Genomic DNA, 144,179 nt, shown 5'->3' with positions numbered 1-144,179 from the left:
CTATCTTGGATCTAATGATGACTCGGTTACTAACATAGCATGTTGTGCTAACGGCCTTTGCCCAAAAGTATTTTGGCAAGTTATGTTCGTTGAGCATTGTCCTAGCCATTTCTTAAAGTGTTCGATTTTTTCTTTCAACTACTCCGTTTTGTTGTGGAGTTTTTGGTGCAGAGAAGTTGTGTGAATATCCATTTTTGTTGCAAAACTCTTCAAGTTCTTTATTTCTAAACTCTCTTCCTCTATCACTCCTAATGTGTATAATTGACATTCCCTTTTCATTTTGGATTTTTCCACAAAAATGAATAAATCCATTATAGGTGTCACTTTTGTTAGCAAGAAAAATTACCCATGAAAATCTAGAGAAGTCATCAACTATAACAAATGCATACAGCTTTCCACTAATGCTAGCTATATCATTAGGTCCAAATAGATTAAGATGGATTAACTCTAAGGGTCTTGAGGTAAAAATTACTTTCTTAGTTTTGAAAGAGGTCTTAACTTGTTTTCATATTGACATGCATCACATATTTTGTCTTTCACATAATTGTCATTTGGTAGGCCGTTTACTAGTTCTTTGGATGAAAGTTTATAAAGAAGATCCATGCTTGCATAACCTAGTCTCTTATGTCATAACCAACAATTTTCATTTGTAACAGTTAAACATTTAATGTTACAATTTTTGATATCATCAAACTCAATTGTATATATGTTGGATTCATGTTTTCCTATAAGGATGGTATTTCCATTTAAATCATTTATTAGGGATTTTGTGGATTGGAAAGTAATGTTTAATCCTTATCACATAGTTGACTAACGCTTCACAAATTATGTTTGAGAGTATCTACTAGAGCAACATTTTCAATAGCCAAGGATGAATTACCTATTTTACCCTTACCGATGATTCTTCCCTTGGCGTTATCTCCAAATGTGACTATCCCTTCCTTCTTGTAGGTGAAGGAGAGGAATTTGCTTGCGTCTCCCGTCATGTGCCTTGAGCATCCACTATCGAGAAACCATTTGTTCTTTATGGAGCGCTCTTCAAACATACCTGCACACAACATTAAGTGATTTGTTTTGGTACCCACATTTTCTTAGGTCCTATTGGGTTAGTGTTCTTAATCACCCATTTGTCGTTCATATTTTTTCCTCTATTTCCCCTAAAGGGGCAAGTAAATTGTACATGACCTTTTCTCTCACAATATAGGCAGACTTTATTAGTGTGTAAGGGGTTTAGTTTAGGTGCATGGCTTTTCTTTTATGCAGAGCTCCTTTTGGCATAGAGGTTTGCAAATCCTATCGATTCTAAAGACGATAGGCCACATCCTAATTCTTCTTTGAAAATTCCAAACCTTTGAGCTCCAAGTAACCAATCGAAATTTTCCTTACCATTTGTAAATTTATATATAGTATTGCTTTGATCTTCCGCTTTCTTTTTCAATGAAGAGTTTTCTTGAAGAAATTCGATTAATTGACTTTTCAAGCTTTCAATTTCTTTTTTAAAGGACTCTTTGTAATTTTTGTATTCCTTAGAAAGCTTTTCTTCTTCAAGACGAAGAGATGCTTTTTTAGCTTTCAAGGTGTCACACGAGCAAATCTATTTTTGTTTGCATTTTGAATAATTTTCTTCTAAAAGTTTGAGTTTCTTTTTAGATGCTCTTAGTTCAACATAGAATTTTCTACAGTTTTCCACTAATTCTTCATATGAAGGGAGATATTCGTCATCAGAACTTACCTCAATTTGTTCGTCCGCCATAGGGCAGAAATGAGCGGCTTCTTCCTCGACTTCTTCATCGGTTGAGGTTCCATCCAGTTCATCCCATTCAGTTGCGTTCATTGCTTTGAACCTCTTCTTGTCTCCCTGTTGATTGTTGCCTTTGTTTTTGAAGAGAGGGCAATCGGCCTTACGGTGCCCAATCTTTTTGCAGTTGTAGCATCTGATGCTCGATTCTCCTTTCTCCTTTTGTTTGCCATTTCGTTTATTCATTAGAAAGTTTCTGAATCTTCTCGTAAGTAGGGCAACTTCATCATCATCATCATTCTCCTCCTCTTCTATGATCTCTTTTTGCTTCTCAGCTTTCAAAGCAATTCCATTAGCCTTCTTGGGTACTTCGGCTTCAGCAGCAGCATTTTTCTTCTTGATCTCATAGGTCATGAGAGACCCAATTAGTTTGTCAAGTGTAACCTTTGAGAGGTCCTTTGCTTCCTCAATTGTTGTGGACTTTGCGTGCCAAGATGTCGGTTGTGAACGAAGGACTTTCTGCACATTATCTTCCATAGAGTACTCTCTACTGAGAGCTTTTAGTCCATTAGTGATGTGTGTGAACCGAGTGAACATAGCTGTAATTGTTTCACCTTCTTCCATTTTGAACATTTCATATTCTTTTACTAGCATATAAATTTTTGATCTTTTTACCTCGGTAGTGCCTTCGTATGTTACCTGAAGTTTTCCCACATTTCCTTGGCCGTGTTGCAACCGCATATTCGGTTGTACTCTTCATCACTTACGGCGCAATATAGGAAGTTCTTGGTCTTAAAGTTGAGCTTTTCCAGCCTTGCATCTGCCTCAGGAAGTTTTCCAATGGGTATGTCATTGCCGTCTTCGTTTTTGAAGGTATAGTCTCCTTCAGTGATGACATTCCATATACGGTAGTAATAGGCCTGGATGAAGATAGACATTTGATCCTTCCATGCTGGGTAACTAGTTCCACAAAACTTTTGGGGGGGGGGGGGGGTTCACGGATTGACCTTGGGCAAACATATCTGCCATGTTGATCTTTTTGCCTGGATGTTACTCCAAATTTCAACAACTGGTGCTCTGATATCACTTGTTGGCCCAGTTGAGCATCTAGAGGGGGGGTGAATAGACGTTTTTCGCGGATGTGCTGACTTTCTACAAACACAAAAATCTTACCAAGAACAAGTGCATAAAATCACAGTGTAAAGATGCAGGAAATCACAACAATAGTATAAAAGAGATATGAGATAGGAGAAACTTAACACAAAGATATTTACGTGGTTCGGCACCCCGCCTATGTCCACGCCTTGAGACCAACTCAAAGATTCCCAAAATCCACTATGATCCTCCCTCGGGCGAAGAAACCAATACACATGGTTGCTCACAAAGAGCTTCAACAAGGTGCTCACTTAGAGACACCCTACAATGGCTCACAAAGAGTCTTTCTTTACAATAAGTAGATGAGAAATAAATATGAACTTGAATGCTCCCTTTGAGATGAGTATTACAGCAAAATCCTTACTCAATGTCCTCTTGTCAATAGAGTAGAAGCAAAACTAAAAGCAGCAAGAAGAGGGCAAGTAGTGTATAAGCAAACCCTAGAAATGAAAGCACCAATAAATGATCTTTTGTACAATATTAACTTTCTTAGTGAGGAACAAATGTAATAACTCCTATTTAAACACCAAATGGGCGAGGGAAATGTTGAAGAGCCGTTGGGCATTTATTAATGTAAGACAAGGGTCAAACTAGGTTTTGCAACATTTAATGAACGCTGTTGCTCAACGTTTGTCGAAGAAATCTGAAATTCGTCGACGAGCTCTTTAGTTAATTCGTAAACGAAGCCAAGTGTTTGTCGATGAGTTTCTGGTTCTGAATTCAAGTACCTCTCAGTTTCTTTTCGTTGACAAGAACCCTGTGTTTGTCGACAAGTTCTTCATAACATTCGTCGATGACACCCTGTGTTCGTCGACGAGTCATGGTTCTGAATTCAGATGGCTCTCGGTTTCTTTTCGTCGACGAGAACCCTGTGTTCGTTGACGAAGGTATGTTTTACACTCATCGACGAAGCCCTGTGTTCGTCGACGAGTCCCTTCTTCTTTAGAATTTTTCTTTTAAGTTCTAAGAAGGTCCTTTTCTATTTGGGGGTTTCTTTACACACTTTTAAATAACTTCACTTGTTTTTTGTTGTGTGTGTGCGATAGCCCATTTCTTGCTCTTAGTTTTGAGTTTACTCTATATATAAGGGATTTACAAAATGCTCTCTCTCTCTCTCTCTCTCTCTCTCTCTCTCTCTCTCTCTCTCTCTCTCTTTTTCTTATTTTCACTTCATCCTTTAGATCACTTTGTATATTGTGTAGCATCCAAGAATGCTTTGAGAGGCTATGCTACTGGTCATGGCATGAGTTGCTTCGACTGATTTGAGACTTGTGGGTTCTGCTGCCGTTCTGTATAGTTGAACATGACTTAGAGAGAAAGGTTAGTAGCCTTGAAGAACTGCTAATGGGTTGTTGTCATCAAAACATAATAGGAATGAAAGACCCTTAACAACTTGGTCTACAGATAGCATTTTCTGAATTCTGTCATAACATAAATAATCACGGCCTTGCTCCGAATAACATACATAACTACAGTCTTGTGCCGGCTATCAATCACGGCCTTGCGCCAAACATATCATAGACACTGAACTGAGCATATGTACTGTTTATCATATATTCTGAAATCATAATTTTCTGTATTATCATGTTATTCTTGAAAGTAATGAAAACTAAGGTGTAGTCCCAAGAGGAGGGTGAATTGGGTTATTAAAATTTATTTTAAATGTTTTAATGAATTTTTAAGCCTTTTAACCCTTTCAAAGATTTCTTGACTTCTTGTTGATTTGCACAAAAACTTCAATGAAGAATCAATCCACAAATCAATCTCAACTCAAGTAATAAAAACTTCAACCAACCAATCAAACCAATCAATTTTCCAATATCTAATCAAGATGGTTATTTTGTTTGCAACCCTACGTATACGAATTTTTAAGCCTTGTAAAGAATGTAATTTGTTTCTCAATTTAATAGTCAACAAAACATTCACACTCTTTCCAAAATTTAGAATTAAAATAAACTCGTAGTAAATTTATCTTTGGGTCTTAACCAAATAACGTACTCCCTTATGGTTTCCGCAAAGTATGGTTTAACCAACATACTACCTTTCAATTTCCGCAATCCGAAATCAAAATTAAACTTTAAGTTTACTTGATTTCCAAACATACATAGTTTGTATAATTAAGAAAATTAAATCATCCACGCAGTTTATATGTGCTAAATGTAAAGAGAGTAAGGGAAAGAGAGAGTGAGAACGGGATTTTTACGAGGTTCGGCTTATACCCAGCCTACATCCTCACCTTTGACAAACCACCAAAGGATTACAAAAATCAATTCCTTTACCGAGCAAAACAATATTGTTTATACACTCCTTCAGTAGGCTAGAGTCTGCCTCTCCAAGTGATATCCTTTCACTCGAGTACTCCTTCAATTAGACTAGAGCCTACCTCTCTAAGCAATATCCCCTCACTTAGCCAACGATCCAACAATCCTGGAATCGTCACAATCTACAAGAGATATAACAAATGGATGTGTACAAAGAATGCTCACACAAAGATCTGATTAGTACAAGTTAAATATACTTCAATCAAATTCACAATATGGAAATATAAAGTTCAAGAAGATATCATCGTAAGCCTTCTTTCGTATAAGCAATCTCTTGGTCACTTGATTCATATTCTGAACTACTTGTACTCATGTTGTCCCAAGTAGTGGCTTTCATGGCCTTTTTTGTTTTTCTTCTTAGACTCTTTCTTTAGTAGTGGACATTTCGGTTTTATATGTCTAGCTTTGTTGCAATTATAACAAGTGGGGGTTTTATTTTTAGATTTCTTTTTGCTGATTTCTTCTTCTTCTAATTCGGAGTCTTGGCTTCTTCTTTTGAATTTGTTTTTCCTTCTAAGGATTTTTGCAAGTTTCTCATATATGAAGGCTAGCTCATCTTCATCTATTTCTTCTTCACTTCTAGAGTTTTCTTTTGAGACTTTGAAGGCTATTGATTCTTGGCATTTGGTTTTTCCACTCCTTTCATTCATTGTCATTTCATATGTGAGTAAAGAACCTATTAGCTCATCTAAGGAGGTGTTTTTCAAATTTTTTCCTTCCGTTATGACAGTGGCTTTTGGTTCCCATATAGGTGGCAGCCCTCTAAGAATTTTCCTTATCATCTCATAAGTAGTGTAGGTTTTTCCTAAGGCATTTAAAGAATTTATTATGTGAGTGAACCTAGTGAACATATTGTTTGTCCCATATTTCCTTAGTCGATTTGTAAGTCATGACTCTATTGAATTCATTAGCATCTAAAGCACAATACAAGGCATTTATGGCACTTGAATTTATTTGAAGCATTTTGTAGTCATTTTTCTTGTAAAAATTCAAACAACTATCTCTCTCCTATGGAAGCTGCGAACCTCTCTCTCTCTCTCTCTCTCTCTCTCTCTCTCTCTCTCTCTCTCTCTCTCTCCTCATTTTCTCACTCTAGACTATCCCAATCGACGATCAAACTCCGTATTTAAGGCCTAGCGGCGATCCTCGTTATATTTACTGGAGCAGAATTATGTTTTAAGGATCCCATGCACCATCCCAAACTGAGGTGAGGAAGTTATTTATGAGGTTGATTGGTGTTTTAATTAGTTTTATGGGTGTATAGGTCTAGGAATGTAAATATGAACATAATTCTAGGGTGAACTGATAAATTGAGATTTATGGAATACAAGGTTTTGGTAAGAACGTCGTAGGCATGTGTTTAGGGTACCTACGGACATTTCCCTAGGGAATAAGGTAAGAGTAATAAATAGTTAATTATTTGATGCTTCATTGATTAAATAGAGTATATGGGTCCGGAAAAAATGTGAATGTGATATTATTCTGGGGAATGTATGATTTCAGGGTTTTTGAGTTCCAAACGCTACGAGCATGAGTATAGTACTTTTAGCAGGATTCTCGATAATCAGGTAAGGGGAATAAGTTACGCCAGTTAATTTTTGGGAATTTTATCAATTAAAGTATAACATGTGTTTATGGGATTTGAATTTTACATCTATTATATGTTTGTGAAAATTCAGAAATTTCGATTATATGAAAGTTTTACAATATATATAATTTTTATATACCAAGAAAATATAGTTTTTCCTATACATATTATAATATAAGAGTTTCACTTAAATTGTGTGGCATGAGAAATAGCATATATAGTACAGAGATTTAATACAAGAATTTTTACAGTTTTTATATATCCATGATTATATACAGCTTTTACAAAACCATGATATACAGTCATTACAGAACTATGATATACAATTTATAAAGAATCATGGTATTTTAGTTTATTATAGAATCATGGTAAAACAGTAATATACAAACATAGTATTATATAGTATCAAATCTGTGATGGACCAGCACAGATTACAGAGTACTGTACCGTAGCTAACACAGTATAGATAGTGCAACCGCACATCTCAGATAGAGTGTTAAATGGTCGATTATGCCCATAGGAGAGACGTGGAGCTCCCTAGCAGGACCAGGTTGAGGGGGCCAATTGTACTCAAAGGTTTATAGTTTGACTTAGCCTGGTCGGCTAGCCAAAGTTAAGTCCCGCCCACAGGCTGCACAACCCAAGCATGCGGGGTTAATTCATGCATACAATTATCCATCTAGGGAAGCTTTCATAGTTAAATAGATAAATGTATATAGTATTTACAGAAAACAGGATCTATCTATTACAGTTAAAAGTATGTTCAATAGAAATCTTATTTTAAAAGCCATAGGTGTGAGTTATGATTTGTTTTACACAAAAACATTCTTATAGTTACAGTAAACTCATTTGCCACACACTGGATGTAATCTATTTTGTCTTACTGAGAGGTGTTTCAGCCTAGAATTCCAAACATTTTAGGTGATCCAGATAGGCCTACGGAGCATGCTCCGAGATAGAGGAGACTTTTGTTTTGCCCTCACTACGAGGTAAGTTTTTGAGTTGGGAGTTGTATTTTTGGGTATGCCCCTAGGGCATTGTGTTTGGTTTTGGGAGATGTATATTTATAGTTTTTGAATTACAAAAACTCTGGTATTATAAATAGGTTAATGTATTTTTATACTTTCCACTGCATAGGTGGCATGTTGTGTGAACAAGTATCCTCGGTACCACTTGAGGTCTGAGACGTGATAGTGGATATTATTATGGGTATCAGAGTAATGTTATTTTGTTACAAGATATATAGATATATATAATAAAAAATGGTAGTAATTTTGAGGTCGTTACATAATAACCCCACATGACCGGGTTGTGCGGCCCGAAGGCTGGACTTAACCCTGGTTGGTCTACCAGGCTAAGTCAAAATACCTCATCTGCAGTAAGATTGGCCCACCGCATCCTGGTCCGGACCCAGGAACAGTCAACATCTCTCTAAATGCTCAATCGACTTCCATTACCAACATGCTCCCCGAGCTATGTGGTTGCACTAACTCAATCACTAGCGACGGTACCGTGCTCTTATGTCCTTAAACAATCAGGTTCTCATTTCCATCACTCGTTATACATATAAGTTTATTTTCAAAAATGTCCATTTCTCATAAATATGCTCAAGCTCATGAGTATCCATGTGTATGTATCACATCTCCTTTGTAACTCATGACTCATTTCTCATAAATATGCACAAGCTCATGAGTATCCATGTGTATGTATCACATCTCGTCTGTAACTCAGGGATGTATATCATATCTAATAGAAACCTATCTGTAAAAAATCTCATTTCATCATATCGGTGCAAAACATATCTATACATATCTCATATCAACCTAACTATTTGCATCATATCTGTTTATATCTCAACATGAACCCCATTTCATCATATAAAATATTCATAGATTTATTTCTCAGTAATTGCAATCGTTTCTCTTGCGACATAGATTTTCAATAATATTTAACCATATAATAATTATTCAGTAAAACATTGGATATTACCAAAACTACCATTTCATATATATACCTGATAAGTCAGAAAATTCACATATAATATTTTCATATCATACTTCAATTTAATCAGTTAAATTTCCCAAAAGTCCTGACATAATTTATTTCCTTACCTATATCCCGAGGAAATGCTAGTAGGGATCGAAAATCAACACCTGCGGTGTTTGCACAAAACCATGTATTCCATAAATCCTAATTTAGTCAATTCAACCCTAGCATGCTTACCATCCTAGTATTCCTAAGTCCACACAAATCAAATAACTAATTAAGCTTAAGACAACTCCCTTACCCTAATTTTGGAGTGGTGCTTGGGATCCTCAAAACACGAATCTGTCCATGTTAACTTGACCAGGATTGCCGCTAGAACCCCGTAGTGGTGCTTGATCATCAATCTAGATGAATTTTGAGTGAGAAAATGAGGAGAGAGAGAGAGAGAGAGAGAGAGAGAGAGAGAGAGAGAGAGAAGAATCCCACAGCCTATAAAGAGAAGGAGGAAAGGAAATGTTTTAATTCAAAAAAATGAGCTGCAGGATCTATATATTCAACCTACTGCCAGACAAAACCGTCAACGGTTTGGTCTATTCCAAACCAAATTTCCCTCTTTTCCTTATTTGTATTTATTCTTATTATTTTCCAAGTCACTACATTCTCCCCTCCTTATAAAAATTTTTTCCTCAAAATTTTTCTATTTATTGTTTATACTATCATTTGGGAAAAATTGGTGAAATTTTATTAATTACCCTCACTTATGGCAGAGGAATACCATGGTTACAATAGGGTCCTGGAAGATTACAATCAATTACAAAAATAAAATTCTCCCAAAACCGTTTATTTCCTAAAACCAAAATACATTTCTATAATTAATCTTAGACTGTATAAAGCAAAAGCCAAAAATCATTATTTACCTTTACCTATCTAATTCTAAGTTACACCAAACAAGTGCGGATATCTCTGGAGTATCTGAAAACTAAGATGTAGTCTCAAGAGGGGGGGTGAATTGGATTTAAAAATTTTCTCTTAATTCCTTTTAAGACTTCTTAACCTCTTTTATTTCTTTTAAGCAATTCTTGACTTGTTTGTTTAATTTTTTCAATCACACAAGAACTTAGTTCCTTTTATACAATCAATACAACTATTTAAACAATCGAGTAACCAATCAATCAACCAAACCAATTATCCAATCAAACACAATATCCAAACCAAGATATAAGGTACAAGATTTCATCTCTTGTTTGTTTGTAGCCCTGCAAATATGAAAGTTTGATTCAAGCCCTATGGTTAATTACAATCCTTTTGATAATGAATTAGCTTTCTCAAAGTGATTTTCAAAAAAAACATTCACACTCTTCCCAAAATTAGAATTCAAATAAACTCTTAGTAAATTTATCTTTGGGTGTTAACCAAGTAACGTACTCCCTTATGATTTCCGCAAAGTATGGTTTAACCAACATACTCCCTTTTGGTTTCCGCAACCCAAATCAAAATTAGACTTTAAGTTTAGTTGATTTCCAAATATACGTAGTATATATGATTAAAAATTAAATCATCTACGCAATTTATATGTGCTGAAAATAAAGAGTAAGAGAAAGAGAGAGTAAGACCGAGATTTTTATGAGGTTCAGCTTATACCCAGCCTACGTCCTCGCCTTTGGCAAATTACCAAAGGATTTACTAAAATCAGTTCCTTTTCCGGGAGGAACAATACCGTTCTTCAATAGGCTAGAGCCCGCCTCTCCAAACGATATACCCTCGTTCAGTCACTCCTTCAATTAGGCTAGAACCCGCCTCTCTAAGTGATATCCCCACGCTTAGCCAACGATCCAAATAACCTTGAACCGTCAATATCTATAAGATACAAATCAAATAGATGTACAAAGAATGCTCTCAAATAGAGCTGATTAGTAGAACAATTCAGCACTATAATATACTTCAAAGTAAATAACAATTTGGAATTTAACTTGAAGCTCAAGGGAGTATATCACCGATTAATTCTTTCAATGATTGAAAGATTTAGAATTTGTAGCACCATATTGGTGATTGAATGTCAGCAATACTCAGTTGAATTCGTGCACAAGATATGAGCAAGAGAGCCTTTCGATGATGAGAGCAATTGAGAGTGTTTGATAACTGAATTTGATTCTTGGTAATTAATTCAATGATCTTGAGACTTATTTATAGACTTGAAAAAGTATGCAGCTTGATCCCCAAGTGACATGGAGTATCCCCCAAGTTTTTATAACAGTTTGATTTAAAAAACTAATTTTTAGAATTTTCCCGCTAAAGGTGGGTGTTTATACAGAGTCAGCTAGCTGGACAGGTGGCTGAGTGCTTTTTGTCTCCAAAAAAATTAATTCTGTTAACTGGTCAGTCGGTTGACTGAACACAGTTCATTCTGGTTAGTCGGCTGACCAGACAATTTTCTAATGAGCTAATAGCTTTGATCCCCCTTCAGTATTTTGGTCATAACTTTTTCTATACAGCTCCAAATTAGTTGATCTTGGTATCAAAAGAAAACTGAAAAAAAAAAATCCTACATGTTTTAAAATAATGAGATTTTGATAGAGAAACAACCACCTCAATGAGGATATATAAAAATTAACAAAATTTGGAAAAATCTCATTTTAGTGCTTTTCATTCCAAAAACAATTTAAACCTTTTTGAAACAACTTCTGACCTTATAAAAATATTTTTTAAGTATTTTAAAAGGTATCTAGGTCCAAGTAATTAATCCTAAGAGTTTCTTGTATCCATATTGAAATTATTTGAAGTACTTACATGAAATTTCCTTAAGATTCTAAATCCTTCGTCTCGAAGTCTTCATGTATGCCCATGCTTTGAGTCCATCATTTCTTCAAGCTTTCATATCAAGTTCATCCTCTCATAGCCGTCAAGCTTTAATATATCATCCATGCCTTTAAGTATTCTTTAAGGTTCATATGATCATGTTCCTTTGGAATATAAGCTTCAATTGATCCTTGTGAGTACTTGACCTTGCCTTCACATATGTGAGATCTGAAATATCATCACTCAACCAAATATGTTAAATTCCACTTGTTTGTTAGTATATGTTAAGCCTTTTAAGTACAACAACATCTTTTCCTCAAATTCCCACGAAGCTTCTTCAACTGTGTGATTGCGCTAGAGTAGTTTTACCAATGGGATCCTCTTTGTGCACAATTCATGTTCCTTTCAGTCCAAAATCTAAACAGGCACTACCTCATAAGATAGAATATCTCTGAGTTCCAATAATTCATAACTAATCACATGTGAAGGATCTAGGACGTATTTCCTCAACATAGCTACGTGGAATGCGTCATGTATTCTAGACAATGCAGGAGGTAATGCTAGCCTGTAGGCAACTGGAACTACTCTTTTCAAGATTTCAAATGGTCCAATATACCTAGGGCTCAGCTTACCCTTCCTCCCAAATCTCAAGATCCCTTTCATCGGTGCAACTCTCAAAAACACGTGATTCCCTACTTCAAACTCCAGCTCTTGACGGTGAGTATCTATATAACTTTTCTGCCGACTCTGTGTTGTTCTAATTCTGTCTCTGATAAGCCTAACTTTATCATAAGTTTGATGTACCAACTTTGGTCCCAAAATTTGCCTTTCACCAATTTCATCCCAGTATAGTGAAGATCGGAACCTTCTACCATACAAGGCCTCATACGGTGTCATCCCAATGATGGCCTGGTAGCTGTTATTATAAGCAAATTCAACCAATAGCATGTACTATATCCAGCTCCCACCAAAATCCAATACACAAACCCGCAGCATATCCTCCAATATCTGTATCATTTTCTCTATTTGTCCATCAGTCTGAGGATGAAAGGTCGTACTAAATGTTAGTTGAGACACCATAGCCCTCTGCAAACTCCCCCAGAATTGTGACATGAACCGTGGGTCTCAGTCAGAGATGATGGACACAGACACTCCATGTAATCTCACTATTTCCTGTATATATATATATATATATATATATATATATATCTCTCTATCAATCTACTCATGGAGTAGCTAACTCTGATGGGAAGAAAGTGGGAAGCCTTCATCAACCGGCCCACGACTACCTAAATGACATCCTATCCATGAAGTGTCGGTGACAACCCTGTGATAAAGTCCATCAAATATGTTCCCACTTCCATTCGGGGATGTGAAGTGGCTGCAATGTTCCTCCCGGTCTTTGATGCTCACCTTTCACCTACTGGCATGTCAAACACTGCTCCACATATTTAGTGATTTCTTTCTTTATATTACTCCACCAAAAAGACACCCACAGATCCTTGTACATTTTTATGATTTCAGGGTGCACTGTATAAAGGGATCGATGCACTTCCTCCAGGATAGTTCTTTTAATCTTAGTATCTACAAGTATGCATAGTCTGGTACGGTATCTCAACACTCCTTCCTTTGAAATATTAAAATCAGTCCTTTGTCCAGTCCGCACCTTATCTATGATCTTTATCAACCCCACATCTTTTGTCTGAGCAACTTTGATTTCTTGTTGTGTGGGTTGAATGACCAGACTAGTGATGTATGCCTGATGATTACCCACAACCAATTCCACTCCACATCTTTCCTAATCCATTCTGATTTGATGTTGAGCTACAATTACTGATACAGATGCACTTCCTAACTTACGACTTAGCGCATCAACTGCCACATTTGCTTTCTCTGGTTGGTAACTGATGGTACAATCATAATCTTTAATATATTCCAACCATCTCCTTTGCCTTATCTTCAGTTCGTTTTGTGTGAAGAAATATTTAAGGCTCTTGTGGTTTACAAAGATCTCACACCTACCCCCGTACAAATAGTGCCTCCAAATCTTCAACGCATAAACCACTGCTCCTAACTCCAGATCATGGGTAGAATAATTCTTTTCATACTCCTTCAGCTGTCGAGAAGCACAAGCTGCAAATCTTCCCTACTGCATTAGAACACACCCGAGCCCTTTGTGTGACGCATCACTGTAAATTACAAAGCCTTCTTCTCCTGAAGGGATTTTCAGTACTAGTGCAGTGATAAGTCGCTACTTCAATTCCTAGAAGCTTTGTTTGCACTCATCTGTCCATTCATACCTTGCATTCTTCCCAGTTAATCTAGTCAAAGGGCCTGACAATTTAGAAAACTCATCTACAAAGCAGCAGCAGTATCCTGCCAATCCTAGAAAACTCCTGATCTTGTGGGCATTTTTCGGTCTCTCCCAGTCTATTACTGCCTCTGCTTGTTTGAATCCACAGAAATACTACCCCTAGAAAGAACATGCCCGAGGAATGTGACTTGCTCTAACCAGAACTCGCACTTTTTGAATTTGACATACAATTTTCTTTCTCTCAAAACCTGTAGTGATTTCCTCAAATGATCCTCATGCTCCTGAGGGCTCTTTGAATATACCAAAATATCATCAATAAAAACCATGACAAATTGATACAAGTACTGATGAAAGACCCCATTCATCAGGTCCATAAACATAGCAGGAGCATTTTTCTGTCCAAACGATATGACCAGAAACTCAAAATGACTATACCAATTTCGGAACACTATTTTTGGAACATCCTTTGTTTTGACCTTAACCCTATTGGTATCCGGATCATAGATCAATCTTTGAGAAAGTCTGTGTCCCTTGTAACTGATCAAACAAATCATCAATACGGGGAAGCAGGTATTTATTCTTACATGTCACTTTATTTTTCTCTCTATAGTCAATGCACATTCTCATCGACCCATCCTTCTTTTTCACAAACAATATTGGCGCTCCCCAGGGTGACACACTGGGCCTGATAAATCTCTTGTCTAACAAATCTTGCAACTATTCTTTCAATTCCTTTAACTCTACCGTAGTCATTCTATACAAAGCCTTAGAGATTGACGTTGTACCAGGAAGTAAATCAATCACAAACTCTACTTCTCGATCGAGAGGCAAACCTGGCAATTCCCTTAGGAACACATTAGGAAAATCCCTCACTATCGGGATATCCTTCAACTTTAATTCCTTTTCTAGTGCCTCTTTCACATAGGCTAGATACCCCTAGCATCCCTCCAAAAGCAATTTCCTCACCTACATCACTAATAACATCAGCGGTGAGGAACGCACACGCGTCCCCACATATAGGTACTCCTGCTTCTCAAGAGGTCTGAAAACTTCCTCTTTCTTATAGCAGTAAATACTAGCATAACAGGTAGCTAACCAGTCCATCCCCAGAATCATGTCGAACCCATGCATATCCAGAACCACCAAATTAGTAGGCAGCATCTTTCCCTGAATACTGATCGAAAACCATCTAAGTACTCTCTTACACACTACTATGGTCCCCGTCGGTGTAGCCACAGATAGACTAACATCCAGTGATTGAGCTTCTATCCCACATAATTTAATAAACTCCCGAGCCACAAAAGAATGTGTTGCCCCTAAATTAAATAAAACTATAGCTTTATATGTCAAAACATAAATGGTACCTGTCACCACGTCGCCTACTATCTCGGCATCTCTCAGAGTCAATGCATATACCTACGCTAGGGCGGCATTCCTCTGCTAGTCGCCCCGAGGTGCTGGATAGTTCCCTTGGTATGATCTAGGAGCTGACGCATCATTCAGAGGCGCATGACAGTCTCGTGCTATATGGCCTAACCGACCGCATCGGTAGCAAGTAATCACCCCAGCCCAGCACACTCCAAAATGTCTCCTGTAGCATCGAGGGCAAGTAGTGGCGCTGAACTGCCCTGTAGAACTCAGTGTCCTCCTACCTACCACTGACCCACATCATGTCTCCTCCACTAGCCTTGACTCTATCCTCCTACACCCCTCTGTCTACTGGCCTCAGCTACGGTGGCTTTATCCACCAGCTCAGAAAAATCATGTATCTGCAACAGCGCCACCTGCTCATAAAGCTCTTGCCTCAACCCTTTCTCAAATCTCTGAACCTTCCTAGATTCATATGGTATCATGAAAAGGGCAAAACGTGATAGCTCTACAAATCTAGCAGCGTACTGTGGAACTGTCAAATTGTTGGCTTTGTAAGGCTTAACATCCTGTTTTGATGCTAACAAACAAATGGAACTTAACATATTTGGCTGAGTAATGATATTTCAGGATTTAAGAATGAGAATACAAAGTAAAATGATCACAAAGATGAGTCAAAGCATGGATGCAAAGATGATATCTATTAAAGCTTGAAGATCATGAGAGTGTGGATATTAAAGAGAAAGTGCTAAAAGCTTAAAGCTTGAAAACAAGAGAGGCAAAAGAAAGAAAAGCAAAGAGAGAGAGCTCAAAAGACAAGCATGAAGACTCAAGTGCCAAGAATGTTCAAAGTCTTAGAAGTCTTTATGTAAGTGCTTCATATTTTAAATATCTTTTGAAATATTGTTGAAACTCTTTTAGGGTTGAATATAGACTTAGAGACCAGATTTTAAAACCCTGGAAAATGTTTTTGACAAGTCACATTTGAGCCTTTCAAATAACAAAAGATTTAAACATAAAAAATGAAAGTTTTTCATAAAATGGACTAGTCCGCTAATTGACCAGAATACATTGAGATTGGCCAGCCGACTGACAAAACACTAGAATGAATAAATCTGCCCAGTCGACTGATAGTTTAAACTGAGATCAGTCAGCTGACTGACATGCCCAACTGACTAACCTTTTTTGAACATGGTTAAGCCATCCGACTGACAAATTAATGGAACTTATTTCTGGTAAACAGAAAGGCCTCAGCTGCCTGTCAAGGTGATTGACTTTAAGAAATGAACTACCCAATCGCCTGTCCAGCCTACTAACTCCACAGGATTTTAAATTTTGAACTTTAACGAGAAAATTCTAAAAATTAGTTTTTCAAATGTGAACGTTATAAAAACTTGGTGAACACTCCAAGTAACTTGGGGAACAAGGAAACTAATCCTAAAAAGTCTATAAATACTACCTTAATCCCAAGAAATTAACAACCAAGGCAATCACACAGCATTCTTGAAATCAAACTCTCAATCACTCTCAAAGTGCTCTATTACTCACACAGCATTTGTGTGAGTAATGATATTTCAGGGTTCATATATGTGAAAGTAAGGTCAAAGTGCCCACAAGGATCAAATATGATGGAAGCAAGGTCAAAGTGCTCACAAGGATCAAATGAAGCTTAAATGAGCCAAGACATGAATTACTTGTTGAAGAACATGAGGACATGAATAAGTTATTAAAAGTCAAGGCATATTAAAGTCAAAAGATCCAAAGAAAAGGAAATTAAGAAAGCTTAAAGTATATGGAAGCTTGAAGAAAAGATGGATTCAATCCAAGGACAAAGAATGAAGACTCAAGAACTTAGAATGTTAATATTTTAGAAGTCTCATGTAAGTGCTTTAATGTTTAAAATACTGTTTGAAATATTTTGAAGCTCTTAGGTTAACTTCTTAGACCTAGATACTTTTTAAAATACCTGAATAATATTTTTATAAGGTCAAAAATCATTTTAAAAAGGTTAGAATCATTTTTAGAATAAAGAGCACCAAAAAGAGTTTTTCCCAAATGCTGTTAGTTTTTATACAGCCGCATTGAGGTGAATGTTTCTCTATCAAAAACTCATTATTTTAAAGAGTGGTAAACATGTAAGTTGTAGGATTTTCTCTTAGCTTTCTTTGACACCAAAAACATCTAATTTGGAGTTATACAGAAGAATTTATGGCCAAAACACTGAAACGGGGTCACTGCTATCAAACATTTAAAAACTGTTCAACGAGCAAATTTTTAAAATTCTAATGTTTTAAATTATAGCCGTTTGAACCTTAAATATTCTAATAAATAGGGAAACTCTTTAAGGAAACTTTTTCAAGTTTGAAAGCCTATAAATACATGGTTTTGCAAAACAAAATAAATCTAAGAATTGAAAAATCTGTTTTGAGAAGCTGAAAATACTCTTGTTCTTCCTAAGTTCTCTTGCTCACTCATTGAAAAATTCTTTTGTTGAGAACTCTGAAGTGCTGATCCTTCTTCCTTTGAATTCCTACTGCTAATCCTCTTCTAAGAAGGATATTGGTGAATTCTACACTTGAACTTCATTCTATTTCCTATTGATATTTTACATTAAAGTATATAGTGCTGAAATTGTACTAACTTGCTCTTTAAGAGAGTATACTTGTACGCAGATTTTATCTTGTGTTTCTAGTAGTTCATTGACGTTCCAAGGTGTTTGGATCGTTGGCTAAGCAAGGGGATATTGTTTAGAGAGGCGGACTCTAGCCTATGTAAGGAGTGACCAACAAGGGAATATCGTTTGGAGAAGGCGGGCTCTAACCTTAACCAAGGAATATTGTAATCGGTTTTGTTCCACCCGTCAACGGAACAGGTTTAGTGAATCCTTTGGTGGTTTGCTAAAGGCGAGGACGTAGGCTAGGTATAAGTCAAACCTCGTAAAAATCTCCGTCTCACTCTCTCTTTCCCTATTCTTTATTTTCAGTTCATATACAACTGCGTGGATGATTAAAATATCTAAATTATACATACTACACATATTTGGAAATCAAGTAAACTTAAAGTCCAATTTTGATTTGGGTTGCGGAAACCGAAAGGGAGTACGTTGGTTACACCATATCTTACGGAAACCATACGGGAGTACGTTACTTGGTTAACACCCCAAAGATAAATTTACCAAGAGTTTATTTGAATTCTAAATATTTAGAAAGAGTGATTGGATTTATTTATAAAGGGTTTTACTTCGGCAAGCATAAATTATAATTCATAATCACAGGGCTTATATAAACAAACAAACTATCTCAAGATCTTATATTACCAAAGTGCTGAATACTTTATATCTTGGTTTGGTTGTTTGTTGTTTAACTTGTACTTGGCAAATAAATTGATTGTTTGGTTTGAAGATTGTGTTTAATTGATTGGATAAAAAAACTAAGTTCTTGATTGATTAAAGAATTAAAAAAACAAGTCAAGAATTGGTTAAAAGAAATAAAAGAAGTTTAAGGTATTCTAAAAGGAATCAAAAGAAATTTTTAGAATCCAATTCACCTCCCCCCCCCCCCCCTCTTGGGAAGCTATTCCTAATTTCACTGCTGAATCACAAGCATACGGTTCGAACACTGAGTTTTCTTAATCACTAAAAGAACCCTGGTGATCTTTTTACTTGAGTTTCAATTCTATTTCACGTTGATATTTAAATAGGGGTGAGCAAACGGTCGGTTCGGTCAAATTCGGTTAATTAACCGAATTAACCGAAATTTTCGGTTAATGATTTTTATTAACCGAACCGACCGAATAAGAGATGTTAACCGAACCTCACCCGACCGAATTACCTTTTCGGGTAATTCGGTTAACCGAATTTAACCAAATTTATTTTAAATTAATTATTAAAAATAGATTATAATTATAACTTTAGTCTTATTTTTACGCAATCTCAAACTTTAGTCTTATTTTTACGTAATAAAAATAATCTTAAAACTCAATTCATAATTTTAATTTCTCTTAGAATAATCTTTCCCCCATCCCACGTATATATATATATATATATATATATATATATATATATATATATATTATTAGTTTATATTTAAATTTTAATTTATTATTATTTCGGGTAATTCGGTTAACCGAATTAAAATTTCTCTTAACTGAACCGATAACCGATTAACCGAAATTTGGTACATCCATAACCGAACCGAACCGACCTATTTTTTAACCGAACCGAACCGACCGAAATTGATCGGTTAATTCGGTTAATTCGGGTTTCCCCGAATTATGCTCACCCCTATATTTAAATTCTTCAAATACATAGTGTCGAATATTGTACTAATCTGCGCTATTTGAGAGTGTTCTTGTACGCAGTGTTTACTTCATATTTTTTTAGTAGCTCTTGGACGATTCAAGGTGTTTGGATCGTTGACCAAGTGTGGGGTATCGCTTGGAGAGGCGGGCACTAGCCTACTGAAGAAGTGTGTAACGGTGTTGTTCTTCCCGAAAAGAAACTGATTTAGTGAATCTTTTGGTGGTTTGCCAAAGGTGAGGACGTAAGCTGGGGACAAGTCAAACCTCGTAAAAACCCGGCGTCATTCTCTTTCCCTTACTCTCTTTACTTTTAGCATATATATATAAACTGCATGGATGTGTTTTAAATTCCTCAATCATAAATACTACTAAGTTTGGAAATTAAATAAATTGAAGTTTAAATTATTTTTGGGCTTGCAGAAACCAAAAGGGAGTACATTGGTTGATCCATACTTTGCAAAAACCGTAAGGAAGTACGTTGATTGGTGAAACACCCAAAGACTCTTTAACTAAAAGTTTATTTAAATTCTAAGATTTTGAAAGAGTGTTGGATTTTATATTGCACTTCATTTTGAGAAAACAAAATCATTAAAGGGCTTTATATCAGCAAACTTGCATTATCAATCTTTACTTTAAGAGGCTAAATCAAAATCATATATATAGGGCTGCAAACAAACAAAATCTGAATCTTATATCTTGGTTTGGATATTGTAGTTGATTGGATAATTGATTGGTTTGGTTGATTGATTGGTTACTTAATTGATTAAAAATTGTGTGGTTGTGAATTGTATAAAGACTTAAGCATTTGTTGTGTATTGAATAAATCAACAAGAAGTCAAGAATTCATTAAAAGAAGTAAAAGAGGTTAAGGACTTTTAAAAGGAATTAAAAGAAAATTTTCAAACCCAATTCACCCCCCTCTTGGGACTACACCTTGGTTTTTCACAAATGACCCTGAATCAAATTCAAGAACTCTTCCATCTTGGCATCTCTAACGGAGGAGGGGAAATAGTGGTCGAGAAATATTTTTTTTATTCTTCCCCAAGTTAGGGCTACTAGTACAGGCCTTTGCTCCTCCAAGAGCCTCAAAGCAGACCACCAACGCCCAACCTCCCCAGTCGGTTGGTAGTGGCATATAAAACCCTCTCTTCGTCGGTGCAACCCAGTACAGTCATTATCTTTTCAATCTCCTATATCCAGTTCTCTGCCACAATCGGGTCTATACTCCCTGAAAAAGCCAAAGGATTCATCCTGGTGAACTGCTCTATAGTGCAGCCCTGGTCCATTGATGGGCATCCTTACTCCCTAGAATTTTGTGTTATCTCAGACATGACCTGCTAGGCAACACTGCAAAGGATTGCATCAGAATCACTACCACCCATACTAGAAGACCCTTCATCATCACCACCTCCAATATGAGCATTTCTATTTCTAGGGTCCATCCTGAAAATAGAACAAAAAATAATTTTAGAATTTCAATACTTTAATATGACAGTACTTTTATCTAACTAAGAACCTTAAGATATCCTTCTACACCCAATCAACCTAACGTCCTTATTCCCAATCTAAGATTCATTCTTACCACTAAGAAACAAGATCCGACGATAGTTTACCGTAACTTTCCTGAAATCGTCACCCCAAGAAAATCACAGAAACCGCCATGGAATTTTTAGCCTCCAGGCTACAAGATAGAACCCTAAATTCTAGTCTTAATCCTCACCAAAATTCATTCCTATACTCTAGTATTATTATCCGTTGTACCCTAGAGTCTGCAGAACCTAACAACCTAGGCTCTAATACCAAACTGTAACGCCCTATTTATTTTTTTTTATGGTCAAATTCCTTGAATATCATAACAATAATAACAAAGTCCACCCAAAGCCAAGGTGGGGTACCGGGGATACAAATGTCCATATCCATATTTTATCTCTGCAGTGGAAAACATAACCCAGTTAAACTTTAAGCACAATACTAGAGTACTACTGTCTCCCAAAAATATCCCTACCAACCCCCCAAAAATCATCAAATCCTTGTCCAAAAATGGAAACATACCCTGATCAACAGAAATCTACTCCTCTGCTATTTCGAAACTCGATCCCCCTTACGTCCCAGATTTCCTGAAATGTTAAGATCTACAGGGTGAGACGCCTCTTAGTAAACGGGAATAAATTATTATCAGTGTCTGGCAATGAGTTTAATGTATCACATCATTTTCATAAAAATATTAATTTAATTAAGAAATCATGAAAATTTATTCTCATATCCATAAATATATACATCTGTGACCATATATTATTCTTAAAATATAATCATGCTCAACAAATATTCCTATGTAAAAAGAAACAAAACTATCAAAGTACAATCATATGAGTGTATCGGGTCTGCAATGAGGAAACCCATTCATATCATCGTCATGTAATAACCCCACATGACCGGGTTGTGTGGCCCGAAGACGAGACTTAACCCTAGCTGGCCTACCAAGCTATGTCAAAATACCTCGTCTATAATACGACTGGCCCACCGCAGCGTGGTCCGGACCTAGGGGCAATCAAAATCTCTCTGAAGGCTCAATTGACTTCCATTACCAACATGCTCCCCGAGCTGTGTGGTTGTACTAACTCAATCATTAGCGACGGCAACGTGCTCTCATGTCCTTAAACAACCGGGTTCTAATTTCCATCACTCGTTATACATATAAGTTTATTTCCAAAAGTGTCCATTTCTCATAAATATGATCAAGCTCATGTGTAGAAACCCGAACCTGGAAAATAAGGAAAATAAACAAACACCAGGATTCATCGACGAACTCCCTATTTTTGTTTGATGAAGTCCCTTCTGCAATTCTTCGACGAAGTTCAGGTGTCATCAATGAGCAAATGCCGAGAGGAATTTCAGGCATAGGGTTCATCGACAAACCCCTCCTTTAGTTGACAAACATCCTTCTACAGTTATCAATGAAGGAACCTTTTCATTGATGAATGCGACCGGGTCAACGGTCTATAAATAGGATTTTTCATTTCTTCTTCATCAAGAAATCAGATTTTTCTCTCTCACTCTCTATCTACCGGCGCTCCTCACTCTCTCTCACTCTCTCTACGATTCTTCTCCGGTCGTTGCCTAAATTGATGATCGGAAATTACCATGAGCATCTGGGGAAAATTCTCTACAAGTCTAGCGGAGCGGATTCTTGAATGGGTCTTTCCAGGCATCACCCCAAAGTAGAGGTAAGGGTAGAAATGGGTTATTTATTTAGCATTTAACTAATTGAAAAGGGGTGTATAGGCCTGGGAATGGTTAGTGATTGATATTCTGGGAAAATGTGTTTAAGGTTTTTGGAGCTTGTATTGCTATAGGGTGGGTTATAGGAGTTTTTTAGAAATTCTCTCTCAATAAGCAGGTAAGGGGATTAAGTTAAGTCAGGAGTTTTACTAAAGTTGAACCGATTAAAATGCTATATACGTATATTTATGTTTTCAGTTGTTATTTCAAAAACCAAAGATTCAAAATGGACTTTTCAAACCTAGGATATATGATATGGTATTTTCAGTCAAAATGAACGGTGGAAAGTTGGTTTGACATTATAAACTAAATATATTGTATTTCTCGGTTGCCTACAGGCTATGTTTAAAATACTGAAAAATGTGTGGTAGGTGAATGATTTTATGGTTTATTGTGAAACTGGATTTGGGAATGATTGTGAAATATACTAAAACTGTTTGCGAAAAACTGAAACTATTTGTGAACGTGCAAGGATTTGATATAGCGGCAATGAGCTGACTTTTATATAACGACCAAGGGCCGGGATTATGTTTAGCGGCTTTGAGCTGAGTTTTAAATGACGGCAAAGAGCTGGGATTATGTTCAGTGGCTATGAGCCAAGGTGTATATGACATCCGAGGATCAAGTTTTATAATATGACAGATTTTTATACAGAATGAGTTTGAAATACAGTTTTATTACTTAAATTGCATGATATGCTTTAGGAACCCTGAGGACCAGTTATGTTATGAGCTCGATACTGTTGCCAAAGATTCAGCATTTGATCATGTGCACCAACACTATTATGGATAGAAGTCTAGGGTGGTCTCAGCCGATTGGCCTCAGTAGAGGGTGTACCTTCCCTGACAGTCCGGACCCAGAAGTGATAAGGTAATCAGACCCAAAGTGAGTTGCGGATGCCTTTGTATTCGGAGCTAGATACAGATGTATGTTTTGACTTAGTCTGGGTTGATCCCCCAAGGCTAAGACCAGCCTTCAGGTCGCATAACCTGTACCATGGGGGAAGTAAATGGTGTTTGGTCCGAGGGAGTGTCTTTTATGCATATCTGTAGATTTATGTAAATGATGTTATTTATTTACTAAACTATTTATACCATGGAAACGAGAAGAGTATTTTCAACTATATAAAGTAAGTACAATGTAAAATAGCTATTTTCGGTTAAATAAAGGATGGATGTTTTCTGTAAACACTAAATGCATGCTGACCACACACTGATGTTAACTTAAATTTCCTTACTGAGAAGTGTCTCACCCTAATATACAAATTATTTTTTCAGGATCATCTCGAGGTCGAGTTTAGCGAACCCCAGGGCGGGTTGAAAGCCAGTTAGTTTTTGTGAGTGTTAGTAAGAACTCTTCTTTATCTAAATTGGGTTTGAAGCCCTAAGAATGTATTATTGGTGTATGGACTAAATTAGTTTTGGTATTGTAGTACAGTTTGTATTATGAGCATCGGGAGACTCTGATGTATATTAGTAACATAGAACTCTGGTAATGGATTATGGAGACTATTTTATTTATTTCCACTGCATTTATACTATTGATTATGCTATCAGGTACACAGACGTCACTACAGTAGCACCCCGAGCCCACGTGGTGGGTCAGGGCATTTTATGTAGTATCAGAGCCTAGGTTTGCTAGGTTTTGCAGACTTTGATGGTTGATAATTACCAAAGTATAGGTGAAGATAGGATAAGGATGAGAGTGAGTAGATTAGGTTGGGTTTATGTCTAGAAGCTTAGAGGCGGAGTTCCTTTGACGATTTTCTGTGTTTTTCCTAGGATGACGATTTCAGGGAAACCATGGTAAATCCATTGATGGTTTCATTTCTAGGTTGAAAGACTGGAGCTCAAAAATTTAGGTTGGGACGTTAGGGCAGTCAAGTATGTGTGTGGAGTCAATGTTATGTTGGAGACTAATACCTTGTCAGTTTTGTGACAGAACTAAGGGAATGAATCTTTAAACTGAGAATTCATACATATTAGTAGTTTCTTCATTTCATATTTGCTTCAATTATGATAAATGAGGGGTTTCTAAGTTTGTTTCTATCCTATCTTCAGGATGGATCCTAGGGGGAAGGAGATCATGGTTGGAGGGGATAATCATATGGATACCTCTAGTGAAGATGCCTTGGCAGTGCTATGTAGTATAGCACATAAGGCTAGGAAGGAAACCCAAAGGGATTCTCGAGAGCAGAACCAGCTATCAGCTTATAGAGGCTACACGTTCTAGCAGTTACCCAGATAAATCCATCGGCATTTTCAAGAGGAGAGAACCCGATTGCAGCTAAAGATTGGGTTCAGGAGATGGAGGAGCTGTTAGGTGTACTATAGTGCACATAGGAACACAAGGTGTGGTTCGCCACCTCTAAATTGGTGAGGGAAGCAAAGAGGTGGTGGAGGTCGGCAAAGATGGTGGAGGAACAATGCCCAGGGCATGCATCTATTACCTAGATCTGTTTCAAGGAGCTTTTCTTCGGTAGATACTTCCCTGTTGCCACCCTAGAGGCGAAAGCAGAGGAGTTCTTGCATCTAACTCAGGGACCCATGACTGTATAGCAGTATGCGGCCAAGTTTGTGGAGCTATCCCGTTTCGGTCCACACATGGTCTCAGATAAGCAAAAGAAGGATCAAATGTTTAAGAGAGGTCTAAGGTAGGGTATACGCGCACATGTAGTGGCGTTATTAACACAGAGTTTCACTAAGCTGGTGGACAGGGCCATGGAAGTCGAGGCCAGTATTCAGGAGGGGGAGAGAGCAGCAAATCAAAAGAAGAGGCCCTTGCCTCAGGGTTTTCAGCCTAGCACTGGCCAAAGTCTGTGGAGGCGACCTGGTAATTTTGTGGTCCAGTGACAAGAGATGGAATCTCGAGCCCCTTAGGGGAATTCTCAGCATTCTATCTATCCTAGATGCCATAATAGGCATTGGGGCGAGTGTAAGGCTGGATCAACTGGCTGTTACCGATGCGATGGGGCATGACATCTGGCATGGGACTATCAAGTGACCTTGAATTACGCACCTCCACAGTCTCAATATTATGGAGGTAACCAGGCACACCGAGGTGGTCACCATAGGGGCACCGCCCAAGTGCGAGTGTATTCTATGACTTCGAGTGACACCGAACATGCAAGAGATGTAGCGACAGCTAACATTTATGTGCTTTCAAATAAATTTCTTGTGCTCTTTAACTCAAGTGCGATGCACTCTTTTGTGTCTCAGGAATTTATTAAACTGTGCAGTGTAGAAACACAGTTGTTAGATACCGAGTTTGCTGTGATCACGCCGACAGGGTCGGCTACTGTATGCAATAAGGTGATTAGAGACTACCCAGTGGAGATTTAGGGGAGAAGGTTGCCTATCAGTTTAATCATCTTTGATATGCATGGATTTGACATTATTTTGGGGTTGGATTGGATAGCGTCCAACTATGCGAGCATAGACTGCCACAGGAAGGAAGTGGTGTTCAAACCTCCATAGGAGCAAGAGTTTAAATTTATTGGGTTATGTGTGCACTCTGCACCATAGAAACTTTCGGCGATTCAGGCAAGAAGGTTACTTTTGGAGGGTTACCGGGGGTACCTGGCATGTGTGAAAAAGGCACCAAAGGACGGAATGAAGCTAGAGGATGTCCCAGTAATAAAGGAGTTACCAGATGTGTTTCCTGAAGACTTACCAGGATTGCCTCCGGATCGTGAGGTGGAATTCGCCATTGAATTAACTTTAGGGGCAGTGCCAATTTCCAAGGCTCCATATCGAATGGCTTCGACTAAGCTAAAGGAGCAGTTACAGGAACTTCTTGATAAAGGGTTCATTAGGCCGAGCATATCATCCTGGGAAGCATCGGTATTGTTCGTGAAGAAGAAGGATGGCTTGATGAGGATGTGCATTGACTATAAAGGGATTAATAAGGTGACAGCGAAAAATAAGTACATGTTACCTCGTATTGAGGATCTGTTTGACCAGCTAAAAGGCACACAAGTTTTCTCTAAGATCGATCTATGATCCGGGTATCATCAGTTGAAGGTTAAATCAGAGGATGTATTGAGGATAGCTTTCTGAACCTGGTATGGCCAGTATGAATTTTTGGTTATGCCATTCGGTTTGACGAACGCGCCTGCAACATTCATGGATTTGATGAACAGGGTGTTCCACAAGTACTTAGATCAGTTCATGGTGGTGTTCATCAATGACATCCTAGTTCATTTGAGGAGTACGGAAAAGCATGAAGCTCACTTGAGGCCGGTGCTACGGGTACTCCAAGAAAAAAGGTTATTTGCTAAATTCAAGAAGTGCGAGTTCTTACTGGAACAGGTTGCATTTCTGGGACATGTAGTGTCTAAGGAAGGAATCTCAGTGGACCTGAGCAAGGTAGAGGTGGGAGTTGATTGGGCGAAACCAAAAACGTGCATGAAATTAGAAGTTTTTTAGGTCTAGTAGGGTACTATTGCCGATTCGTCGAGGGTTTCTCCAGGCTATCAAGTCTTTTGACACGACTTATGAGAAAGAATAGTAAGTTCATGAGGACTAGGGAGTGTCAGCAGAGCTTCAAGGAATTGAAGCAATGACTAGTCATAACCCCAGTATTGACCATTCCATCAAGGGATGGTGGTTTTGTGATTTATAGTGATGCATCTTTGAAAGGACTTGGATGTGTCTTGATGCAACAAGGAAAGGTTATCGCATACGCTTCTCACCAATTCAAGGAATACAAGAAGAACTACCCTACGCATGACTTGGAGTTGGCAACAGTGGTGTTTGTATTAAAGATCTGGCAGCACTACCTATACGGTGAAAAGTTGGAAATCTTTACTGACCAAAAGAGTCTTAAGTACTTTTTCACTTAGAATGAGTTAAACATGAGGCAGCGGAGATGGTTTGGGATGATAAAATATTACGACTGTACCATTAGTTACCACCCAATAAAAGCTAATATGGTAATTGATGCTTTAAATCGGAAGTCAGTGTCTGCGTTAGTCTCAGCAATTGGGGTTCAGCATGAGATTAGGATGGACCTGGAAAGATTGGGTGTGGAATTAGTGGAAGGAAATCACCAGGCATTCATTGCTGGCTTAATGCAACTGACCTTACGGGAAAGGATCATATCAGCTTAGATGAAATATGCAGAGCTGGTAGAGATTGTGAGTGGAATACAAGATGGGTTGAATGCAGATTTCAATGTCTCAAATGATGTTGTATTGAGATTTCACACCAGGATATGTGTACTGAATGATGCTGAGATTAAATGTACCATCCTGGAAAAGACAAATCACTCTCTATATATAGTGCATCCAGGGAACACAAAGATGTGCAGGGATCTGCGAAAATCTTTCTGGTGGTCTAACATGAAAAAAGAGATCACTCATTTTTTTTAGCAGTACCTAACGTGTCAACAGGTGAAGGCCGAGCACTAGAGGCCTGTAGGACCGTTGCAACCACTTCTCATTCCTAAGTGGAAGTGGGAGTGGGAGCACATGTAATAACCCTAATAATTATTGGAATTAAATAATAAAGAAAAGAGAGGGAAAAATAATTTTAAAGGGGAACGCAGCAAGGCTTTGTCGACGAAAAGTCTTCGTGGGCTCGTCGACGTGAACGCGTGTCTCGTCAATGAGAAATTATCGAGAGGCTGTTCTCAGGGCCTGAATTTTGTCGATGAGGGCACCGTCTTCATCGACGAACAGCCTTCATGGACTCATCGACGAGGCCACGTAACCAACCACCTATAAATACGTAGAAAACGAGTTTTCAACGAAAAAATTTTCTCTCTCTCATTTTCTCTCTCTAGAAAATGGTTTCTCCCACTTCTCTCTAGATTTCTAGCTCCGATTCTCCCTGATTCGACGATCAAATGCTACCATGGTGATCCTGGGGAGTTTCTCTATAATCTAACTTGAGCGAAAATTCAATTTGAACAGTTTGGGAACCATCCTAAAATTTGGGTAAAAGAATTTTTAGGTATTTTCAGTATTACCAGTATTATTTGGGCCCAGATTTTGTATACCATAAGAATATACTTGTATTTTGTGGAATAAATTTAGGGTGTCATATTTTCAGGAATAGGGTGTTTTGGGCCCCTATAGTCATAGGTTGAGGACCCCAGCAAGTATCTGTTTAGGAACCCAGGTAAATTATAGTTTAAGAAATTTATGATTAGGTAATTTTAGGAATTATGAGTGTATTGATTTACTGGAGAATTGGTATATGTAAATGCAGGTTTTTGAGGTTGGTACACCAAGTGTGCAAGAGTGGAATGGAGTAGAGGCTAGCCTCCCAGTCAGATAGGTAAAAGAGACATGCTATGCTAGGAATTTTAAAAGAAAAGTTTACTAGAAAATTATGTGTGTGTATATATATATATGTTTATTATTCAGTTTTTCCATAATATTATTATTATATTAGGAGATGCAGATTTTAGAGCATGAGATTTTAATTACTCAATTGTGTGGCATGAGTTCAGTACAGTTTAGTATGGTATTTATACAGTTTTATAGATATCGTGTTATACAGTATATTAGTAGAAAATATCAATATGCAGTTTTCAGAATATATGATTTATAGTATTTTTTAGAATGCCATGACTTCATAACCATAACACTCAGTTATTCAGTTATACAATCAGATATACAGATTATGTAGATCAGTTTAAAAATGTTATGGTTATTTCAAAATCATGGTAAAAATAGTAAGATAATTATAAATATTAGTATTAAATAATATCTGACCCTGAGGAAATATTCAGTCAAATCCAGACAGCAGAGCACGGTACCGTTGTTATTTCATATTAGAGTGCAACCACATATTTCAAATAGTGTGTGGATTCCATCTACCGTGCCAGGAGAGATTGCAGTCTCCCCAGAGAGCTGGGTTGAGGTGGCCAATTTGACAAGGTAGAGATTAGTACCGTGCTCGAGGAGACTGCAGTGGGCTAGATTGTTGATTGGTTGAGTTTCAGATTAACTTACCTGGTAGGCCAACCAGAGTTAAGTCCAGCCTACGAGCCGCACAACCCCGTCATGAGGGGTTAAATCATGACATTCAGTTGCCAGGGTATTATCACAGCTATTTCTGCAAATACATATTTACAGTACAGTAGCAGATTTATTATAATATTAGAATTATGTGTAACTAGAAAACTCAGATATACAGTTTTATTTTAAATTATAATAAATGTAATATGTACGATATACTAGACTATCAGTTTTATAATTTCAGTATTATATCAGTATATTAAATGTGTAACTCAGTTGCCACACACTAGTGATAGCATATCTTCTTTTACTGAGTGTTGTCTTATCCAAGTGACTTAACATTTTTCTGGTGATCCAGCTAGGCGAGCAGAACAGTCTCGCAGGTAAAGAGGTTCTTGCGCTGCCCTTTTCGAAAGGGTAAGTGTTTCTTGAGTGTTGGTTGTTTGGGTAGATCCCAGGGTTTTTGATTGATTTCACTGGGTATTTTTTTATGTACGTTCTGAGACTTTCTAGATTTTTGGTATTGTAAATACAGTTGTAAGTTTTATGTTTCCCGCTGCCTAGAAATGTAATGTGAACAAAGTTTCCTTAGTGCTTCCTTAGGGCCTGAGATGTTTTTAGCAGATATAACAGAGAGATTTGCTATATATATATATATATATATATATATATTAAATGGAAAAAAATGGCATGAAAAAGCAGGTCGTTACAGTTTGGTATCAAAGCTTAGGTTACTAGGTTATGTAGACCCTAGAGTGCAATGGAGACAATACCAGAATATAGGAAAAGGATATGAGGTTTTGTTCTGTGGTTTGGGTACTGGATTTTCGTGGTGGTTTCTGTGTCTTTCTTGGGGTGAAGATTTCAGGAAAATCATAGTAAACTATTGACGAGTCGTGTGTCTAGGTTGCAGGATTGGATTTTGAGTTAGGAATAGGGGGGATGGTTAATAGTGAATCTGAGATTTTAATTGAATGAAATAAATTAGATCTGTACGGGAGATAGGAACCTTAAATAATGTTCTCTTTCTTTTCAGGATGGACCCAGGGAGCAGTGGTACGAATGCTGGAGGTGATAGAGCAGGACCCTCCAGTATGGGAGGTGGAGATATAAATGCAATGTTGCGCGGCGTCACCCAGAAGATGATAGCTAGGAGCTTGGGGAAGCATGGCTGCACAATCGAGCAATTTATGCAGATGAAACCCCCATCTTTTGCTGGAGGAGTTGACCCAATTGTGGCTAAAAATTGGGTTCAGAACATTGAGAAGATTTTTGCAGTGCTTTCATGTATAGACAAATAGAAGGTGTCATGTACATTATTTAAATTGACAGGGGAGGCAAAATGCTGGTGGAGATTGGCAAAGCTGATTGAGGAGCAGAGGCCTGATCTCGTGCCAGTGACATAGAGTCGGTTCAAGGAGTTGTTCTTCAAGTGATATTTTCCTATTATCGTTCGGAGTGCAAAGGTAGCAGAATTCTTGCATTGGGCAGATGACAATATCACAGTATGCAGCACGATTTATTGAGTTGTCTCGATTTACCTCACACTTGGCACCAAACAAGGAGAAGAAAGCAAGGAAATTTGAGGAAGGTCTGATGCAGAATTTGTTTGAGCAGGTCATCAGTTTTTGGGCTCAGACATTTGCGGAGGTGGTGGACAGAGTTGTCGTTATCGAGAGTGGCATGTAGAGGGGTGTCGTAGCTCAGAGTCAAAGGAAGAGGCCTACGCTTCAGGATTTTCAGGCGAGTTCTAGCCGAGGGCCATGGAGGGGAGACCGATATGGAGGTAGTCAGGGATCGATGATGGGGTGCATTGATCTTCAGGATGGACAGACTATTCCTTTTTGTCCTAGATGTGGCCGACAGCATCCAGGAAAATGTAGGATGGGAGAGAACATCTTCTATCGTTGTGGGAGACTCGAGAACAAGTCTTGGTCATGTCAGGGATTTTCGACCCAAGCACCAGCTCCCAAACCATTTCGAGGTGGTTATCAGTCGCCTCGTGGAGGCCAGCAGAGGAACACTGCACCGGCGAGGGTCAATGCATTGACGCCGGGTGATGCTGAGGCAATTGAAGACGTAGTAACAGGCACCTTTACCACTTTTTTGTATAAAGATGTTGTTTTGTTTGACACAGGTCCCACCTATTCTTTTATTTTTTTTCGGGGTATGCTAAATTGACTTGGTATGAGGCACGGTTGTTAGATGTCGAATTGGCTATAGCTACGCCCACTGGATTAGTGGTGAGGTATAGGAAGGTACTTAGGGATTTTCCAATAGCAATTCAAGGAAAAGTACTGCCAGCTGATCTTGTGATATTAGACATGCAGGGGTTTGATGTAATATTGGGTATAGATTGGTTGGCAGCTAATCATGCCAGTATTGATTGTCATTTGAAAGAAGTGATTTTCAGACCTCCTAGTCAGCAAGAATATAGATTTATTGGTTCACGTGTGTGTGCTTCACCACAACTTGTGTCAACTATTCAGGTGAGAAAACCGATTCAAGATGGTTGTCAAGGATTTGTTGCCTACATGAAAAAATTTCCAATAGAAGAACTGAAACAAGTAGATATTCCTGTGGTCAGAGAATTTTCAAACATTTTTCCAAAAGAATTACCTGGTTTTCCACTAGATCATGAAGTTGAATTTACCGTGGATCTTCTACCGGGGTCAGAACTGGTATCTAAAGTACCTTACCGAATGGCTCCAGCCGAGTTAAAGGAACTAAAAGATCAATTGCAAGAATTGCTGGATAAAGGATTTATCAGACCCAATGTATCGCCCTAGGGAGCACCAGTTCTATTCGTGAAGAAGAAAGATGGAGCCATGAAGATGTATATAGATTATAAAGAAATAAAAAAACTGGTAATCAAGAATAAATATCCTTTTCCTAGGATTGATGATTTTTTTGATCCAGGGGACCCAGGTCTATTCTAAAATTGATGTTCGGTCAGGTTACCATCAGGTGAAAGTTAGGGCAAAAGACATTTCGAAGACGGCGTCTGAACTAGATATGGACATTTCAAGTTTCTGATGATGCCATTTGGGTTAACTAATGCACCAGAAGTATTTATGGATTTGATGAATCGGGTGTTCCATCAGTTTTTGGATCAGTTCGTTGTAGTTTTTATAGATGATATACTAGTCTACTCGAGGAGTTTTGAGGAGCATGAGCATCATTTGATGCTGGTGTTGCAGACATTGAGAGAAAGAAAGTCGTACACAAAATTCAAGAAATGTGAATTATGGTTAAGACAGGTTACATTTCTCAGTCATGTGATCTCCAGGGATGGCATATCGGTTGACCCGAGCAAGATAGAGGCAGTGGTGAGCTGGGTGAGACCATGGAATGTCCAGGAGGTTAGAAGTTTTCTAGGTTTGTCAAGCTACTACCAACACTTTGTTAACGATTTCTCCAGATTATCGGATCTGCTGACACGACTCACGAGAAAAAATGTGAGTTTTAAATGGACCGATGATTGTGAATAGAGCATTCAAGGATTTGAAGCGGCGGTTGGTCACCACCCCAGTGTTAACTATTCCATCAGGAGGACGGGTTCGTGATATACAGCAATGCGTCCCTAAAGGGACTTTGGTGCGTATTGATGCAGCACGGCAGGGTTATCGCATATGCTTCTAGGCATCTTAAAGAATATGAGAAAAACTATCCCGTGCATGATTTGGAATTAGCTGTAGTGGTGTATGCTTTGAAGTTTTGAGGCATTATCTATTTGGAGGGAAATGTGAAATCTTTATAGACCACAAAAGTTTAAAATATTTCTTCACTCATAAAGAGCTAAATATGAGGCAAAGATGTTAGCTGGAACTTATTAAAGATTAAGACTGCACTATTGGCTACCATCCAGGGAAAGCAAATGTGGTGGTTGACACTTTGAGCCAAAAGTCAGTGGGAGTAGTATTATCAGCAGTGGAGATTCAGCACCCTATTCTGATGGATTTAGAGAGATTAGGCGTAGAGCTTATAGAGAATGATCACCAGTCATTCATTCCTAACCTGGTGATTCAACCTACATTGTAAGAAAGAATTAAAGCTAGCCAGAATTTTGACCCAGAGTTAGCTTGATAGAGAAAGCGCAAGACAAACAGTAGAAGGATTTCAGCATATCAGAGGACGAAGCCTTGTGATTCCGTACCAGACTATGTGTTGCTGCAAATGTCAAGATCAAGAGAACTATATTGGAGGAGGCTCATAGATCCTTATACACCGTACATCCAAGTGGTACTAAAATGTATAGGGATCTATGGAATCCTTTTGGTGGAGCGGCATGAAGAAGGATATCGATGAATTTGTAAAATAGTGCTTGACGTGCCAGCAGATAAAGGCTGAGTACCAGAGACCCGCAGGGCAGTTGCAGCCACTCTTCATTCCAAAATGAAAATGGTATCACGTCTCTATGGATTTTTTTTACAGGGCTACCACCAGGGCGATAGGGGTTGAATGCTATTTGGGTGATCATTGATCGTTTGACGAAGACCGCTCACTTCATCCCGATTAAAGTCAACTATTCCATAGACAGACTAGCAAAAATATATGTTCAGGAATTAGTTCGCGTCCATCGTGTACTGGTATCTATAGTCTTAGACGGAGATCCTCGGTTTACCTCACGATTTTGAAAAAACTTTCAAGAGGCTATAGGAACACAGTTAGCATTCAACACTACTTTTCACCCTCAGACGGATGGTCAAACTGAGAGTACAATCCAGATATTAGAAGATATGTTTCGTGCATGTGTGCTGGATTTTGGGGGGGGGGGGGCTGGACCTAGTTTGTGCCATTGGTTGAGTTTGCTTACAATAACAGCTATCAGGCCAGCATCGACATGGCACCTTATGAGGCGCTTTATAGTAGGAGGTGTCGTTCTCCTCTTTTCTAGGATGAAGTAGGCGAGAGGCGAGTTTTGGATCTGGAGATGGTGCAGCAGGCGTATGATAAAGTTTGACTAATTAAAGAAGGAATCAATACAGCTCAGAGTCGGTAGAAGAGCTATGCAGACACTCACCGCCGAGAGTTAGAATTTGATGTGGGGGATCGGGCATTCTTGAAGGTAGCTCCTCTGAGAGGGGTCATGAGGTTTGGGAAGAAGGGCAAATTGAGCCCTAACTATATTGGCTCTTTTGAGATACTAGAGAGAGTGGGGTCAGTAGCCTACAGGCTAGCTCTGCCACCAGCTTTGTCTAGAATACACGACGTATTCCATGTTGCCATTCTAAGGAAATACATCCCAGACCCATCCCACATAATCAATTATGCAGAATTAGAGCTTAGAGATTCACTAGCCTATGAGGAAGCACCAGTACAGATCTTACACCGAAAGACACAGGAATTTCGCACCAAGGAAATTCAGCCGGTGAAAGGTTTGTGGAAAAACCATGCTATAGAATAAGTTTCGTAGGAGCTTGAGGAAGAAATTAAATAGAAGTATCCATACTTATTTAATGAATTATAGTATTAGTCAGTGTTGTTTAAATAAAAACAAAGTTGTTTAGTGTAGAGTGATACATATATGGTTGTATTTTAGATTATACAATAGGTAATGTTTTGGTTTTGGGAGAATTTTCTTTTATGAGTATATTTGTAATCTCCCAGGACCTTGAATGTAACCACGGCATTCCTCCGCCATAAGTGAAGGTAAGTAATAAAATAAGTAGCCTATTTTTTTTAATAGATGGTGCTCAATAGAGGTATTTGGTATACAGATAGTAAATTTCGAGGACGAAATTTTATAAGGAGGTGAAAATGTAATAACTTGGATAATTATTGGAATTAAATAATAAAGAAAAGAGAGGGGAAAAAAGAATTTTAAAGGGGGACGCAGCAAGGCTTCGTCGACGAAAAGTCTTCTTAGGCTCGTCGATGTGAACACGTGTCTCAATGGCGAGAAATTACCGAGAGGCTGTTCTTAGGGCCTAAATTTCGTCGACGAGGGCACCATCTTCATCGACGAACAACCTTCATGGACTCATCGACGAGGCGATGTGGCTCGTTGATGAGGCCATGTGGCCAGCCACTTATAAATATGAAGAAAATGAGTTTTCAACGGAAAATTATTCTCTCTCATTTTCTCTCTCTAAAAAATGGTTTCTCCCACTTCTCTCTAGATTTTTGGCTCCAATTCTCCCCGGTTCGACGATCAGAAGCTACCACAGTAATCTTGAGAAGTTTCTCTACAATCTAACTGGAGCGGAAATTCAATTTGAGTAGTTTGAGAACCATCCTAAAATTTGGGTAAGTGGATTTTTAGGTATTTTCAGCATTACCAGTATTATTTGGGGCCAGATTTTGTATACCATGAGAATATATTGGTGCTTTATGGAATAAATTTTGGGTGTCATATTTTCAGGAATAGGGTGTTTTGGGCCGCTATAGTCATGGATTGAGGACCCCAGCAAGTATTTGTTTGGGAACCCAAGTAAATTATAGTTTAAGAAATTTATGAATAGGCAATTTCAGGAATTATGGGTTTATTGATTTACTAGAGAATTTGTATATGTAAATGCAGGTTTTTGAGGTTGGTACACCGAGGGTGCAAGAGTAGAATGGAGTAACGGCCAGCCTCCCAGTCAAATAGGTAAGGGAGATATGCTATGCTAGGAATTTTTTAAAAAAAGTTTACTAGAAAATTATGTTTGTATATATATATCAGTTTATTATTCAGTTTTTTCAGAATATTATTATTATATTAGGAGATGAAGATTTTTTAGCATGAGATTTTAATTACTCAATTGTGTGACATAAGTTCAATACAGTTTAGTATGGCATTTCTACAGTTTTATGACATTCAGTTCCCAGGGTATTATCACAGCTATTTCTATAAATACATATTTACAGTACAGCAGCAAATTTATTATAATATTAGAATTATGTGTAACTAGAAAATTTAGATATACAGTTGTATTTTATACAATAATAAATATAATCTGTACGGTATACTAGACTATCAATTTTACAGTTTCAATATTATATTAGTATATTAAATGTGTAACTCAGTTGCCACACACTAGTGATAGCATATCTTCTTTTACTGAGGGTTGTCTTATCCAAGTAACTTAACATTTTTCAAGTGATCCAGCTAGGCGAGCAGAACAGTCTCGCAGGTAAAAAGGTTCTTGCGCTGCCCTTTTCGAAAGGGTGAGTGCTTCTTGAGTGTTGGTTGTTTGGGTAGATCCAAGGATTTTTTATTGATGTCACTGGGTATTTTGTGATGTATGTTTTGGGACTTTCTAGATTTCTAGTATTGCAAATACAGTTGTAAGTTTTATGTTTACCGCTGCCTAGAAATGTAATGTGAACAAAGTTTCCTCAGTGCTTCCTTGGGGCTTGAGATATTTTTAGCAGATATTATAGAGAGATTTGCTATATATATATATTAAATGGAAAAAAATGGCATTAAAAAGTAGGTCGTCACATTTCCATGGACTTTGTTACAGGATTGCCATCGACACCTTAAGGACAAAATGCTATTTGGGTAGTAGTTGATAAGCTTACGAAGACTGCTCATTTCATCCCAATTAAAGTCAGTTACTCTATGAATAGACTAGCAGAGCTTTATGTGTAGGAGATTGTACGACTTCATGGCATCTCGGTTTCCATTATTTCATATTGAGATCCACGGTTCACCTCTCGATTCTGGAAAAGTTTGTAGGACGCCTTGGGATCTCAACTCACTTTCAGTACCGCGTTTCACCCACATACAAATGGGAAGCCAGAGAGGACCATTCGAATTCTAGAGGATATGCTTCGGGCGTGTGTGCTAGACTTTGGGGATAGTTGGATTCAGTATCTACCACTCGTTGAATTTGCGTATAATAACAATTATCAGGCCAATATCGAGATGGCACCATATGAGGCTTTGTATGGTTGTTGGTGCCAATCTCCATTGTACTGATATGAAGTAGGTGAGCGGCAGATTTTGGGGTCGGAATTAGTTTAGCAGACCTCTGAGAAGGTTCGTTTTGTCAGAGAAAGAATTAAGGCAGTGCAAAGTCGGCAGAAAAGCTATGGGGATATTCGCCAACGAGAGCTAGAGTTCGAGATCGATGATATGATATTCTTGAGGATTTCTTCAATGAAGGGAGTGATGAGGTTCAGGAAGAAAGGCAAGTTGAGCCCTCGGTACATTGGGCCATTTGAGATCCTAAAAAGGATTGGTTCAATTTCCTATTGAGTGGTGTTACCCCCAACCTTGTCTAGAGTTCATTATGTTTTTCACGTATCAGTGTTGAGGAAGTATGTGTCAGATCCTTCGTACGTGATAATTTATGAGCCTTTGGAGACCGGGGATGCTCTGGCATACAAGGAGGTACCAATTCAAACTCTGAATCGAAAAATACAGAAACTACGTACTAAGGATATACCGTTAGTGAAAGTGACGTGGCGGAATCATGCAATTGAGGAGACTTCTTGGGAGTTAGAGATAGAAATACACCAGAAATACCCATAACTTTTCAAAGAAGTTTGACCCAGACAGATCAGTAGGCAGCACAAGTAAGAGTTAGTTTTATTTGCAGGTCAGGTAAGGTAGGCTTGTTTAGTTTGTTAGTTTTTTAATGATTATGTATATGAATGGTCTTGGAGGAATTTAGTATGATATTGTAATCTCCCAAGATATTATATGTAACCATGGTATTCTTCCGCCATAAGTGAGGGTATTTAATAAAATTGGGACGGGGCCGCTATGTGGGTGTCTACCGACTCTTCTGTAGAGATGGATTGTGAGTTAAGGATGTGATTGGTGGCAGTTAGCAAATTTCGAGGACAAAATTTTTATAAGGGGGGAAATACCGAGAGGAATTTCACATATAGGGTTCGTCGATGAACCCTTCCTTTCGTTGACGAACATCCTTCTGCAGTTCGTCGACGAAGGCACCTTTTCGTTGACAAATGCAACCAGGTCAATGGTCTATAAATAGGATTTTTCATTTCTTCTTCATTAAGAAATCATATTTTTTTCTCTCTCACTCTCTCTCTCTCTCTCTACCGGTGCCCCTCACTCTCTCTCTACGATTCTTCGCCGTTCGTCGCCCGAATTGATGATCAAAAATTACCACAAAGATTTGGGGGAAATTCTCTACAAGTCTAGCGGAGTGGATTCTAGAACGGGGTCTTTCCAGAAATCACCCCAAAGTTAAGGTAAGGGTAGAAATTAGTTATTTATTTAGCTTCTAACTAATTAAAAAGGGGTGTATGGGCCTAGAGATGGTTAGTGATTGATATTATGGGAAAATGTGTTTCAGGGTTTTCGAGCTCGTATCACTGTAGGGTGGGCTATAGGAGTGTTGTAGGAATTCTCTCTCAGTAAGTAGGTAAAGGGATTAAGTTAAGTCAGGAGTTTTACTAAAATTGAATCGATTAAAATGCTATATATGTTTATTTGTGTTTTCAGTTGTTATTTCGAAAACCAACCATTCAAAATGGACTTTTCAAACCTAAGATATATGATATGGTATTTTGAGTAAAAATGAATGGTGGAAAGTTGGTTTGGCATTATAAACTAAATATATTGTGTTTCTCGATTGCCTACGGGTTATGTTTAAAATACTAAAAATGTGCGGCAAGTGAATGATTTTATGGTTTATCATGAAACTGAATTTGGGAATGATTGTGAAATATACTAAAACTGTTTGCGAAATACTGGAACTGTTTGTGAACATGCAGGGATTTGATATAGCGGCTATAAGTTGAGTTTTATATGATGGCCAAGGGTTAGGATTATGTTTAGCGGCTTTGAGTCGAGTTTTAAATTACGACCGAGGGCTGGGATTATGTTCAGTGGATATGAGCTGAGATGTATATGACGGTCGGGGCCAAGTTTTATAATAGGACAAATTTAATACAGAATGAGTTTGAAATACAATTTTTATTATGTTATGAGCATAATACCGTTGCTAGAGATTCAGTATTTAACCATGTGTGCCCACACTATTTTGGATAGAAGTGTAGGGTAGTCTCAGCCGATTGACCTCAGTAGAGGGTGTACCTTTCGTGGCAGTCCGGACCAGGAAGTGGTAAGGTAATCGGACCCAAAAACGAGTTGTGGATGCCTGCGTAGTCGGAGTTAGATGCAAATGTATGTTTTTACTTAGCCTGGGTTGATCTCCTAGGGCTAAGTCCAGCTTTCGGGCCACACAACCCGTACCATGGGGGAAGTAAATGGTGTTTAGTCCCAAAGAGTGTCTTTTATGCATATCTGTAGATTTATGTAAATGATGTTATTTATTTACTGAACTTTTTATACCATGGAAATGAGACGAGTATTTTCAACTGTATAGAGTGAGTACAATGTAAAATAGATATTTTCGGTTAAATAGAGGATGAATATTTTCTATAAACACTAAATGCATGATGACCACACACTAATGTTAACTTAATCTTCCTTACTGAAAAGTGTGTCACCCCTAATATACAAATTATCTTTTTAGGACCATCTCAAGGTCGAGTTTAGCGAACTCCAAGGCGGGTTAATAGCCATTTAGCTTTTGTGAGTGTCAGTAAGAACTCTTCTGTATCTAAGTTGGGTTTGAAGCCCTAAGAATGTATTATGGGTGTATGGACTAAATTAGTTTTGGTATTGTATTATGGTTTGTATTATAAGCATCGAGAGACTCTAATGTATACTAGTAACAAAGAACTTTGGTAATGGATTATGGAGACTATTTTATTTATTTTCGTTGTATTTATACTATTGATTATGGTATCAAGTACACAAACGTCACTAAAGTAGCACCCCGAGCCCACATGGCGGGTCAAGGCGTTACATCATGAGTATCCGAGCGTATGTATCACATCTCCTCTGTAACTCATGGCTCATTTCTCATAAATATGCACAAGCTCATGAGTATCCATGTGTATGTATCACATCTCGTCTATAATTCATGGTTGTATATCATATCTAATAGAAACATGTCTGTATAAAATCTCATTTCATCATATCGGTGTAAAACATATCTATACATATCTCATATCAACCTAACTATTTGCATCATATCTGTTTTTATCTCAACATAAACCCCATTTCATCATATAAAATATTCATAGATTTATTTCTTAGTAATCGCAATAGTTTCTCATGCCACACAAATTTTCAATAATATTTAACCATATAATAATTATCTAGTAAAACATTGGATATTTCCAAAACTACCATTTCATATATATATACCTAATAAGTTAGAAAATTCACATATAATATTTTCATATCATACTTCAATTTAATCAGTTAAATTTCCCAAAAGTCCTGACATAATTTATTCCCCTTACCTATTTCCCAAGGAAACGCTCACAGAGATCCAAAATCAACACCTACGATGTTCACTCAAAACCTTGTATTCCTAAGTCCAGACAAATCAAATAACTAATTAAGCTTAAGATAACTCTCTTACCCTAATTTTGGAGTGGTGTCTAAGATCATCAAAACATGAATCTGTCCTAGTTAACTTGACTAGGAACGCCGCTAGAGCCTCGTAATGGTGCCTGATCGTCAATCTGGATGAATTTTGAGTGAGAAAATGAGGAGAGAGAGAGAGAGAGAGAGAGAGAGAGAGAGAGAGAGAAGAATCTCGTAGCCTAGAGAGAGAAGGGGGAAAGGAAATGTTTTATTTCAGAAAAATGAGCCGCAAGATCTATCAACCTACTGCCAGATGAAATCATCCACGATTTGGGAAACCGTCGACAGTTTTCATTTTTAACCCTTCTGTTTTTCCATCGTTTTACCCTTACTAGGCTGCAGTAACATGAAACCATTAACAGTTTTCTGGCCTCCCACCAAACCGTTGACAGTTTGGTCTGTACCAAACCAAATTTCTCTTTTTTCCTTATTTATATTTATTCTTATTATTTTCTCGGTCACTACAAAGGCAGCCAGCTTTACCTCATGATCCAAGTTGTGAATCTTTAAGGTCACCTTGACAAAGTGATGTATAAACTTTTTCAATGTCCCTTTCTCTTTGAACCAGTCTCATCAAATGGGCTGAGGTTTTAGCAATCTTGCAGCTGCTGATGAAGTGCCTGGTAAATTGCTATTCCATCCCAGAGAAGGAGTTGATGGATCCAGGCTTCAGGGTCCAGTACCATGCCCTGACATTACCTTTAAAGGTGGTGGCAAATGCTCGGCACGTGATAACATCAAGTGCGCCTTACAATTACATCTTGAAGGTATCCAGGTGATCAACTAGGTCGGTCAAGCCTTAGTACCTTTCACAGGTTAGTATTTTAAACTTACTTGGCAGCGGGACCTCCATCACTTCTTTGGTAAAGGGAGGATTTGAAGGCTTCAATGAGATCTCCCCACAAGATGGGTTGATTCGAGCCTCCTTCATCATCTTTTCTATTTAGTCAATCTTCTTGATCCTTTCCTCTAGCTCGCTCGATTATTGCTCATTGATCCCTATGTTGTTCTCATCTTCCACCTTCTTGGCGGGGTTGGTTTTTCCATTGCTCTCCTTCGGGTTCACCACTTTTTTGCGTGATTCAGGATCTACTGGTTGATAGTGGGGAATAAGCTCTCCATGACCCCTTTGTTGTAGGATCATGTTAAACATGTCCTCCATCTTCTACTAGGAAGCTCTCATGTCCTCCATTCTCTTTTAGAAGGCAATGAACTCCCCCCTTGTCACTCCTGAATGATCTCCGGGCGTAGAGTGAATGGATTGGGGTGATTGATCACCCGCAACAAACTCTGACCTTCAATTGTTGGTTGTTGTCATGGCTTAAGGATCGAGGATTGGAAATAAGATGAAACCCACTCAAAAGTGTTCCCACAGACAGTGTCAATTGTTGCTGTATGGAAATGTCAAGTGACCTTGGACGAACTTTCCAATCACAATCGCCTGAAAAAGAAAGAAATTAGGGTGGCTTGGAGGACCCGAGGTGTACTCTTAGGGATCACTCCGATGTCTAAGCAAGGGATTGCTGAGAGAGGTTGTAAGCAACAGTAAAAATGGGTTAAAAATGAGATACCTTTGACTCATTACAATCACCCCTTTTATATTGGCAAGGTTTGACCCTTGGGGGATTTGCCATTATGACACCCGACGTGGATCACTCTAGTCATTATTGGGTTGGTGCCAATTACTTTGTTCCGAGCAATTAACTTAGATGGTAATTGCCCTCATCAATGCTAGGCTTTAATCTCCCTTACTCTTGGTGGTTGATATTTTTGGGAGAATATCAATTTCAAACTTTAATTATTAAAATTTTTCTAAAAACTTACCTTCAGAATACTACACCTTACGAGTGATTGCTACTTATGTTTGCATCAGTCTCAAATAAATGTTTGTCCTAATATAATTTCTATGCATGCTCAATGAGTTGCAATATATTATTTGAATAATAATAATAATAATAATAATAATAATAATAATAATAAAGGTTCATGATAATATTTGGGCTCTATTTTTTAGAAATAGAAAAATAATTTCCGAATTTGTTTAGAATGGTTTAAATAAATTATTTGTTTTTGAAAAAGAGTGTTCTTTTGGAACTTTGTTGAAAATCTTTAGTATTGATATGGTAATTTAAAATACTTAAAAAGGAACTTTAATAGGTTGAATAATAATAATAATAATAATAATAATAATAATAATAATAATAATAATAATAAGGGTAAAATACATTGATATTTAAAATTTTCACGAAACTTCCATTGATAATTATTTTTCAAGAGACTTATACCCCTCCAGAAATTTACTACAAAGTAGTCAAATAAATTTCAAAAATGAATTATTTTGTGTTTTTTTTCCTTGAAACACATGAAACATATAGATATTATTCAAATATTCAAAACATTGTCTTGTCGGCTCTCCTAAAAACATGCAAGCTTAATTATGGAGAAGAACTTCTTTAAAATAATCCAAAAACCAATATAATCACCACCACCCCTCCCCCAAAAAGGTGGAAAAATTATTCTGTAGACTTAGTCTTCCACATCATCCTTACATCAATCTGATTAAATATTGACAGATTGTCACTAGGTCACATATGCAAATCTAATTAATTTTTCATTTCTAAAAAAAAAAAAAAAAAAAAACCCTAACTCACTCATCAATTTTTTCTTCCTAAAAAATAAAGATTTGATCAAAATAGTTTATCAATGACATAGTAAACTAGGTTTACCTAAAAATCAATTCCATTGTTAAGAATGAATTTCTAGTCATTGTTATGTGATTTATGTGTACCACGAGCAAAAAAGGGCAAATAGTTAGTTTCTTAAAATTTTATTTACCCACGTGATGGTAAATTGATAGAGGACACAAGTATTCAAAAAAGATTAAATAAAAGAGATTTTTGAAATTTCAAAACCTTCAGAGAAAATCTCAACTAGCTTCGTTTACCCTCTCAATAATAATAATAATAATAATAATAATAATAATAATAATAATAATAATAGGACAAAGTGGGATCCAACTATAGTTGAAGGGAATCCAAAATTTTCTATTAAACAATTTTTTGTTAAATGATCATGTGGTCTTTCATTTTTTTTTTAAAAATGAAAATGAGTATATGTGTTTCAAACTTATTATTTGTATCTTTAAAATTTCATTGATAATGTGCCCTAGAAGGAGTATCATAATTCAATATATTTATTTGATATCTTATCCATTATTAGCCGTAATTTTTTATTAGTTTTACTAAAAAAATTTCGTTACTAGTCAAGCTAACTTGTAAATTTATATTAGTTGTATAAATTTGGATTAATTCAATATGCGAGAAAATGTAAATTATTTTAGTATATGGTAACATTTATTTATAAATACAATTCTTTCATTAAATGATCATTATTAAATTGATTTTTGTAAATACTAATAGTTTCATAAATTTATTCGAACAATTTTATAATTTAATTTTCTCAATAGTTAGATTTGGCTTCAAAGAAAAAACTAGATTGCTACACATTTAAAATATTCAATTATATAGGTATTTTATTGGTATTCATTTAATAATAATAAACCATAAGGTGTAGAAATGCAATTTTTTAGCTTTTTTTTTTCTTTTTTTTCTTTTTACATCGCTAATAGTTTTGCTTGAAGACCTTAATTTGGACCCTCTGACTTTTTTAAAGGACATTTTAAAAAGGAGTTGATGGAAAGGAGTTTATTAATATTTTTTAAAATTTTCGGTCTCCCCAGTAAAAACAAGCTATTAGAAAGAAAAAGTTCATTTTAAGTGTTTGGTAAAAAAGTTGTATGGTACCTAAAAGTATTTAAAATAATTAAAATGGATATATATATATATATATATATATATATATATATATATATATATGTAGTTAGCGAATTGATAGTTTTGTGATATTTTTTTTTTTAAAAAAAAAAAACAAGGATGGAATAATATATTGGAGAAAAAGTTAATTTTTAACATTTAAAAGTTTTAAATTCGTAACTTCTAAAAACTTCTCAAAAAGCTAAAAATTGATTTTTAAAAGTTAAAAAAGTATTTTATCAAACATGATAGTCCCATCTTTTATTTTTAGAAAAGGAAAATTTGAGAAAAGAAAAGAAAACTCTTTGCTAAGGAGGAGAGTATCACAATAAAGCTTTGTATTTCTTGAAATAAACTCACATGACATCTTTAAAATATCTTAAAAGGTGAGGGTATTATTTGAGAAGCCCATATTATGAAGTCAGGGAATAATGAATGATTGCTTCTAAGAGGTTTAGGTTAGCCTGCTATTGTTCTCCACATTGTAGGCCTATCTTCATTGCTATGGCTGCCTTGGTATTGGACACTAGGTTGAATGGCGTTTTCCCAATACAAATTCTGTGCATTATTTGGTACACCCAAAAAATTCATTGGGAGTTCATTTGTTAATTCTTGTAGCACCCTCAACTCTAGTCTTCAAGGCTTGGAGGATGGGTTTAGTCTCTGCTTCTACTAGTTCTTTAGCTTGTGGATAATTGACTAGGGTGCGGAAAGTGCAAATGTGTCACTCAGTCTTGAACATAACATTGTTACATTATTTTTATTGCCCATGGCCCTAGATTTTCAAATCATCGTGAAGCAAGCTTATTATATAATACTCTAGAAAGGTTCCTCTCTTATGAGGCCTTAGGTATCAACCTCGACCCATTTTGCGAAATAGTCTACGAATACTACCAAGAATCTCGTCAACTCAATTGACCTTTGAAATATATAAAGGAGGTCTACCTCTGATTGAGTAAAGGGTTTTAGGCTACCTACAACTAGCATTATTATTACTTGAAACTAAGGGACATTTGAATATGCTAGTGGAGAATGGAGATCACATATCTTGAAAAAATTCATGACATCATATTGAAGATTTTACCAACAATAACCTTGTAGGAGTTCTTTGAAGGCAAAAACCCTACCCCTCAAGTGGTTTCTCACGTATGCCTTGGTGGATTACCTAAAGAGCATGGTGGGATTATTTTAGGGATAAATAAGAAGGTCAAGTGTAAGGATAATAATAGATATCAAAATGATCCTAATGGACACTAGGCTACTTTACAAAAAAAAAAATTTCCTTGCCTCATTCCAATCTAAAGATACTTCTCCTTTTGACTAGGATATGACAATATCCTTCTATTAGGGGCTCATAATGATATGGCACACTTGAGCCTTTATCCATTTTATGCTATTATAGTAGACAACCTCCAAAGAAATAGTGCACTGAAGACTAGTAATTTTGGAAATGATCAGTTTGGAGATTGTCCACCTTCATACTCTCCAATCTTGGTATATAATGGATTTTAAAAGACTAGAATTATGTGTCTTCCTCATTTGCATTTAAAAAATAATGCTCCATTATTGGATCTTGAGCTTTAAAGATTCCAAATACCTGGTTCAGTACTAACGTCCAATTATTCTAGACTTTGAGAAGGGTAGCCCATGTGGCCTAAGATAAGTTGATTCTGATCAATTCTTCATAGCCAACCTTGTTGTTTGTTATTTTGAACTCAAACTAAAGCATGCGTTCTATTTTGGTCTAAAGAGATAGGATCGATCCAACTTCCCCCCCTCTCTTATGGTTCACCCACCAATATAAAAGGTACAAACACCTTCTTCTTTGACTTCAAAATCTTCCAAAAAAAATCTATAAGGACTTGTACCTTAACGGCAAGCTTGGATTTCAACCATATGTTGAAGTTGCTCGACTCTAGCAATCATTTAATCTTTGCCCAAAGTCTCTAGTACAACACTTTCTTGTATTACCATTTAATATAATCATCTTAAGGGCATATGAAATAGGGCGTTAGATTCCCTTTTAAGGTGACAAAAGCTTAGGCCAACTTCTCCACCCTCTACAAAGGCATGAATAATGAGTTGAAGGTTGTACATTAGTATAGCCCCCACTCTATAGTTTAAGGTACGTCTTTTGATGGCTTTGATGATAAGTGTGCACCTAATGTACTCTTGTAGCAACTCCCTTCAAGAGAGAGAAGTTAAAAATAGATAGTTGAAGCTAGTTTGCACATTATTGTAGCCGCCACCTCCATAATTTAAGTTAGGTCTTTCAATGGCTTTGATATCAAAGTGCCCATTGTACTAGATCCTTTTTTGATTTATTTGATTTCCATGAGATTGGAGGAAGTCTTGTTTTGCTACTACAATGGTAAATGAAAAAGGCACTAGATTGTCAAAAGAAGAACATACATACCAAGGCCAGCCTAATACCAATATACTAGGGTCTTTCACAGATTGAGTTATCAAGTTACACTTGAACTCCCAATGGACCCTACTAGGATGATTTAAGAGAAAGCCCAAAACAAAGTTAAGCTAAAATGGATGCACTTTGGGTTAGTTTGTGTTGAGTCGGTACTCAGGTTGGTTAGATTAGGTTGGCATTTTAAATTCATCTGCTTTTAAGAAAATGTTTGTCATTACTTTAGTGATAGATTTATAACATATTATTCATACTTGAATATAGAATTACTAGTGTATGGGGACACGTGTGTGTGTTATACTCCTTACTAAATTCCTTGAAAAAAGATATTATCTAAGGGTCTAGAATTAAATATAATCTAGATGTATCACAAAAAGTGAGGTTGTAAATGCATTACAAGTAATCCTACCTAGTAGTATAACAAGCAACCAATATATTTCATATTTCCCATTCAATAACATTGAGGACGTGATAATTATAGAAAAAAAATACTAAGGAAAATTTAAATCCATTTAAGTTTGAAAGAGATGGACAAAAGGCCATTAAATCTAAATGTTACAAAAAAAAAAAACAATCATTGCAACAAAAGCCATTAGACCTTAGAAGTCAATTTAGTCCAATGAGGAAGAAAAATAGTAAACTCGTCACTCAATTCATCTATTCAATTTATAAAGAATCATATTGCACTCTCTAGTCCAAACAGTGTTCAAAATCATAGCAAACAGTTTAAAATAAGTTAGACAAGTGGGTCGAGTGTAAGGTTATGACAAAAGCTCTACATATAATGGTGCTAGAGGCTCTTTGGAAGACCATGAACATCCTATACATCACCAAGTGCTTCTATGATGTTTATATAACCATATAACTCCATGGTTGATATCCTAAACCTTTATGATAAGGGTTCCTCAAATATCATTCAACTTCTTATAAGGGAATGGGTGCTAGCTGTAGTGTACCCCTCCAAATGCTCTCTTCGACCTTAAAGGTCCATTTTCTAGTCCCAAAGAATTGGAGTTATTTTGTTCTACAAATGAAGTATCTTTGACATGGGAATCCCAAGACAAAATGTGAGTAGTACTCCATTCTCTGTGGTGGTGTGAGTTGCTTTCTCTTTCAACTAGTAGTGTTTGCGCATTCTAGACTAGGATAATTATTAGTTCCTCCATGACCTTGAATTGATTCAAGGGAAGCACATGTACCCAATGGGACTTAAAAAAGAGTAAAATTTGGTGGTCTAAATGACTCCTTGAGGAAGGAGGAAACATAGTGATTATCATTGCCCATCTTGAGGAGTTTGCTCATTGTGTGTTTTGATAGCAGTAAAAGAAAGTCATGGCTAATCATTCTAGATAAAAAAGAGTAAAATTTGGTGGTCTAAATGACTCCTTGAGGAAGGTGGAAACATAGTGGTTATCATTACCATCTTGAGGAGTTTGCTCATCGTGTATTTTGACAGCAAGTAAAAGCAAGTCATGGCTAATCATTCCAGATCTCGCAAATGATCCAAACTATATGCAACTTTTAGTTTGAATAAAGTGGCACTTAAGGGATTGCCTAGGAAAATGCACACATAGGGTGACTAAAGATGATTTTATGAAAGAACCCTTTGATGTCCAAGTCATTAATAGAAAATGGATGAAGGAAGCAAAAAGAAAGGTGGATTATTGGCTCTTACTGTAGAGACCCGATGAATTATAGTAATTAAATAATAAAAAAAGGAGAGAAAATGAATTTTAAAAAGGGGTTTCAGCAGGGTCTTGTCGATGAGTGTAGAAGTGCTCGTCGACGAGCAGGGCTTTTGGGCTCGTCGATGGGGATGCGTGTCTCATCGATGAGAAATTACCGAGAGGACTATTTCTAGAGCCTGAAACTCCTCGACAAAGAGAAGGTGTTCATCGACGAAACTCCTTCTTGGAGTCGTCGACGAGGAGTCGTGACTCGTTGACAAGGCCACGTGGACAACACTCTATATATAGCCCCAAAACTGATTTCAATGGAAATAATTTCATTTTTATCAATTTATTTCTCTCTCTACACGGTTTCTCTCACTTCTCTCTAAGTTTTCGGCTCCGATTCTCCCCGATTCGACGATTAAAAGCTACCATGGTGATCTTGGGGAGATTCTCTATAACATAACCAGAGCAGAAATTTGATTTGGGAAGTTTGGGAATCATTCCAAAATTTGGGTAAGTTAATTATTTTAAGTTTATAAGGTATTTGGTATTTCTGGACTAAGGAGGTGTAGTGGATGAAATTATACTAAAGTTTTGCTGGGGAAAAATGTGAATTTCAGGGTATTGAGTTAGGAATGCCACACGAGTAAATTTAGTTAAATTTGTGGGCTTTTCAGTACTCAGGTAAGGGAATAAATTAAGTCAGTTTATTTTTATGAAAGTTTATTATTTTAAAACAGCAGGTATTTACAGTAATTATATATATGTTATATCAGAATATTTGGGAATACTATTGTTGAACAGGAAAATAGTTTTAAAATGTTTAAACAGAAATATATTCATCTTAGATATTTAGTTTCAATACTATTTAAATTTGTGTGGCCTGAGTATCATTTTATGAATATTATGTTATGTCAGATTTTCAGTAAAAGCATGTTACATCAGTTTTTTAGGAAAACCATAAATAATACGGGAATTTATGGTTTCAAATTTTATGATGAACAGTACAAATTTCATTTCAGTATGTTATAATATGCTCGGCACAAGGCCGTAATTAATAGACGGTGCAAGGCCGTAATTATGTATGTTATTGGGCGCAAGGTCGTGTTTATGTATGATATGCCAAAATTCAGAAAAATGTTATCAATCTAGTTTCATGTTAAATCAGTATATGTAAACATACTATATGTTATCAAAACCCGAATGGTTTAGTTTAGATCAGTATTCAGGGCTCGATACCATAGCTATTCAGTTCAGTTCAGACTAGTGCTACCACACTTGCCAGTAGAGAGTGTAGGGGATGGATAGTCGATGTGACTTCAATGTAGTGTTGTAAACGTCTCCCTGGCAGTTTAGACCAGGGTGGGGAGGGCCCATTGTACTTACAAACACTTTTGACTTGGCAGTGGTCGGCCAGCCATTGTTAGGTCCCACTTTCGGGTTGCACAACCCAGTCATGGGGGGTAATACATGACGTCAGCTAGTTATCCATCCTGGGTAATATTTCAGTACTATCAGTTATAGCAGATGATTTTATAATAACTAAAATTCAGTATGATTTAACATGATCATGATTATGTATGTTTTATTCAGTATTATATCACCAGCTTTTATCCAAACAAGTATTATGTATTATTTATCTATTATTGTACGAATATACTCATACTGTCACACAACTGATATTAGTTTATTTCTCTTACTGAGAGGTGTCTTGCCACAACTTACAAAATATTTCAGGGAATCCAAATAGACAGGCGGACCGAGCTCCGCGTCAGTAGAGGCAGTTCATACTACCCTGGTAGGAGGGTGAGTTACTGAACTAGGGTCAGATGGTTTTTTGGATTATGATCCTAGTTTTTCCTTTTGGTCTTTTGGAGGATTGTATATTTATATTTACAGAATTGTTATGGAATGTAGTAAAACTCTGGTACTATTTGTTATGGATGTAATTTATATTTTCCGCTACTTAAGTGCCCACTGTGTATGACAGGTGCATTCCCGGCACCCATGAGTTCGGGTTGATTTTGCTATATTGATATCAAGGTTATTATTAAGAATGATATTTATGTATGTGAGAAAAAAATTCATGGTAAAATAGGTAGGTCGTTACACTTACCTTTTCCGAGGTATCTCTTCCCTTTAAATAGATATGAGCTGATGTCGGAGTTGCAAGTAATTACCTAAGACTATGTATAGGGATTGAAAAAAGTAAGGTTCAACTACCCTTTATGGGCTTATGGCTACGATAGTTAATTTAAGCAATGAGCCATATTAGCTTGACAATGCATGCAACCTTTTTCAAATAATGGACATATGGATCTCAATTTTTAGTCCACGTTGGATGTCATACAACTATGTATCTAATGCAGTCAATGTCCTAATATTTTCACATATAGTTTCAAGCCCAAGTAAAGCAGAAAAGTTGCGTTAGATATCTAACAGTCAGCATAAAACTTGTTAAATCACCACGATATGAGTCCTTACCTTTTATTCACCGGGACGTCCCCTATGAGCGACATGCCAGATTTATACCACCTCAATGCAACAAAAAGTGGGCAAAGGTGGGCAAGGTCGTCACTCCAAAGCAATATGTCGTGTTGATGCTAGGTACAATGTCAAATATGTGAGGGTTCCCATATCGTTTTGGATGTGGGCGGGTAAAGAAGTCAGTCTAGGAGACTAAAATTAGATTAGCAACTTGGAATATAGGACACTTACGAGTAAAAGCATGGAGATTGTGAACACAATAATTAGAAGAAAAATTAATCAAATCTACCTTTGACAAACTAAGTGAGTAGGAAAGAAAGTTAGAGAAATTAAAAAATTAGAATTCAAACTTTGGTACACTAGAAAATAAAAAGATAAGAATGGGGCAGGAATTACTGTAGACAAAGAGTTAAAATATAGTGTTGTAGATATCAAAAGAATAGGGGATAGAATTATAAAAATCGAGATGGTATTGCGCCAAAAGATAATAAATGTCATAAATGCTTATGCTCCTCAAGTAGGCTTTGTAGAAAACCTTAAAACAAAATTTTGGAAAGATATGGATAGTATTATACAAAGGATATAAGAAAGTGAGAAAATATTCACACAAGCATATTTGACTGGACACATTGGAAGGGATAATAAAGATTATGAGAGCAGACATAAAGGATATGGACATGGAGATAAAAATGAGTTTGGGGATATGATCTTAGACTTTGTCATATCATATGATTAATTACAATGAATACTTGTTATAAGAAGAGAGAGCACTTAATAACCTTTAAAAGTTGACTAAATAAAAGTCAAATAGATTTTTTTCTTAACTAGAAGGGTAAATCATTTATGATGTAAGAATTGTAAAGCTATCCTATGTGAAAACTTAACTACACAACATAGAGTTTTAGTATTAGATATATGTATTAAAAAATGAAAGAAAAAAGAAAAATAAATTAGCATAAGAGTATTAGGTGTTGGAACCTAAAGGGAAAAAAAATATAATAAATTTTAAAGATAAAATGATCAAAGATGGTGATTGGACAATAGAAGATTATGTAAACACAAATACTCTTTGGAGTAAGATAGCTTACTTTATGAATAATAATAATAATAATAAAATTTTGAGGTAAATCAAGAGGAAGATTCTCAGATAGTAAAGAAAATTGGTGGTGGGATGAAGATGTCCAAAAAAAACTATAAAAATAAAAAGAATTTGGTATAAAACATGAAAAAAAATATAGAAACATAAAAAACTTTGAAAATTATAGAAGGATGAGAAAAGATGCAAACAAGCATGTTAGTGAAGTTAAACATAGATCATTTAATAATTTATATGTTATATTGGTATGAAAGAAGGGGTGAAAGACATATTTAAACTTGCTAGAGTTAGAGAAAGAAAGAGTAAGGATTTAGGTAATGTAAAATGTATAAAAAGTGAAAATAAAATTGTCTTGGTTAAGGAAGAAGAAATAAAAGAAAGATAACGAAATTAATTTATTAAGTTATTTAAAGAAAACTAAGTACATGACTTAAGCTTAGAATTGACAAATGAGAAAAGAAAAAACTAAAAATAGATTTATTCGTAAAATTAGAATTAAAAAAATAAAAAATAGAAAAGTTATATGACCAAATGATATCTCAATTGATGTTTGGAAATGTCTAGATGATAACAAATAACTAATTTATTTATTGCAATTATAAAAACTAAGAAAATGTCAAATAAATAGAGGAAAATCACTCTAATACTTATATACAAAGATAAAGGAGATATTCAAAATTGGAATAACTATTGTGGCATTAAACTTATGAGTCATAATAAAATAGTGGGACAGGGTAGTTGAACAAATATTAAGGTTAAAAATGAAGGTTTCAGAAAATTAATTTGGTTTTATGCGAAGGAGATCTATTATAGAAGCTATATATCTTTTTAAAAAATTAATGTAAATGTTTAAGGAAAAGAAAAGAGATTTGCCTAAGGTATTTATTGACTTAAAGAAAGTGTATGATGGGGTCTCTAGAGAAGTTCTATGGTGAATTTTTCTTTTTTTAAAAAAAAAAATACATGCCGTAGGTATACGAATATCATTAAGGATGTGTACTATGAAGTAATGACTAGAGTTAGGACTATAGGTGGAGAGATTAGGGAATTTTCAATCACAATAGGTGTTCATCAAGGATCTATTTTAAGCCATTATCTTTTTGCTTCAATTATGGATGAACTTACGGTGAATATCAAAAATGAGATTCCATGATGTATGTTGTTTGCAAATGATATCGTCTTGATTGATGAAACTAAGGATGGAACAAAATCTAAATTAGAATTATGGAGAGAAACTTTATAATTTAGAGGTTTTAGGATATGTAGAAATATGATAGAATAAATAAAATGTAATTTCAGTCATAGTAAGAGGAATATTGGAGACAAAGTTAAAGTTGATAATGAAGAAATCAATAGCACTAATAAATTTCAATCCCTTGGATCCATTATGCAAGCTGAAGGAGAAATTGAAGAAGATGTTAAATATAGAATTAAAGCAGGTTGAATAAAATGGAGTACTTCGAGTGTGTTGCATGATTGTAGAATACCCTTAAAATTAAATGGAAAGTTCTATTGGAGGCTATAAAACTAGTTATGTCATATGGATCAAAATTTTGGGCGATTATAAAACAATATATCCAAAAAGTAAAAGTTGTCAAGATGAAAATGTTAAGATGGATGGATGGTACACCGCTAAAAGATATATTAAGGACGAACATATTTGCAGTAAGTTAGGTGTAACTCATATAAAAGATAAGATGAGTGATGAATGACCCGAGTGGTTTCGGCACTTGCAATTTAGGCCAAATAGTGTGCCAATGAGGGGTAATAAAAGGGATAGACATAGACCTAAATAATTTGGAATCAAATAGCAAGGATTCATGTAATTGACCCCATTAAAGACTTAATTTGTTGTGATTGTGTTGGATGTCACACATATACATTGATATATGTACAGTTATTCCTTGAGTTGGATATTTTATAATGAGTATCAATTCTAACAATGAAAATCAACTTTTACAATGGCTAGCACTGAGTAACATCTACAAAGTTGTAGGGTTATTCCAATGGAAAGTTACAAACGATCCTTCAAGGAATAGAAGGAGATGATGAATTCTCACGAACTACAAATAATAAGCTTGCGCAAGAATGCCCAAGAGTCAAATTCAAATGTCATAATGTGAATTAAACCCCTAGAAGCTTAGTGAGTTTTCTAGGTTCAGCATATCTAGTGATAGTGCCTCGACCAAATCTATTTAGTCCTTCTGTATAGGCCATGGATATGAAGACCAGATATGTTAAAACTGGATTTGAGAATTCGTGGTGGTGGAAATAGACTTTCAAACTGATTGAAGAGAATGGAAAAAATGACTAATTAGTAGTGTACCCCTCTTGTGGTAGCCATGGCTATGACCTAAGTAGTATGACATAAACTACAAAAATGAAAGAAGGAAAAGGAGGAAGGTCAATCAGGAAGTTTACACTAAAGAAAAGTGAAAAAGCCTAAGACCTACAATCACGATGTTTGAAGATTTGGGAGGAGTGATGATGCGGTTAAAGTGCACTCTTATCATTAACATTTAGAAATGGTACTTTTAGGGGTTTTTTTTTGTCATTAAAACATCAGTTCTGACAAAAGGAATTCATCCATTAAAAGAAACAAAAGTAGATGAGCATAAAAATAAATATATAAAACACACAAAAAAGGGGCAAAATAGCTAGGGCCTTTTTTTTCCCTTTTTAAATTAATTTTAAATAAAATAAATTATCTCCAGACAAACGGACAGTTAACTACTACTACTCAGTGAGTTAGTTTAAGCATACCCTTCATATAACAATTTTACGACATATTATAGTACCCTTTTGTTTTATCAATTTATTTCACCATAGTAATTTTCATTTAACATTGTGAAATTCATATTCACATGTTTATTATCCATTTTATTCACTTGATCGCACGTGGGTAACTGTAATTTTTAAAATTTACAAGTAAAAAGCATAAAATCTAATAAATTGCAAACGATAATAACACAACAACTTCATTAAATTTTTCATGTTTTTTTTTTTTTTTTTTTTTTTACATTATTGACCTGCACATGACCACGTAAATTAACAAAAAAGAAAACAAAAGGACAAGAAACACCCTTGAAATATACAATGAACCCTAAGTATAACATCATTTAAAATTGGGCAGAGACGAAATGAATTTGGCCCAAATAATAGACGAGTATAATTTGCCTGTATTCTAATGATATTATTGCAGAACTCTTACCCAAATCGTAATTTGACCGATTTGAATAAGCACACACATTGTGTGTACCCAGGCAGCATGCTAGTATTAAATATGCCAAACAATGACTCAAAATCAAATCCTATATATCATAAACAAAGCGTCTATGGATTCTTTCATATCTGGAGATGATCTAGCATGCTAGGTACACTATACTGGTCCAACTTATCTGAGTAATCAATACGAGAATTTTCAAACTTCATACATTTTCTGCAATCATTGAAAAGTTCCAACTGAAGAATCCAGAACTTTGAATTAACACTGTATACCTTTAAAATAAAATCTTCAAGTCTCAAGAAATCATGTTACAAAGATGCTAGAGACATGGGATTAGACTTCCTCTAAAATTGGTAAGAGACTGCCGCTGCAAAAAGAGCATTAAAAAAAATAAAAATATGAATTGGTCGCAGAGGAACTAGCTCACTGTCTAGAATAATTTACAACACAAAAGAGCTCCAGGAATCAAGGCAAGGGAATCTATGTGCAAATAATTGCATCTTAGAATTGATAAACCTCATCAGCCTGAGAACCCTAGGCCACCCAGAAAAGACTCGGTTTCCAAGAGATGGCCTACAATAACATACAGCTCTTGCATGGCCATATGCCCCAATATTATTATACTGAAATCTCAAGCAACTATTCTCCATGCCCTTGTTCTCCAAAATTTTGTAGCCATACAACTGAAACTGGGATTTCATGCAGCAAAACTTGAAATCCTTCAAGATCTTGGTAAGGTTTTTATTTCAATCTGTGCAGGCATTCAGCAATTCAGTGGCCATGGTCCATCAAAATGTACAGCAATTTCTGCAACATGATCACTTCATCAAGCCAATTTACCGCAAGCAAGAACAAGAAAAAAGTCAAAACTAAGCCTTTTTGCTATGGTTTCAATAATTAGATGTCTTATAGTCCAGCTTTGACAGAGAAAAAATAGAAGGATGGAGTTGTTATGTCCAAAATATGTAAACATCAAATGTTAGACAAAATATTTATTGTTTCAGCTTCTTACTCCAGAGAGATTCTTCTCATTTGATTCAAATCATGGTTTCCATTGATCCAAGAAAGATGTTAGATGTTTTCTTTTATTCCCCAACCCCCAACCCCAAAAAAAGGAAGAAATTTGCAGAATCCCCCTTCATCTATCACGAGAATCTATTATATATTTTAAGTTGAAGGCCTTGTTCATTGTAGCAGAATGGCACAAAACTATTGAAGGCCTTGGTTTTAATTCATTTCTTCTAAGCTTTGAATCCTCTCTTTTACCATGTCAGCCAAGACATCATGTAAAGTTCTTCAAATCCCCTGTCATCAAAATCATATCATTCTAGGAGGATGATGGCCAATTATAGGATCAACCAAGGTGGCTCTTTAACACCATTTTTATGGGATACCATAAATAAATTTGATGGAGACCACATGGCTAATTTACGAACTCAATAGAATTCCTTGTGCACCTGGCTAATTTACGAACTCAATAGAATTCCTTGCGCACCTGATCCACCAAACAAGAACAATCATATAGTGGATTTCAACCTTCTACCCATTGATCATATGGCAGGTCTGTACGGCAGCAAATATGATCACTTATACAATTCTAAAAATGCCAGAAAAAGCTATCCACAAACAGGGGTATTGTTAAGATTTAACCAGGTTTCAACAGCTCTACTTAAGATCTAGTTCTCAAGCCTCCTGATTGAGCCAACTTAAGTACATTTCAGTCACCCCCAACCAACTCAACAAAATTATACGAAGATTTTTTATATCTAAAAGATACTCACTGATGCTTTTATCATTGGCTGGGAACATAAGTTTCGGGTGAAGATGCTTATTTTTATGCCTTGTCCCAACAATGGTACTCTAATGTAAGATTGTCTCTTTTTTGTAACTGCCTATAACATCCCAATCAGCTCCTCCCACTTAAATAGCTCATCAATTCATTATACAGCATGTACAACAAGAAGACTAGAGTTATGGTACAGGATATACATCCAAGATTTCAAAACTGTCTCTATTTTTAAGAAAATATTTTTTAACACTATGCTTGGAGTCACATTTAAACAGAAATTCAGTTCAATTCATTTTTCAAGTCAGTTAGAAATCCATTAATGCTACTGGAATTAGAAGGGCAATTTATTTATTGGGTAATAATAAGAGGGCAGTTCGTTCTCAAATTCTCACAGATTAGAATCAAATCTGACCATTTCTTTGTCAGGTTTGTGATTCACAAAATTTACCTTTTTTAGAATTCTGATTCTAGCCCACTGCATTTATTTACATCCCAAGCATCAGATTTAACAAAAAAATGAAAATAACAAATGATGTAATTTGCAAATCATAATGCTGGAAATTATCCAAATCTTTCAACTTACATCTTTAGTATTAAAGGAAAAAGAAAAAAATTAAACCAACTACGGCTGTTTTTCTCCTGCAAGTTGAAACATTATTAATATATATATATATATATATATATATATATGCATACATACATACATACATATATAAATAGATATCATTAAATAAGAAACAACATTAATAAATAAATAAAATAAAAATAAAAATAAAAAGACGGAAGAATAAGAATCTTCCCACGCAGTCAAGATAACAAAAAAAAAAAGTACAAAAAAAATGATGACTTTTACCAATCCCATTGTGGATCTGAAAAAAAAAAACTAATTTAAAACAACCAGCTGCAAGAAACCAAAGCCAGGTCATACAATGAATCCTAACCCAGAGTGAGAAATGTGCTTTTCCCCCATAAAGATGTATGCATCCTGTTCCACCCAAATTCCCCACAACATTGCAATGGAACTTTGGAATATTATTATAAATAATTTTTCATTCTCATCTTTCTACCCTATTTTCTTTTGATACACTTACACTTTCTAGCTTCATAGCATAACAAGTTCAATACATATCTAATCTTCAATCTGGATGGCTTCAACCCCAAATCTTATTCCAAGATCGCATAGGATGCTCTCAAGGTTTCAATTGAAATACAACTCATTAATTGGTAGTCTTGCTTACAATATAGAATGTTTGATTATCAAATTTTTTATAGTTAAATTCAAAATAATTTCTCCATTGGACATAAGTAATGAATTCTGTAGTGGTCAGTATAGAGGTTCTGGGAGGAGTAAGAAAGGGATGGTTTTAAGTAGATTAGATTTTTTTTTATTCCTGCTCTTTTTGGACTCTGTGGATAGAAAAGAATCCAAAGATTTTTAATGGCAAAGCAACTCCCTCACATTTTTGTGGGATAGAGTTGTTTCCCTTGCTTTCTTTTGAGCTGATTCGTTGTCAGGGATTGGAAGTGGGCTTTAGGATATCTTACCCTCCATTCTGTCATTTTCTCTCTTTTCTGTTAATGAAGTACCTTTCCTATCAAAAAACAACAGCAACAACAATAATGTATTCTATATTTTAACTAGCTTATTTTTATGACCACTCCAGTGGGCCTGGAGTTTTGTCCTATAAACTTTTTGCCGCCTCCTTCTGAAAAGAAGGAACTCGTAACCCCTCCAGATTTGGCCTCCAAGTGGTAGCTTATTTAAAAGATTTACATAGAACTCACTGATTTTACATTTAATATCCTCTTCCCCTAGGGCTCTTGACATCCACCAGATTTCTTCCATTCCCATGAATATGAACAGATTGCTCCTTGTTGAGGTTCTTTCTTTTTCCTCCCTGGACAAACCTTCTTGAATTTCTTTCACCCCAAGCCTTGATATCTTCTCGAATCATCCTCTTCCTTACATTAACATCTCCTAGAACATCTCTGCTCTATTTCTTCAATTTCTCCTTCAGGGGGCTTAGGTTTAACAGCAAGCCTAAAAGCTGGCACTTTCTACTACTTATTGTCTCCATCAGTTACTGATCAAGGAGCTGAAATCGTCAATATTTAGGCACATGTTCTCAATACGAAAGGTTTCTTGTTGTTCATCATCTCAATACTCCAATGAGATAGGATTATGATCAGACGTGGACCTAGAGAGCAGTTTTTGAAGAGTCCTCGGGTACTTCATCCTGAGAAGAGGAAATGAGGAATCTTTCCAGCCAAGAAAATGTTGGATGGAGTGGAATGGTTGAGGTCACTAGATGTGATCCTCTGAGAGATTTATTGCACACAAACAATACTTGATTTTATTAAAATCAATCAATAATTAAACAACAATGGAAGTTTTTCTTCCTTTAAAATCTCTCTCTCTCTCTTTAGATTTCTTATTTTTCACTCCATCCAACAATGGTATCAGAGCACCAAGGAATCAAATTCCCACGAGCAGAAGCGGCAGCCTGAAAATTGCCCAGAAATAAAGTGTCTCAAAATCCAATTTTGATACATCCAGCGTGTTCTACTCGTCGACACGATTCTAACAGCGAAAGAATCACATCAATCGGAGCTCTGTAGAGCCCGTATGAGCCTGTCAAAGTTCGTTTTACCGACAACATCTATAGTAGCATCTCAAGGTTGAAAGCGATGGTCATCGGTTAGAGTGGTCCTCACCTGCCACGTCATCCACCACGTCATCAAAAATAGTAATGCGCCAGCTGCCACATCAGCAAATACTTGTCATTAAGTGCCACGTCAGCACCCATCAACCACTGCCACGTCATTACCCATTGCTACATCAGCATCTAACCCTTTCTAAGGTTTTTCGACGTTCCAGATGCATTGGCGGCGTCCGTTTTGTGAGATTCAAACTCCATAAGGCTGTACTAAGCATCCATTGACCAAATGGCAAACGGTACTGCGCAGGCACTCATCCCGAAACTCACAAAGGACAACTACGACAATTGGTGCATACAAATGAGAGCCCTATTAGGCGCTCAAGATGTCATGGACATCGTGGAAGATGGGTATGACGAACCCAAATCTAAAGAAGCAGAAGGAGCATTACCCGAAGCTCAAAAAACGACCTTGCGAGCCAATTGACGAGACCACGTTCAAAATCATCACCTCCGCCAAGACATCCAAAGAAGTATGGGGCTCTTTCCATCGAACACACAAAGGTGCGGACAAATTGAAGAAGATTCATCTTCAATATTGCGAGGTGATTTCGAATCCTTAAGAATGAAATCTACTAAATCTATTGTTGATTACTATACATAAGTTATGGTAGTATCAAATCAATTGGAAAGAAATGGAGAAACTCTCAAAGACGAGAGAATTTGTATGAAAATTTTGCGATCTTTGGATCCAAAATTTGATTATATAGTTATGACCATGGAAGAAACAAAAGATCTGGAGTTCATGTCTGTAAAATCCCTCCAAACAAAGTTGTCCCTCACTGCAGATAGATATGACAAAGGGGGGACGTCACAGCAAGGAAGAGGATGAGGTCGAGGATCTCATGGAAAAAGTTTTGGAAACTTTGAATCCAGAGAAGGTGGTAGAGGCAGCAGAGGTCCCACTGGAGGAGGACGCAATCAACAAATATATGTCCCACAAAATGGAGGACAAGGAAGAAGAAGCAGATACAATAACTGCCCGAATGTAGACAAGAGAAACGTTCAGTGCTACAACTGCCACAAGTACGAACACTACAACAATGAGTGCAGAGGTAATCCCCAAAATAACAAAATATATGAAAATGCTAACTTTGCAAAAAATAAGAAAGCAGGAGGAGAATTGTTGATGCTGATGGCACACAACTCAACCCACCAGGACCAAAATGTTTGGTACCTTGACTCTGGAGCCAGCAATCACATGACTGGCAAAAATAACTTGTTTACTAAACTTGATGAGAAAGTTCGGGGAGAAATATCCTTTGGCGCTCTAAACTCCCAGTTCAAGGAAGAGGAAATATCCTAATCAAGCAGAAGGATGGAGACCATGTTTTTATCTCCAACGTGTACTATGTGCCAACCATGAAGACTAATATACTTAGTCTTGGATAACTTGTGGAGAAAGGCTACAATATTAGCCTTAAGAGACATATGCAACTTATCATTTTTGACGCTCAAGGAAAGCTAGTTACTCGAGTACAAATGGCGAAAAATCGAATGTTTCCGCTCACCATTCAACATGATACGCCAAGGTGTCTAAGCGCTATCATCAAAGACTAGAATCTCAAGTATGAACATCTGAACTTTGAAAGTTTGAAACAGTTGGGAAGAAAGAAGATGGTGAAAGGCTTACCCAACATCCACCACTCAAATGAGATAGGTGAGAATTGTGTTCTTAGCAAACAACACAAAAGTAGCTTTGGAAAGCAAATCGATTGGAGAGCAACGACGCCGCTCAAGCCAATACACACAGACGAGTGTGGTCCATTGAACCCAGTTTCAAATGGAGAGAATCGATACTTTCTCACATTTACTGATGATTGTAGCAGGAAGACTTGGGTTTACTTCCTCAAAAGGAAGTCAGAAGCATTCGACAAGTTCAAAGAGTTCAAAACTCTTGTGGAGAAGCACAGTGGCTATCACATCAAGTCACCTCGATTAGATCAACGAGGAGAATATGCTTCAGACGCTTTCCAGGAATTCCTTAGGCAACAAAGAATTCGACATCAGTTTACCCCAACTTACACTCCCCAACTAAACGGTGTAGCTGAGTGGAAGAACCGCATGATCCTTAACATGTTGAAGGATGCCCAAAAGTTTTTGGGCCGAAGCAGTGTTGTGCGTGGTCTATCTACTCAATAGATGCCCTACCAAGACCTTGGATACAAAGACTCCACATAAAGCATGGAATACTCACAAGCTCAGTGTAAGTCATCTCAGAGTGTTTGGCTCTATAGCCTACACCAAAATCCCGGAGGCCAGAAGAACAAAATTGGAAGACAAAGGAGAGAAATGTATCCTTGTTAAATATGACAACAATACTATGGGTTATCGACTCTACAATCATATCACCAAGAAGGTCATTTTCAATCGAGATGTTATTTTTGAAGAAAATGAATCTTGGAATTGGGACCAAACTAAAGCTTCAAGAAATGCAAAATTGACACTTGGGGGAGTAGAACCAGCACAAACAAGAGAAGTGGCTAGAGAGTCACAACTACTCAAAGACATGTAGACACCCCCACGTGGTTTCCCATCACTACAAAGGTATGAAGCTCTATCACCAATAGAACGAGAAGTCTAGGATATGAAGCCCCAAGGAGCTCGTACACTAGATGATCTGTATGAAAATATAGAACCTATGGATGAGTATGTTACTTTATATTGTCCGCTATTAACCAATGATCCAGTTAGTTTTGAGGAACTTAACAAAGAAGAAAAATGGAGAAAATCAATGGATGAGGAAATTCAATCCATTGAGAAGAACAAGACTTGGGAGTTGACCACTCTCCCAAAATGCTACAAGACTATTTTCCTATAGGATGGAGTGGAATGGTTGAGCTCACTGGATGTGATCCTCTGAGAGATATATTGCACACAAACAATACTTGATTTTATTGAAATCAATCAATAAAAAAACAACAATGGAAGTTTTTCTTCCTTTACAATCTCTCACTCTCTCTCTCTAGACTTCTTATTCTTCACTCCATCCAACAAAAAACCACAGTCTTCCTCTGAGGTTTGAGTCATTTGACCACGTGCAGTCACCTGTCACCCCTCTCAAAGGAAGATTAACAAAAGCATCTGAATGGATAAATTCATCATATTCCTCACACACTGCTCTTTAAACATTTCCTCTACTACTTTCTCTAGGGTGAAGAACCAAATTGAAATTTCCTGTTATGCACCAGGGCTTAGACAATTTCTCGCTTATTTATCATTAAAAAAAATCATCCATAGAACTCTTCTTACTTCTTCCCCCTCACCTCACAGATACACACCAATGAAGATAGAGACTTTGCATGTGATTTTGAACTTGAATTTGCAAGATATAAAGTAACCTCCACAAAAAAACGCCTATCATTTCTAGAACATTATCCCACATGGTGAAAATACCTACGTGATCCTTCTGCTGCCAAACCCTGTCATTCTAATCTTTTGTAACCCCATAAGTTTCTGATTTCTCAGCTATCCAAAGTCTCCATCTTCATCTCTTGAAAGAAAACTAATTCTGTTTTCCAATCCCAAAGGAAAATTTGAGCACTAATCTCTTGCTCTTGTCATTAATACCCCTTTTTAAGAAATATTTAACTTCCTCACAACTACAGGGAATAGTCACTACACAGAAACTGCACTTCCATCCCAGCCCCTCCCAGGTCTCTTATCATAATTAATTGAGTACTACAACCAATTCTCTTCTTCATTTCACCACATCATCTGATTTCCTTGCTGTCCCTCTTCCAATCTCACCCTTCTTATTTTGATATTTTCAAACAGGCTGAAAGCCTCCACCTAAAATCCTTCAAAAGGCATCTCCACTACCTTACATGCCTTCTCCAATTTTCTCATAACTTTTTTTGGTAGATTACTAGTTCCCATCCTTCCTTGTCCCCTGGTGACATTACCGAAACAAGATTATAATCGCTTATGACAGATGGTAGATCAGAACTTCCTTCAATAGCTCTGAGCTCCTCCACTGAGACAATTGCCATTTGTAACAAAGTTATGGAACCTGAATATCCTTCACCTATATGATTATCTTTGACTATTCCCTTCTAGTTAATCCTCTAAGGCTCTAAGCCCCCAACTCCCCCGCAAAAATGTAAAGGGAAGACACAGGGTCTAGCCTTTTGAATACTGGGCTCTCTAAGTCTGTTGCTCTTTGAGTTTAAGTAAATGGAGCGCCTTTTCTTTGGGGGAAGGGAGGGGATGGAGGAAGGGTTTGGAGGTGCATTACTAAACTTAGATTTTATGTTTAAGTCAGTGCCTTCTGAGGCACTTAGATTCTCTTTCTCCACCAGACACTATTTTGGGATGGAAATGTTCAGCCTCATGATAAAGAATGCAGAGGAGAATGGGTTTATCATGCTCACTGGACGCTGCTCCTTTAGCAAATGAATTAGTAGGCACAAGGCTAAAGGAAAACATTCTAGCAGTGATTTGCGGGCTGAATAACCAAAACACGTATGGGTTGCCTTCCAGTTCTTTGCATCCATAGAGAGATAAGAACAGTCCACTTAAGGGAACAGCTGCGGTGTAACAGTTGCCACCATCATGAACATTACATAATTGATTAACGGACACCACATCCACAAATTCATTTTTGCATTAGAAAACTAGTTAAAACATCGTGATTCACATACTGCCTTAAATGATTTTTAGTAACTTTTAATCGATTCAAATATTGCATATTAATGTGCTCTTGTTGCTGCTGTGAGAAGAAGCATGCATTTACTTTTCACAACTTCATTGACTATAAGAGAAGTTTAGACTAAAAAATCATAAATATAAAGAAATATAGAATATAGAATGCCATACTTTGTACTGTTTTAGTCTTCCATCAAATTTTTGTCATCTAAAGAATAAAATATACAATGTTCATATATTAAACAAAACAAGAACACAAAAGCATAGCAATAGAATCTATTTTTTCTCCAAATTACGTATAAGAAAACACACCAAAAAAAATAAAATAAAACTGGAAGACTTGGAATATGAAAAAATGTAATTTGACAAAAGAAAAAGTTAATCCATTTGAATGCTAGTTAACTGAAAATACAAACTAAATTTTCAAAGAAAATAAACCCAGAAGACTAACTAAATAACCAACTTAAAATTGAGTTTGTTAGGGGGAAAATGAAATAAATAAATAAATAAATTGGGGGTGGGAGGGGGGAAGGAACGTAGAAACCTATTTTAATCATTGGCAGTCTGTCTGATAGTGTAACAGCCCTTCGGCGAACAGTAAGAGCCTTTAAGGTCATGAATCAGAGGACCTCCGAGGCAATATTTAAAACTGTGGGTTATAGTGCGCTTAATGATAGATGGCAACCAAGTTACATGTGATCTCAACTTTAGAAGAACTTGTATGAATCACAGATAGATCAGTTCTTAGATTGAGTGAAAAATTGTATGCAAGTTGAGCAAGGAAGAAGGTTGTGTTGGACCTACAGCAGATCACATAACTCACTATGAAAACCTTAATCCTCTCATAAAAAATTGAATCAAAACAATGAGGAAGCGGGCAGGAAAGTCTTCCCCTTGAGATTTTTTTTTTTTTTTTTTTTTTTTTTTTTTTAAGGATGCCTTGGGAAAGATTCTTAGTGTTGATTGTTTGATGGAGAGAGGATAAAGCACAATGAATGAGGGTTTTATGTAAAAGTTAGGCAGAGTCTGGCAACTATTTACTTCTGAACAATACATATATGAAGAGTTTTATCCATATGCAGCAACACTGAGAGGAAAATGGTCACAGCAGAGAACATAGAAAAGGAACTGAAGGTTTGGAAAGGGTCAGCATGTAGGAGATGGAATAAAGATATATGGAACACTATTTCGCTGGCCCTTTTCTTGATCAACTGAGTTGAACAGAATGCCAGGGCTCTAACGTTCCATTTGGAACTTGGAAAGGCTTAGGGAAAGGAATTACGAAGGAATCCATATTTTCATGTTTGGTTGTCATGGAAAATGAGGGAAAAAAATAAAAAATGCATCAAATTAATGAACAAAAAATTAATTTTATACATTATGAACATTATATTTTTCTTAATCATTAATCATCTTAGAACAAATTTTCATTTTTAATAGTATTTGATATAGATTAAATATAATGGAAAATTAGTTTCCTTCTTATTTTCCTTCACTTTCCTTTCCTTTCCTTTCCCTTCCCCAAAAAAAATCCTTGATCCAGACAAACCCTGAAGGTGTAGGGAATTCACTAAAAAGAGAAAAGAGCAAATGGTTTTCCTTTCTACATGTTTGGACAAATAGCATTTTTTGTTAATGGTGTCTTTCCTACACCATGCAGAGCAGCAGTAAGGGAATCATGCAGAACTGCAAAAAGGGTGCTGCCTGGGGAAATAAGGGGAGAACACAAGAGAGGATAGGGAAAGAAGAAGTAGAGAAGATGGAGGGAGATCCTTTCTTTTTTCTTGGTGTGTGTGTGTGTGTGTGTTTTTTTTGGGGCGGGGGGGCTCACTTTACCTTCTTAATTCAAATTCATTGAAAAATTGAGCCTTACAATGGCTTTCACACCCTACTTATAAGGAAGCCTAAATTACAAGAGCTACACATAAACATCTAAATATACAAGAAATTCAAAATAAACCTCTAACGATCGAACAAATTACAAATGAGTCTCAAAAAGTTATCTATTACAAACAAACCATAATTACACATACACATAATAACCACTAATTAATTAAAAAAGCATTTGTGTTTAGGGCCCTACTTTCTAAAATTGGTCTCCAAATTGGGTCAAAGTGATTCATCCAAGAATCTGATTTCCATCCTACATCAATTCCCTCCTCTTAAAAAGAACTCGACTCCGTTGAGTTCGAAAAAGCACCAAGGAGTCCACCATGAAAAGAATCATCTAGCTTCATAAGAAATATGCTTCAATTGGGTGTGTGGAAAAGCTTGAGATAGCATCAACTTATACTTCTCGTTGATGAAGATGGCTGACTAGACGTCATGTTTAACCCTCCTACCATACTAACATGGATACCCCAAAAGGATATGAAAAATCTTAAGAGGAAGAATATCACACTGCACCGTCTCCATAATTGATCTCATCTTGAAGGAAGACAAACAACACCCATGTGCTTTCAAGTTGGTATTGTTTGCCCAAGCAATCCTGTATGCATTATGATGTGGTTCAACCTCCAAATTTAACTTACAGCTTCTTCAAAAAGTATATTTGCGCAACTACCAATATCAAAAACTAAAGTACAAAGCTGCTTATGGCAAATCAGCTTGAATGTGAAAATTGTAGGTTTGTCTCCAATCCCCTTCATTTTCTTCAACCATGTGCAAAGAGAGGATAGGTTGAACCATCAAAGCACTAAACAGTCTTTCACATAGCCATCTTCATCTAAGTCACTTGGGATTTCTATCTCAACTTTCAATTGATTAGACAGCGTCACCATCAATTTTCTTTTTCTACCAATTGCCATGCACTGGTTAGGACATTGTGCAACTCAATGCCCAAAACTTAATATTTGAAACACTTAATTACTGGTTGGACCTTAGAAGCTATTTCAAAGTGTTGAGGAGCCCTCCAAGGGGAAGGGGTAAAAGTCAGAACTCCATTACCCAATTGTTCAACTAACTTCCCTCACACAGCTCCACTTGCAGTCCTCTTAAACCAAGAATGTAGCCCTAGAAGCATTATGCTGCACATCATCTTGTATCTGAATGGTAACATGCACTGCATCTTCCAATGGCAATGATTCAAAATGCAGCAAGCGTGGAGGCAATATCTGGCTTCAACCCTTTCATCTACAAATCAATCATCAATTCTCCTTCCACTTTATATTGGCATGAGAAGCCAACTGATAAAACCTACTAGTGTAATCTGCCATTATCTTGTCTTCCTATAAAAAATAAATAAATGCAAATGAATACACTACTGGTAGTTGGAAGGTATAAATTGCTCCTACATGGCTTCATCTCATCTGGGGCTGCAAACAAGCCGAGCCAAGCTTGGCTTTCTGATGCTCAACTTCGTTTATTAATTTTTTTACTAAGCTCCCTGGGCTTAAATATACTTGCTCAAGCTTGTTCATTATGTAAATGAACGATCTCATGAGCCCTTACCGATTTCAAACTACCAGAGGCTCTTAAGGTTTTTTTAAATAAAAGGTGCAAAGAGGCTCTCACTAGTACCGTCTTAGTGTTTCTTTCCTCACCAATATAGCACCTTGGGCACCGGCCATATCACTAAACTTAAGTTATGGAGTTTGGGCTAAACAAGCCTGCACTCAAACATCAAACCTAATTCAACTTTATTAAACGACTCAATAAACAAGCCTAATCCAAGCCTATAAAACAAGCCTAATCCACGCCCATAAGACAAGTGTAATCTAAGCCTATAAAATGAGCCTAATCCAAGCCTATAAAATGGGCCAACCAAGGCCACAACTGAGCCAAAACAAGCCAAGCCCATTCATGTTTAGGTTTAGGTCATTTATTAAACGAGCCACAAAATTAGGCTTCGGAATCACTCATTTATATAATGAACGAACCTGAACAAGCTCTTATTGAGCCGAGCTCCTGAGCCACTCGTGAGTAGCTTAGTTCATTTTCAGCCCTAATGTCCTCACATGATCTCACAATATTTCATCCTAAAGTATCATATTGTTTAATCCACCAAATGTGAGCAGTTCCCTCAAATTTCAATTCAACCATAACAATTTTCAAGCCTCATTCATGGCATACCATTGGAAATAGTACTCCAAAGAATACATTCAATCATCAAATTCATCAGGATAATCATCACCATTAGAATTTGCAACTTCCAATTTTATTCCTCTATTCAAATGATTTAGTCTTCAAACAAGTGACAAAACTCAAAAGTGTGGGGACTGGAGAGCAAGAGCATCTATGCTGCTTTCCTATTTGGTAGGAAAAATAATGTGCCTTTTACCAAAGGATGCAACTTCAGCTAGCCTATTCAAAGCATTATTAATAGTCTCCAAAGCAGACAACAACTACACTTTTGCAGATGAGTCAATGTTAGTACCGTTGTTGCTGATTTAACCGTATATCCCCAAAGACCGGCTTGAACACAATTTGCCAACAATTCAAAATCTACTCATGCAATTCCACCAAATAGTACAATGAGGGGAGAACGAAATGTCCTCCCAAGAACAAAATGGAAAACAAGAAGAAAAATTATATAACTGCTGCCAGCCAATCCTTAGCAAAATCAGGCAGTGGGAAACCCCTAAAAACCCCAAAAGAACAGGCTCATATAGACCAAAAAGACAGCTCTATCCCACAACAAAACCAGGAAGGTTATGTCATCATTTAAGGCTCTCGCATTCCTTTTGATCCAAAGGTCCAGAAAATAGCAAACACCACAAATGTAGCAATTCCTAAAACTTCACCTTTTATTCTTGAGTAATGCAGAAACTAAACAAATCCATGTAAAAAGCAAAAAAAAAAATGCAGCAATGAAATCTGATTCTTGATGCTGGAGATGACAATTGACCATCCAGAATGCTGATGATACAATGGCAGTCCAATTTCTAGCATCTCAGATAAAAAAAATCACGCATTAATGCAAAACATCATGCCTGTAATTAAATTATTGCGTTGCAGATCAAGATCTTGGGTGCAGGATTTCAGTCGCGCAAAACCAGCACATGGGGCATGTGCTTCTCCTGAATGTGAGGCACGTGCACTACTGACAAGCGCCCACCAGCAATGATCTTCTGGCTGAAGGCAGATCCAAGGTCAAAGAATCTAATGGTTGTGGTCGTGCTATGTCAAAAAAAGTCTGGCAAGGCTGACACTGAGAAGGGGTGGCAGCAGTTAGAACTTCACCCATTGTGAGGGTTCTCTGGTTATTGGGCGACAATAAAATATTGAGGAAGGGCCTATTGGTAGTAGTGTCATCACAGGATTCTTCCAGAAAAATAGGGTTGGAAGAACAGAGGCAGGACTGTAATTTTATGAAAAAACTTGCAGGAATGCAGTGTTGCAGTCCTGAATCTGCCTCTGCGATTTCTGCAGAACTTTGTTTCACTTTGATGGTTTGATCAAAGAAAGAAGGACGGGAATGAACAGAGAAGAGAGGAAGAGGAAGAATGATAAGGGGAGAAATGGGGGCTTAGAAATATAGAAATGGAGATGATGATTGCGCTCTGATGCCAAATGATGCATAGCAGCAGTAAGAGAATGACGCTGAATGCAGTACAGGTACTGCCCAGAGGGAAATAAAGGAGAGAAACAGAGAGCAAAATAAGTAAGGAAGAAGGAGATAAAATTGGTGGAGGAAACCCATGTCAACTTCTCAATTCAAATTCACCAAAAACCCCTATTTATAAGAAAGCCAATTACATGAAAATTGCAAACAACACCTTAAAGATACAGAAAATTACAAATAAACCTCTAAAAGACACATTTACTACTAACCAATCCCCCAATACATACAGTCCTACTATAAATTAAATTAAAGACACATAATAACCACTAATTAACCAAATACATTTGAGTTCAGGGCCTGACAATCCCTTAACCCCATTCTTTGAAACTGGTCTCCAAATTGGGTCAAGGTGATCCATCCAATAATCCAATTCGCATCCTACAGCACTAGATTTATAGAACACTTGGAATCATGTGTCCAACAAGTCCCCACATCCAAAACAACATCTCAATAAGGAAAATCCAAATTATAAGAGGCAGACTTGTGCCAGACGACCGTGATTTGTATGCCTGTACCTGAGTCCAAGAGACAAAACTAAAAGTTGTAACAACATTGTGTTGGAAGAGAATGTTGGCCCAGGGGCGGGGGGGAGTGTGGTGTGGTGTTGAAGATTTTATTCTTTCATTTCTTTTTTATTATTAATATAAGAGGGCAGACCTGCAGCTGTACGAATCTGCCAAGAAACTGCCACTTGATTTTTCCTCTTCTTTTCTTCTCTCCTCTTCTTTTATCCATCTTTAACTTTACAACATGGCATCAGAGTGTTGATTTTTTCTAAATCTGATTTGTCTGAGTTGATTTTGGATACTCTGTTTTTCAATTTTTTCCCCTTATCTTTCCCTAATTGGTTCTCAAGTTTGATTTGCTGTTTGGTCTGAGAGTCGTTTAAAGACACTCTTCTGCTCCATTAGGCTGTGCAGCATCCTTGATTTGGTAGTGTGTGCTCGTGGTGGTTTGTGTGCAGTAAGTGATACTCTGTTTTTAGAATACAGCCGCTGCTGTTCTGCTGTTCCAGGCTGGTTGGGGCATCATGATGATGCTTTAATGTTGCATCTGTTCATGATTGATTGCTTGCAATCTTGCATCAGTTGCTGATTGGTTTCAATAGGTGTTCTATGACTCTATTTCCTGTTCTTAGCTACAGCCACTTCCAGTTTCTGTCAGCCATAATGCCCGTAGCTGCTGCCATGTTGCACATTAAGTGTCATTCAGCACTTTGCTGTGCTCTGCCCTTTTTTGTAGGGTCAAATAGTTCCTCATAGGATATTGTAACTTCATTTCACGGATCACAACTCCATCTTGAAGTTCTGAAGTGCTATTATGTGCTAGTTTATGCTGCCTGATACTGGTGTACACTGCTTGTTGTGTTAGGGTGGTTTTGAATGGCCTCTAAAAAGAACACTTCAGCAAATAATATTAATGTACCATGGCCTTCAAATTGGTTGGCTCCTTCAACTACCTGTTCTGGTCTCAGGCAGTGCGTGTATATTAATGCAAAAGGAAAAATCAAGTACTGCATTCTCCTCCGTCTCTAGACTCCGAGAGAACATATTGTTTGTGTGGTTAAAGAATAGCATAGCACCAAGAATTGTCGCGAACATAATGTTTCATAGACCAGCCAAGGTCGTATGGGTCCTATGGATGATCTTTGTGAAATCTTGTCACAAGATAAAAATAAAACTCCCATTTTTTGGCCTATATGAGATGTTCTTCAAATATGACCAAAAAGGTCGGTCCATTAATGACATTTATAGAAATTCGATGGGTGTGCGAGAAGAACTCAGCCAATTAGTTCCAACTTCCAACATAGAAGAGATTAAGAGGCAAGGCAACGGTCAAAGTTCTTGGCCACCAAATTTTTGTCTAGGTTGAGTTCTGAGCTTCAACCCAACCACAATCCGAGAATCCATACCATCCATGAATGAAGCCTATGCTAGAATTTGACAAATGTCCAAAGATGGCTCTCAATCTTCTTCTCAAGCTTCTTCCTACAACAGTTAAACCATGGTTAGCATTGTCTCTAATCATGATTTAGGAGGACAAGGTTTGGATGGCAGTCGTGGCAGAGGTAGTGCATTAGGATGAGGAGTTTGGCAATTCTCACATTTGCACACATTTTGGCAAGGACAATCATAGTATTGATCGTTGTTGGGATTTTCATGGGAAACCAACTTGGGCCAATAAGTCTCTTGCTATGGGTGATTTACTCTCTCAACCTTCAAGTGCACCTAGTCACTTTACTAGAGAGTTGACTGCATCATCAACCATGTCCTGAGAGGAGTATAATAATCTTGTCCGTATGATTCAACAACTCCAAACTCAGCCTTCTACATCTAGTGCTATTGTGGCTTATTCATGTACTCATTGCCTCTTCATCCTCAACCTTGGTTATTGATTCTAGCGCCTCCTCCCATATGACAGGTAGTCCCTAATTTATTTTGGGTCACTGGAACCAACTAATTTACACTCTACAGTTACTCTACACAAGTTTCCAGTGGTGGCACTATTCTTTCATTTCCTTAGATTCCTTGTTCCCCTGTGTTATATATGCCTAAATGTTTCGAACCTATTATCAGTTAGTCAATTAACTAAATCCCAAAATTGTTCACCTTATTTCCTTCTCATTGTGTCATCTAGGTGATATGGGACAGCATCAAGGATCTGCAGTTATAAGAAAATGTAGAAGATGAGAAGGAAACAAGAAGAGGGAAGAGGGAAGAGGGACGAGGGAAGAGGGAAGATACAAGGGGGAATCACGTGTTAACTTCGCAATCCAAATTCATCAACAAAACTAATCCTACATGTTCTTCACACACTATTTATAGGAAAGCCACTAGCACATAACATTACACATATACCCCAAAAACTACATGAAATTACAAGCAAACCCCAAAAATACACAAATATTAACAAAAAAAAAAAAAACCAAATACACATAATACTAATTAAACTAAACACATAATAAAAGATTAACACTAAACCCAACAATCCTTGTCAATTTCTTTTGAATTATTCTCCAACAAGGATCTAAACGTGGTCTTGCTTATTGTCTTACATCACTAAGATCCCCACAAAGATGAGGATTAATGCAGGTCTAAAAAAGGATGGCTTGTACTATTATGATGGTGGTGGTAGTAGATTCAATTCCATCATATGGCTTCTTCAATTTCAGCTCATGGTGTTTTTCTACATTAATGGCATGCTCGTCTGGGTCAATCCATTTGCAATAAGTTTTCCCATGTTCAAGTCTACTTATTTTGAGTGTTTTCTACTTGTCAAGACTTAAGTCAAGTCTTGTGGTAAGTCATTGTTTTCTCTTATTCATTTGGACAATTGCAGCTCATGTAAAGTCAAGAATTTCACTAGTCAATAACATTTTGTGCCCAATAATTTTTCACATGACTTGGATATATATGTTAAGAATAGGTATGAGCTTCTTAATTTATTTACTTTGGTCTACTAGGAAATAAAAACTCAATTCGACATTAGTATTCAAATTTTTCGATCAATCAATTCACTTGAGCTTGCTCAAAATGAGCTTTCTGCTGGCTTGGCCGAAGGGACTATTCATCAAACATTGTGGCACAAAGTGGTTTGGTTCCAAGCTGTTTTGTTTTCTTGAGGGGAGAACCAAAAATCAATTTTTTTTATAATTTTGTGAACCAATATTTGTGCTGTTGAGTTTAATTTTTTGATTTAAAACCGATTTAATAAATTTAATAATTTTTTAACATATAAAGAAATAGTTCAACCAATATTTTAATTAGTTCAAAAGCATTTTTAACCCAAACTAACTATAAATTAACAAATAACCTCATTATTAACGAATCTAGTTTTTAGTTTTCTGGTTCGATTCAGTTAGAAACCAAAACTGAATTTTAAAATTCTAGGAATCGAAACTAAAATTCAAAAACTAAACCACCTAGCCAAAGTAGTTTGGTCCGGTTTCAATTTTTCGATAATTTTGTTACACTCCTATCAAAATGCATGTTCCTAAAATCCATCGAGCTAACAAGTATTTTGTGCTTAACAAGTTGCCCTTTAGCGTTGCTGCTATTGCATACCCCAAAGTGTCTATGTTCTCTATTGAGCCTCATAACTCTAGGCGCGCAAGTTTTGTCCATGTTCCATATACTCATCAGAGACAAGTTCTCTCCTATGTGTCTTTGTTGAGTAGTAGATAAGAAAGGGTGCAGATGTTACGATCCCCACCCCATAATATATATATATATATATATATATATATATATATTAGTGCAAATATTACCTTTGTTTTATGGGACACCTCATTTCTCTAGTTATGATCCCCACACTCATCCATTTAAGCATTCTTATCTCTGCAACTTTTACTTTTTGGATATTATGTTTCTTCGTCGCCCAACATTCCGATTCATATAGCATAGCTGGTCCTATAGCTGTCCTATAAAACTTACCTTTCAACTTTAAGGATATTTTACGATCACAGAGCACACTTGAAGCACTTCTCCATTTTACCCAACTTGCTTTAACTCTGCATTACATCACCTTCAATTTCTCCTCCAGCTTGCATAATAGATCCAAGGTATCGAAATCTACAAGTGCTATTTATTTCTTCATCATCACCTTCTTTCTTGTTGCTTAACTAAATTTTTTTCGTGTATTTATCTCGTCAAAAGTTAACTTTGATTGGTCTTTATACCATTTGGATGTGATGAATGCCTTCTTGCAAGAAGATTTGCAAGAAGAGGTATACATAGAACAACCTCCTGGGTATATTACTTAAAGAGACAATGGTAAGGTATGTAGGTTGCATAAGGCCATTTATGGTCTTAGATTCATATGCAATCCCTACGCAACAAGTTTGACAAATTTAGTATCTTTGTATTTGGCTTTATCAAGTGCTACTCTTTTCATTTGGTCCTTTTATGCAAAAACAAGATGTATCCTACGCCTTTATGTTGATGATATCATCATCACTGGCAATTACTAATGCAATCCCAATGGCTTGATGCAATTTTTTAAATTAAGAAATTGGCTTGATGCAATCCAAATGAAACTTCTGTGTTGGAAGCTAAACCAATTCATAGTCCTATGTATCCTAATGTGAAATTGTCTAGGGATGTTGGACCGAACTTTGAAGACAAATGTCGAAATAGGCAATTGGTTGACAAGTTGATTCACTTGACTGCCAACCTGACAAATACTTTGTTGTGGGGGTGGGAAGTCATTTTATGGAAAATCCCAAATAGCCACATTCAAACGTTGTTTGTAGGACTCCATGGTCTCTCAAAAGGCTCCTTTAGTAGATGTTTGATATATAAATGTAATAGAAATTGTGAGATCATGGAATACTCTCCTGTAGATTTGATTAGCTGTGTTGGTTATTGAAGTTCTATTGGCATATAGGAGCTGATCTTGTTGCTTGGCACGATCTAGCACTAAAGTACACCAAACTAAGGCTCTCAAAGAGCTTATGTGGTTGAAGTACATTATATAAAGATGGGATTTTAGGTTTTGAAACCCATAGATATGTCTTGAGATAATCAAGCTCCCATCTATATTGCTAGTAACTCGGTGTTTCATGAGAGGAGAAAGCTCATTGAAGTTAACTTTTATTTTGTGAAACTCTGTGTTGAAGAAGGTTGTCATAGCTGTCTCACTAGCTAGAAACTTGCTCCTTCACCACAAAGAGTTCCTGCACACAACTTATGCCAAACAATGGCTATGATTATGGATAAACCTCTTTACTAAAATCCTTTAACCACCCCCCCTTCCATTTTTCTTTGCAATCAAGCCACCAACATCAATCAACCCTAACTTAGCATCCATTCCCAAAACAGCCCCGAACTAGATCCATACCCTTTCTTTTCTCTCCCTCCCCTTCACCATAGTTACTTTCCTATACCCCATTTTCTTCAAACCTAACGCCTTCAAGTTTTCTAGTCAACCTTTCATCAATCAAGCAATGAATCGTCAGCTCACCATTTTGACTAACAAAAAACTTTTAACCTATGAGGGAACAAGGATTTTCTGCATGTTAATGAATGAACCAAATGACACTTCTTCTCAACAAGGAACGACATTGGCTGTCAAAGGAGCTACAGATGTCTCTTTTTGAAAACCTTGAATCCCTAGGTGAAGACCTATACAGCACCCAATCATTTTAGTAAGGCTTCTTTAAGAGCTGATGCATCTAGGAGGTTCATCTTGGCAAAAAGGGTAACAGTTAAGGGTCAATCCAAATGATCTGTTTTCCAAACAATGTGGAAGCATTTGGGTGGAAGAAATTTGGGGAAGAAGTGAAGAGGAAAGCATAAGCATGTATACCAAACAACCAGAATCAGAATTGGATCAAAATTTGAAGTGCCTCAATTGTAGTTCTTAGAATGTTGGTAGAGATCTTAAACACAAAAACAGTTCATTTTCTTAAGAACAGAAGATTCAACCAGCTAGCAATGGAGATATTTCAGTAAGCTAGGGCGAGAAGGGAGAGGCTACAGGAAAGGAAAGTTTGTTAGTGATGGGAGTCATAAAGGAACTAGTCCTCCTGATTCGGGTAATCTTTCAAATTTGAAAGTCACAGTCGGGAGCAATAAGAATGTTGCACAACGTTTTAGGCCCAATTCTGGGAGGACCCAAAACAATAGAAACTTTAGGCCCAAGGTCAAAGAGATTCCTAGATGAAAATGCTAAAAAAGATAGGAAGCAGCCCAGTAAGCTACTAAAAATGGCCCATGAAGGAGCCCGTCTTAGCTATAAGGAGGCGTTGGAGAGGGGGTCTCCCATAGTGGGCACAAAAAGAACAACCAGTGCAGGGTGTCACCTTTGGAAATTCAAGAGCAGATTGTAGCAACAAGCACTATGGGAGAAAAGTGGGCCAAGCAGGAAGAAGAATCTCATCTTCCAAATGAGACGTTGCAAAGGCTTTTTGAGGTCTATAGAAGGATGAAATCGAAGATGAGGAGTGGGGAAGAAAAGCATATGGTGAAGGAGCTTGCTAGTAAGATTAGTCTTGATATCCTTCTTTTGTATGAGAACAAGTTAGGTGAAGATGATTATTTCTTGATTAGGAGCATTTGGGATTCCACAAATAGAGATTGGGCAGTCCTTCCTTCTTTAGGGACATCAGGGGACATCATGGTGTGGGACACGAGGGTAGCTTATATTAAGGATTACCTTGTAGGGTCATCTCCTTGTAGGTCCTTCTAGAGCTTAGGGGTTTCTGTGATTGATGGTTTACATCAGTTTATGGCCCAAAGTTGTCCTCAGTGCATAATTTTTTCTTTGATGAGTTAGGTGGTGCTTTTGGCCTTTGTAGTCTGCGGTGAGTTTGTGGATTTAGGTTTTTCTTGGGTGGGTTTTTAAACATGACTCACAACTCTACAAAAAGATTATTGGGGTGCTAGGGTCTCTGGTAGCATTTTAGAAGGTTTGACTTCATGATCAGGGATTGCAAGCTTTAGGTATATTCCTTTAATCAATGGTCGTTTTACATGGCAACTTTGGGGATAGTCAAGCTTCCTCCCGTAATGACCATTTTCTATTCACCACCAAGTGGGAAGATGTTTTTCCAAATGTGTAGGAAGAGGCCCTTGTTCGGCTTACCTCAGAAAATTGTCCAGTGCTTTTAGGCTCCAATCCAGTGCAGTGGAGCCCCACCCCTTTTAGATTTGAGAACATGTTTGTTGCACCGTTCATTCAAGGATTGTGTGAGGTCTTGGTGGGGGGAGTGTCAAATACAAGGGTGGGAATATTTTAAACTAATGAGAAAGTCGAAACATGCTAAGATGAAGCTCAAACTGTTGGACAAAGAGGTTTTGGGAACATCTAGGACTTGAAAAACACCATATTCTCTGAAATGGTGGCTTGGGCAGGTTTGAGGATTGTGGCATGTTAGATGAGGAGGACAGGGCTAGAAGGGCTACTCTTTGCAATGATTTGGAGATGCTATTAAGGGAAGACATGAGTTGGCGTCAGAAATCTAGGATGAAATGGGAGAGGGCGGAGGGGAACTGCAATTCTGATTTTTTCATAGGGTGGCCAATAGTAGGAGGAAAGGCCTTATCAAAGAATTGGAACTTGATTTAGGGTGTCTTGTGAGGGGCCATAAACAGATCGGAGATGAGATCACTAGTTTTTACAAGCACCTGTAGATAGAAAAGTGCCAGCACAAATTGATGTTGGAGGGTATTCATTTGAGTCTTCTTAAGACAAGATCACCCAACGGCTTGAGGGCATGGTTATTAAAATAGCAATCTGGATCATAGAAACATACGATTCTACTATCCAGATTCACCCAAACAATCCAAGTCACAACAAAAATCCGAATCATGGAGAATCGTAAAAGAATCAGTATAATCATAGAATCGGAATTATAGAATCATATGTAGAACTGTAAGGAACCTACTATGTTATCGGATTGGGGTTTTTTATTTCTTTTTGGGCATCAATAATGTGGCCCAATGCATGTTTTTATCGGCCCAAAGGCCCTAAAAGGTTTATGTTTCATCCAAAGTCTTCAAAAACTGGAGCAAAATAGCTCTCAGCCTCCCATCAATGAACAGATTCAGCAGACTCTGCACCTGACTTCCCTGGAGTTCGACACCTCAGTTCTCTACTCCTCATTGAAGTTCAGCAACCCAGCACCTGAATTTCTCTCCCGTTCGACAACTAGAAAGCCCTCCATCTGGTGACAGGTGTTCAATCAGCAGCAGCCAGCAGTCTTGCTGTTTGATCAGCAGTTCTGTAGTGTTCAACAACCAGATTCTTGGGGTTCGACACGAACTCAGTCCTCGGACCTCTTCTTTCTTTGGTGTTTGACAAGAACACCTCAGTCCTCTTCAACACAGAGTTCTTGTCGTACAATCAGCAGCAGCCAAGAAAAGAGCAGGCCCAGCAGAGCTGCAGAGGTATGCTTCGAAACAGATCTGCTTCTTGAAAAGAGTCAGCAGTGAGTCTCCTCCTCCTTTTCTTGCTTTTCTTATTTTTCTTCTTTTTATTGATTTAACTTTTTTTGAATTTTTAAATTTTAAACTTACTAAGTTACTAACCAAGTTTTTAGTCTTAAGGCTTGTCATAAAGTTCCACATATATAATTTTTTGATAATTATTTTACATTGAAAATAAATCTTAGGATTCTCAATCTGATTCTACGATTCGATCCTGCAGACCCTCCAGCGATCCCCCTTAGAATCCTGATTCATACAACCTTGCTTGAGAGGCCCTTCAAAACAGAAGAAATTTATATAATAAGAGGTAAGCAGGGAGAAGGCGCCTGGTCCCAATGGCTTCACAATGGCCTTCTTTCAAGAGAGTTGGGAGTCTTGGGAAATGAGAGCTGATCCAAGAGGACATCATGAGGTTTTTTGAGGCATTTCACCATAATGGGGCTGTGGAAAATAGTGTGAATTCTTCCTTAGTCCTCATTTCTAAAAAGGAGAAGTCAACAAGGATGACAGATTACAAGCCTATTAGTTTGGTGATTAGTCACTCTATGATTCTTTAAGATGTCCTATGGAAAAGATTGAAAGAGGTTTAGGGATATATGGAAACCATGGCACATTCAGCTTTAATAAAAACAGACAAATTTTTGATACAGCTCTGGTTGCTAATGTGATAGTTGAGGTTGTGAGGAGGTGGAGTAGAAGGGGTTCGATATTTAAGTTGGACTTTGAGAAAGCTTATGATACAGTGAACTGGTGTTGGATAAAGTGATGGCGAAGAAAGGTTTAGGAAATGTGTGGAGGAAGTGGATTAAGCGATGCTTGAGTTCAACCTGTTTCTCAGTCATTGTCAATAGTCAGCCTAGAGAACGGCTCAGGGATTCTAGGGGGTTCACAAAAGGAGATCCATTGTTCCCATTTTTGTTTACTCTTGTCGTGGATGTCTTGAGTTGGACTTCAACATGCAGAGAGTAGGGGGTGATCAAAGGTTTGTAAGCCAGGAGGGAGGAGTTGGAGGTATCGTATCTCCAGTTTGCGGTCGATGCTATGGAGGAGCTGGGAGGTAGAGAGGTTTAAGGTCTTAACAGGCAGCATCACTTCAAAGAGGTGGTACTTGGTCTCCCCCTCGAGATGCAACCCAAATTCTATGACTTTTTGGAAGCTTGTGACTGAGAGGGTTGGTAGGAGGATGGGGGTTGAAGAGGGCATACTTACTTATCTCTTGGAGGTCGTATTACTCTCAGTAGCGCCTCGCTTTTTACTTCTTATCTCTCTCTTTGATCCCCAAGACTGTCATAAGGATTCTTGAAAGGTTGATGTGTGGCTTTCTTAGGTTTGGGGGTGGGGAGAACAAAAGAGATCACTTGGTTCATTGACATACTATTAGGAGACCCAATCAAAAAGGAGCAAGGGCCTTGGACACGTGGTTTCTAAAAACGCATCAAATCTCCATGATACTCTTATTTATGCTTTTTTTATTCTACAAGGAGAAAGGCATTCTTGGAATCCATTTTGGGAGAAACCTTAATGAGAGAGAGATTAATGAGCGGGCTTTCTGACGAGGCTGCTTGATTCTATTCATAATCATCTAGGGAGTGACAAAAGGGTCCAAAGCTTGGAGACGTTTGGGGAATTCTCTAGTAAAACTTTTTTTTCTTATATGATTCATACCCTACTGTCGATAAATTTGCTTTGTATCCATTGATTTGGAAAGCCAAAGCTCCCTTGAAAATAAAAGCTTTCATTTGGACTGAGGTACTTGAAAGAATTAATACCAATTACTTGCTACAGGAGAGAAAACCCAATAAAGCCCTGTCTCCTAATATTTGTGTCCTTTTCTTAAGGAGTGGAAAGACTTGTGCACATTTGTTTCTTCATTGTCCTTACACGTTCGCTATTTGGAATAAATTATTTGGTATATTTTGTGAGAGCTGTGTGAGTTCATCACATTGAACTATTGAACGCATTTTGCTCCATCACGTTTAGAGGCTTTGGTAAAGGAAAGGATAGGAAAGCTTTATCGCGATGCTCTTATGGCTATAATCTGGTGTGTTTGGATGGAGAGGAATGCAAGAACTTTCAAAGGAGTGGCTTACTAACTTGCTTTGGAGTAGAGTGACTTATCTTTCATCTTTGTGGGTGTCAGCAAATGGTTTTTTCCGCCACATCTCTTTGGAAGACATGCAGCGGGATTGGTTGGCTCTCTTGCATCAATTTTGGTTTTTGGGCCTAGAATGAGAAATTCGTAACTATTAACTTTTAATGGAAAGGGAGAATTTTATTCTCCCTGCTTTCACTTTTGTTTTATTCTTCTCGTCATTCTGCCCTCTCAAATAAATTTTCGTTGCTTACAAAAAATAAATGGAAAATGACCATGGAGTTTCCCTTGGAAGTTAACTCCCTATGGCACAAGGTGATAAAAAGTATGGGGCCCATGAGAATAGATGGGACGAAAGTTACTTAGAATGTGGAATGTTCCAATTTGTGGGACGAGAACAGGGTCGGGTGCATGTTGTAAGACATGGAACATTATGGGTATACCGATACAGGTATATTGGTGAAAAATGTGTAATGGCACTCACATATCTTCGAAAGGATGTTGAGGTGTTTCTAAATCTATAAGAGATTATATTTTATGCAATAGATTAATAATGACAAAAATACAATTACAATGTGAGGATTCCCCACTTTAACCAATAAAAAATATGATAAAAAAAGAAAAGGCAGCACAGCACACAAAGCTCCTGCATATGCTGAGTCCATGGAAGAGGCGGACCACAATGGGTCCATAGGAATGTGAAAAAAATATTGAGTACCACGATGGGTCTATAGTAAGGTGAAAAAAATATTGAGTTAAAATTCTGGACTGTTAGGTTTAGCGTTCTGAAATGAAAATGTAACACATTTTGAAACGTTCGTATCAATGCTTGGTTTGGTAGGGTGTTGGCATTTTCTGGTAACTATGGGTGGGAGACAAGAGGAAATGGTGTTATTTCTTTTGCAAGCCCCTGGAAGTTTGTTTCAGGTTGCTTGTTTGCTTTTCCTTCTCACCCATTTTAAAGTGGCCAGTGGCAATAGGGTTCAGTTTTGGTAGGATGTTTCGGTTGGTGAGAGTTCATGGGAGATGTTGGTGCCCCATCTTTCTACGATTGCCTCTCTTCACAATGCACCTTTCAGTTCTTCAAAATGGGACTCTCTCTCTTGGGCTTTCCATTTTTTTGTGAATCTCAGTGAAGGTTGATGAGCTCACCACCATGCTTAACATATTGAAGCCTTTTTTTCCTTCTAACAAGGGAGATGGGAGAGAGTTTGGGAGGGGGATTCGTCAAGCCTTGTCTCCACCATATCTTTTTTCCTTCACCTCCTGCAAACCCCTTCCTCCAATATTTTGCCTATCCAGTTTCTTTGGAACCACATTATTTGGAAGGCTAGGGCCCCTTTTAAGATGGACATTTTAATAGGCGTAATACGCATGACCTTCTCCAGCTTAGAAGACCCTATAAGGCCCATTCTCCATGCGCCACATGTCCAATGAAACAAACGCACACCTCCTCCTCAGTGCTAGGTGGCTAATTTTTCTTGTGTTTTGGCAAAGCTTGGGTAGCTCCATGGGCTGTCGGTGATTTCCCGCAAGTGAGTTTTTAGGGTTTTGGAAAATCCAAAAATGATAGGGCTTCATGGAGATGCACTGTTTATGCCACCTTATGGACTCTAAAGATTGAAAGGAATTTTAGAATTGTCAAGGACAGCACAACTTCCCCTAGTTTGTCATGAGATATAGCTGTGTTTCTTGCCTCTTTTCAGGCTCATTCTTTTGGGTTTTTTGGGGGGTTGTAACTGCCCAACCTGCAAGGGGATTGGAGGGCAGCTCTTTTGTAATCACACTGTTTTTATCTTTTCCATTCCTTAGAGGAAATCTTGTTCTCCTCTACTTTCCTACAACAAACACAGCTTTAAGTCCCGCTAGGTGGGGCTACATGAATCCTTTTTTTCCAATCGCACAATCGAGGGCATTTCCTTAAACTTACAGGCTATTAAATCCTTCCTCACTATCCTATTTCATGTTATTAGGTCTACTCCTACCCCGTCAACTACTAGCAAGGTTAACTAGCTCACTCCTCCTCACTAGTACACTATTTGGCTTGCCTTGCACCCAAACCATCTAAGTGGTCCCTCCCTTATCTTCTACAGGTGTTACGTCTAACTTATCACAAATATATTCATTCCTTAATTTATCTTCTAATGTCATACCACTCATCCATTGTAGCACTCGCATTTCAGCAACTTTTACTTTTTAGATATGTTGTTTTTCAGTTGTCCAATATTCTCATACATATAGCATGGCTAGTCTTCTAGCTGTCCTATAGAACTATCTTTTTAAGGGTATCCCACTATCACACAACACACAGAAGCACTTCATTGCTTTAGCTCTATGTTTTACATCTTCTTCGATTTCTCCTTCAACCTGTACAATAGGCCCGAGGTATCAAAATCTACTAGTACTATTAATATTTTGACCATCAAGTTTAATATCTTCTCCAATATTCCTCCTACCATGACTTAAGTCACATTTTACGAAGTCTGTCTTATTTCTACTTATCCTCAAACCTCTAGATTCTAATCCTTTGCTCCATAATTCAAACCTAGATTCTACTCCACCCTACTTTCATCGATCAACACAATATCATCTACAAAACAACATACATCATGGGACCTCATTTTAGATACTCCAAGTAAGTTCATCACTTACTAAAGTGAAAAGATAAGGGCTCAAAGCAAATTCTTGATTTTACGCCTATTGTGTTCGGAAATTCTCTACTGTCTCCACCTGTAGTCCTAATGCCAATCGTTACTCTGCCATATATATCCTCAATGACATTAGCATACCTACTGCTAGGGGTGTGCAGAAAACAGTGCAAACCACACTAACTGACCAAAATGAACCTGTTCAGTCCAAACAGTTTGGTGCCGAATTTAAATCAGTTCAGTTTGGTTCTGGTTTTTAATTTTTTCACCTGAAACTTTATCGGCTTGGTTTTTGGTTTTCCCAATTACATTTCAGTTCAGAACCCAAAAAACCAAAGTTATTTGTAGTTAGCCTTCAGGCTCCAGAGCCCAACTTAAGTCTAACCTGCCCACTGCCCAGAAGCCTAAGATGGCCATTTAGCCCAGTCCATTCCCACTCCCATTCGACTTACCAGCTTTCGCCTGGTTAGGGTTTTTTCAAGTTCAACCCTGACAATTAACAAATCCAAATCCACTGATTCCATTTCCATTGTAGCAAACTGCAAAAACTGCACCAAGTAGAAGCAAATCTCTGTAACTGCATCTGCAAGACTGCAACCTGACGCATCCAGCGAACTGAGCGTAAACAAAATAGGCTATTCGCCAAATCGCCTGTTCCATTGTTCGTGTGAATTGAAGCAATGAAGGCAACACTGCATCAACATGATAAAGCTTTTCCATTTTAGTCATTGTGAGATCAAAGAGGTGAGACCGCAAGAGAGAGCCCAGAAGTCTGCAAATCTGCAATCTCCTGCGATTGCAAGGCAACCTGGTTCGTCACTTCATCAATTCATGTGAATTGAAGAGGCGAGAACCGCAAGAGAGAGAGCTGAGAGTGCGAGGTAGTGTTCTCACATTTCATCATATTAGGCTCAATTTCTTTACAATTTGGGTGGAAATGGGAGACAAATTCTAGTAATACTCATATTTCTAAGAGTAGAAATTGAGAATGATAAAACACATATTGAGATGAAGATTTGAATGCTGCTTTTTCAAGAATTTTCTTTAGAAATGCTGCAGATTTGAATGTTCATATATCGACTCTAGTAATGCTGCATATTTGATGAAAATTGGAATGCTCATGTATTTTGCATATTTGATGCAAATTGGAATGCTCATGTATTTTCTTTAGGAAGTTCATTTTCTTTTTTCTTTTGGGGGGGGGGGGGGGGGGGGGTGGTGGAATCTGTTTAGGCAGTTTGATTTTTTAAGAAGCTCGGGTTTGGTACTTCAGTTCACTTCATGTTTGGACCAAACTGAACTAGTCAGTGCGGTTTCGATTGTTCCACTAGTTTTGTTCAATTCAGTTCAGTTTATATTCTCCCAGAACCCAATATATATGTGTATATATATATACACATATCCAGTTCCACTACTTTTTACTTCCGAACCAACCAATTACGCACCCCTACCTACTGCATAGTCCCCTTTTTTTTATAAAAACCCACCATATAACTCCCCTAGGTACCCTATCATAGGCTTTCTCTAGGTCAATAAAAACCATGCAAGTCCCCTTTCTTTTCCCTAACTTTTCCATTAATCTTCTTAAAAGATGCATAGCTTATGTAGTCAATCTCCCAAGCATAAAACCAAATAGATTTTCTAAGACTCTTGTTTCTAACCTTAGTCTTTGTTCAATTAATGTTCAATTAACCTTTCTCATAGTTTCATCATATCACTCAAAAGTTTAATTCCACCATAGTTATTACAATTTTGAATAATACCCTTGTTTTTGTATATAGATATTAAAGTGTTTTCCCTCCATTCGTTTGACATTTTCTTAGTTTTTATAATTGTGTTGAATAAATTAGTTGACCATATACTCCCATTATCGCCTAAGCATTTCCAAGCTTCAATTGGGATGTCATGCAGTCCTATAGCTTTCCTACATCTCATTTTTTTAATGTAGTCTTAACATCATTTACTCTAACTTTGAAAATAAATCTCACATTTTTAGTCTTTTCTTCATTTGTCAATTCTAAATTTAGGCCTTCTATTTGGTTTTCATTCAACAACTTATTAAAGTACCTTCACCATCTCTCTTTCATGTCTTCCTCTTTAACAAAGACATTATCATCCTCATTCTTCATACATTTTACATTACCTAGTCCTTATTCTTCTTTCTCTAACCCTGGCAAGTTTAAATATGTCTCTTTCCCCTTCTTTTGTATCTAGTCTAACATATAAATTATCATAAACTCTATATTTAGTAATGGTATTTTTGCACCTTTTCTTGTCTCTTTATACTTTTCAAAGTTTTCTATGTTTCTACATTTTTGCATGTTTTGTACCAAATTCTTTTTGTCTTTATAGCTTTTTTGGACATCTTGGTCCAACCCTCAACTTTCTTTACTAGCCGATAATCTTCCTCTAAATTCATCTAAAATATCTTTTGCAATAGAGCTAGCTATCTTACTCCACAGACTATTTGCATCTACCTTATCCCCTATTGCGCAATCCCCCACTTTGGTCATTTTATCTTTAAACTTTTCAAAATTTTCTCCCTTCAAGTTCCACCACCTAGATCTCTTACATTGTCTTATGTTTCTCCCTTTGTTCCATTTTTTAATACAACAAAACTCTATGTTGTGTAGTCAAACTTTCACCTATGATAACTTTACAATACTTACATGATAAACAATCTACCCTCCTAGCTAAGGAAAAATCTATTTGACTTTTATTTTGTCTAATCTAGAAGGTTATTAAGTGTTCTTCTCTCTTCTTAAAGCAAGTATTTATTATAATAAGATCTTATGATATGAAAAAGTTTAAGATCATATCACTGAACTCATTTTTATCTCCATATCCATGTCCTCCATGTATCCTCTCATAACCTTTATTCTCCTTCCTAATGTGTCCATTCAAACCAGCTCCTATGTATGTTTTCTCAAACATTGGTATCCCCTATATGATGCTTTCCATACCTTAACAAAATTGTTTTTTAAGGTATTCTACTAGGCCTATTAGGGGAACATAAGCACTAATGACATCTATTATCTTTAGCCTAAGGCTATCTCAATTTTTCTATGATTCTAACCTACATTTTTAATATCTACCACACTATCTTTTAGGTATTTATCTACAATGATCCCTACCTCATTTTTATGTTTCAAGTGTATAAGCTCCTTAGTTTTCAATTTCTCAAACTTCTCCCTCGCCCACTTAGTTTACTGAAGGCAGATTACATTAATTTTTCTTCTGATTATTGTGCCAACTATCTCCAAGATTTTACTTGTAAGTATCCCCATATTCCAAGTTGCTAATCGAACCCTAGTCTCTTGCACTAATTTCTTCACCCTCTCAAGTCCAGAATGACATGACCTAGCCCATTTTCGGTACATCAGGGTGGTATAACTGCAACACGTTACATGTAGGGAACACCGCAACACATTACATGTAGGGAACGCCCTAGTGAATATTTGCTAATCTAACCTTAGTCTCCTGCACTAACTTCTTCACCCTCTCATGTCCATAATGACATGGCCTAGCCCACCCTTGTCCATTTTTCACCACACCTACGTGGTATAACTGCAACACATCACTCGTAGGGGACGCCCTAGTGAATATTTGTTAAGGATTCATATCATACAGATCTCACAAGTTTTACGTTAGCTATCAACTACCTAACACAACCCTCTTCCTTTACCTGGGCTTGGGACAGGCTATGTAAAGAGATTTAGGACATTTGGTGCAACACAAGCGGAATGCATGTATCTGGAAATTGCTGATTGCAAATATCAGTGTTTTACAAGCCATTATTGAGGTGTGCCTTGAGACGATTTGGGCTTAAAACGCCTTAAGGCGTAAGTGGAAATGCACAAATCCAAAAAGGCGTACGCCTCAGGGGATAAGGCATACGCCTCAGGTGTAAATACTCGCATTTTACGCCTCAAATGTAAAGGCATGCGCATTTTGGGCTGCTTGATTTAAAACATAAATAAATATAAAAAATAAAAAAATAACCCAGAATGAATCTAAAACTCTTGCCTCCCTCTCTTCAACGAAACTTCTTCTCTCAGCAAAGCTTCTGCTCTCTCAACGATGCCTCCAACGACGACTTCTCCTCGATGATAGCTTCTGCTCTCTCGACGAAGCCTCCAGTCTTCTCCTCTCTCGACGAAGCTTCAGCTCTCTCGATGAAGCCTCCACTCTTCTTCTCTCTCAACGAAGCTTCTTCTCCTCTCTCAACTAGAGTAGAAGAGTGCCAGAGGGAGACGAGTGCTCGAAGGGTTCGCTGGTTGCTGACTTGCTGCTGATCGAAGAATTGGACACCGAAGCTGTCAAACAGAGCTGCTGGGAGCTATCTTGCCCTAGATTCCAAGATTTTGGGCTTAATGTAAAAATTTTGGGCCCCTTTTTACAATAAAAACCAATGTTTTAAAAGGCGCCTAAGCTTTTTAATTTTTAAATTTAAAAATTAATGGGAACCATTTGTAATGTTTTGGCCTATATGATATTTAAAAATTACACCTTTTTTTTCCCCATTATTTTAAAATTTTTCTCATTTTTTTACTATATATAAATTGATTTTATTTATTAATTATTTAAAAAAATACAGTCCCAAAATGCTTACGCCTTAAGGCTTACGCTTCGCCTCGCAAAGGGCAAAACGCCACGCCTCGCCTTACGCCTTTGCCTTTTAAAACATTGGTAAATATCACAATATAATTGCTGCAACACTATTGAAATTCAGAAAGAATCGTGTGCTTATAATGAGATAAATAAAATAAAATAAAATAAAGCATGGTAAATGCATGTATTGGCATGATTAACAAATATAATGTTTGAAATCAGAACAAAATTAAAGCATAAGCTGCTTGTTGGAGCAGCACATGATGGAATGCATGCACTGTTTTAAAAAAATAATAAACAAAAATTAAGAAAAAATCAGTGTATAATCAGCTGTGTAAACCTTTTCAAATCAGAACTTGATTCAAAGAAAAGAATAGATGCACAACCGAGAGTAATTGTTTTAAGAATTCAAATCAGAGCAAAGTTATGAGATGAGGGCTTAAAAATTGTGGAGAACTCAGCACATGTGTATGTTATGGTTAGATAGAGTCCAGCTTCCTCAGTTGTTCAGTGCTCTACGTAAGCCCTACTTAAGACTCCTAGAACCATCTAACAACAGATATGCTTAAGGGAAATTCCTCACTGAAATTCTAGGCCACCACCTGAAACCCTTATATGATGATCAAAGATTAAAAATGAAGCCTAAATCAGCAACCTGGACTTAAAACTACTCCCTTGAGGGAATGCAAGGTCTAATAAAGAATTTGGGTGGGTTTTTTTTTTTTGGGGGCGGGGGGGGGGGGGGGGGGAGAGTGGGGTAAGATCTCACGGGAATGGCACCATGGTGGCAGAGAGTGGTGTTCAGCATTGCAGCGGTGCAGGTGGCCGAACATGATTTCAATTGTATTAAATGGCTGTGGATGCTCAGTTTCTGATTATTAAAACCAGTCCAGACCATTGGATTCAAGGTTCAAACTCACCATCAAGGAGTTTGTCAAATCCAGGTCTGGTCCCGGTCCGAGTTCAAATCTTCAGATCTGAGACAGAAAGATGACACTGCAAGTGCGCAGCAAGGCGAGAGATATGGGAGAGGCTGGAAGAATTCAAGAGAAGGCTTTGGCAACTGATACTGGTACCAAAATCTAACTGTAGTAGTATGCGCAAAGGCGAAGGTGGGGGTACGCCGAGTCGGATCGCAACAGTTTCCTTTCTGGACTACTTCATGAATTGCTTCACAAAACTAGCCAGTCCCCGACTACAATGAAATACTAGTCCTAGCGAGGAGCCAGCAGCTGATACAGAACTGGCCATCAAGGCACTCCTCGGCATTCCTCTTAAGCTTAATTCATTTTCTCTTATCCAAAAAAAAAAGGATGGTTGTCATTACTCCATTTATGAAATATTTGGATTAATTAGGCGATGGTTCCACCAAGGCTTTATTTAAGACTGCCTTGTCTAGTGGTTGTTACATGCTGGGGTTATGTTATATTTATACACCTCCAGGCTCCAGCTCGAGGATAGTGAGGAGATTATGCTGTTTTAGTAAGTATATGTTCTAGTAGGGGCACTTTTGACTTTCGTGTCTTTTTTATAATTAACGATAAGAGGGCAGACCTGGAGCTGTATGTATGCTCCAGAAAACTGCCTCGTGACTTTTTCCTCTTCTTTATTCTTCTCTTCTTCTCCTCTCCATCTACTTTACGAAATTTTTTAAATTTTTTTTTTTTGGATAAGAGGTTGCTAAATTAAAACTATATCTCAAAATACTAGAAGCACTCTAGCATCAAATGTTTGAAGCAAAATGAAAATCCTACCACATTAATAAATAAATAAAATGCCTAAAAAATCCATACTAAAAAGGGGGAAATTTTTTTCACGTTTGGTTTGGGGGGGCGGAGGGGGGATGTACATAGCACAGAAAGATATAGAGTTTCGTACAATAAAATTTAGCAAAGAATTTTTCATTAAAAAATAATTGCAAAAGGCAATAACAAGCAATATTGTGAACAGACGTTAATGATAATGATGCAACACAGATGCATGCTAACATATGATAGTTAGTTTTTTTTTTTTTTTTTTTAAAAGCACAATAAAGCAAGACGTAGTTTACCTTTGCATGATATCGTAATTTGTTATTCATCTGATGGACTTCACTTATCATTGGCAGAATGCCACTTTGACCACTTTCATTGAACAATATGTTGCCGCTTGGAAGGATGCATTATGAAGGGAATGCATGCAAAGGAATTTCATACCCATGCTTGCACATCAAGCCTAGTACTTGCTTAACTTTATGTCTCTGACCACACATTGAGTAGGCCATACACATTATAGCAAATGTTTTTTTGGTGCAACCCAAGTTAACATTCGCCAACTCATTAAGGACCCCCTCCATTTTCCCCAAGCGCTTTTCAAATGCATACATGACCATCTTACAGTGATATAGGGACCGACAAATCCTCCATCCAGCACACTCTGCACGCTTCACAAAGTTTTCAAGCTTATCCACAGCTTTGCACCGGAAATAACTAGCAACAATGGAACGCATCACACCCACAGTTGTTACAGAAGTCTTACGTTCAAACGCCTCATTTATTAAATTCTCCATCCCCTCCACCAGATCCTCCTGTGCATAAACCCTAATCAATAGCACATTCAACCAAGGCTTATACTCCTTTTCTGGAATAAGTCTCAACAGTTCCTCAATTTTTTTAACCCTATCAGCACTGGAACTCTTACAATATGCACAAATCATGGATCTGATCAATGGAATTCCATTGTCATTTACATGATGTTTTACTAGATCATACACCCCTTCCATCTTTTCCAAATTTCCCGAATGCACATAACCTCGAAGCATTAGCAAGTAGGTGTTAATATCAGGCATGACAGATCCTTCCTTCATCGTACTAAAAGTTTTTTCCATATTATCCCACATCCAAGCTGTAACATATCCTGCAATTAAATTATTGTATGTACTCAAATTAGGAGAAAGATTTAAATCTTTTATCTCCCGAAAAGTTGCCTCCATATGATCTACCAGCATCAAGCGACCAAAGACAGAAATAAGAATGTTGTATGTTACAATTGTAGGACTACAACTTGCTTCCCTCTTGAAATCCCGAAACAGTGACTGGCATTTCTCAGAAAAACCATTGCACATATAAGCACCCATCAGAGCGTTATAAGTTGAAGCCGTCTTAATGCGCATGTTAGTAGCCTCTGTAAACAACTCAACTGCAAGGTCAACATTCTTAATTCTACCGGCAACTGAAATACACTTGGCATACTCCTCTGATGACATAGGAATGCCACTATCTGCCTGTTTCCTTCTCCAATTTAAAACCTGCAGGTAAGCAATAAATTGATATTGGACAATAAAAGAAGGAAAATATAATATTTTCAAAGAAATAATCTTTAATGACAAAAAAGTTCAAGATTTTTCTTCCTTGACATTGTATTTCCCCTGGTTGTAAACTTATAGCCATATTTATAAATAAAATATTATTTAAAAATAGGTATTGGAACTGAATGAGTTCTTGTCTTGAATAGCCCTGGTAATAACATAAGGCCATTCACCAGTATGCTTGGTAAACACTGAGAAAGAGGGTGGTGGGAGCTGCAGTAATGAGTGCCATCTTATGAATACAGTGACCAATCCTCCTTCTCGTATAACACATATATTACTTGGATTTAACACCCTATTAGTGTAATATGAAAACATCAGTGACTGCCCAATTTAAGAAGATAAGGGCCTCATTCATTCAAATCTTTACAACCACATATCTTAATTGTTACGGGAAACAATAGGCTTACATAACTGCAATCAAAGATACACTGAGCACTCCTTTAGTCGTACGTAAAACACACTGGACTCATCAGTTTCCATGGAAAACATGAACACCATGAATCACACAAAGCAAATTATTAATCAACAAGTAAAACACTTTTCTTAGCTATCCCCCCAGCCTAAAAGGGCAAAATGCAACATACTTCTTATTTCAATAAATAAAATGAACTACTCAGTTCCCGTTTACAGAGCACTTTTTTTTATCTTACAAGCTTAAAAATTGCAGCTTTGCTTTCAAACACAAGACGAGTACTTCAAACATGCTAATACCAGTCTGCAGACATAGGTAACAGACCTCGAGAGCTAAGTAAGGCCATGAACGAAACAACTGCCCCAGCAGCTCAACCAAAGCAGACCCATCCGCATAAATCTTGAACAACGGATCACCTTTCTCCTCCAAGATTCCTACAACCTTGTCATAGTCTTCAATGTTTTGTATCAACTCATCTCTCAACCGTGACACATCCTTGCTCAGAGCTTCCTTGGTTCGACCGTCCAACAAGAGAGGCTTATCGACGAACAAGCCAATTATGTCCGGGAACCTGATGGAGCATAAGCAGCGGTTGTGAGCATAGTTTTGTCGGAAAAAATTGCTAGTTGAGGCCCTTGTTAGGGTAAGTAATGGGGTCGTAAGGGTTCTGGGTTTTGCAGAGCATCTACGGAGAAAGTTTTCTGCGTGGGTGGCATCTGAGATTTTCCACACTCGCTTCATTGTCTAAAGAAATTTGCGCCCGGACGACATCTTAGGGTTTTGGAAAGGTTTAAAGAATCAAAATCGAATACCAGAGAGAGAGAGAGAGAGAGATGATTGACGGCCGTTGAATCGAGCCGCCGGAATTTCCTCAATGATATGGGATTGTAGAATGGCGATGATTGATGCTGCAAACAAACCAACTGGATATTTGTATGGGTGTTAATTCAAAATTGACAAATTAGTTTGTGCATTGCATTTGTATGAATAATTTATTTTGTAAGGTAAAGTTTTGAACTTTAGGGCCATATGTACCAATCTTTTAGTCTATATCTTATTAATTGTGGAGATAACAGACAACAATAATGACACCATACCTTACCTCCCTTTAGGTGGGATTGGTTACATGTTTCATCCATTCACACACTTTCTTCTATTAGATTAAAAGTTATTAAATTATTTCTTATTGTCTCGTTTCATATTGTTTAAGTTATACTCCTACCCATTTTCATGTCAAAAATAATAACTAACTAAATCATCCTCGCAAGTGTACGTCTGTGTTTCAAATGCTTAAGTCATCTAAGTCGTCACTCCCTTATTTTATTTTCAACCAATGTTATGCCTAAATTATTGTGCATATGCTCATTTTTTCACTTTATCTTTTAATGTTAAATCACTCCTCCACCTTAACATACGCATCTTGGCAACTTTCATTTTATATATATGTTATTTCTTAGTTGTCAAATATTCTACACCATAAAGCATAGTTGGTCTTATAATCGTTGTATAAAACTTTCCTTTTAATTTTAAGAATATTTTACGATCACACAACACATTTAACGCACTCTTTCATTTTACCCACACATCTTAATTTTATGTACTACATCTTCTTTAATTTTCCCTTCACCTTACATAATAAATCAAAATATATAAATCTATCAATGTTATTAATCTGTTGATTATCCAGTAATCTTCTCTCTATTATTATTCCTTACATTACTAAAATTATATTTCATATATTTTGTCTTATTCCTAACTATTTCACTCATTTCTAAAATAAAAAATATAAGGTTTCAAAGCAAAACATTGATTTTCACCTATAGTGATTGAAAACTCTCTAGAATCTTTTTCTACAATTCTAATGCTAGTCTATCATACATATCCTTAATGGCATCCATGTATTTACTACAAACATATGTAATGTAAATGATACATGGGTATGCCATAAAATTTTTTAAAAATTTTAATTTATTTAAAACATTTTCTTTCTTTGGTTCATTAAAATTAAAAGATAATTTTTTATTTTTAAAAAAAATTCCTCTAAATAAGTTTCTCCAAGGCTTGCACAAAATGCCTCCCTCTATACTCTCTTCCATGCACTAATAGAAATTCAAACACACGTCATTTTATTTGAAGGACAAAAAGATGATCACAAAAATCATTATTTTTAAGTCATTGACAATTTATTTATTTAATATTTTTTAGTCATAATCCTTGTTAATATTTGCTTTGAACTCTTTATTTTAATTATATTTTTAATTTTTAAAAAAATATAGAATCCATTATGATTTTGGACCTCAATAAAATATATTCTCTTTAAAACTGCAAAATCTATCTTGTGTTGCTTGCAAATGCATCAAAATACCTCTAGTTTCGAGATTTTATTACCAAACCTTAATTTGATTTTATTCTTCAGAGTTTAATTTGCCTTTGATCCAAGCTACTAAAAAGCTAATTTGATAGCATTTTTGGAAAGATTTAAAAAAAAAAAAAAACACACAAACACACATTATAAAGATAATACTTTCATAAGTTCTTACGAACTCAACATAATGCTAGAGATAGACTAGCCATTAAGAATGACTCAAAGGTGATTAATTCTTTAAGATTTGAAGATACTTTATGCTCTTGTTGCTAAAATTTTAAAGATGTGTGTGTAAGTGATTTTCATGATCACATAGGGTGTATGTGTATTGACCTATCTCGAGATTTGATAAAAGACACTAACCTCTCCCAAGATTTCGAAAAGTCTAAGGACTTTTCTTAAAGTTTCAAGAATTTAAGGGACCTTCCCTGAAATTTGATAAAAAAAAATACAAACATCTTCTTATATTTTGCAAAAAGACAAGTTTTTTGAAGGAAGATTTTTGTCTTTCTCACAAACCTTTATGGAGGTTTATGTCATTTTTGAAACCTTAAGAAAGGTCCATGTAATTTTTGATACCTCGGGGGAGGTACCTATCCTTTTGTCAAATTTCAGAAGATGTGAGTAACCTCAATGGAGGTTTGTGTCATTTTTGAAATCTTAAGAAAGGTCCATGTAATTTTTGATACCTCGGGGGAGGTACCTGTCTTTTTGTCAAACTTCAGAAGATGTGAGTAGTTTTTACCCTTTAAATGATTAATCAATATTTAGTTTATATCTTAAAACATGAATAAATTATACATGTGACCAAAGTTTGTATCCTTTATGGTTAATGAAAAGTCTTCCAAGATACGTTGACCAAAGTTATCAATCTCCTTAATTAATATATTATTGAGGAATGTATCACATTTGATCAAGGTAAATTTACCTTGAAGGAAAGAAAATGTCTTATGTGAATATTTACAACTCTTTAATGGACTGAGTTACTTAGGGACTTTTATATAAAGGTCTCTTGATCTCTTTATCCACTCAATCAAGTTTAGTCCCCATCACTTAATCAAACATATCAATGATTAAGGAGAGAAAATTAAGTAGTTTCTGCATAATAGAAAATTAATCAAAAGGAATATAATTAAGGAATCAAGAGGTACTCACATCAAAGAGTGGTTGTTTTGGTGGAAATAGAGCAAGGCATATCATGAATTTCTTTTCTTATTTTTACTTGACCATGGTTCATAAAATAAGCTGGAAATCCTTCTTCTGGAAATTTTCTAACAAGTGGTATTAGAGTAATACGATTGAAGCTTATTGTAATAACCTAGAAAATTATTGGAATTAAATAATAAAAGAATAGGGAAGGAAAATTTTAAAAGGGACTTAAAAGGCGTCTTGTCGACGAATGCAAGACTTCGTCGACAAGTACTCTAATGAAGCTCGTCGACATAGACACGTGTCTCGTCGATGAGAAGATACCGAGAAGGGGGTTTTGGCAATCTAAAATTCGTCGATGAGGGGTTTATGCTCGTCGACGAACTTCCTTCATGGACTCGTCGACAAGATGACGTGTCTTGACGACGAATTTAGGTCTATAAGTAAGTTAAAAACTGGATTTTCGCGAAAAAAAAAACGCAGGAACCCTCATTTTCTCTCTCTAGACGACCTCTCCCCTTCTCTCTTCGATTCCGACTCCGTTTCTCGCCGGTTCGACGATCCGAGGCCGCCACGACGCTCTTAGGAAAGTTCTCTTCAAGTCTGCCGAAGTGGATCGTTGGTTGGGCTGACTTGAACTCCATCCCAAATTCAAGGTAAGGTTTTTGTTTAGCATTTGTCTTTCCCATAGTTATAGAAAATGTAGAAGTTAAAGAAATACTGAAGTTTTATTCTAGGAAATGTTATTTTCAGAGTGTTGAGCGGGGAACCCTACGGGTGTACGACCAGATGTAGTAGGGACTTTTCCATAATTAGGTAAGGGAAATATGTTGTGTTAGGGATTTTAGAATGTATAATAGAAGATTATGTTTATATATATATATAAGCATATTGATCAGTTTTTCCAGAATATTATGATTATTATTATTATAGTGGAATTACAGAAATTGAGCATGAGATTTTAATTACTCAATTGTGTGGCATGAGTTTGTTATAGTTTAGTATGTTGATTATGCAATTTTACAGATATCCAGTTATACAATATATTAGCAGAAAGTAAGATTTATAGTATTTTTCAGAATGTCATGATTTCTAAAATCATAACAATCAGACATTACAGACTATTCAGTTAGAAATTCCAGACATATATTACAGATATTTCACACAGATATTTCAATTCAGATTTATAGTGTTATGATTATTTTGAAATCATGTTAAAACAGTAAGATAAATAAATATATATTAGTATCACACAATATCAGAACCCTGAGAAAATTTCAGATAGATTCAAACAGCAGAGCACAGTACCGTTGCTATTCTCATATCAAAGTGCAACCACATATCTTAGATAGTATGTGGATTCTGTCAACCGCGCTCGGAGAGCTTGCAGTCTCCCCAAAACTCTGGGTTAAGGGGGCCCGGTTTAACGAGTTAGTTTTTCCAGTTTCGTGCTTAGGAGAGGATACAGTTTGGCTAAACTGAGGAAGGGTAAAGTACAGTGACTTACCTGACAGGCCAACCAGAGTTAAGTCCAGCCTACAGGTCGCACAATCCTACCATGAGGGGTCAAATCATGACATACTGTTTTCTAGGGAAAAATCTCAGTTATGTATATGTATACAGATTTGCAGCATTCAATGAATATAGTATAATATTAGAAGTATGACAAGTAGAAACCTCAGATGATACGGTTATATTTTAAACTATGATGAATGTAAGCTATACTTTATACTGATTTACCTGCTTATACAGTTTCAGATATCGTTATAGTATTTATGCAACTCGGTCGCCACACACTAGTAATAGCATATTTCCACTTACTAAGCGTCGTCTCACCCCATTACTCTAACATTTTTTAGGTGATCCAGTTAGGCGAGCAGATCAAGCTCGTAGATAGAGGGACATTTTATTTGCCCTGTCGATAGGGTAAGCATATTTTGAGGTTTATGTTTTGAGTAGGTGGTATTGGTGGGAAGTGTAATGTATCTATGGTTTAGAAACATTGAATTCGGGTATTGTATTTATATATATGGATGTATGACTTTATGTTTTCCGCTGCATAGGTGTATTTATTATGTACAGGAATACCTCAGTGCCTATCTGAGGCTTGAGATGCTATAGCAGGCATGGTAATTTATCTATAGATAAAAAAAAATGGTGTAATTTTTGAGTCATTACAGTTTGGTATCAAAGCCTAGGTTACTAGGTTCTGTAAACTCTAGAGTACAGTGGAAAACAATACCAAAATTTAGAAATAGAATCTTAAGAAGAGTGGAACAAGGTATTAGTGAAATTGATGTTGGGGAATTAGGATGAAAATTTAGGGTTTTGTTATGTGGTTTTGGGGGTAGAATTTCGGGGTGGTTTCTATGATTTTCTTGGGGTGACGATTCTAGGAAAACCATAGCAAACTATCGATGATTTCTATTTTTATACGGTACAGCTCGACCTTAAAATAGTAATGAGAGATTAGGGGTATTTTAGTTAGTATAGTAGTATAAAATTCAGATACTTAAAATAATTTGGTAATATTGCAAGATGGACTCAGGAGGTAGTAGCACTCATGCTAGTGGTGATAACGGAGTTGGGCCTTCTGGTGCAAAAGGCAGGGATTCATATGCTGTGCTATGCAGTGTGGCTCAGCAAGTTATGACTGAGGTTGCTCGAAACTCTAGGGAGTAGGGAGGTCCATAGCTAGCTCACGGGTGCACGATAGAGAAATTTATAAAATGAACCAGCCAGCATTTTCAGGAGCGGCTAATCTTGCAATTACGGAGAATTGGGTGCAAAAGATAGAGAAGATTTTGATAGTACTTCACTGCACTGATGAGCAAAAGGTCCTTTATGCTACGTATAAGTTGATAGGGGAGGCCGAGAGATGGTGGACGACCACTAGACTATTGGAGGAGCTGTAACACCTCAACTTGGGTCTACTAGGGAGTACTGCGTCTCTCCTCCTCCACCTGGACCAGACAATAGGGGGTGAGCCTTATCGAAGTAATGACTAGAACCACAGACCAACACATGTCCTTTTTAGTGTGTTTTATCCTCACTCACACACTTCCTAAGAAAACTTCCCGAAAGGTCACCCATCCCAAGATTACTCCAAGCCAAGCACACTTAATTGTGGAGTTCTTATGGGACCTCGTTGATATAGGTAGTAACATCTAATCCTTTTCAAGCCTTTCTTCCATGGGGTATCACATTCTCCTCCACTTACAGAACGCAACGTCCCCATTGTGAACCTACATTTCCAAATCCAGACAATGTGAATCTTATCACACTTCTGGCTGGGTAATCGCTCTGATACCATTTTGTAACACCCCAACCTGGGTCTGTCAGGGAGCAATGCGTCTCTCCTCCTCCACCTGAACCATACGATAGGGGGTGGGCCTTATTGAACTAATGACTAGCCTCACAGACCAACACATGTCATTTTCAGTGTGTTTTGTCCTTACTCACACATTTTCTGAGAAAACTTCCTAAAAGGTCACCCATCCTAAGATTACCCCAAGCCAAGTACGCTTAATTGTGGAGTTCGTATGGAAAGACTCCCAAAAAGAAAGGTGTACCTTGTTGATATGAGTAGTAACATCTAATCCTTTTCAAGCCTTTCTTCCACGAGGTATCACCGGACCAAAGAGCAATTCCAGTACCGATGACTTGAGTCCAATTCAGGGACATATTCTTTGATAGATACTATCCTGCCTCGGTCAGAGAGGTTAGGGTACAGGAGTTTTTGAGCTTGTCCTAGGGATCGATGACAGTCCAGCAGTACGTGGCGAAATTTATCGAATTGTCGCGTTTCTGCCTTTATATCGTTCCAGATGAAGCTAAAAAGGTTTGGATGATTGAGAGAAATTTGAGGTGAGATATTTATAAGCAGGTGGCAGTACTGAGGATACAAGACTTTCTCAGAGTTGGTTGATAGGGCCATAATAGCATAGGAGAGTTTGCTGAAAGAGACAGAGATGCAAAACCAGAAGAAGAGGATCGCACCCTCGAGTTTTTAGGTGGGGTCCAGTCGAGGCCCTTGGAGAGGAGATAGATCTGGTGGGGATCAGAGGCAGATGGTAGAGCCCAGTGGATTTCAGGGTGGACAACCTTATATCACTTGCCCCAGATGTGGACGGAGATATCCAGGTGAGTATCGATTGAGGGAGAATGTCTGCTACCGTTGTGGGAGACCTGGTTATATGGCTCGAACATGTCGGATGCCATTGATTTATGCACTAGCTCCCAGACCGAACTAGGGTGGTCATCAGGTGCCTCGTGTAGGCCAACAGAGGAACACGGCACCGACGAGGGTGTATGCGTTGACACAGAGACTGTTGGAGACGTCGTCACAGGTACCCTTATTTCTTTTTCATATAAATTTGTTGTTCTATTTGATACAGGTGCTACACATTCTTTTATTTCGTTGGTGTATGCTAAGTTGACGAGGTATGAGGCACGATTGTTGGATGTTGGGCTGGCTGTAGCTACGTCGACTGGATTAGTGGTGAGATGTAGGAGAATACTCAAAGACTTTCTAGTGACCATTCAGGGAAAAGTACTGCCAGCTGATCTTGTGATATTTAGACATGCAGGGATTTGATATAATTCTGGGTATGGATTGGTTGGCAGTTAATCATGCTAGTATCGATTGTCATTTGAAAGAAGTGATTTTCAAACCTCCAGGTGAGCAAGAATACAAATTTCTTGGCTCACGTGTACGTTCTTCGCTACATCTTGTGTCAGCTATTCAGGTGAAAAAACTGATTTAAGATGGCTGTCAGGGATTTGTTGCCTATATAAAGGAATTGCCAAAAGAAGAATTGAAACAAATCGATATTCCTGTAGTCAAAGAATTTTTATATGTTTTTCCAGAAGAATTACCTGGTTTGCCACCAGACTGTGAAGTTGTGGATCTTCTACTGGGATCAGCACTAGTATCTAAAGCACCTTACCGAATGGCTCTAGTCAAGTTAAAAGAACTAAAAGATCAATTATAGGAATTACTAGATAAAAGATTTATCAAGCCCAGTGTGTCGCCTTGAGGAGCACCAATTATATATGTAAAAAATAAGGATGGGACCATGATGATGTGTATAGATTACAGAGAGATAAATAAACTAATAGTTAAGAATAAATATCCTCTTCCCAAGATTGACGACTTGTTTGATCAGTTTCAGGGGACCCAGGTCTATTCTAAAATTGACCTTCAATCGAGTTATCATGAGGTGAAAGTTAGGACAGAAGACATTTCAAAGACGACATTTCGAACGAGATATAGGCATTACGAGTTCCTAGTGATGCCATTTAGGTTGACTAAAGCACCAGCAGTATTTATGGATTTAATGAATCAGGTGTTCCATCAGTACTTGGACCAGTTTGTTGTTGTATTCATTGACGATATACTGGTCTACTTGAGGAGTTTTGAGGAGCATGAGCATCATTTGAGGCTGGTTTTACAAACATTAAGAGAGAGAAAGCTATATGCGAAGTTCAAGAAATGTGAATTCTGGCTTAGGCAGGTTTCTTTTTTCGGCCATGTGATTTATGAAGCAGGTATATCAGTTGACTCGAGTAAGATAGAGGTAGTAGTGAGTTGGGAAAGATCGGGAAATGTCCAGGAGGTTAGGAGTTTTCTGAGATTGGCAAGCTATTAACGCTTTGCAGATGGTTTCTCTAGATTATTGGGTCCATTAACATGACTTACAAGGAAAAATATGAAATTCGATTGGACCGGTGATTGTGAGCAGAGTTTCCAGGAGTTAAAGCAGCAGTTGGTTTTAGCTTCGGTATTAGCTATTCCATCAGGAGAGGATGAATTTGTGATATATAGTGATACCTTTTTGAAGGGTCTTGGATGTGTGTTAATACAACATAGAAGAGTTATTGCCTACGCATTTAGATAGCTTAAAGAATATGAAAAGAACTACCCTGTGCATGATTTAGAATTAGCTGTTGTGGTTTATGCTTTAAAAATATGGAAGCATTATCTATATGGTGGGAAGTGCGAAATTTTCACGGATCACAAAAGCTTAAAATATTTTTTTACCCAGAAAGAGCTGAATATGAGGCAAAGAAGGTGGCTAGAACTTATTAAAGACTATGATTGCATTATTACTTACCACCCAGGGAAAGAGAATGTGGTAGCAGATGCTCTGAGCAGGAAATCAGTGGGACGAGCACTGGCAGTTATGGAGATTCAGCATTTGATCCTAATGGATCTGGAGAGACTTGGTATATAATTGGTAGAGGATAATCCTCAGGCATTTATTGCCAGCCTGGTTGTGCAACCTACGCTATATGAAAAGATTAAAGTCGCTCAGGGAGATGACACAGAATTAGCAGAGGTAATAGCCAAAGTATGGGATGGTCCAGTATCTCTGATGATGGACCTCTGAGGTTTCACACTAGATTGTGTGTGTCTGCAGATGATGATATTAGAAGAACGATTTTAGAAGAGGCTCACAGATCACTATACACAGTCCATCTCGGCAGTACTAAAATATACAGGGATCTGCGAGAGTAATTCTGGTGGAGTGGAATGAAAAGGGAAATTACCGAATTTGAATGGTAGTGTTTGACATGCCAGCAGGTTAATCTTGAGTACCAAAGACCGGTAGACCAGTTACAACCATTATTTATTCCTGAGTGGAAATGAGACCATATATCGATGGATTTCATCACTGGGCTACCGCCAGCACCGCACGGTCAGAATGCCATCTGGGTAACTGTGGATCAACTAATGAAGACAACTCATTTTCTACTATTAAAGTTAGTTACCCTATGAACAGATTGACAAAGATTTATATTCAGGAGATTGTTCGACCCCAAGGAGTGCCTATGTCTATAGTCTCAGACCGTGGCCCACGCTTTATATCACGGTTTTGAAAGAGTTTTTAGGAGGCTTTGGGGTTTCAGTTAGCATTCAACACCGCTTTTCATCCTCAGATAGATGGTCAAACAGAGAGAACGATTCAGGTACTCAAGGATATGCTGTGAGCGTGAGTATTGGACGTTGGGGGTAGCTAAACCCAGTATTTGCCGCTGATTAAGTTTGCCTACAATAACAGCCATCAGGCCAACATTGGCATGGCACCTTACGAACCACTTTATGGTAGGAGGTGCCATTCTCCTTTATACTGGGATAAGCTAGGTGAGAGGCGAGTTTTGGGGCCAGAGTAGTGCAGCAGGCGTATGATAAAGTCCGAGTTATTAAAGATAGAATTAGTGTAGCACAGAGTCTGCAGAAGAGCTACGCAGACACTCGCGGCCAGGCATTGGAATTTAAAGTGGATGATCATGTATTTTTGAAAATAGCACCACTGAAGGGAGTTATGAGATTTGGGAAAAAGGGTAAGTTAAGCCCTAGGTTTATTGGCCCTTTTGAAATACTTGAGAAGATTAGGTTAGTTGCCTATCGCCTAGCTTTACCACTAGCTTTGTACAAAAAACATGATGTATTTCACGTCTCTATGTTAAGAAAATACATCCCAGATCCTTCCCATATCATCAGTTATGCAGAGTTAGAATTCAGTAATGCTCTAACTTATGAGGAAGTTCAAGTGCAGATCTTAGAGAAAAAAGAACAGGAATTGCGTAGTAAGAAAATACCACTAATAAAAGTCCTGTGGAGGAATCACGAGGTGGAGGAAGCTTCTTGGGAGCTTGAAGAAGAAATCAAACAGAAATACCCACATCTGTTTAGTGGGATATAGTAGTGATTTGTAAAGTTCAAGAATGGTAGTTTAATATTGTTTAGTATAGAACAATGAATGTATAGTTGAATTTTAGATTATAGGATAGGTAGTGTTTTGGTTTTGGGAGAATTTTCTTTCTTTTATAATTGTAATCTTCCAGAACCCTAGACGTAACCACGGTATTCCTCCTCCATAAGTGAGGGTAATTAATAAAATAAGTAGCCTATTTTTTTTAATGGATGGTGTTCAACATAGATATTAAATTTCGAGGAGCCTATTTTTCTTAATGGATGGTGTTTAACACAGATATAAAATTTTGAGGACAAAATTTTATAAGGAGGGGAGAATGTAATAACCTAGAAAATTATTGGAATTAAATAATAAAAGAAGAGGGAAGGAAAATTTAAAAGGGACTTAAAGGGGGTTTCGTCGACGAATGTACAACTTCATCGACGAGTACTCTACTGGAGCTCGTCGACATAGACATGTGTCTCGTCGACGAGAAGATACTGAAAAGGGGGTTTTGGCAGTTTGAAATTCGTCGACGAGGGGTTTATGTTCGTCGACGGACTTCCTTTATGGACTCATCGACGAGATGATGTGTCTCGTCGACGAATCCGAGTCTATAAGTAAGTTAAAAACTGGATTTTTCGTGGAAAAAAATGTAGGAAACCTCATTTTTTCTCTCTAGACGACCCTTTCCCCTTCTCTCTTCGATTCCGGCTCCGTTTCTCGCAGGTTCAATGATGCGAGGCTACCACGACACTCCTGGGAAAGTTCTCTTCAAGTTTGCCGGAGTGGATCGTTGGTGGGGCTGACTTGAACTCCATCCCAAATTCAGGATAAGGTTTTTATTTAGTATTTGTCTTTCCCATAGTTATAAAAAATGTAGAAGTTAAAGAACACCTTAATTTTGTTCTAGGAAATGTTGTTTTCAAGGTGTTGAGCGGGGAACCCAGCGGGTGTAGGACCAAATATAGTAGGGGCTTTTACATAATTAGGTAAATGAAATATGTTATGCTAGGGATTTTAGAATATATAATAGAAGATTATGTTTATATATATATAAGCATATTGATCAGTTTTTCCAGAATATTATGATTATTATTATTACAGTGGAATTACAAAAATTGAGCATGAGATTTTAATTACTCAATTGTGTGGCATGAGTTTATTATAGTTTAGTATGTTGATTATGCAATTTTACAAATATCCAGTTATATAGTATATTAGCAGAAAGAAAGAATTTTAGTATTTTTCAGAATGTCATGATTTCTAAAACCATAACATTCAGACATTACAGACTATTCAGTTAGAAATTCGAGACAAATATTACAGATATTTCAGATATTTTAGTTCAGATTTATAGTGTTATCGTTATTTTGAAATCATATTAAAACAACAAGATAAATAAATAAATAAATATATATATATATTAGCATTACACGGTATTAGATCCCTGAGGAAATTTCAGACAGTAGAGTAAGGTACCGTTGCTATTCGTAGATCAGAGTGCAACCACATATCTCAGATAGTATGTGGATTTCGTCAACCGCGCTCAGAGAGCTTGCAGTCTCCCTAGAACTCTGGGTTGAGGGAGCCCGGTTTGACGAGGTAGTTTTTATAGTTCCGTGCTTACAAAAGGATGTAGTTTGGCAGGACTGAGGAAGGATAGAGTACAGTGACTTACCTGGTAGGCCAACTAGAGTTAATTCTAGCCAATGGGCCGCACAACCCTGTCATGAGGGGTCAAATCATGACATACTGCTTTCTAGGGAAAAATCTCAGTTATGTATATGTATACAGATTTACAATGTTCAATGAATATAGTATGATATTAGAAGTATGACAAGTAGAAAACTCAGATGATATGGTTATATTTTAAACTACGATGAATGTAAGCTATACTTTATACTGATTTACCTACTTATATAGTTTCAAATATTGTTATAGCATTTATGCAATTCGATTGCCACACACTAATAATAGCATATTTCCATTTACTGAGCGTCGGCTCACCCCATTAACATTTTTTAGGTGATCTAGTTAGACGAGTAGATCAGACTCACAGATAGAGTGACCTTTTTATTTGCCCTGTCGATAGGGTAAGCGTATTTTAAAGTTTATGTTTTGAGTAGATGGTACTGGTGGGAAGTGTAAGGATGTATATATGGTTTAGAAACACTGAATTCTAGTATTTTATTTATATATATGGATATATGACTTTATGTTTTTCGCTGCATAGGTGTGTTTATTATGTACAAGAATACCTCAGTGCCCATCTGAGGTCTGAGATGCTATAGTAAGGGTATCAGAGTAATTTATCTATAGATAAAAAAATAGTGTAATTTTTGGGTCGTTATACTTATTTTATGAACTTGTTAAGTATTATTTTGACATATAAGGATATATAAATATATAATCAACCATCCGGGGTCTGATAACATATAATATATGATAATATAGCATTTAACATAAATGGATTGATAACATTTCTATAATTTCATAAATACGGCCTCGCGCCGGCTATTAATCACGGCCTTGCGCCGAATATCTCATACATATCATTTTGAACAATAAATCAATTATCGTGTATTTTCAACATCATTTTGTACTGTATTATTCATATTCCTGAAAACATGCTTTACTTGTAAAATTGCCATTACACAATACTTTTTATGAAAATAATATTCATGCCACACATAACTGAGTAAATTCGTACATTTCATTCTAAAATTACATTCCCTGTATAACAGCAGTACTTTCCCAAATATGCATTTTCTCAATAATAATCAAATATAATACATGCTTTCCTAAAAATTAATTTACTGATAAATAATAATACGTATGGAAAATAACTGCTTTAATTTATTCCCTTACTTGACACTGAAAGAAACCCCCCAAAATTTTCGGTCCTACACTTGCAGGGTTAATCGTTCAACTCCCTGAAAATAATAACTCGCAGAACTAAATTTTGGTATTTTCATGTGAATATTATTTCCTATAACTACAGTAAGACTAAATTCGGTATAAAAAACCTTACCTCAACTTAGGGATGAATTTCAACGGAGTTCCACTGACGATCTGCTCTGGCAGATATGTAGAGAACTTCTCGAGAAACGTTGTGGTGGCTTCAGATCCTCGAACCGGCATAAATCCAGCCCGAAATCAAAAAAGAAGGGAGGGGACTGAAGGGAGAAGAGATAGAGAGTTCTACGCCGAAAATTAAGCTTTAAAATGAAGTTCAGGCTATTTATACTGCGGGATTCGTCGACGAGCCACGTCACCTCGTCGATGAGTTCTGTAGAAAGTTCGTTGACAAACCTGCACCTTTGTCGACGAATTTCAGACTTCCCAAAGATCCTCTCTCAGTATCTTCTCGTCGACGAGGCCTGGAAAAGTTTCTTGGATTACACCCCAAAGTGCAACGTTGTCGACGAAGTCGGTTGCTTCCTTCTGTTACTGTTTCAATTTTCCTTTCTCTTATTATTTAAATACCATTATTCTTCGGGTCGTCACAGACGTTACCAAAACATGTTACTTTTAGTAATGTCTAGGCTTATGTTACTATTTATACGTTACCAAAGTCTAAATTTTTAATAGTATACAATTAATGTACTAATTAGATGACTAACCCATACGACGATTTTTTCTAGGAAATCCCCAACGAAAAATACACACTATTCCTTCTTTTCTATCGAATCAATCATAACCACTACCTATATTCCACGAAATTGTGCACCACAAATAGGAGCTAATAAAGAGACCCGCGATCCCATAGAAAGACATCATGATCCCTTGTGAAAAAAAAATTATTTGTTGATATGGAAATAAAGGTATCAAATTCCTACCTAGTTAATTGACAGTTCCAACCAATAAAAATCCTAAGGAACCTAAAAAAAGGATAAAAGCCCATATATATATATTTGGGACTCCCATTCCTTGAGTCAAAGCAATCAGATGCTACCTTGCAGCCTAGATGTCGCAACACTTTCAAAATAAAAAGGTAATAGTAGGTGAAGACGTGCATTTAAATTGTTAGATTAAAATTATTTCTCAATTGATAATGTATTCAAGTTCTTGGCTATGTGCAATTGCAACCTTCGTGTAAGGGTAGGGTGGGGCAGGTGGGAGGTGGGAAGTTGAATGCAAATAGGAGCTCTCTAGGAAATCTTTGCATTGTTAAAGCTCGAGATAGAATAATATTAAGGGATGCACTAGGTAGATGTGTTTTTTGTTTCTTCATGCATATTGGATACACTACTTACATGAGATTGAGCTAGAGTAAGGGCCTTATGAAGCAAGTGACGCCTTATTTCATCTTATGAAGCAAGTTAAGGAAAATTGCTTTTAGAATCTTACTCACAAGATGCTCTCAATAATGAGCAACAATATGGATATATCACTTAAATTTACTAGGATAATCTTCGAAAAAGGACCACATGCTCAATGGCGGATATTGGGTGGCTAGAGTGGGCAACCATCTCTAAGCTACCAATAATTTAACTTTTAACCCCTTGGTCTATGAAGTTGACTCCCATTGTCCCTGCCCCCCTTGTCTCGACAATGGCTTTATGTTTGTAGCATGTTGGTTTTTAGTGAGGGTTATGGTTTACGCGTTATTAGGTTCATTTATTTATACTTTTATATTGTACACTATTTATTCATGTTTTCTATCTATTTTGTGAACTTGTGTAGTATAACAATATTATATTGTGAATTTGTGGTAGATTAATTATTTAGTATTTTTTTCATATAATTGCGTGAAAAGGTGAATCATAATCTTAGCATTAGAACCTCGAGCTAGTGTTTAGGAAAATGAATTTCGAGACTTGAACTTAAATTTGTATATAGATTTAGGATAAATTCAATATAATATTGTATTATATTTTTCTAAATCCACACAAATCTAAATATAAATTTAAACTTTGAAATCCATGCTACCAAATATAGAGTAATTGGGTAAATGTATACTTGTTGGTTTTTATTATGTCAAACTACCATTTAAAATGTTTTTTTTTGTATTTTCTCTACATATTATTTATTAAATACTATTAGCCTATTAATTAAGAATGAACTTTTTTAAATATTATTAAAATTTTAAAAACCAAAGATTAATATTAGAGTTTTTTTTTTTTTTTTGATTTGTGAGTTTACTTATAATTTTTGATGAGATGTACTTGCTTATGATTCTAATTGTTAATTTTTTTTTGTAATTCTTTTATGTCAATATAATAGATAATTTAGCTGCAAGTTAGTGAAAGAAATAATAATTATAATGGGTAAAAAAATGATCTCTCTTAAGCTTTGGAAAAAACATATTGATTTCCCCTAATATTTCAAAAACTAGAAAAAGCTCCTTTAAAATTTTAAAAATTCCACAAACCTCCCATGACGTTTGTTAAAACACACAAACTTTCCTTTTGTATTTTGTAAAAAAATAAATTCTTTGCGGAGTGTAAATGTCCCAAAAATCAAATGTCAATGGAGGTTTAAGGGATTATTGAAATCCTAAGAGATATCCGTAGGATTTTTGAAATCTCAGGAGGGATTTCTGTCTTTCTACCAAGCTAGACATGACAAAATAAGCAAAAATCTATTAATCTAAATCAAATTCGACTCGTTTAAACCAACTCGTAACCAATCCGCATATTAAATGTGTTGAAAATGGTTATTTTTTTATTCGCCTACAAAGGAGTTGGTTGGTAGATTTTAAATTTTATCCGGTAGATATTTGCTTATTCGTTAATAATTAATGTCTAAATTCATAAATAATCCTATATGTCTATGCTTATTAGACATCAGTCTAATCAGTATGAGCTTAATTAGCCAAAACTTAGTCTCACACTCCCAACTCTTGCACTACTATACGAGTCTCTAGATATGCTCCATGTTCATATTCAAACTCAAGCCCAAATACTCAATTCTCGTAATTTAAACAAAAACCCTAAATTCATGATATGAAAAATAAAAAAATTATATTTTTTGTGATTGGTTATTAAAATATAACAATTTACCAAATTATAATTTTAAAAATAATTTTAGTTATTAAGTGAAAGAAATAGTTGATTGAATGGCGGGAAAATTATTTTAGGGATGAGAATGACAGATTATTCGTCATTCGCCGTGCATTATCTGGTCCGAACCACGATAAATCCACCCACTTAATTGAGTCAAATATTAATTATAATTTTCTCACAAGACAATTTAGCCTAATCTGTCACGGACTATTCGACCCGATTTGCTTTGTTAAGTTTATATCAAAATTTAGGGAAGGTCGGTGTCTTTTTTCCTAATTACAAACACAGTAAACATTATATCTAAATTGTTTATTTGTATACTTTGGCCCCTTTAAGTGTAATTTCTGGACTTGCCACGGTACAAACTTAGATTTCTTACCTAAAAAAAGGAGCATGATGAATTAAAATATTGAGTTTAAACCTAACCTCCTTGCCACCAAAATGATCTTTTTTGGTAAAGTATTGACTTTCTTCAATGTCATTTATAAGAAAGACTTATAAAAGATAATCCTTATATATATGATTCAGAACCCTTTAACTATAAGATGTTACATTAGTATTTGAACCCATACAAGCAAGTTGTATTGCTTGGAATGGATCCTATTGATGAGAGTCTTGCATCGCTTTAATGAGTTCAACCATTAATATAATATCTTCTGATTACACATTCTGCATCTTATGTGGGAGAAATTATATAGGGACCTTCCTTCCATGTAAGAATTCATTTTCAATAAGTTTATAATTAAGAAAATAGGTACACAGACAGACCCAAAAGAGGGGGAAATTCCCTTTATACTTTCTCCTTTCTCCCAATATGCAGTGACAACTCCTTGTAAATTATTCTTGCTATTTATTTATTTATTTAATTTTTTTTCTTTTCAAAAAGAGGAGAAAAAAGAAAAACTTGGGACACGTGTCCCAAATACGTAAACTCCGGAATTACCAATAATGAAAAAAATCTACGTAAATCATGTAAAGACAAAAGATTAAAAGCATTGCCTTTAGCAGTAACCCACATGCCATATTCATATTAAAATAAATAACCTTTAGTTGGTGTATGTAGTTGCCCATTATTTTCAACATTTTCACGATCTCCAAACAGCCCCTTCTCCCCGAACGATAGCGCTGACGTTTAGCGCCACTCAATAAATTGAACCCCGACCGTCCCCCGACTACACTTCGTTCTCAAAACGCGAAAAACCAAAAAAACACGTAATAACCCCAATGGTCTCAGATTTATCCACTCACCAACGATCCTCGATCTTTCAACAACCGCTGGATCCGGAATTCGCAGCAGAGGTGAGATTTTTTCCACTGCTTTGCCTTCCAAATGCTTTGTTTTTGTGGTCGCGTTCAATTCATCGATGAAGAGATTGTGGATTTAGCTCATCATGGTTGAATTTGCTGCTTTTAGGAATTGTTTTTTTGTTTTTGCTTTGGCAGTTTAGCGGTTTGACTGTATGCGTCCAATTTGTTGATGAGAAAATTCAGGAAATTAAGTAAACGAAGTGCTATGAGATATAGTGGATTACAGTTCATCGTGGCTGAATATGCTGCTTTCGGTATTGTTTTTTTTGTTTCTGCTTTGGCAGTTTGGCGCTTTGACTGATTGCTGATCCTCAGTTTACTTCCAATTGTTGATGAGAAAATTCAGAAAAATAAACGAAGCACAGAATTCGATACGTTCTTTCTGATTTTTTCATGCCTTTGGAAAATGCTTACTCCACTGCATCTTATACGGTTATTAACTGTAGTTCAGCTGAAAGACATAATTTTCTTTCTTCTTCTTTTCGTCTGTAAATTTGCATCCAAACAGACGGCTAGAGTTAGCCGCTGTAAATTTCGGCCATTATGTGGCGCTCATTTGCAGTTGGTGGAATAATTTGATTACGTCTCAGGTTTAGAAATGTGCAGTCTATGGAAAATTATAAATGATTGAATTTGGTGAAAATAAGCAGATTTTGGTAATAAATATCAAGAATTTTTTTTTTTGGGTGCATATAGTAGCATTGGTGATTAGCATTTAGCAATGACTTAATTTACCATAAATGTGCTGATTCTGATTAATACATTTACATAGAATGAAATATTGGCATAAGTTGGAAATTAGAAATGGTTTGATCCGCTATAAGTAGATGTTTACTGTATGTGCATGTAACAGGTACATATTATTTGCATTTGTTCGGAACCAGATAGGATTTAGCTGAGCAGAATGTGAGAACAAAAAGACTGAAAAATTATACTAATTATTATGACTAATATAGAGTGGGATTAGATTCATGCATAGAATCTGCACCTTTTTCTTATAAGATCCCTCCCATTATTTTGGTCTTACATCTTCCACGTGCAGGATTGACATGGTTAGGGCACAACAAGAGGTGATATGAAGAGTCAGTGTTTTATTCAGTGCTTCTATAGCGCATGTTTCATTCAGTCTGTTTAAATTAAGATGCAAATTGAATCTTTTGAGGCTGCCATTTATGAAATGGGTTATGGCTTGAGTAGATTAGAGTTAGATTCTGAACTTTGTGACGGTTCAATGTACTCCTACGAAGTTATTAGAAGTCCAAGAAACAATAAGAAGTTGAAATATCTTGACCATGAAGTAGCTCAGCTCACAAAACTTAAATCAGGACCCCATGAGCATTTTACCCAAATTGTACCTGGGAAGCGGGAGTTGCCTGTTTCCACAGTGAAGATGCTAGCAGCTCGACAAGGGAATTATTCAGGTAGGGGCCGGTTCTCAGTGGCAGACTGTTGTCATATTTTAAGCAGATATTTGCCAGTCAGTGGTCCTTCGGTTGTGGACCGCATGAAAAGTCGAGCTTATGTTTCTCAATTTTCTGCTGATGGTTCTCTTTTTGTTGCTGGATTTCAGGTATCTTTATTTTCTATTTCAGCTAATCCGTTTGTTTTGAGTCTTCAAATAGGAAATATCACTAGTGATAATTATCACGCAAAAAGATAAATAAAGCAAGACATAAGAATAGATTTATCCAGTATCCCAAAACTTAGTGTATAACCATGGTAAAATGCCATGGTGATAAAGGAAGGTTTAAATAAGAAAAATGCATAAAAAATCCCAGGAACTATTTTCCGTTGAAAGAAACAGAAGAGAGTAATTACTTATTTGCAGTTATTTTAATTTTAATTTTAATTTTTTCCCCTATTTTTTTGGGAACAGGGAAGTCATATTAGAATATACAATGTGGATGGAGGGTGGAAAGTTCAGAAGAACATTCTTGCCAAAAGCCTGCAATGGACAATTACAGACACCTCTTTATCCCCAGATCAACGCTATCTTGTGAGTGTGTGCATGCAGCATGTGTGCATGTGGTTGTTTTTTTGAACTGAAATGCTCATATGGTCTGAAATTTATGTTTGTAATGGTTTTTCTGAATGTTCCCTTCAGCATATGCATGATCCTTTTGGTGCTAATATGATCTTCTCAGAATTTTCTGAATTTATTGCCCTGACACTTCTGCAGTGTCATTTTACCGGTTGCAGCGTGAAAGAAGAAAAATGATATAATAAGTAACATATGATCACTTCTGAGGAGAATTAAATTTATACTGGTGATGTACAAAAGGACTTGATAATATGTCAAATATGTTAACTTTTGGCTGAAAATTCTTTGTTTTTAAGACAGTAAATGAAAAGTCGACTATGTTCCTGCCTAAAAGTTAAGAGATAGTTTTTGCCTCAATTCAGCTGAATTATTTTTGGCCAACTTTATTACTCTTTGACTGTCCTTTATCCTTATTTTTTCTTATCTCTTTTAGTTTTTATCTTAATGACGTTTACCGTCATAATCATTAAAACCTCAAATCAAACTGAAAAAAATCTTTATATTTAATTTTTTTGTTTCTTTATTAATTATTTATTTTTGTGGAGGTTGATCCAAATAAAATGCAAACTGATTTGGTAGTTCAATGATTTATTTAATAGAAAAACAGACTTTCTAAATAAATTATTTTGAAAAACCATGCATGTGCACATGCTTATCGAGCTCCTTGCTTAAGATTTTGATGATTCTAAAGTGTTGGTCACACGTGTATGAACCTTGGAGTTATCAAATACCACTTATTAACCTGTTATGGCTACTATATATAATTATATATTAACAATTTTTTTTTTTTTGGGGGGGGGGGGTGGGGAATACTAAAAACTATCATGCTTTGTGTATGTGTTGAGCATTTTAATTGTTGCATGTAATATGTGATATGGCATGGCGATACATTTTGTTTTATTTTATTTTTTAAAACTCAAAGCTTTGTATGAAACCAAATTGGATAGTCGTGTTTGGATAAAACATACAAGGACGGTACTAGAATGACTGATGTTATAATTTGCTGCAACTTTGTGCAAGCTTCAGATTATGAACTGTTGCTTTCTGTGATTGATAAATGTACACACACTTGAGGGAGGGAGTGAAGACATCTGACATTTTGCCAAATTAACCAAATTGAGGATCTTCGTTTTAGAAAAATATATAAAATCAATAGATCATTAAGATACTGCATGAAAAAGAATTTAGAAATTAGGTCTCTTTGGTGCAATATTCATGTTTAGAATTGATGTCCTTTTTCATAAGCTCGCATCTTACCATTTTCCATTGGTAGAAGGATACCTATCAATCAGAAGGCTTGGTGCTCTTGAAATATCCAATATTTTGAGCATGGGCTTGTGACCCAGTTGTTCATCTCCCATAAGTAAGGCCAGCCAGGGTTCGATTCCTCTTATTGGAGACAGAGAGAGATAGGGATCCTGATGGGAGAGGCTGGCCAGGGTTCAACTCCCTGTACAGGAGGGAGGGAGTTGTGTGTGGTTTTAGGGCACTTAACATGTTTTCTATCGGAAAAGAAATTAAAAGTACAGTGATGTTTTTACCTGAATGTTATTTTGTTGCACGGACAGATGCTGTTGACTGCAAATAGAAGAATCTTAACTTATTATTTTTTTTCCCCGAATGTTTCTATAGATGCAAAGGCCTCTTTTTTGTTAGCTTAAAGCATATAAATCAGCTTCTTTTCTTTATCTCATTTTCACTATGAAATATTTTTATTTCAGGTTTATGCCAGCATGTCACCTGTTGTCCACATTGTTAATGTTGGATCTAGTACTACTGAATCTTTTGCAAATGTTACGGTATGAAGCGCATATTTTTTTTAATTTTGATACCCAGTAGATTTGTAATTAGTTATAAGGGCGCTATGTTATGTTACATGATGAAATTCAAAATTTTCATGGACTAATTTGTTATGTTGGTTAAATTCCCCCTGCTAACTATGCATCTCATGTTAGCTACACTGTTTAAATCATTTTTCCTCACTGACTGAATGTAGATTCTCATTAAATTTGAAATTTTAAAATTGTTTTTACTGGTTTAGTCTGGAGACAAAGTGTGGACAAATAAGATATGTTTGGAAGTGGAGAAAATATGGGGAACATTGCTGAATTTTAGAGATCAATTTGAGAATGAAAACCAGTGTCTGGAAATAAAAATTGATCAATTTTGTTCCATAATTGTTTGGAATAAATTGGAAATTTGAAAATAATTTTGGAATGATGTATATAACCTGACATTTCATTTGTGTATAAAAGCTAGAATGGAATTCAGATCCTAGTCTTGATTCCAATTCCATTCAGGTTTTTGAATCACATTCTGTTTGAATGCTTATTCCCCCCTCTAAGGGCTTAGAGATTCTGCCTCACATCTGTTGGGGCCCGTTACACATGTTGGCCCACAACCTAATAAAGTTTAAGCTTTTAGGTAAAGTGGTCATTCTAACATGGTATTAGAGCCATGGTTGCTTTTTCCCTCATTTAATTCAAAAAATTACCAGTCCCAATATGGGTTTTATTCATTGTTTGTTTACCTCTTTACAACTCCACATGCAATTGGGCTGCACCTGCGGGGGAGTGTTAAGGCCTGATATACATTGTTGGCCCACAACCTAACTGCTTGAGCTTTTAGGCAAAGTGGTAATTCTAACATGGTATTAGAGCTAGAGGCTAGGATGTCTTAGGTTCTAGTTTCGTTGCTTGTGTTTATTGTTTGTTTATTAAGAATATCTTATTCCCTTTAATGAGTGTTGTTTGTCTCACCATTTGCTGTTGGGCTGCATGTGCGGGGAGTGTTAAAGCCAATATACATTGTTGGCGCACAACCTAATAGCTTAAGCTTTTAGGTATAGTGATCTTCTAACAACCCCAATGAAATCACTGTTAGCTTCCTGCATATTGTTCGTAAAAACCAAAATAACCTTGTATGTCTTATTTATTCCAAACTTATCCTTATCCTCTCTTTTCTGATCATTTATGTGACAGGGGTATGATCTCTAGTAGTTGGTGATGCTGCCGACCATGGTATTATTATTTTTGCTGCTGTTGCTGTTGTTGTTGTTAAAACTTGATATACATTGTTGGCTCACAACCTAACAGCTTAAGCATTTAGATAAAAGTGGTCATCTAACATGGTATCAGAGCTGATTACTAGGAGGTCCTGGGTTCTAGTCTTATTGGCTACATTTATCATGTGATGTTTAAAAAATTATTATATTCCTTATCACTGGTGTTATTTATGATGTGCTTACCTCTCCACGTACTGTTGGGTGCACATATGGGGAGTGTTAAAGCCTGCTATACATTTTTGGCTCACGACCTAACAACTTAAGCTTTTAGGTAGAAGTGGTTTTGAGATCTATAAGCCAGGATCTATCTTTATGTTGGTGATGGACATTTCAATGAAAGAAGAAAAGGTTGTGGTTTCTGGTAGGGCTGGGCATGGTTTGGTTAATCAGAAAAAGGAACTAGAATTTCAGTTCGCAAGAAAATGCAAATCAAAACCGAACCGTTTCAAATGTTTAACCAAAGTTTGTTTAAGTGGTTTTTAGGTCGATATCCAATGGTTAAGTTAGCCAAGCCATTTGATCCAACTTAAAATTTTAAAGTAACTATAAATTAATATTTTTTTCTTCCATTATAATCAACATTTTAATTTGACAATCAATAAGAAGTCATGAATTTATAAACTTCAAATTAACATCTACATAAGGTTAAAACCATTCACCTATGAATTGGACATAAACAAAATCCATATACAAATTCCATTATAAAAGAATAGCATAAAAGTAGACAACCCAAGTTTTAAATTGTTATTGAAAAAAAAAATTTCTATTTAAGCTATTAAGATATACCATAATATATATTTATAAATTTATAATATGTCGGTTCAGTTCACTTTGTTTAATCATGGTTATTGAATGGGCTAAACCAAAAATGAACTGTTAACCAAAAAAAATTGAAAACTCCAAACTGAAACTGAAACGAAAAAATGGTTTACAGATTTTGATTGGTTCAGTTTTTTGGTTTTCCCTGTCCACCCCTAGTTGCTGGCATTCATGGTGGCAGAAAATCGGTGCAATTACTTTTAGATATATAATTGGGGCCTCCTGGAAAAATGCAATTTGTTTTTTTTTGGATCTGTAGTTGAGGAGTCTCTGTAAAATTGAAGATCTGTAAAAAAAAGGGAGGGAAAAAATGAAAATCTGTAAAATTCACATTTCAATGAAATTGGCACTTAGTAAAATGCAGATTTGAAAAAAATCTTGAATATCTGTAAAAATCAAATTAATGGTGTCCCAACTATGGATCTCAAAAACAAAAAATATCTTTGATTTAGGATCTTCAGTATTCCATGGCATTTCGTGAATGCGATTGATAGGTAAATGTGATGATTTGCGTAGGTATGGTTTGCATTACAGGCTTTAAATCTCACCCTTTTTTGTTTTGGGAGATCTATAAGTGGATGCAACTGTGATGGTTGGTTTGGCAGTCTTGAGATCGCTGCCTTGCTGGAAGCAGAAGCAAAGCTTGGGTTGGTGGAGTTTAGGGTTCCATTACTAGAACCAATGGTGCTGCAGGCTGAGGTGGCATGGTGAGAGCAGGTTTTTCAGAGATGAAGGGATTTTTATGATTGCAGATGGGGAGGAGATGGAAAGTACTGTTCTGGTTGTAGGTGGCGATGCTGGCTTAGTTCAGTACAAGTCCTGCAAATTTTAAATATTTTTAAAAATTGTTGTCAATGGAAAAAGAATGAAGCTAGTTTTTCATTTTATTATTGTATTCATGTGACATGTGCACCCCAATGTGGTAACCAATTCCAACATGAATTTCATTTTATGCCTCGATTCTGTTCCTGCCTCACTGTTTTTGAGTCAATTCAATTTCAGTAATTGATTGTAGTAATAATTCTTGGAATGTTTAGGCAGCAGGAATCATTAAACTATATAGGATAAATTGTTATTTGTTGTCTAATTATACACGAGAATAAAGTAATTTTCAAATATTTTACACAATGATAAGATATGTAGGAACAGTCACTACTAGTGGTGAATCTTTTATTTTTTTTCCCTTCTTCTTTTCATCCCTTTTTACTTGGGTTATGCTTTTAGTCTATGGGGCTGAAAACTAAAGGTTGATGTTTGGAGTTCAACTTTGATTGCAGGAGATTCATGATGGTTTGGATTTTACTTCTGATGAAGATGGGGGGTATTCTTTTGGAATCTTCTCTGTGAAATTTTCTACGGATGGACGAGAACTTGTAGCTGGGAGCAATGATGACTCGATATATGTTTATGATCTTGAAGCAAATAAGCTCTCCCTAAGAATTTTGGCACACATGGTAGAGATTGCTTTTTGATAAATATTCATATTATTATTTTTTGATTGTTTTGCATTATTATTTTTGCTATACATTTAAGTTGTGTCTCTATGTAATGTTAATTAACACGTAAAATCTATGAAACAGACTGAAGGTTATTGCTCTTGATAGCTGATTTCCATTTTTTGAGATATAATGTTATATTTTGTATTACATTCATAAATGAATCCTGTTCTTTAGACTAGAAGAATATTTGTAGGCCTGTGATGTTGATAGATTCAAAACCACTGGAAAATTTTATTAATCTTTGGGAACATGTGCCTAGACCTAGATATAAATGTTAATAATGTATGATATTATCTGGCCTCCTTCTAGTAAATATTTATGATAAATTTAAAAATTTAATGCTCTTAAAAAGCTTTTCATAGCAAATTATTGTCTGTAAAGTGTGGCTAAGATACTTCCTTGTTTGGTTCAAACAGCTAAGATGGTTATGTTCCTTGTATTGAACACTGAATTTTGATAGGAAATTGGGATTGTTTGGCGAGTTGTGTTTACTTTTAAACTAAGACACGGATGACAATGCTTAAAATAAACCAGTCTTTAAAGCAACTGAAAACATAGGCACTTTTTAGAACCTCATTCAATGTTACCTAGAATGTGGAGTATTATAGTTTTTGGAATGGGAGTGGTTGTGGTACGGCATGTGCTGATATGCTTTTATAGATGAGTGAAAATTGTTTAATGGCGTCCTTGGATATTTTATAAAGGATGTTAAAGCATTTCAAAGTTTAAAAGAGATTATATTTAACAATATGGATAGATAATGGGTCAAAAGAAAATTATAATGCTATGGCATTATGACTTTGGATCACTGGATTAAGGTTACAGTACCATGATTTGGAATTATTTGCAATTTGCTGGTGTTGTCATTTTGGTAACTGTATCTCATTCTGAGGGCAGGACAATGAATTGCTGATTAACCTGCAAATAAATGGAATATAGCTTTTTCAGTTGCTAATCTTTGTGAGATGTGATTGTGTTGATGCTACCATAAAGCTTTGCTAGTGATTGATACCATTTATTAACAGTAGGAGTAGGTAAATATGGAAAGTAGATTACAAGTTAAACTGTATTTTGAACATTGTGAATAGAAGTGTCCAATAATTTCCAAACTATTCTATTTAAAGCAAGCTGAGTGTGCTTGGATTTACCCATTTCCGCTTGGGCCCCGACCACTCGTCTTGCTCTTAGGCTGCAGTCCTACCAACCTGAGATTGCTGGGTTTAGTTGGGCTTGTACTTATGAAGTTGCAATCTTCTCAGCAGTCAGCTCGGAATCATCTTGTAGTCGTTGCTTTTTAAATAAGCTGTGCTAGGTTTTTTTGTTCTATTTTTTTTTTCTTCTTTTCTTTGGCTTTTAGTTTTGAGGAGTTCTTGTCTCTCTGAGTTTGTACTCCTATTCTCGCCTCAGTAAAATTTTTTTGTTGTAAAATAGAATTAGAAGTAGTTGCAGCATGAAACATATTTATTTATTAATTATTATTATCATTATTATTATTATTATTAAATCACTTCATTGCCAATATACCAGTGCTCCTCTGGTATCATATTGAGTTAGTAAAATGAATGAAAGAAGAAATGCCAAGTTATATCTGTGTGCAAAGTTATTGATTGTTTTCCAAAATTGGTTTTGGTGAATTGATCGATGTTAACACTATATAAATTTGCCTCAAAACTCCATTATTTGCATGTAATTCCACAATCTGTCCGCATGTCTGAGAGCATATCTACACTGCCTGAGGGTGTTTTCTGTATATTCAACTACTGTTAAATTAGCTTGATTAATAATTACCAAGGAACATAACTATTTCATGGATTAAAAAATTGGTTGGGTTCTTCAGATGCAGCGATTGGTGTAGAAATTGATGTGTTTGTGTTTTCTGGTTCATTTTGTAATGCATTTAAGCACTTCTCAACATGCCTCCTTTGAATTGCAACTGCACTCGCAACTCTTATTGAGAGCAAGTGCAACTCTTATTGAGGATTTTGCTCGTGCTGTCCTTGAGTTTGTTCAGAGGTGCAATTTGAAAACTTTAATTTTCATTTTTGTGGTTCTTCTTATCACTTAAAAAGAAAATTTAATTGTATTTTTCTGAAGGATTAAGACATTTATCCAATGTGATGCTACTGAACTGAAGGACGAAGACATTTATTTAATTTGATTTTTGTCCCTGATTGGTATGCTGATATTTCAAGCTTGTTGAATATAATTTTTGTTTCTTGCTGCAGTCTGATGTTAACTCTGTATGTTTTGCCGATGAAAGTGGCCATCTTATTTATTCTGGGAGTGATGATAATCTTTGCAAGGTACATCTTGTATCTTTTGCATTGTCATTTTCATTGAAATTAAGAATGTTATTCATCCATATTTTGAGCGTTCATATCTGTAAGTTTATTGCCCTATATTATTCTTACAAAAGTTTAAGTTTCTGTCACAAGTTGTGGACATGGCTCTATTGAATTGAGTTGAATGAGTTTATTGTTAAGATTCTTTGTACAAAAAATAAAAACTAACAAGCAAATGCTTTTTAAACGTCCCAAGTATGAACATGGGAACATTTAAAAACAATTTGTCTAAGGTTCTGAGGCAGCTGATCCAAAGTGTCAGTGAAGCATAGAAGTGGAATGGACAAATTAATTTCTTTGTAGTAAATGATTGTGAGGTGAGAAATTGACCTTGATATTTCCATGGGGTGCAAACTAATTAAATCCTCTCATTCTATCAACCTTTCCAACATTGTCATTTTGTCACTATGTTGGTCACTGCTACAGAACAAATCTAATCAAAATCCTTTAGATATTAATGTTGTCGTGGGCCAAAATTATTTGCTGATGGCCCTACTTAACAAAAAAGAGTCTCAGGCCTCGGGATGCAGCATGCAAGGGAGCCCTACTTAAGAAGTACTATCCACTGTGGTACTTGTTGCTTGTTATGATACAGCCAACCAATTCCTTAAAGTGAAAGGGTTCAAGCAAAAAATCTTTCTACAACCATGGAAAGGAGCTTTCTAGATTTTTCATCTAATTGAATTTTTTTTTCAATAGCAAAAAGAAAAATTCATTAATAGGAAAAGAATATACAAGCAAGAGAATGAGACTTCTCCTAAAAAGATCTGGAACAAACCAGAAATAAACAACTAAGAACAACAAAGAGAAAAGATAAAAAAGCCAGCATGTTCCTCTAATCTCTTTGTACCTCCTGAAAACAAAGCTCTTTGAAAAATCCAAAACTGACGCACCATAAGTGAGGCCAAATACTGAATTTTATTCCAAACGAGCACCCAATTTGGTTTTTTCCCAGAAAAAATCCATGCATTACGCTCCAGCAGTAATCCCCATAAAACTGCAAATATGCCACATTGCCGCACTTCCATAATACTGCCCTATCCTTCTCCCAAAGCCTGTGAAAGAAATGCATCTAATTGAATTATGAGAATATGATAATCTCTTTTGTGAATTAGTAGGACCCAACTCATACTTTGTCAGACCTTCGGTTTCTAGTTCATAGCGAACAATGGAAGAAACCCTATGCTACTGGAATTTTGAGGGATTTTGTCTTGAATGGTTGCCAAGGTCAGACAACTGTTTGGTTTGGTCCACCTAAGAACGAGTGCCTGCAAGATTTAATTGAATTAGGGGCGGAGGTCTTCATACAGCATTAGAAAACGTCAGTTCTCATAGCAAAGGCTTTGGCGAGGAGGCTAGGATGCAGTTCTCCTAATTCTCAACCTCAATGTACACAAGTGATTCTAGAATCTATGTTTTGAAAAGTTCTATTAAGTTTTACTATATATATAATGCTTTATAAGTATATAATAGTAGAACAGAATAGGCACAATTAATTTAAGGCATAGTTGTTAGAATCTAACGAATCGGGTTCAATTGGTATGATTTGTATCAATTCCCCACCAAATTGATTCAAATCTTACTAGCCAATCAAAAAACAACCAAATCATTGTTGAATCTATTGATTTACCCCATGAATCTAATGAATCGATCTTAATAGCTATCATATCCTGACAGATCCAATTGATTTAAAACCCCCAAAATAGCATTTTTTTTATCACTTTTATTTTTACACAATTAACTTCCATCCCTTGTATACATCAATTCTGTGCTAAAAAAGAGTAGAAAATATAACTTTAGTTCTTGCCTTTGCAAAACTATTTTGCACTCTTGGGGGAGTATAGTGGCCTGCCATTCAGAGGAAAGGGAAGAATACGCATGACTCATTGGCTAAGGTGGTACTCATGTTCCATTGTGTGTTTAAGATTCAAAAGTTGTTTTTTCAGTAGTTTGTTCAGTTATTATCAGTTTTATGTCAACTGTTTTTCTTTTTAATTGGGGAAAGAGTTTGCATGAAATATGGCTTTTTTTTTTGTTTTTTAAAATTGTTGATAGACACTAAAAGTTCAGATTTTATTATTTTTTCTTGATTCCTACTCATAGAAAATATAAAGTTCATTTTTTAAATTAATTTTTCCATGATTCATTGCCTTTTTTTATTGTTTAGGGAAATCATACACATGAAATATGATTTTCTTTTTAATTATCTCAAATTAAATGTATTTTGTGATTTTTCTTGTTGTTTGTGTATCAATATGTGCATGTTATTTGGATTTGATTTTGGAAATTTGTATTAAATATTATGATTCAATTCTCAATTCTCGATTCCTGAAATTGAAATTTTGATTCACGGTTCAAATCTCAGTTTAACAACTGAATAACACTAACCTCCTGTCAATCTTAATGTGGTGTTTGGTTTGCAACATCATGATGCCCTTTGGCATTGTGATTCCTAGGAATTGTAGTCCCTGGAGATTGATAGATTCTTAACCATGTAATATTCCCATGTTCAGTTGATTCCTAGAATGATGGTAAAACAATAAAATAAAACACTAAAAACTAAAACTACCCAACTCATTAAAAACACAATATCAAAAAACAATAATTACAATAAGATTTTAAATTACTATGAAGTTCAGAGCTAATTCAATAGTGCAACTATTTTTTAAATAATAATAGTAATGATATGCAACTATACACATATGTGCCAAGTTGTGTTGGTTAATACTAAGCGCAGGTTTATTTTCTTATTTGTACTTGCAAAATCTAATTTTCACATTATTTTAAAGATACATCCTTACATGAGGAGGAGAGGGTGAGGGAGACAAAGCTTTAACTCAAGACTGAAATAGGTTATAAATAAGTGGGTATTTTTGGATTTTAAATATATAACTTGGGTCATTTTTGTCACTTTATATTTTTTGGTGATTCCAGGTTGGAATCTAGAAACCTACCTTTTAAAATGGGAATAGGAATTTCGGTGTTGAGAGCTCTATACACATTCTCGGGATTGGTACGTCTACCTTTTAAAATGGGAATAGGAATGTCGGTGTTGAGAGCTCTATACACATTCTCGGGTACGTCTGATTATAAAATGTGAACCAAACGTGGGTATACCTGGGAAGTAATGTGGATTCGTGTGATTGTTGATTGAATCCGCGAACCAAATGCCAAATAAGGGTTGTGTCATACTTTTCTGTGTTTATATAAAGGAATACAAGTTAATGTATAATTTGGTACAGGTGTGGGACCGTCGCTGCTTCATGGTGAAAGGAAAGCCAGCAGGGATCATGGTGGGGCACCTAGAAGGCATTACATTCATTGACAGCCATGGAGATGGTCGTTATTTCATTTCAAATGCTAAAGATCAGACCATTAAGCTTTGGGATATCAGAAGAATGTCATCAAATGCTACTTGGTATGTGGACTTCCAACCTTCCCAGAGTGCCATTGAAATCTATCTATTTCTTGAAAATGGAACGTTTTTTTTTTCTCTAAATCCATCTATCAAATTCCTTGAAAATATAACCTTGGTTTGACTTGTTTTAGGTCTTTTTTAATTTTTCATGTGATTGAAGCTATTTCATATGGAGAGAAAGGGGAAAATACAATATGTATGCATTCATATGAATATAATGATATTAATAGGCATAAGGCCATAAACAATCCTGAGGGAAAGTACCTTCAAGAAATGTTTTCAGAATTTGCTTTAAAAATTTTGACTCTCAGTACTTGAACCATCATTACATGTGGAAATAATTATTTAAGAAATGTGGGCATTATTTCAAGAGGAAGATACATTTGTTGACAACTTCACATTGGATACGGCTGTATGCATCTAATCACTTCCCAGTTCTCAGTCTTCCACAAACCATGTTGGTCGGAGCATTGTGTACTAGGCTACTAGCTTCCCTTTTATACTTTGTGGAATCTAACTACAAAGGAATGTCAAAATCTCATGCATGATTCATTCAATTTAATTTCCTATTTCTGAACATTACCAGCGATCTCTCTTTCTGCCCCATTTGTTGTTTGTTTTGTTTTGTTTTTGTTTATTTGTTTGTTTTTCTTTTTTTTTTAAAATATATTTAAGGGCGGAAGGCAAATTTATGAGGCTAAACCAGCTCAAACAGAAACAATCCTTCCTGACAGAGGAATGACAGTTGGAATATTCTACAATCCTCATACATCAAACGATTAAAAAAGAATAGGAAAAAGAAAATACAGCATACAGAAACACACAGAAGCTAGCAACTCTACCACCAGCCATACAAATATATCAATTGAGATCTGCATGCGATTAGCTCTTCACAGCTTCTGCTTGTGAAGAATGTCTTTTGATATTTAACTATTTTAAGGCATATAAACCTCAGGCAGATAATAAGTTTTAAAGTTTGGTATTACTTGAAAGATTGCTGTGCAAAATTTCCTGGGTCGTTGTCTTCTCCAGTAGACTCAGGCCATCTGTACTGACCTCAAATCTTATTTGTCTGCTCAACCATAAAAGGACTGCCCGGTGCACAAAGATCTTGTGTATGTGGGGTCCGGGGAAGGGGCATTTGCACTACAGAGACCATGAGAAAATGAGATGCTTAAAATTTTAAGTTCTTAGATTATGTTCAAAATTTGTGGGGTGAGGAATCACACTCTTTTCATTTCCGGCCTTTCCATAGCAGTTAAGACACTAATTCGACCCCTTTTATATTATGGGTTGATTAATCATCATTGCTGACGCAAGAGATTGATAATACACCTTAGTATGTGTGATCCAGTGCACAATCTATTATATACTTTTTCACATTATTTAAAATAAGAAATGGACTTATTACAGACGCCACGTGAAATGTAATGGCGTGATTTCATTCATGCGGGTTATTTAGATGCCTCATTGATGCCAACCTGCTTGCTTATTTGAGGAAGGGTATAATGATTTCGGTTGTATACGAGTTCTTTTAACATAACAGTAGGTAAATTTTTTTTTTGTCAGCAAAACACCCTTCATTTTCTATTATTATTTCTTAATTGGGCATCAGCATAATTGTGAAGGCTGAGTTCTCATCATACTTACCAGTGCCTAAAAAATAAAAATGAGTCGGACCTGCTCATGTAAAAGACACTTTACCATGTAAAATGTTGTGACCAAAGTCTATGATGGATTCAGGTCTTCTGTGTGAATGTATGCTTTCCAAAAATACCTAAAATGTTATACAGATCGATTGCCGTTTCTTAAAGATCTTGCTCTGACACCACCCATATGTTTCTATTTGTTTTCAGCCATTCAGGTTCTAGGAGTTATGAATGGGATTACCGATGGATGGACTACCCACTCGAGGCGAAAAATTTGAAACACCCATCTGATCAGTCAGTGGCAACATACAGAGGTCATTCAGTCTTGCGTACTCTCATCCGCTGTTACTTCTCGCCAGCATCTAGGTAAGCACTAACTGCAGTTATCTCTTTCATTTTTGTGCATTTGAAGCAGTTTGTCTGGTTATAGTTGAAACACATCAAAGAAGTGTGTTTAAGAGTTTAATACTGAGAACACTCTGATCAACTCTTATATTTAGCTATCAAGCCACATAGAATGAATGCATGCCAATCTTTCCTAATTTCCCACCAATCTATAGTTTTGGTTCTACTGCCAAGATTTTGTTCTAGTAGATGATACTGACGTTGGTTTGTGATTATGACTGACATGTGGAGTTCTTGAATTACTTCTTGCAGTACTGGTCAAAAGTATATTTACACCGGATCTAGTGATTCTTGCGTTTACATTTACGATTTGGTATGTAATCAAATCTCAACTATTTTTCTTGCGCGCCTCTCTCTCTCTCTCTCTCTCTCTCTTCATTGTCCTAAATATTACAGTATCATTATTGCCCCATCAGGACAAGGGGGATTGGAGGACTGTTTACTTGAATGTTGATGATATGAAAATATATATCTAAAAATACCATTTGGAGGGGACACGGGAGATATTTTGTACACACTGTTGGATGATGCAGTCCATACAGATAATATTAGGATAACTTCGCCGCACAAGAAACTTCCTTTTTCTTCATTTCATTTGATGAAAATGCATATATGCTGCATTGGCCAGCAAATTAGATCGGCAAAGCCTGATGATCTGCATCATATTACCCAGCAAACTGTTATTCTAATTACCCCGCATACGCAGGAGCTTTGTGTACCGGACTGCCCTTTCTTTATTTTTAATATGCATGAACTCTGCTTGCACGATTTGTGCAATTTGGAAGAAAGGCTTGTGCTATGGCCCTTTCTTCGACCAAGTGCTCTTCTACCATAATAACTCGGAAAAATTCATTTCAGGTGAGTGGAGCACAGGTCGCGAGACTCCAGCACCATAATTTGCCCGTAAGAGACTGCAGCTGGCACCCTACTTACCCAATGCTTGTTAGCTCTTCTTGGGATGGGGATATTATCAAATGGGAATTTCCGGGGACTGGAGAAGTGCCACGCCCTGTGACCAAGAAGAAAATCAAAAGAAGACATTTTCTTTGAAGGCCAGTTATGATGTCTCTGTGTTCTTTACAGTGCAATGTTGGTATATATATTATGTTTGCATTAAAGCCTAAACCACCTTTAAGTTATTCAAAATAACTCTTCTGTGTTTTTTTTTTGGTCAAAGTGCAGTTGTATATAAATAATCACTTTTGTGAAGTACGATTCTGTGATTGTGCTAGCTGGTGTAACATTCCATAGGAGTGAAAATGTTCATTCAATGTGCTCGGGTGATGTTTATGCTTTCAGCTCTTCCTGAAGAATCCGTGAAACTGCGTTGCATTTTTTTTTTCATTGGAGACCTTTGGAACTTGGAAAACGTCATAGAAGAAAGAAAAATGTTGAATACACTGGTCTCTTGTCGAGAAAAATGAGAAAGAAAATAAAATATATAATAATTTTTAAAAATAAAATTTTGATTTAAATATTATTTATGCCAAATATATTTATTTATTTTTACTTTTAATTTTTTTTTCGGAAGAAGCAAGATTCATCATCGATGTGTAACAACAATGATCATATTCTTTGGGTTTTAGGGCCGCTACCTTAAACCTTATTCAATGTCTAGAAATCGCTAAATAAAAAAATTGGGATCAAATGCATGGGAATACCTAATCAATGATGGGGTTCTTTGGACCCAAATAAGATTTTAAAAGCATAAAACATTTTGGGCCCTAGCTAATCTAACACTAGATTTGGATGAAAGTAAATTTCAGTTCCTTGCTAAACAATCTTAATCATACCTTTTTACCCCCCTCTCTCTTATTTTTTGAGATTCCCAGTGTCCTCTTCTGCAGTCGGGAAGTAATTTTCACTTACTTCCATGACACATTCTGTGTCCTACCAAAAAAAAAAAAAAAAAAAGCCCCATCAATCATACAACTGTGCAAAGTTCGGTTTAAATCGATAAATTAATCTAATCGAAAATACAAAGTTAAACAAAGAATATTGGGTTTGGTCATGGGGTGTGCGAGTGTGTGTGAGAGAGAGAGAGAGAGAGTGCATATGCATGCTACCTACCGAATTCAACAAGGTGGTAATTGGCCACATGAAAAATGTAACTGTAGCATCAGAGTTTCATGGTAGGGCATGAAAGTGCAGGTGTTCCCACCATTGGCCGCTGGTAGTGGTACACTCTGCTCTTCTAAACTATGGTCCAATGGGTCCCCAGTCTCCAATTAAGTACTTCACCGGTTGCAATTCCTTTCCAGCAAAGGCTTGGCTGGGCTGGCATGGGCATGCTTGGATTCCACCCTCGTCTCTCCACTCTCCCATGGTTGCATGGACCTGCGTCGTCTAGAACAAGATATCCAAACCCAGGCTAGGAAATCAATCTCCCATCACCCAAACATACCCTAAACAAAATGCCAAGGAAAGCAAACACACGAAGAACAAGAAAACCCCAAGAAAGCAAGAAGGCTTAAACATGAGGTTTGAGGACTGGTTATTATTATAACTTTGTTCTGTTTCTGTGGCACATGATGCCTTGAGTACCTCAACCATCCCACGAGACCAATATGTTAAAGAAATTGACTATGGCACTAAATTCCTTGTGTTGCCCTAATCCCCCACCTAATCTCAGGCTTTCCCACTCGGCATCAGCCTCAAAGCAACATTAGAAGCGGTAACAAAACAGAGGAAGGCTGCAGCGGAAGCAGCACCTTCTTCTATTTCAATCATAAGCCCTTTCCTTTGTTAAGTGACAGCATTGGTTCTTTTGACTTCTTGGTGCCCCTTAATTAATCAAAGGCAGTTTAAACGCCCTGCAATTTCAATGAGAAGGATGACTTTCCCTAACTTTCACAGCATTCTCTTTTTTTCTGTCTCTCATTTAATTGGTGGAAATGACAGTTCCAAAGGCTTTTGGGAGACCCTGCGGTGAATGAATGATCGTTCACTCATGAATGTGGCCCCCATTGAATATGATCAAAACTTGGCACTTGATAGGCCCGTGCAAAAAGCAGAGTGGCACCATGGATTGAGCTGGAGCAGCGGTGCTACCACCTTCTCTCCATGAAAACTGTTTACCCGGCAAGAGAAAAAAAAAAAACTCACAAAAAAGGAAGATGAAAATTACAACAAACAGTCACAGCAATATAAAAATCTAATCTTGTGTTACCCATTATGGGTTTGGAATTTGGATGGACTCTTAATCAGATGATTTCATTGTTGAGTTGAGCGAAGGTCATTTTTATTTTTCGTCAAACCAAATTAGTCATTTTTATTCTTTAATAAAAATTTAATAGCATAGCATTAACCCACTCTCCTTAATTGTACTTTCTTTTTTAAATAAAAAATATCACGCTGATAATTAGGTGTGGTGGGAGACCATAAAGGATAATCTACCAATACACACCCTTACAATCATCATTTATCGCTAGAAGAATATCATCTTTAGTTAATGGAAGTATGGGTGAATGAGTTCACTTGCATAAGACATGATTGATTTAAAAAACTCTATTTAATCTAATTAGTTTATGTTCGAGCTTCCCTCGCATTTACTTTATTTAAAAAAAAAACATAATTAGAAAAAAAAAAAAAAACATTCTTATGACCACATGCTTCCAAAATGAAAAGCAAAAAATAAAACAATTAGAACATGAATTGCCAAATATTTGTTACAAACCAAATCATAAATTTCTTTTTCAATGTAAAATGAGTTTAAATTGCCTTCCAAGTAGGAACCTAACACTTCTTTCACACATTCACAAGCCAGCCACTTGCTGCCCAAGAAACATGGAAGCATCTGAAGACCAACCACTGGCATTTTGGGAATTGTGGGGACTCTTGGAGCCCATAATTGTCCAAAACTTTTTACATTTGGTGTAAAAAAAACAAACATGTATTTATATATAGTAGTTTAATATTAGGATCTTCATTCATATAGAACCCCAAAACAGCCTGAACTATCTCTGTTATCCACAATTCACCCTTATTGTTGTTCTTCACTTACCCACCATACCACATAAATAATAAATGAATCAAAAAAAAAATACCCACCAAATATAAAAATAATAGATATATGCAGAATTCCCATTTTACCCTTTCCACTCTACACACTGTGAGGTGGGCCTCGTCTTCTGCTTCCCGGCCTTCATTGGGCACGGCGTCTGTACGGGCGGGACCATGCAGTTATACTGCAGGCACAACGAGCTCGTCACCGGAATTTCGGCCGCCGGATTGATCTCGATTCCGGTCAGGTAGTTGTGCTGCAGATACAGAACCTCTATGCTCGCAGCCAGCAAACGGTCCACGAAGGTGCCCGGCACCTGCCCCATGAACCGGTTGTTGTTCAAGTACAAGTTCTGCACGGACGAAAACAACGGCGATATCTCGCCGGAGAGCCGGTTGTAGCTGAGATCGACGGTGGCGATGGTGACCTCGTTGGAGGGTTGAACAGTGCCGGAGAACGAGTTTCTCTGGAGTTGAAGGTTCGTGATAGGGAAGGAGAAGATCTTGCTGGGGATAATGCCGGTGAACTGGTTCATGCTCAGGTCCAGATAGTTCAACCGGTCAAGCGGGGTCAAGGCCCGGTCGATCGGTCCCGATAATCGGTTCCAGGACAGGGAGAGGTACTGTAGCGATGGGGGGAGAGAATGGGGAGAGACGGAACCGGAGAGATCGTTGTGGTTGAGGTCGAGCCGGGTTAGGGTATGCGAGACGAAGGGAGGGACCGGGCCGGAGAGGCGATTGTGACAAAAAATCAGGTTGGAGAGCGCCGGCAAGGTTCCGATGGACCAGGGGATCGAACCAGTGAGTTGATTGTAGCTGAGATCGAGGGTTTGAAGACTTCGGAGCTGACCCAGACCTGCCGGGATTTGGCCGGAAATGAAGTTCCGGCTAATGCCCAGAAACCTGAGGTTCTTTAGCTGTGACATTGTCTGCGGCAGAGCACTGAAAATTCGGCCGGGGACGACGACAAACTCGGCTAGCAATGAGAGTTTTCCGATGGCCGGATCAAGTCTTCCGGTAAGACCAGGCGATCCAGCTCTGGTGTCGCCGAGGTTCAGAGAAATAACCTTGTCGTCTTCACAGTCAACGCCGGCGAAGTTACAGGGGTCGGAAGTGAAATCCCAGGTCGTGAAAAAATTGGAGCCCGGCAAATCATCCAGAGCCTTTCGGATAGATTGCAGCGCCAAGAAATCAACTGGGTCTAAGATCGCTGCAGCAAACAAACAACATTGAAGCAGAATCACCAGTTGCAGAACCCCCATTGCATAAACCCTCCCCTGCCTAAACCCCAAATGATCAATTCCTCTGAAAATAACACCTCAACGCCGAACCAGTTTTATAGCGCCAAGATTGAGCTTTTCTCCACACTTTTCCGTGAAACAGAGCTCTACTGACTTCCCGTGTGATTCACCGGCAAGCTTTAATAGACAACATAAAAAAAAAAAAAAAACCCGAAGCAATCGATTAAAAGGAGAGAGAGATGACTTGAGGGGGACGCAAAAAATCAGAGTATCCTTAACTTTCTTCTACCCCTGAGTTTGCTGCTTTTGCATAATTGTGGCTTCTGAGGGAAGGCGCAATGACTGCTGCAACTACAATGGATAGTTCTGATAAATTTTTTTTATTACTATTCTTTTGTTGATTAATAATTTAGTAGTTTTGTTTTTTATTGGGATTTGTCCCGAGGGCCAAACGGTTGTCCGAGCCTAGGTGGAGGGCCGAGGCGGAGGCTCGTGTGACAGCTCATCTGATTCGGTGGGACGGGCGTCGCGCGACAGTGCGGTCGCTAGCGCACGTTAACGGCAACGAGGCATTGCCATGCATTTTTTAGTATTTATTCACCGATTTACCTGTTTTGTAAATCGTAATTAATATGGAATAATTAATTTTTTACTTTTGTGTGGTGTTGACTGAGTGCCAGCATGGCATGGCATGAATGTGAGCTACCGCCTTGGGTCTGCCACGTCATCGGTCAAAGCATAAGTACGGGGAACTGGAAAAGCCGGTTGGTCACGAAGGAAGTGTGATGCCAGCTGTCGGTTGCCGTATCTAGCAAGTTCTTGCGCTTCTTCACCGCTTGTTACGGCGAAATATACTTTAAAGTTAGGTCTTTCCTCTTCATAAATTTCTCATCTTCCAAGTGTAACTAATTTAATAAATGTTGCCTCCTATTTTGTACTTCATTGCCATATTTTTTAATAGTTATAAATTTTTATATCCAATATATTATATCAAATAGGAGAGTTTTTTTAAAAAAAAAAATTAAAAAAAAAATTAAAAAGTAGGAGTTTTCTTTACTTAAATGATAAAACAGTTATAAATTTTTATATCCAATATGTTATATCAAATAGGAGAGTTTTTTTTTAAGAAAATTAAAAATTAAATTAAAAAATGGGAGTTCTCTTTGCTTAAATGATAAAATTATTTTATACTTTATTTATTTTTTTTTACGAAAAGAGGGCGGTACCTCTATTTATTTATTAATAAACTCTTTCTTTTAGTGAAGAAATACCGTAATTACAAGATAAGTAAAAGGGAGATTATAGAAAAATAAAATAAAACCCTCCTAGAAACAACACCAGCAACCAACTAAATCAGAACAATAAAACTAAACAAAACTAACAAAAAAGATAGAGACACAAAAACAACTATAAAAAAAATCAAAATTCACCAAACAAAAATTCGAGGCTTGAACTAACAACGAATGGAAGTGAGACCCCATCTATCCATCCGAAAAATATTTTTTAGATAACGTGGTAGAATGTGTTGTTCTTCGTAGATTACATTATTTCTCATTTCTTCTTCTTTAATAAGAAAATCAGTCGCATTATTGCTTTCCATATATTGATGTGTCACCATGACGTTCGCTCCTTCTAGCTCCACCACGAACTCCTCCCAAAAATCTCAAAGATACCACAAAGTACATCTACCTTTTCGAAGCCAATCAATTACAATTCTTGAGTCACTTTTAATAATCACATTAAAATAATGTAATCGTTTGCACAAATGAATTCCTTCCCTGATTGCTTTTAATTCCGCACTATTATTCGTACCATTGCCAAAATATCTTTAAAAAGCCGCTTTTGCCATACCATGACAATCCCGAATAATTCCTCCACCTCCTGAAGTACTCGGATTGCCCCTACAGTTCCCATCACAATTAAGTTTTATCCACCCTACTGGAGGTTTAACCCACGAAATAATTTTTCTACGTCTGTTGCAAACTCCTTGATGCTTAATTTGAAACTTGTTCAAAATCATAATATCCAACTTCTTCAATTTTTGAAAAGAATTGGTGCTCTCAGCTATAAAACAAACCTAGAATCGTGCACTTCTCCACATTTGATCTGCACTTTGATAAACTCCTTCCATTCTTGCTTTACATCTTTGATTCTAGAGGTACCACGTAATCAAATACGGAATTAGCCCTATTAAAATACCTTTAATAAATGATTTTTGAGCATAGTGAAGCCAATTTGCCATTTTGTTTTTCCAGGGAAGGGATCTTTGGAAAGGAATCCCCAACACCATACTAGCCCGACGCCAAACCTCTGAAACCACCTCTCTTAAAGAAAGAATATGATCAATGTTTTCTAGACTTCTCTATACGCAGCAGTCACAAGCCGAAGCCATCAATATTCCTTTGGCCTGAATTCTATCATCTACAACCAAACATTTAAACCAGGCTCTCCATAAATACATTGAGATTCTTCTGGGCAATAAAGAATGTCAAAATTGGTCATTCCTCACAAAATTATCACTTTTGCTCTTCACTGCCTCCCAAGCCATTTTTGTAGAAAAATTACTGTCAGGGGCAGGCTTCTAGACGAAAATATCCTACCCACTTTTACCAGCTGACACTTGATATAAAATTTCCATTGTTTTATCAGCACCAACTAATTCCAGTAATAAATCAGAGTTCCAATTATTATTCAGCTAACAATCTTTAATACACAATTTCTTGTTCACAATATCCTCAGTGCTCACAAATAACGGGCCTGATGACAGCCACCTATCAAACCAAAAAAAAGAGTTTCCACCTCTCACCAAAATTTTAACATTATCCATAACTTCCGGAATGGTGGCCATAATTGATTTTCAAAATCGAGAGTCTTTTGGTCTTTCTTTTCTTATTAATAAATGATCATTTCTGCAATATTTAGCCCTGAAAAAACTTGCTCATAGATTGTTAGAAGTGAGCAGTTTGAAGGCAAATTTCATGAGAAGAAATTTTTGAACATCCTTAAGATCTCTCAGGCCCATACCCCATTTCGAGTTAGGTTTACAAATTTTTCCCCAAGAGCGTCAATGAATCTTCCTTTTACCTTCCACCTCTCCCCATAAAAAAATTAGTAAGAAGAGCGTTAATACGAGAATATGTGACTTGCGAGACCTTAATAATGGACATCAAATGAATAGACATGCTAGACAACACATGTCTTAATAAAATCAATCTTTTGCCTTGTGAGAGTAACTTAGATTTCCACCCTACAATTTTCTTTCTAATCTTCTCCATAAGAGGCTCCAATGTCTTGGAAGACAATTTTCCAAAAACCAAAGGCGCACCCAAATATGTAACTAGAAATTTACCTTCCATGAAACCCATGATTCTCAATAAACCACGTTTCCGAGTAGGAGTGATGTATTTCGGAAGGAATAATGCTAACTTTGTCTTACTGATTTTTTGACCCAACTACTTCTCATTAATTTCCAGAGTGTAAACCAAATTTTTAATAGACTTCTTCCCACTATTTGAAAAAAATAAGAATATCATCTGTATATAGCAACTGCGAAACCAATGGGGCCCTAATCAAATGATTAAATTGACTAATATGACCCGTCTCATAGTTTTTCCTAAGCAACCTTGTCAAAACCTCCTCCATTATGATGAATAAATAAGGAGAGGGTGGATCCCCTTGCCTCAAGCCTCTTATGGATTGAAAAAACCCTTTAAAGGTTCTGTTCATCATAACAAAAACCACGAGGACTCCACATAATTTTTTATGAGCTTGCAAAACCTCTTAGAGAAACCAAAAGCCTTAAGAACCTCTAGAAGAAAATTCCAATTCACTCTGTCATAAGCCTTAGCCATATCGAGTTTTACCATCACATTGCTGCCAGCCATTTTTTTGTGTAAAGAATGAATCATTTCTTGAGCAAGCGTAATATTTTCAAAAATATTACGCCCATGAATAAAAGCATCTCGTTTATGCGAGACCAACTTATCAACAACCTTGGTTAATCTAAAAATAATAATCTTGGAAAGAATTTTATAAGCGACAGAGCATAAACTAATAGGCTGAAATTTATCAAAGGTAGAAGGATTATCCACCTTCGGAATCAAAACAATAAACAAAGAGGAAAAAAACTTGGAAAGAGTAGTGTCCTAAAAAAAATCCTTTGCCGCATCCAAGACATATTTTTGTACAATGTCCCAGCAAGATTTATAAAATTCGGAGCCAAATCCATCTGGTTCCGGATTGCTTTCTTTGCGAATAGAGAACACTGCTATTTTAACTTATTCTTCTGTCGGTTCGGCGTAGAGGAAATTATTATTAACATCTGAAATTTGCCTTTGAATTAACTCGGAGAGATCACATGGTTCAACCACTGAAAACTCTGAAAGAAATTTTTGAAAAAAAAATAGTTGCTTCATTATGAATTGCTTCCGCACCCTCCAATATCCTCCCGTCGTTCAGAACCATACGGTCTATACGACCCTTATTCCATCTCTGATTGATAACTGAATGAAAGAATTTAGAATTTTGATCCCCCTCAATCAACTATTTTTTTTTTTTTTTCGCAATTTGTCCTAGGCGAGATGCTTCCCTATTCTCCCACACTTGAATCTCCAACTTAGTAGTCAAGCAATCAGCTTCGACGTCCTCAGGAAAACCTGCCTGTAGCTGTTTTTCTAGATATTCCATCCTTTCTTTGAGAGCTTTTAGGTTTTCTCCCACTTTCCCAAAGACATTTTTATTCCATGGACATAAAGCAACTTTAGTTCTCTTAATACGAATAGCAAGTTTCAAAAGACCCATGGCTGAGTCATTCTTGATCCAAGCATCTTTAATGCATGACAAAAACATATCATCCGAGCTACATATATTCAGGAACCGAAATAGGGTAAGGTCATACCGAGAGAATGACATATTTTTATAAACCACCATAGGACTATGATCTGAGGATTTCTGACTTAGATATTTAAATTGAGTCGAACCATATAGGTTGGAAAAAATATTATTAATAAGAACTCGATCAAGCTTAGACCAACTACGAGCCACCCCTTCATGGCTATTGCACCACGACATACATGAGCCTGTGTTTGATAAATCAAAGAGACCACAATGATGTAAACAGTTATTAAACTCCATCATAGGTAAAAGTGATTTTGGATTTTCGCCAATTCTTTCGATATACGTTCGAATAACATTAAAATCACTCAGGACCAACCAAGGGAAATCTGATTGGCACTCCTCCAATTGCTGCTATAACTCTCTTCTTTCAACATTAGAACATTTGGCATAGACAAAACTTACGAAAATCCTTTGTCCATCTTTAAAAAACCACCCGAAAATCTTTCGAGTTGTGATTGAAATCACCTTAAAGGCATTCATTTTCTTCCAAAATAGCCACAATTTACGGCCCTGATTTTCATTAGATATAAAATAGTGATAATTCAGAAAATTACCTAGCATTACCATCCGCTCCTCAGCCGCAAAAGGTTCTGAAATAGCAAACAACCCAACATTAAACTTTTTAATTAGCTTCTTTAACTTGCTTTTAGACCTGCGCAAACCCCTAATATTCCAAAAAAAAAAAAAAAATTTGTTTCAGTCATAAATTTAATTTATGCGGTCGGATGAGAACCCTATGAGATTTCTTCACAGAATTTTTTACGAAAATCCATCTTTGCTCTGTATCAGACTTATACATTTTTTCTTTGCCCTTTAAAACTGATATTTCACTTTCCTTCCTCTCAGACGAATAACCCCGAGCCAATTCCTCTTGATGCAAACCTTGGTCCCCACCTTCAGTTAGTTTAATACTATCCACATGATCCACTTTCTCTTGAGATATAGGTTCACCACTAGAAACTCGAGGATCATCATCACACCCGACTTCCTCACACTCCCCTTTATTACTCTCTATTGAACCCTCATGACCATTATTTTCCAATCCTCTCAACGGTACATTAGAGTTTTGCCTTGCATAATCCCCTTTTTCTTGAACTATAGGAATTTCTGCTATTTTAGGGCCCCTATCTTTGATCTTCTGCGTCATATGCACATTACTGGGTCCTACTTCTTGCACCACCTTCTTTGCCCCTTTATCCACATTGGTATCAGTTTCTATTGCACTGTCATTAGTCTTTGGTTTCCATATCTTTTTTTCTTTATATTTTCCATCCTCCCTTTGCTTCTCTCCCACCTTACAAACAATCGAGGTATGTCCTTGCTTGCAACATTTAGAGCAGAAAAAGGTCCATTTTTTCATATTTGGCCTCTTACCAAATACATTGTTTTGGAGATAAAACAAGAGGAAATCCCTTTACCGGCTCCATTATTAGGTCGATTTCCATGCAAATATGTGCCCTCAATGCTCTCATATGGTTGATTGTTGCATTATCAGTTCCAAGATAATGACCAAAATCAGTCACTATTATTTGAAGAAAATCCATTCTGTAAAGATGCATTGGTAACCCTGGTAAGAAAATCCATTGAGGAACCAATGGAGATTTTTTTTGGGTATCAAAATCCTTCGTCCACTTGAACAACTGAAAAGAATTGCCTTCCATAGTTCTACCTTCTCTTGCCCAACCATGCAGAAAATCACGTTCGTTTTTCACAAATTGTTGTTTTGTGCTACCCCTCGTGTGTCTCCCCAAAAAAAATCCTTGAGTCTTGGCATTTGCTTCACAGGGTAGGAAAAGCGGCGACAGATGGTGGAGAGGGGAGAAACGCAGTGACGGCACTGGGAGGTAGGGCTGCCCAAGAAAGGAGGAACCTTTCCTATGGTTTGTATGAAACAACGTCACGGAGGTTGCTGCCAGAGTTGGAGGAATAAGCTGCCAGAGTTGATGGGCGGCGAATCAGTGATGGCAAATAGCGACAGCGAGTGGCAAGGGGCAATGATAATGGAGCTGGTTGCTGGGTAGAGAATGGAGATGTTCCAAGGCTGCTGCTGGGGTTGCCGACGTTAATAGGAGTGGCTGGAGGCTTCGTTGCAAGAGTTGGGTTGCTGTTGTGGTGCTGCTGAGATGCGGCTGTGGTCGGTGTAGGAGCAGTGCAAGCCGCGACGAGTTGCCACCGGAGTTGGTGATATCGGGTGGCCAAAGGTATGAACTGCGTCGTTGGTGTGCGTGAGTCCTGTGAAGATGCTGGGTTAGACGAAGGTTGCTGCGACGGCCGACTGTGGTGTAGGGTGACAGAGGCGACGACGACAGTGGTTGCTACTGCCGTGCATATTGGTCGGGGGAGGAGTAGCGGGGAACTTTGTTGCTGGAACTGGGTCGCTGCTAGAAGCTTGCTGCGTGGCCGGAGCAAGAAGGTTGATGAGGTATGGATTGTCGGAGCTGCTGTGTTTGAGGGATGACGACTCTGAGCTGGTGGCCATGGCTTGGAGGTGGGGATGCTAGAGACGGTGAGAGATAGAAAGATGGGAGATGCTGAGAGTTCAAAGAGAGGAAGTGAGCATGAGAGTGAGAAGGTCGAGAGGGAGGAGTTGGAGAATGGGGAGTTCGCTGGGGGGTGCCTTGGCAGTGGGGCGGCCGGATGGAGACTAGGTGAGATTTTGGGAGATTGAGGGAAGGGAGAGGTGGAGGGAAGAGAGAGATGGTGATGCGTTTGCGGCTATTTTATACTTAACTTAACCCTTTTTATTGAGGCCAAAAGGGGGAGAATGTTTTTGAGCAAAATGATAATGATCATAAAGGAAAATCTTTAGGGGAAAATATCTGAGTATGCGCTTTAATGCAAAGTTAAATGCATTATTTTATTTGTTATGTCTTTTTCCATGAATATACTTGAGCTATTATTGTTATTTTTACATTATGCATACTCTTAGGGGAGCCTTTTTAGGCTGTACCCATTTTGCTTTTAGGTGTTTGTCTTCATCAAAAAGGGTGAGATTGTTGACTTTTTGAGTCTGATCCATATTTTGATGCTGACCAGTTTCTTATGTGTGTTTTTAAGTGCTTGAACAAGTTTACTATTCAACACACACATAAGGCAAAAGGGGAATGGAAGCCAGAAGACTTAAAGCTTACTTCAACTGACGCATTCCATGGAGAGAAGAGCAATGAAGAAGAAGAAGAAGACGACATTTAAGTTTAATTTGAATTGCATTTAATCTTTTATTATTTGGTCTGTAATAAAGCATACATCTTGCATGATATGACTTGAATGCTCAGATGACCATAGATTTACCTTAGGGATCACCTTTGGTTGACCTTTAGTCGATCGACGTTGAATTTTTGCGGTTAACTCAATAACCTTATATCTAATTTAAGTCCCTACACATCACTTGCACAAATCCTCCCCATCTTACAAATCATAACTATGCAAACAGGGATAAACTATACTCAAAATCAGGACCTAAAAATAATAATTGAAAGTCACTCAGTCAACCGAACCTGATTGTGTATATTCAGCTCAGTTGACTGAACCATTCAGGGGTCAACAGTTTGACCAAAGTTTAGTCGACCGAATGTTTTTGAATGCATCTTCCACAGTTGATCGAACTGGCACGTATCTGATCCCCAACGGTTTAGCCGACTGAATGTTCAGTTCTTTTTTGACTCAATCGACCGAACTTGATAAGTAGCCGATTGAACTTTGTCTTAGTCGACCAAATCTCGAAGGGGTTCAAAATCGCCTTAATTCAGTCAACTATATCTGTAGTTCAAAAGTGTCTCAGTCAACCGTACTTATCAATGTAGTCGACTGAACTTAAAACACAGTCAACTGAACCTCTCAGGTTAGAAATTTTTTAAGGGCTAAAATGTCATTAATTTTTTAATTAAACTTTTCCAAAATACCGAGCGTGTCCCCAACGATCATAATTTATAGAAAAACTATAAATATCCCTTCATTACTCCATATTAGCAACTTTGATTAGTAAACTTTTTCTCTCAAATTTTTTACTTAATCAAAATTCTCCCACATTATCTTTTAATTCAAAAATCATTTTGGGGTTAAATTTTTCATACTCTCCAACTCTTTTTGTTACATTATTTGAAATATTTTTTTTTTAAAGAGAGTATTTTGTTTGGGCATTTGTTTTTTTATTCATTGCACAAATATCTTTGAACTTAACTCCTAGATTCTCCAAATATTTTTCATTTGCAAAAATCTTTGTTGAGAACATAATACTCAATTTTCATATATATTTTATTTGTGCAAAAATTATTTGAAAAACAAACCCTAAGTTTTCTTACTTAGTACTAAAAATATTTTTTTGAGAAGTATTTTATTAGGGTTCAAATCTCTGATGCATTTTATCTATATATCTTTCATCAAAGATTGGAATATTTGTTTTACACCATTTCTCTATTGAGTACAATTTCATATCATATTAGAGTGTGCATTTTATGAGCTTAAATGTGTACATCTTAACTTATTTTTGAAGCATGTTATATGTAAAAAAATGATTTTTATTATATCGATTGGGTTCAACCCAGAATTGAGCTGGGGAGTCTCAGCCCCATAAGTAAGACTGGTTCGGTTCAGCTTAGAAATTGAACTGGAGAGTTTCAGCCTCGTAAATGAGACAAGTTGGGTTCAGCCTTATAATTGAGTTGGGGTTTTCCTCACCCCGTAAGGAGAGGATGTAAACGGCTCTATTCCACCCGTTTAAGTGAGTAGGGTTAGTGCAATCCTTGGGGGGTATGCCCAAGGCAAGGACGCAGGCTGGTTTGGCCGAACCTCGATAACAAATATCGTGTGTCACTCTCTCCTTATCTTATTTAATTTATGCACTTAAATTCAGCATGCGTATGTATTTTCATTTATGGTTATAACAATTTGCATGCACACATTTATTTTAAATGAGATACACGTGTATGTCTGCACATATTGCTTATTCAGTTTTTACATACACGACTATAATTAAATGAGATATGATATATGGTGAATCAGCGTAAATGTTTAAATTAGCCAAAATATTTTAAAACCCAATTCACCCCTCTCATGGGATCACACCAATTCCAACAGTAAACTTTTTTGGTTTAATGCTATTGACACCTTCCTTTAACTGTTAAGTTTAATGAAAAAAATTGAATTTTATCTTTAATAAAATGATAATTTTAGCCTTCCACTCAATTTTGATAAGATAACTGTGAAAATTAACATTAATTTAATAAATTAAGTTAGCAAAATTAGTAAATTAATTATAATATGTTTGGAAAATTAAATTTATAAGTGAATCGAACATATATAAACTAAATTGGATCAATCAATTGGCATAAAGATGACAATAATTAAATTAAAATTATGAAAAATAAATAAATAATACTAATAATTTAAAAAGCTTAAATAATTATATTGTTACAAAAATATTTTCTATATATATACATTTCATAAAATTTATACGATAATATATCTTTAACAAATAAAATATAATTTTAAAAATTAGCTCGGATAAGAAAGTTGGTCAAATTGTGGCTTGTGTTTTTTTGAGTCTAGTTGAATACCATATTTAATAACATAACAACTTAAATAAAATTAGGAAAAGTCGGTAAATTTTTTTGAACAATGGTTAACCAACTAATATAAATTTGAGTTTTATTTATCCATTTAACATTCATATTTTACATACAGAAAGAACTAGCATCCAATTTTATAATTTTAATTTATAAAAAAAATTTAAAATTGTTGTTTGTCTTTTCTTTAACACTATTTGTGATAAGTTATTTGAATTTAGAAATATTAAATCATGTTTTATCTATTTTATGATGTGTTTAGCCATTAAATTTCTAGGAGAATTATATGTAACAAATATTTGTAGTATTATAATTAATAGGTATTTTTTAATGATTTATTAGTAATTTTTATTTTTATATGTTTCAAAAATAATTTAAAATAATAATAGATTTTTTTTTATTATATTGATGTCAATTAGTTAATCTAAAGTGATTAGACTAGATTGACCTGTTAATTTGAAAATTTATTAGGTCTTCGAATTGCTTAATAATTTATCAAACAAGTGCCATTTTACAATATCATTTTATCATGACTAAAATTAATTTTTTTTTTCACATATACATAATGGTTGACTAATGATCAACTAATGAAAAGTTCATTTTGTCAATAAAAGTAAAACTCGGTGGGTACTTTGGTAGTTTTGAAAAATGTACGGAGTGGAGTGTCATTTTATAAAAACTCAAGGGGCGTTGTTGGATTTCACCCTTAATAATATATATATTTTTTTAAATGTGAAAAGATCTTTTCATTTCTAAATTTCAATAATTTCATTAACTGGATAGTCAAATCGATTTTGTTAATTAGGTCGTACAATATAAACAATTAGTTGAAAAAATAATAAAAAGTTTTAACATTAATATATGTTTAGAAATATATATATATATATATTAATAATTTAAACAATGAATTTATTTTCTATTTTCATTTTCTTTTCTTTATTTTTAATTGAAACAAAACCTTAGCCTCATTATGATTACTAATAAGAGCCGTGCAATGGTCCGCTTAAAATATTTATTTAAAAACTATATTTATTCATTAATATAAAAACATATTTTCGTTTCTAAATTAGACAATTACGTCAATTGAATAGTCCAACTTTTACCTATTTTGCTATGTAAGTCGAGCAATAAATACAGTTCAATATTGTCCTCATTTGAAAGAATTAGCCTCTAAATAAACAGTTAAAAATTAGAAAATAAATATATGAGATATCATTAATTTTTAATATAGAAAATAAATTTATTAAAAAAATTAATGTTTTTATTTTTTAATATGAAAAATATTTTTATTTCCAAATTTAGATGATTACATCAATTCAGTAGTTAAACCTTTGACTATTTTATTATTCATACTAATAAATAAAAAAGTTATGTCTTTTTGTAATTCAAAAAATCGATTCAAATAGTCAATTGATAAATAATAGACATATAATTACATTATTTCTCTACGTATTCCTCACTTATTATAGTCCTCAAATTCAATTTACTTAGTTGAATTTTTTTCCATAATCATTTTTTCTTTAATAATATGTAGCAAATGATTATAAAAAAACTTAATAAATTTAACATTAATAAATTTTATATATATATAGACACACACACATGTAGGGACCTCGTGTTGTGCATAAGATATGATTTACATGTCACTATAAAGTTATTAAATTATAAAAAAAAATATTTTTTAAGATGTAAAATTCTAATTTTGTATCATCCAAAAGCAATTTTGATTAATATGTTTTCATTCTTGAAATATTAAATTAGATTGACTTGATTCTTTGTCAAATTTAGAACCTATACAGTTGGAAATATATTATTATTTTTCAAAAACACATAAATATAAATAGCCAATAAAATTGAAGAATAAAAATGGTTAGTCAATAAAAAAAAAAATTTAAAATTTTAAAATGTCAAAAATCCCTAGTTTGGGAAAGACAGTCATTAATTTTTTTTTATGTTTACTTGATTCTCGTGTCATTTAATTTTTTTGTTACCTTTAATTTTTGAAAAAAAATTAATT

The 144,179-nt window shown here is 36.5% G+C and overlaps 3 protein-coding genes across 9 annotated transcripts; 1 reads left to right on the top strand and 2 right to left on the bottom strand.

The window, feature by feature from the left end:
* Positions 1-56,171: 56,171 nt before the first annotated feature.
* On the bottom strand, positions 56,172-93,710 carry LOC131156147 (pentatricopeptide repeat-containing protein At2g30780). Of its 4 annotated transcripts, none has more exons than XR_009136920.1 (3): positions 93,014-93,710; positions 90,979-92,214; positions 56,172-56,741 (listed from the first exon to the last, which is right to left on the bottom strand). XR_009136920.1 is itself a non-coding variant. In XM_058109599.1 (2 exons), the coding sequence occupies exons 1-2, from the start codon at positions 93,428-93,430 to the stop codon at positions 91,090-91,092; spliced, it is 1,542 nt and encodes a 513-aa protein (XP_057965582.1). In that variant the 5' UTR covers positions 93,431-93,635; the 3' UTR covers positions 90,813-91,089. The 4 variants fall into 4 exon arrangements, 1 of the variants encoding a protein (XP_057965582.1); XR_009136921.1 differs by having other exon boundaries at positions 56,172-56,755; positions 93,014-93,635; XR_009136922.1 differs by having other exon boundaries at positions 56,172-56,685; positions 93,014-93,635.
* A 17,245-nt stretch (positions 93,711-110,955) lies between these two features.
* On the top strand, positions 110,956-127,730 carry LOC131154921 (LEC14B protein). 4 transcript variants are annotated; one of them, XM_058107756.1, is made up of 11 exons: positions 111,003-111,213; positions 111,358-111,476; positions 112,265-112,792; positions 113,099-113,218; positions 114,985-115,062; positions 118,424-118,600; positions 120,871-120,948; positions 124,230-124,405; positions 126,262-126,420; positions 126,712-126,772; positions 127,318-127,730. In XM_058107756.1, exons 3-11 carry the CDS (start codon positions 112,364-112,366, stop codon positions 127,507-127,509), a joined length of 1,470 nt encoding a protein of 489 aa, XP_057963739.1. In that variant the 5' UTR covers positions 111,003-111,213; positions 111,358-111,476; positions 112,265-112,363; the 3' UTR covers positions 127,510-127,730. The 4 variants fall into 4 exon arrangements, with proteins under 4 accessions (XP_057963740.1, XP_057963741.1, XP_057963739.1 ...); XM_058107757.1 differs by lacking the exon at positions 111,358-111,476 and having other exon boundaries at positions 110,956-111,213; XM_058107758.1 differs by lacking the exon at positions 111,358-111,476 and having other exon boundaries at positions 110,993-111,213; positions 111,507-112,792.
* A 2,632-nt stretch (positions 127,731-130,362) lies between these two features.
* On the bottom strand, positions 130,363-132,073 carry LOC131155397 (receptor-like protein 35). The gene has a single exon (XM_058108486.1). It carries the CDS (start codon positions 131,721-131,723, stop codon positions 130,548-130,550), a length of 1,176 nt encoding a protein of 391 aa, XP_057964469.1. The 5' UTR covers positions 131,724-132,073; the 3' UTR covers positions 130,363-130,547.
* Between the last annotated feature and the right edge of the window lie 12,106 nt (positions 132,074-144,179).

Source organism: Malania oleifera, chromosome 5 (assembly GCF_029873635.1).
Source record: "Malania oleifera isolate guangnan ecotype guangnan chromosome 5, ASM2987363v1, whole genome shotgun sequence".
Lineage (NCBI taxonomy): Eukaryota > Viridiplantae > Streptophyta > Magnoliopsida > Santalales > Ximeniaceae > Malania > Malania oleifera.
Note: the sequence above shows the minus strand (reverse complement) of the source record. Positions and strands in the feature narration are given on the sequence as shown.

Excerpts from the sequence above, each read along its gene's own strand:
- LOC131156147 (XM_058109599.1), bottom strand. The coding sequence starts at position 93,430 with ATGAAGCGAGTGTGGAAAATCTCAGATGCCACCCACGCAGAAAACTTT. Across the intron at positions 92,215-93,013 it reads GGCCTTACTTAGCTCTCGAG|GTTTTAAATTGGAGAAGGAA; the intron begins GTCTGTTACCTA and ends GCTTACCTGCAG.
- LOC131154921 (XM_058107757.1), top strand. The coding sequence starts at position 112,364 with ATGCAAATTGAATCTTTTGAGGCTGCCATTTATGAAATGGGTTATGGC. Across the intron at positions 124,406-126,261 it reads ATGTCATCAAATGCTACTTG|CCATTCAGGTTCTAGGAGTT; the intron begins GTATGTGGACTT and ends ATTTGTTTTCAG. Across the intron at positions 126,773-127,317 it reads GCGTTTACATTTACGATTTG|GTGAGTGGAGCACAGGTCGC; the intron begins GTATGTAATCAA and ends AATTCATTTCAG.
- LOC131155397 (XM_058108486.1), bottom strand. The coding sequence starts at position 131,723 with ATGGGGGTTCTGCAACTGGTGATTCTGCTTCAATGTTGTTTGTTTGCT.